This window comes from Bos grunniens, chromosome 12 (genome assembly GCF_055505025.1).
Source record: "Bos grunniens cultivar Pamir isolate PY7600 chromosome 12, Bosgru_T2T1.0, whole genome shotgun sequence".
Classification (NCBI taxonomy): Eukaryota; Metazoa; Chordata; class Mammalia; order Artiodactyla; family Bovidae; genus Bos; species Bos grunniens.
The window spans coordinates 11,771,895-11,882,208 of NC_141176.1; the positions used below are offsets into that span (position 1 = coordinate 11,771,895).

Here is a 110,314-nt window from a genome sequence, read left to right on the forward strand (position 1 = left end):
AGAGGCAACAAGAATTCAATATTACCGACTTCACAGGATATTTTCTTAGGTTATGAACATAAATATAAAAAGGGGAATTAGGCATAAACATAAATATCTAGCATTTATTGCTTATATCAAGGTACCCACTTCTACCAACTACATATTGGATACTATTCTAAATGGCTTAAGCCTTTTAATTAATTTAATCCTTACAACAACCCTAAAATAACCCATTTTGCAGAATAGAAAACTATGGCACAGAGAATTTTAGTAACTTGTCCAAGGAAAAGAACTAGTGAAAAAGCTTACCTATCTTAATAATCTATGGCTCTTAAGCTCTGATACTAGCTCCCTCCTCCAGAAAAAAAAGAAAGGAAAGCATTCAGTCATTCATTCAGTAAATACGGAGCGCTAGTTATGTGCTTCTCACTGTTCTAGACATGAGAATTTAGCAATGAATAGAAAAGACAAAAATCTTTGACCCCACAAATTCCAGAAACTGAAAGTCACTCAATCCTGTCTGACTCTTTGCGACCCCATGGACTTCTCCAGGCAAGAACACTGGAGTGGCTAGCTGTTTGCTTCTCCAGGGGATCTTCCCAACCCAGGGATCGAACTCAGGTCTCCTGCACTGCAAGCAAATTCTTTACCAGCTGAGCCACCAAGGAAGCCCCACAAATTCCAGAGAAACCACGTAAATCATTCTCCTAAATTATTCAACAAAAGCTTTTGACTTTTTATTTTGATATATTATTCAAATATATAACTTAAGTAGTATATATAAGGCTTTCTTCTTAAAAAATAAACCTTAGTACTATGGACTGAATTGTATCCCTTCCAAATTCAGCAGCTAACACTGCTGACAAAGGTCTGTATCGTCAAAGCTACGGTTTCTCCAGCAGTCATGTACAGATGTGAGAGTTGGATCATAAAGAAGGCTGAGCTTGAAAGAATTGATGCTTTTGAACTGCGGTGTTGGAGAAGATTCTTGAGAGTCCCTTGGACAGAAGGGAGACCAAATCAATCCTGAAGGAAATCAACCGTGAATATTCACTGGAAGGACTGATGCTAAAGCTGAAGCTCCAATATTTTGGCTACGTGATGCAGTGAGCTACCTCACTGGAAAAGGCCTTGCTGATGGGAAAGATTGAGGGCAGGAGCAGAAGGGGACAACAGAAGATGAGATGGTTGGATGGCATCACTGACTCAAAGGACATGAATTTGAGTGAACTCCAGGAGATGGTGAAGGACAGGGAAGACTGGTGTGCACATTTCATGGGGGTGCAAAGGGCTGGACATGACTTAGTGACTAAACAACAACAACAATGCAAATATATAACTTCAGTTCAGTTCAGTCGCTCAGTCGTGTCTGACTCTTTGCGACCCCATGAATTGCAGCACTCTAGGCCTCCCTGTCCATCACCAACTCCCGGAGTTTACTCAAACTCATGTCCATCGAGTTGGTGATGCCATCCAGCCATTTCATCCTCTGTCGTCCCCTTCTCCTGCCCCCAGTCCCTCCCAGCATCAGAGTCTTTTCGAATGAGTCAACTCTTTGCATGAGGCGGCCAAAGTACTGGAGTTTCAGCTTTAGCATCATTCCTTCCAAAGAACACCCAGGACTGATCTCCTGTAGAATGGACTGGTTGGATCTCCTTGCAGTCCAAGGGACTCTTGAGAGTCTTCTCCAACACCACAGTTCAAAAGCATCAATTCTTCAGCACTCAGCTTTCTTCACAGTCCAACTCTCACATCCACACATGACCACTGGAAAAACCATAGCCTTGACTAGACGAACCTTTGTTGGCAAAGTAATGTCTCTGCTTTTGAATATGCTATCTAGGTTGGTCATAACTTTCCTTCCAAGGAGTAAGCACCTTTTAATTTCATGGCTGCAATCACCATCTGCAATGATTTTGGAGCCCCCCAAAATAAAGTCAGCCACTGTTTCCCCATCTACTTGCCATGAAGTGATGGGACCAGATGCCATGATCTCAGTTTTCTGAATGTTGAGCTTTAAGCCCACTTTTTCACTCTCCTCTTTCACCTTCATCAAGAGGCTTTTTAGTTCCTCTTCACTTTCTGCCGTAAGGGTGGTGTCATCTGCATATCTGAGGTTATTGATATCTCTCCCGGCAATCTTGATTCCAGCTTGTGCTTCCTCCAGCCCAGCGTTTCTCATGATGTACTCTGCCTATAAGTTAAATAAGCAGGGTGACAATATACAGCCTTGACACACTCCTTTTTCTATTTGGAACCACTCTGTTGTTCCATGTCCAATTCTGTTGCTTCCTGACCTGCATATAGGTTTCTCAAGAGGCTGGTCAGGTGGTCTGGTATTCCCTTTCTTGAAGAATTTTCCACAGTTTATTGTGATCCACACAGTCAAAGGCTTTGGCATAGTCAATATAGCAGAAATAGATGTTTTTCTGGAACTCTCTTGCTTTTTCCATGATCCAGTGGATGTGGGCAATTTGATCTCTGGTTCCTCTGCCTTTTTTAAAACCAGCTTGAACATCTGGAAGTTCATGGTTCACGTATTGCTGAAGCCTGGCTTGGAGAATTTTGAGCATTACTTTACTGGCATGTGAGATGAGTGCAATTGTGCAGTAGTTTGAGCATTCTTTGGCATTGCTTTTCTTTGGGATTGGAATGAAAACTGACCTTTCCAGTTCTGTGGCCACTGCTGAGTTTTCCAAATTTGCTGGCATATTGAGTGCAGCACTTTCACAGCATCATCTTTCAGGATTTGAAAGAGCTCAACTGGAATTCCATCACCTCCACTAGCTCTGTTCGTAGTGATGCTTTCTAAGGCCCACTTGACTTCACATTCCAGGATGTCTGGCTCTAGGTCAGTGATTACACCCTCGTGATTTTCTTGGTCATGAAGATCGTTTTTGTACAGTTCTTCTGTGTATTCTTGCCACCTCTTCTTAATATCTTCTGCTTCTGTTAGGTCCATACCATTTCTGTCCTTTATTGAGCCCATCTTTGCATGAAATGTTCCCTTAGTATCTCTAATTTTCTTGAAGAGATCTCTATAAAGCTTTCTTTTTAAAAAATAAACTTTAGTGCTATGGACTGAATTGTATCCCTCCCAAATTCAATATATTGAAGCTAACTCCCCGTATGACTGTACTGGAGATAAAGCCTTTAAGGTGATTAAATGAAATGAGGTCATATAAGTGGAACCCTAATCTGATAGGATTAGTGTCCTTACAAGAAGACACCAGAGAGTCTGCATAGTCTCTCTTGGTTCCCTTCTCTTTCACAAGGAGTGCAAAGAGGTCACGTGAGCACACAGCAAGATAATAGCCACCTACAAGCCAGGAGAAGAGGCCTCAGAATGAAATCTACCTTGCCAGCACTCTGATCTTGGACTTGCCAGCCTCCAAAACTGTAAGACAATATGTAAAAATTTATTGTGATGTACATAAAACTTTATATACTTTATGAATGTTATTTATCTATTTAAAAAATCACTAAAGAATAAATATTGCTTCCTACTCCATGTTTTTTAAAGAAAGTAATGTTGCTATAATTGTATTTATTAGTATTCAAAGATGTCTACAATACATTTAGTAAAAGAGGATGTTTAAAAAACTTATCAAACTATTCTATTATATATATATATATATGATGTATATATATTTAAAAGTCTGGTGGAGGGAATTCCCTGGTGGTCCAGTGGTTAGGACTTACGCTTTCACTGCTGTTGCCCCAGGTTCAGCCCCGGTCAGGAAACTAAGATCCTGCAAGTCATGCAGAGAGGCAGGGAAAAAAAAAAAGGTCGGTGGAATTATAGGTAAACTCTACTTTCCTTTTTATAATATTACAAATTTACAGAAATTTTGTGATGGGTATTGTAAGTAAGAAAGCTGTTAAAAAAAAAAGACATTCTTTTATGTTTGATTGAAAAGCCTTATGGAAGTTATTGTTGAATCATTCTATGACGTTAAACAACTTCTGTTTCCAAATATTCTGATACATTACAGCAAAAAAGTTTCCAGAAATAGTAATAACAGAGGTTTTTTTCAGTGGGGGAAAAAAATAGCATTTTGATTAAATTAGGAAAGCATATATCTGAAAATCAAGTCAACTATGAACAGTTTTTTTTGTTGAATGAGTTTGTAATGGGCAATGCAATTTGGTATTTCTTTGTCATAAACAAAATGATCTGCTTCCCCCTACCCCCACCCCATCTTGGAGCATGCTAAGACACCAAAATTCGTGGGGCCATTTTTCAGCTCCATTTAGAGCAAAATCTGCCCCAAGCCCAAAGGAGTAGGGAATGGAGATTTTCACTTGGCTTTCTTTCAGAGACTTCTGGTTTGTTTTAAAGGTTCTGAGGATACTCCCGTGCCTAAAGTACTAACAGGAGGTTTTGGTTTGTTTAAGATTTGTTTACTTATTTAGTTTTGGCTGTGCTGGGTCTTCGTTGCTGCGTGTGGGCTTTCTCTAGTTGCAATGCATGGGTTTCTCATTGCGGCGCTTCTCTCGTTGCTGAGCACGACTCTAGGCACCTGGGCTTCTGTAGCTGTGGCACAGTGGCTTCGTTGCTCCGTGGCATGCGGAATTTTCCCAGACCAGGAACTGACCCCACGTCCCAGCGTCCCCTGCATTAGCATGCAGATTCTTAACCACCAGGGAAGCCAATAGGAGGTTGATTTGTGCTCTTCTGCAGAAACTTCACATCAATAAAGTGTCTGCTTAGGGCTTTCCAAGAGGCAGAGCAGCAGACTTTCCTTAGCCCTGGATGTTCCTTGGGGAGCTCGACAAGAGTAGGTATAGAGACTGTTCCAGGCTGAGCTGAAACCTTTGGTCCTATGTGGGAAATTTTCAAAAGCACTGGAAGCAACGTTAAATTCCAGCACACAAGCTATAATACATATTTTTCTGGTTCCCTGGAGTTTGGCCTCTTGACCACATATTCAGACATTTCACGATGGAAAGATCAGCAATGGCCTGGGATTTTAATCAGATATATTCTACTAGAGGAAAAGTGAAAGAAGTTATTTAGCAATTTAATACAAAACTCAATCTCTCAATAAGATGGTAAAGTAGAAAAACAAAGATTATTCTTCTTGTATTCTCATAAACAATCTTTCCTGAGAGAAGTGGTGATGAATAATGAAAAGCCAGCATTTCTTATTTTCATATATTCATTCAGGTTCTCAAATTTTTTGGAGCTTGAAAAAAAATAAACCTAACAAACACGCCACCTGCTGGTGTTAACTGAGACAGATCACAAATAATGATCACAGTCGAAAGCTAATTAAGAGGTCCTGAAATGTCAACTTATACTGTATTCCTTTTACTCTAGAAAAAAAGGGGGGGGGGAGGGGTAGATCCGGGAATTCATCTTTTATCCCATAAACTGGTATTATCCTAGGATGAGGTCAGCTTTGTTAACAGGCTCATTTAGTGTTGTCTCCTACAACTTCTTGACATTTCATCTCTTCTCTTTTCAACCTAAGTATCAGGCTAAGTATTTTTCTTAAATTTTTTACTTCAGGCTTGAATTCTACATTTCAAATTTTCATTTCAATGAATTGTCTTTATATCTTTTTCTACTAACAGTAGTCTTCAAATATCCTCTAGAAGCATTAAAGTACTTTCCAACTGATTTCCAAATCCTCCATTGAGGAACACTCTGTAATCTATACTCTGTGTGTAAATATGTATCTTTTTATTTTTTTCTTTTTATTATGAAAAACTTCAAACAAGCTCAAAAATAGAACAGTAAAACAACCCCCTGTGCATTCATCATGAATTCTCAATGTTAATCAACTCGATTTTACTTGCCCTCCTCCACCTTTTTATACTAACTGGATTAATTTAAACAAATAAAAAATGTCATAATTTTCACATGTAAACATTTTTGTATATAGCTGCAGAAGATAAAGATTTTTAAATCATATGATCACTCTTAATAATTAAAAATAACTTCCTAAATATCAAATATTTATAAATTTTTTTATTTTATAATTTTTTATATTTCTGTTTTATTTTTTATATTTATATTTTATAAAATTTTTATTTTATAATTTAAATAAAAATTATTTATTTATAAAATAAAAATAACTTCCTAAATATCAAATATCAAATATCTACTTGTGTGCTCAACTACTCAGTCATGTCCGACTCTTTGTGAATCCATGCACATAAGGTTCCTCTGCCATGGAATTTTCCAGGCAAGAATACTGGGTTACCATTTCCTACTCTGGGGGATCTTCCCAGCCCAGGATTGAACCAGCATCTCCTGGGTCTCTTGCATTGGCAGGCAGATACGTCACCACGGCACTACCTGGGAAACCCACAAAGAGCTAGTCAGTGTTAAATTTCTGTGATTGTGTCAGCTTTTTCTTTCTTTTTCTTATTCTTTTCTTCCTTTTTTTTTGGCAGTTTCTTTATTCATGTGAAAGTGGAAGTGTCGGTTGCTCAGTCGCCTCTGACTCTTTTCAACCCCCATAGACCTCTGTCCATGGAATTCTCCAGGCCAGAATACTGAGTAGGTAGCCATTCCCTTCTCAGGGGATCTTTCTGACCCAGGGATTGAATCCAGGTCTCTTGCATTGCAGGCAGATTCTTTACTGTCTGAGCCACCAGGGAATCCTGGTGCTTAAAGCACTGATGGAAGAATTAATTCTGCATAGGCTAGTTCAGTTCAGTCACTCAGTCATGTCTGACTATTAGTGACCCCATGGACTGCAGCATGCCAGGCTTCTCTGTCCATCACCAACTCCCAGAGATTGCTCAAACTCTTATCCATCGAGTCGGTGATGCCATCCAACCTCATGCTCTGTTGCTCTGTTGTCCCCTTCTCCTCCTGCCTTCAATCTTTCCCAGTGTCAGGGTCTTTTCCAAAGAGTCAGTTATTTGCATCAGGTGGCCAAAGTATTGGAATTTCAGCTTCAGCATCAGTCCTTCCAATGAAATATTCAGGACTGATTTCCCTTAGGATTGACTGGTTTGATCCCCTTACAGTTCAAGGGACTCTCAAGAGTCTAGAAGTTTAGAAGGTGCCATTTTTGCTGAAAGGGGAAGAAAGAAGTAAACCGATGGGTGCTGAACGGCTGAAAACAAATGTGGATTGAATGAGTGAATAGATAAGGAGAAAATGTTGTACATGGAAACTGGCAAGTTAGATGCAGTTGAAGAGGAGGTATGCTGAGAATAGAAGGGTGCATGAGCTGGTTTCATGCACCATTCAGTAGACCGTTCACTAGACCATTCAGGTATGACCTAAATCAAACCCTTTACGATTTATACAGTGGAGGTGATAAATAGATTCAATGGATTAGGTCTGATAGACAGAGTGCCCTAGAACTATGAACAGAGGTTTGTGACATTGTACAAGAGGCAGTGACCAGACCGTCCCCAAGAAAAAGAAATGCAAAAAGGCAAAATGGTTGTGCAAAGAGGCCTTACAAATAGCTGAGAAAAGAAAAGACGTGAAAGGCAAAGGAGAAAAGGAAAGACATATGCATTTGAATGCAGAATTCCAAGGAAGAGCAAGGAGAGATAAGAAAGCCTTCCTCAGTGATCAATGCCAAGAAATAGAGGAAAACAATAGAATGGGAAAGACTAGAGGTTCCTTCAAGAAAACTAGAGATACTAGGGAACATTTCATGCAAAGATGGGTACAATAAAGGACAGAAATGATATGGACCTGACAGAAGCAGAGGATATTAAGAAGAGGTGGCAAGAATACACAGAAGAACTATACAAAAAAGATCTCCACATCCCAGATAACCACAATGATGTGATCATTCACCTAGAGCCAGATATCCTGGAATGTGAAGTCAAGTGGGCCTTATGAAGCATCAGTACAAACAAAGTGGAGGTGATGGAATTCCAGTTGGGCTATTTCAAATCCTAAAGATGATGCTGTTCATAGTGCTGCAATATGCTGCACTATGTTCAAGTGCTGTTCAATGTGCCAGCAAATATGGAAACTTAGCAGTGGCCACAGGACTGGAAAAGGTCAGTTTTCATTCCAATCCCAAAGAAAGGAAATGCCAAAGAATGCTCAAACTACCGCACAATTGCACTCATCTCACACGCTAGTAAAGTAATGCTCAAAATTCTCCAAGCCAGGCTTCAACAGTATGTGAACCGTGAACTTCCAGATGGTCAAGCTGGAGTTAGAAAAGGCAAAGGAACCAGAGATCAAATGGCCAACATTCATTGGATCATTGAAAAAGCAAGAGAGTTCCGAAAAAAATATCTGCTTCTGTCTTATTGACTATGCCAAAGGCTTTGACTGTGTGGATCACAACAAACTGTGGAAAATTCTTAAAGAGATGGAATACCAGGGAATACCACCTGACATGCCTCCTAAGAAATCTGTGTGCAGGTCAAGAAGCAACAGTTAGAACTGGACAGGGAACAACAGGCTGGTTTCAAATCGGGAAAGGAGTATGTCAAGGCTATATATCGTCACCCTGCTTATTTAACTTATATGCAGAGTACATCATGAGAAATGCTGGGCTGGATGAAGCACAAGCTGGAATCAAGATTGCCAGGAGAAATATCAATAACCTCAGATATGCAGATGACACCACTCTTATGGCAGAAAGTGAAGAAGAACTAAAGAACCTCTTGATGAAAGTGAAAGAGGAGAGTGAAAAAGCTGGCTTAAAACTCAATATTCAGAAAACTAACATCATGGCATCCAGTCCCATCTCTTCATGGCAAGTATATGGGGAAACAATGGAAACAGTGACAGACTATTTTCAGTCAGTTCAGTTCAGTTCAGTCGCTCAGTCGTGTCCGGCTCTTTGCGACCCCATGGATTGCAGCACGCCAGGCCTCCCTGTCCATCACCAACTCCCAGAGTTCACTCAGACTCACGTCCATCGAGTCAGTGATGCCATCCAGCCATCTCATCCTCTGTCGTCCCCTTCACCTCCTGTCCCCAATCCCTCCCAGCATCAGAGTCTTTTCCAATGAGTCAATTCTTCGCATGAGGTGGCCAAAGTACTGGAGTTTCAGCTTTAGCATCATTCCTTCCAAAGAAATCCCAGGGCTGATCTCCTTCAGAATGGACTGGTTGGATCTCCTTGCAGTCTATTTTGGGGGGCTCTAAAATCACTGCAGATGGTGACTGCAGCCATGAAATTAAAAGACGCTTGCTTCTTGGAAGAAACGTTATGACCAACCTAGACAGCATATTGAAAAGCAGAGACATTACTTTGCCAACAAAGGTCTGTCTAGTCAAGGCTATGGTTTTTCCAGTAGTCACGTATGGGTGTGAGAGTTGGACTATAAAGAAAGCTGAGCACTAAAGAATTGATGCTTTTGAACTGTGGTGTTGGAGAACAGTCTTGAGAGTCCCTTGGACTGCAAGGAGATCCAACCAGTCCATCCTAAATGAGATCAGTCCTGAAAATTCATTGAAAGGACTGATATTGAAGCTGAAACTCCAATACTTTAGCCACCTGATGCGAAGAACTCACTCACTGGAAAAGACCCTGATGCTGGGAAAGATTGAAGGTGGGAGGAGAAGGGGATGACAGAGGATGAGATGGTTGGATGGCATCACTGAGTCAATGGATATGAGTGTGAGCAAACTTCAGGAGTTGGTGATGGACAGGGAGGCCTTGTGTGCTGCAGTCCATGGGGTTGCAAAGAGCTGGACATGACTGAGTGACTGAACTGAACTGAGCTTGCTTAGATCTCCTGCATCTTGAAAAGTGAATGACTCTTATTAAGGAATCAGCATAGGTTTGCAGAAGGAAAGATATGTAATTGTCATTAGAACGTGGATTGTCTCTCAAAGAATCTGACTGGAGTCACTAGCATCAGAAATCAGTGTTATACACAAAACAGCCCACTGAGTACAACAGCTCTTGACTTCATGCTGGCCGGATGCTGGAGCCTCAATGTAACGGCAGAAAGACATCTCTCAATGCCGCCCTGATAGGCTACTAATCCTGGAAGCTGGCATCTCGTCTTCAATAACAGGTAGTTGTGCCTGCTGTAACAAGTTTCCTTGGAGTTAAAAGGTTATTGGAAAATGTCTTCTCATTTAAAAATAATTTTAAAAATAAGGTAGTAGATTGCTAGAATTTATGATTTAGGAGGTGGGGCAGGTCTTGCTGATTCTAAATTTGGCCATGTGAGTGGGTAGCTAAAATGGGGTAGAAAGTGAAGTTCTTTGGATATGAAACCAAGGAACTGTAAGGCTAGGAATTAAAAAAAAAAAAAAAAGATTTTATTTTTTAGAGCAGTTTTAGGTTCACAAAAAAATTAAGCTGAAGATACATAGATTTCCCTTACAGAAATTCTTACATCTCCCAGGACAGCAAAACATGTGCTACAATTGACGAACCTACACTGACACGTCATTATCACCCAAAGTCCACAGTTTACATTAGGGTTCACTCTTGATGTTGTATGCCCTCTAGGTTTTCAGTGTAGCCAGCACTATAGTGCCATACAGAAGAGTTTCACTGCCCTAAAAACCCTCTTGGCTTCACCTATTCATCCGTCCTTCCCTCTAATCCTTGGCCTTTGACAATCACTGATCTTTTTATTGTCTCCATAAATGTCTTTTCTAGAATGTCATATAGTTGGAATCACATAGTATGTAGCCTTTTCAGATTGGCTTCTTTCACTTAGTAATATATTAATACATGTAATATTCTTCGGTATCTCTTCATGACTTGGTAGCTCATTTCTTTTTAGCATTGAATAATATTCCATTGTCTAGATGTACCACAGTTTATTTATCAAAGGCTAGGATTTTAAATCCATATAGTTACTGGAATTATAGTAGATGGATACTAGGAGTGAAGCTGAAATGGCAACTATTGTCACTTGGCAGATGAACAAATGAAGGATAGCAACCAACAGGAAAATGAGAAGAGAACAACAGATCTGGTGTAGACTCAAAAATAATGAAGGTGAAGTCTTATGATTGGGGGGGTGGGGGCGACGGGCAGTGGGATGGGAAAAAAATGTTGATTTCTTCCCTCAGCAGCTCCTACAGTATGTAAGCAGAGGAAGATGCAAAATGAGAGTATCCTTGGTGAAGGGCTGGGTATCAATGAAGGTAAGAAGGAAAAGAATGCTCAGTGAAGGGGTTGAGGATAAAGCAAAATGGAAAGGTGTGGCATAGAAAATAGCAATAGGAAGATGAGTTTGGAGAGAAAACAAAGAGCCAAACAAACAAGAACACAACAGAAGTGACAGGACTGGAGGGTGTGAATCTGTTGGTTGGTCTCTTTTTTTTTTTTTAAAAGAGTCTATCTCTCTTTTTTTTAAACATTAAAAAATACATTTATTTATTTTTTGGTTGTGCTGAGTGTGTGTTGCTCTGGGCTTTATCTAGATGTGGTGAGCAGGGGCTACTCTTCGTTGCAGTGTGCAGGCTTCTCACTAGTGGCTTCTCCAGTGGAGCATGGGCTCTAGAGGATGTTTTTGCGCTGACCCAGGGCCTTTGAATAGTACCAATTCTAGGCTGCATTCACTATCTGTGGTCCCATCGGCAATTTGTTATTTTTGATGAGGGTTCCGACTTGAATCTTGGTGGTGAAGGTTTTTTGTTTATGCATCTCATGGCATGTTTCAGCTCAGTTCAGTCACTCAGTCATGTTCGACTCTTTGCTACCCCATGGACTGCAGCACACCAGGCCTGCCTGTCCATCACCAACTCCTGGAGTTTACCCAAACTCATGTCCATTGAGTTGGTGATGCCATTCATCTCATCCTCTGTTGTCCCCTTCTTCTCCCGCCTTCAATTTGTTCCAGCATTACGGTCTTTTCCGGTGAGTCAGTTCTTCGCATCAGGTGGCCAAAGTATTGGAGTTTCAGCTTCAATATCAGTCCTTTCAATGAATATTCAGGACTGATCTCATTTAGGATGGACTGGTTGGATCTCCTTGCAGTCCAAGGGACTCTCAAGACTCTTCTCGAACACCACAGTTCAAAAGCATCAATTCTTCGGTGCTTAGCTTTCTTCACAGTCCAACTTTCACATCCATACATGACCACTGGAAAAACCATAGCCTTGACTAGACGGACCTTTGTTGGCAAAGTAATGTTTCTGCTTTTTAATATGTTGTCTGGGTTGGTCATAACTTTTCTTCCAAGGAGCAAGTGCCTTTTAATTTCATTGCTGCAGTCACCATCTGCAGTGATTTTGGAGCCCCCCAAAATTAAAGTTTGTCACTGTTTCCCCATTTCCCATGAAGTAATGGGACCTGATGCCATGATCTTTGTTTTCTGAATGTTGAGCTTTAAGCCAACTTTTTCACTCTCCTCTTTCATTTTCATCAAGAGGCTCTTTAGCTCTTCTTCACTCTCTACCATAAGGGTGGTGTCATCTGCGTATCTGAGGTTATTGATATTTCTCCCAGCAATCTTGATTACAGCTTGTGCTTCATCCAGCCCGGCATTTCGCATGATGTACTCTGCATATAAGTTAAATAAGCAGGGTGACAATATACAGCCTTGATGTACTCCTTTTCCTATTTGGAACCAGTCTGTTGTTCCATGTCCAGTTCTAACTGTTGCTTCCTGACCTGCATACAGATTTCTCAAGAGGCAGGACAGGTGTTCTGGTATTCCCATCTCTTGAAGAATTTTCCACAGTTTATTGTGATCCATACAATCAAAGGCTTTGGCATAGTCAATAAAGCAGAAATAGATGTTTTTCTGGAACTCTCTTGCTTTTTCGATGATCCAGCACAGGTTGGCAATTTGATCTCTGATTCCTCTGCCTTTTCTAAAATCAGCTTGAACATCTGAAGTTCACAGTTCACATACTGTTGAAGCCTGGCTTGGAGAATTTTGAGCATTACTTTACTAGCGTGTGAGATGAGTGCAATTGTGTGGTAGTTTGAGCATTCTTTGGCATTTCCTTTCTTTGGGATTGGAATGAAAATTGACCTTTTCCAGTCCTGTGGCCACTGCTGAATTTTCCATATTTGCTGGCACATTGAACAGCACTTGAACATAGTGCAGCATATTGCAGCACTTGAACAGCATCATCTTTAGGATTTGAAATAGCCCAACTGGAATTCCATCACCTCCACTAGCTTTGTTCATACTGATCCTTCATAAGGCCTACTTGACTTCACGTTCCAGGATGTCTGGCTCCAGGTGAGTGATCACACATCGTGATTATCTGGGTGGTGAAGATCTTTTTTGTACAGTTCTTCTGTGTATTCTTGCCACCTCTTAATATCTTCTGCTTCTGTTTGGTGCATACCATTTCTGTCCTTTATTGTGCCCATCTTTGCATGAAATGTTCCCTAGTATCTTTAGTTTTCTTGAAGAGATCTCTAGTCTTTCCCATTCTATTGTTTTCCTCTATTTCTTTGCATTGATCACTGAGGAAGGCTTTCTTATCTCTCCTTGCTCTTCCTTCAAACTCTGCATTCAAATGGGTATATCTGTCCTTTTCTCCTTCGCTTGGAGAAAACTTGACCTTTGAGTACAGAATGAAGCCCGGCAAAGGCTAATATAGTTTTGCCAAGAGAATGTACTGGTCATAGCAAACACCCTCTTCCAACAATAGGAGAAGCCTCTACACATGGACATAATCAGATGGTCAACACTGAAATCAGATTGATTATATTCTTTGCAGCCCAAGATAGAGAAGCTCTATACACTCAGCAAAAACAAGACTGCGAGCTGACTGTGGCTCAAATCATGAACTCCTTATTGCCAAATTCATACTTAAATTGAGGAAAGTAGGGAAAACCACTAGACCATTCAGGTATGACCCAAATCAAACCACTAACAATTATACAGTGGAACTGAGAAATAGACGTAAGGGACTAGATCTGATAAGACAGAGTGCCTGAAGAACCACGGATGGAGGTTCATGACATTGTACAGGAGATAGGGATCACGACCATCCCAAGAAAAAGAAACGCAAAAAAGCAAAATGGCTGTCTGAGCAGGCCTTATAAATAGCTGTGAAAAGAAGAGAAGTGAAAAGCAAAGGAGAAAAGGAAAGATATACTTCTGTCATTACAGTGCGTTTTATAAATGGCAGAAAAACACCCCAGAGTTGGAAGACCCTGAGTTTGAATCTTGTGTCTTCCATTATCATAGGCATTGTACAAGGAATGAGCTAAGGAGAAAGTCTAGGTAGACCTGGAGAATCAATGGCTTCCATGACACTACCATAATTCTCACTGACAGTGTTAGGTGTTCTATACTGTTGAGAATATTTTTCTTCGACATTTCAAACATGCTTTCACATCAGCCCATTTCAAGTCCTGTCCAATGACCTCATATACGTTGTGAATATTTGTTTGGTCTACACAGAAAAGGCTTGTCAAGTCAGTCGAGGGGGAAAAAGACGGAAAACAAGTTCGTCCTACACCAAAATACTTACTGAGTCGAGCGCTGTTTAAATTCCTCACTGGACAGGAAAACACACACACACACACACACACACACACACAAACACAAACGGACTCTGATACAAGGCCCAAAGCCTCACAGGCAGAGCACAACACAAGCCAGCGGCCTGTGAGCTGCGCCAGCACGGGACTCCTATAGCATGCCGCGAGGGCAGGTGCCTGAGGAGACCGCCTCACACAAGCCCCGCTGGTCCTTGCCGCGGGCGCATGCGCGCGCCGCCACGCTCGAGGGGGGCGGGCCTCGACTGCCATCTTGCAGTGCGCGGGAGTCGCGCCGCGGGTCCCGAGCTTGGGCTTGTGCCCGCGGCTTTCTGTCCAGACCGTCTTCCTCTTTCCTCTGTCAGCCCCGGCCAACAGCCCTGCCCGGCCCGCCCAGCCTCAGCTCTCGGCCAATGAGCTGATCCGGGGCTAGCCCGACTCTCAGCCGCGGCTTGCCCTGGTGCCTGTCCCGCAAGGCTGTGCGCGCGGGGCACCCAGCCTGCCCCGCCGGCCGCCATGCCCAACGTGCAGCTGCCACCCAAGGAGAACAACCTCTTCAAACGCATCTTGGTGAGTGGCCGCGTACCGCGCCGCTGGCAGCCCCGGGCTCGACGCGGCGGGGCCAGGCCGCCCCGCCCCCCTCGGGTTCTTTGTTTTTGTGGAATCCCGCACGCCCGCCTCGCCGGGCTGCCTCCCCGCTGTCGTCTCTCTCTCTCCGTGGACAGTCCTTCCCGGAACTTCCCGCTGCAGTCACTCTGGGCCTGAGCGCGGGGCGCGGCCCACGCGTGCTGCGGCGCCTGGCGGCCGGCCTCGCCGCCGCCTCGCCCCTAGTCTTCCGCGGTTACCTTTTGCCGTCACCCAGGTGTGCTGGTTCTCTGCTCGGTGTGGAATCTGTTGCACAGCGCGCGCTGACACCCGTGAAGGAGGGAGCGATTCTCTGGCGGGGTGGGATCTGGTTTATACCGGTTCCGGGGAGCTAAAACTTCGGACGGAGACCGACCCTCCCTTTGGTAGAGAGGTTTGTCTTCCTTTGGTGCTCAGTGTTTACCCTCTGGGAAGTCAGTGACTGGGGCTGCCATTTTTAAGTTATAAATTCGAGCATAACTGTTGATTGCTTTAAAAAAAAAAGTGTTATTTTTACTTTTAATTGTAGAATAATTGCTTTATAATGTTGTGTTGGTTTCTCTTATGTAGCAACGTAAATCAGTCATAAATATGCCCCCTCCTTCTTCAACCTCTGCCCGCCGCCCAGTCCCACCACTCTGGGTTGTCACAGGGAACTTGGATTGCGTTTAACTCGTACAGGCCCTGCGACGAGCTAAGTGATGAAAGCTTCTTGGGGTAGGTTGGCGTTGCTCTTAAGGGAGCATTCACTTTGTTTCCTAGCAGAAAGAAACCTGGGAAGCAACGTGGAAAATGCGGTGAAAATGTTAAATCTTAATTTTATATGGTGCTTAGTGTTGAGCTGAAACTCCAATACTTTGGCGACCTGATGCGAAGAGCTGACTCATTTGAAAAGACTCTGATGCTGGGAAAGATTGAAGGCAGGAGGAGAAGGGGATGACAGAGGATGAGATGGTTGGATGGCATCACCGACTCTATGGACATGAAGTGAAGTGAAGTCGCTCAGTCGTGTCTGACTCTTTGCGACCTCATGGACTGTAGCCTACCGGGCTCCTCCGTCCATGGGATTTTCCAGGCAAGAGTACTGGAGTGGGGTGCCATTTCCTTCTCCAGGGGAACTTCCCGACCCAGGGATCGAACCCGGGTCTCCCACATTGTAGGCAGACGCTTGAGTTTGAGTAAACTCAGGGAGTTGGTGAGGGACAGGGAGGCCTGGCTTGCTGCAGTCCATGGGGTCACAAAGAGTCAGACACGACTGAGCAGCTGAACTGAACTAGTAGTGTTGAGCAAACAATGAGAAATGAGTGTAAAAACCTAATTGTGGCAGAATGCTTCTTTCGACTTTGCCTTTATTTTATCTTTATTTTACTTTCGTTTTTCTTATATCTTTTTATTTTTCGCAATGTGGATTGGAGAAGGGAATTTTTTGCCCCTTTCGGGTGGGCTGGTTTGTTATTGTTATTTTTTTCGTTTAAGGAAGCTGAAACATGTCAATGAAAAATCATCTATATAAATTGCTAGTTGGGTTTCAGGATATTTGCATTGTACATGAAAGATGACAGAACGCTTTTTTTGTCTATGGATATTTTCAAATTCAAATCACGTTATCAGGAGCATAATGAAAAGCAGCTAATTTATTATATTCTAGTAAAAAAAAGTTAAAACCGTTGCAGAGTTCACTTTATCCCCGCCCCCCCCCCCCCCCCGCCCCCAAATTGGGAAATGCTGAGCATTTTTTCTGAGTATGTAGTTTTTTAATAAGCTTACATGACTTTAGGAAGATGCTGCAAAATGAATTATTTTGTCATCTCAAATTGCAGTAAGTGTGGGTAAAACTTGGCTGTGACAAATTCCATAGGTTTCAGAAGCCTATCATAGAATTATTTTTTTAGTTTGATTGTGGACCGGAGTGCTTTGCCACCAACAGTAACTTTTAAATGTTAATTTTCATTGTATTTAAACATCCATACAAGCTTACCAGGTTGCTTATCAACATAGTTTGCATGACTTGTTCCTGCCTATCTTATTTCCCCAAACTGGCTGTTAGCATTTTGTTGAATTTTGGAACTACTCCATGCCCTCTTTTACAGAGGAGACAATCAAATCCAGGAATAGTAAATGACAGTATAAGGTTCTCTGACTGGTTAGTAGCCAAGTTGAAACTACAATCTGTTTTTTCTACTAAGTATATATTCTTTATTGAACTTAGTAAGACTTTCCTATAACCTGAGTGCTTGGGTACTGTAGATGACTACCTGGGTTTGAATTGTGGCTCTGACACCAGCTATGTAGACTCAGTAACTATGCCTCAGTCTCCATCTAAATGGAGATTACATGTATCCCATAGTCTTTAAAGAGTAAATGAGAAAAGCACCTGTCACATAGTAAATGCTTCCAGGAAGTGTTAACTATTATTATTCCTGTTGTTGATAGTATGATATTATTACTTCCAGATCACTTGGTAAGGCAGAAAAAAACATTATATTTCTCTTTTTCCTCTTCCCCAGTGGTTCCTTCTGCTTGTTTTTTTCTTCTTGTCTTTGTCAGATGAACTCCTGTGACTAGATTCAGATTGTTATTTTTTTAAATTTTTATGTTAAAATATTTTTGGAATGGATAATATACTAGCATGATTCAAAATTCAAAGTTTTCCTGTCCTGTCTCCCCAACCACTAAGGTCTCTCCCCCAGAGGCCATCAATAAGCCTCAAAAACTTTTTTTCTATGAATACTTTTCTGTTTCCCCTCCAGATGCCACCCCTGTTGGCAAGAATTAATCTCTTTCTTCTCATTTGCTGGTCCTGCTTTGTTTTGAACTTAGAAGATTGTACACATTGACTGTGTTGAGCAGTGCTTATTTGTCTAGAATCTGAGGATGCAGCCATGTTTAAAACAGGCAGGATCCCTGTTCTCATGGAGCCTACAGTATGATGGGAAAGACAGACACTAAGTAAAAACAAATAATAATGTCAGGAAATGATAGCACTGTGTAGAAAATAGAACAGTACGGTAGAGTGTGTATGTGTGTGTGGAGGGGTACAGTAAGAGGCTGGCGGTGTTTGAGTGGTCGGGTAGATGATGTGGAAAACTCGATCATCAGCCATGGGAAAGTCTGGGGAAGAACAACATTTCAGAGGGTAGAAGGAGCACATGTGCAGAGGCCTTGAAGTGGGGATGAGCTTGGCATGCTGAGTACTAGGGAAAATAACCTATAACCACAAGTGAGAGGTTGAGTTAAAGATAAGGTGTTCTCATAGTTAATGACTGTGGAGGCCAGGCATGGTTACTTAGCCTGGCTGGTGACATTTAGGAATAAAGAGGTTGCTTACATTTGTGTTAGAGTAATTGATGGAAAGACCATGGTCTTTGAAGTCAACCCAGAGTTTGCAACTAGGCTGACCCACTTATAAACAAATTTAATGAACTTTTAAGTTTCTGCATCTGTGAAGTGGAGATGATGACACCTACCTTAAGGAGTTGTCATGAGTCATAACAAGTTTTGTACAGACACACATTAGTTGTTCAATAAATAGCAGGATTTTTTTGTGTATATGCTTTGGTTCCATTCTTGAAGTGGCAAAGGTTTTTAATGCTGTTTCTAGTATTTTTCTTTGTGATCACATTTTTTTGCTTTTGGATTTTGAATAAGAAAGCTATAGCAGTGTATTGATTGACAATAAGGGGTTTTTTAAAAAGTGTCTTTATTTTCAAATATGTTTTTATTTGGCTGCACCAGGTTTTAGTTGCAGCGTGCACACTCTCAGTTGCAGCCTGTGGGCTCAAGTTCCCTGACCAGGGGTTGAACCTGGGCTCCTGCTTTGGGAGTCTTAGCCTCTGGACCACCAGGGAAGTCCCAATTTTTTATTTTCTGTAAAAGTGAAAATACTCAGATACCAGTAAGTAACAGAGGTACACTTCATGTTATAAGTGATATAAGTTGGTATAAAACCTTTCCATCACATATGTTTTAAACCTAATTTTGAATCTTGAATTTAGAATTTATATAATGCAATGAAAAGTTATTTCCATGTGTATTCATTTTGTATAATAATTTTTCTTTTCTTTTTCAGAAATGTTATGAACAGAAGCAATACAAAAATGGCCTCAAATTTTGCAAGATGATTCTTTCAAATCCGAAATTTGCTGAACATGGAGGTATCACCTGTGAGAGTCCTTTGAGAAAATCTAATTCCACAATCAGATGGAAAGGATTTCTAACCGTGAAAGAAGAATACTTCCCACTTTGCATGACCTCTTAGAGTCCATATATGTTTAACTTTTTAAATTATGCCTCATATCATTATTATTCTAGATTATTTCCTTCAGTATTATGCTTAGATATATTTATAGACTTTACTTTTATTAATAGATGAGAAATCGTTGATCTGTTGGTAAATAAGAGACATATACCTCTACTTTTATAGACCTGATTTCATTTGTTGCTTTGAGTAGGACTTATCCTTTGATTTCTTATGTATAAAATTAGGACAATATTTGCAACACCAAAGTAGAATGAAGATACAATCAAATGCATTTTATTTTTTGGTAGATGTAGTGTTAATATATCTGCTGATCTTCATATGTAAATAGGATACTACTGATTTACATTTGGATTATCTTGGTTCTTTAGTACTGATATCAGTTAGGTCTGTATTTTCTTGTCTGATCCTTTTTCACTGGTGACCAGTGCTTGGTAAAAGGATGAATCAGGTTAGACATGTAAGTTATGGTCCTATAGCCAAGGAAAGCCCACTGGGTCTCTGAATATTAGACTTGAGTAATTCTCGAGACCATCTTAGCCTGGCCCTACTCAGTTTCTAATAATGCTTAAAGCATTCTTTGAAGAAAGTGGGAAGAAGTCTTTTGTTTCATAGCATTTTAGAAATTAAAGCTTATTTTCAAGCTATTTAGCAATAGAGTAGTGTTAGTCATTCAGTGGTGTCCGACTCTTTGTGAGCCTATGGCCTGGAGCCCGCCGGGCACCTCTGTCCATGGGATTCTCCAGGCCTTTATCCAAATGGGAGCTTCTGGGGAAGTTCATTATGTCAAAACAGATAAAATAAGATGTTTGATCATAGGAGCCTGAACTGCTGGATCACCGTATTCTGAAAACCAGAGTCCATAGAGATCATCTTGAAAACCATTTATCTTTTGTAATTCGGTCTTGTGGATTATTGAGAGAATTATTTCATTCTATATAATCTTCCATTAACTACCTTAAACATATTCTTGGGTTAGTTACCACTCACACAGTCCAGTGTTGTGCTTTTCAAGTGCAAACTGATGTTAACTAGCCTAAGTGAGTGGACTTTGTTGGAATAAACTTACAACCAAAAATGAAGTCTGGTCCAGTATTGAGTAGGTGACTTTTAAATTGTGTACATCACTTTAAGGTAGATTGAGTGATTTTGTGGAGTATAAATCAGATTGTTAGATTCTTAGTAGAATTGACTTCAGGTGAAAGGTGAGGTCGGCTGCAGTAGATTTAACTCAACAGGACTCAGGACCCTGCTGTGTTACCTTTTTTCAGCAGAATAATCTTAACTTCCTTTATAGAGTCTTCAGGAAGGCAGAAAGCTTTTTACCAACTCAGTTCCAGCCTAAGGAATTTCAGAAAAGGATAGGGCTAAACTTTAAGCAGATACATAAATATATTTTTACTTTTTATTTGGAGAGAAGTTCTTCTAACTATAGGTTTAAAGAATGGATATTGTACCTGTTGGTAGATCTCATATATTACAATATTGCTAAGAGAATAATTTGAATCTTTCATGGGTAAATACAGGTTGAAAATGTTTTTCAGAGACTTTGGCTATGAAAGGATTAACATTGAACTGTTTAGGAAAAAAAGAAGAAGCATATGAATTTGTTCGTAAAGGACTCCGTAACAATGTGAAGAGTCATGTCTGTATCCTTTTGTAGTAGTTGAGTAGTTTTAATTTTCATTTATTGTTTTCTGTTTACTAGTTTTTCTAACTCAAAAAACTTCTGTGGAAAAATTTTAAGCTGTAAGAAAGAGTGAGTTTAATGAAGTCTATGTACCTATTGTCCAGCTTCAGTATTATCAACGTTTTTAATATTAGTTTCATCTGTTCCCTACCCTTTGTTTTTTGTTTATTGGAAGATTTTAAGAGGAATCCCTATGCACTGTATATTTACTGCAGTTGTACTTAGTGTAAGAGAAAAGTAATTTTGATAATTGCATGTGTGTGTGTGTGTGTGTGTGTGCGTGCACGCGCGCACTCAGTCATGTGCGACTCTTTGTGACCCCATGAACTGTAGCCTGCCAGGCTCCTCTGTCCATGGGGATTTCCAGGCAAGGATACTGGAGTGGGTTGCCATTTTCTTCTCCAGGGGATATTCCTGAGCCAGGGATCGAACCCGCATCTCCTGTGTCTCCTAAATTGGCAGCCGGATTCTTTAATGCTGCGCCACTTGGGAAGCCAGCTTTGATAATTATATGTGACTTAAAACCCATTGTTTTTTTCATATACATCCATAAACAGAGTGATAGTTTCCCCATTCCGAATGACTTACCTATATAGTAAACTTTGTGTTCCTTAAAAGGTCCTTAAACTTTGCTTTAGAAATCTTAGATGAACATTCAGAAGGAACCTGTAAGATAGATTTTATTTAGTATAACTATCGTATTGATTCTTCAACTTGGTTTCTGCTGCACAAGGACTTGGCTGTTACTTCACTGGATACTTACCACTACCCCAGTGTGTAAGAAGACAAAAATATTCTTTAGGGATGCATCATTGAAACTGTTTTAATTTATGTTTTGCTTGTCTGTATACTTACTCAGAATTTGCGTATTGCCCTTTTATGTTAATGTTTTGCATTTAAATCATCTAGCTCTTGACCAGTATTGAACATCAGTAGTCTTAATGTTGTTTTCTACATATTTAGCTTAGGGTTCTCTCAGAATACTAAATACTTATTTCTTTATCCCAGTGCTTACCCCAGAGTGAAGAGAAAGGGTGTGTAAGTGTGATACTTTTTGTAGCTCCAAGATATACTAAGACTGTAATTTATATTAAATAAAAACTTACTTTTTTTTGTGGTCTTTAATCACTGTTGCTGCTGCTGCTGCTAAGTCACTTCAGTTGTGTCCGACTCTGCGACCCCATAGACAGCAGCCCACCAGACTCCCCTGTCCCTGGGATTCTCCAGGCAAGAACAGTGGAGTGGGTTGCCATTTCCTTCTCCAATGCATGAAAGTGAAAACTGAAAGGGAAGTCGCTCAGTCGTGTCTGACTCTTAGCGACCCCATGGACTACAGCCTACCAGGCTCCTCCATCTTTAATCACTAGTGAGTTAAAACATGTTTTGTAGTTGATTGAATGAATATATACTTGTTTTAAAAGATAATTGCAATTTTTGTGTATATTCTGTTTTAATACACAGTGTTTGATATTAAGAGCGTGTTGAGATGCTGGCATAGGAAAGTGAAGGACTTGGGGTAGGGAATGTGAAGAATTCCTACCAGTAATTTCTAAGGTTACTTAAAAAAATTCTATGAAAAATTTCAGACATGTCCAAAAATAGACTAGAATAATGAAACCCTATATGCCTATCACCTGGCTTCAGTAATTTAACAACTGTCAATCAGGGCTGATCTGGTTTCATATTTTATCACCTCACTATCATCCCCCTTTTGGGAGAGGGCAATGGCACCCCACTCCAGTACTCTTGCCTGGAAAATCCCATGGACAGAGGAGCCTGGTAGGCTGCAGTCCGTGGGGTCGCTAAGAGTCAGGCACGACTGAGCGACTTCACTTTCACTTTTCACTTTCATGCATTGGAGAAGGAAATGGCAGTCTACTCCAGTGTTCTTGCCTGGAGAATCCCAGGGACGGGAGAACCTGGTGGGCTGCCGTCTATGGGGTCGCACAGAGTCGGGCACGACTGAAGTGACTTAGCAGTAGCAGTATCATCCCCCTCTTACTCAGGTCATTCTAAGGTAAATCCCAAACAAAATACAGTTTTGTTAAGGTAAGCTTTCTGTTAAATATGTAGCATAGTATATTCTAGTATCTGTGAATGTCTGTTTCCTTAACTTACTAGGTTGGCATGTATATGGACTCTTGCAGCGTTCTGATAAGAGATATGATGAAGCTATTAAATGTTACAGAAATGCCCTCAAGTTAGATAAAGATAATCTGCAAATTTTGAGGGATCTCTCTCTGTTGCAGATCCAAATGAGAGACCTTGAAGGTTATCGAGTAAGTATTTTAGTCTTAAGTGTACATGTTTTTGCAATAGCTATAACTTAAAAGCATGTAATTCAGAATGAGGTAAACTTAACATCATGTAGACTTGATCGTTAATTGCATTCTATAGTAGAAGGCGGAAGTTACTTGGGATCTCCCCTCCAGTGATAGTTGCAGAATTGCATAAATTGATCAAAAAGAGTAACTGGTTTATTCATTTAATGCTTTTTATTATAAAAGCTAGAGTATCTCCTATGTCCTAATATTGTACCATATTCTTTGTGGGCTTGATATTTACAAATTTGGCAAACAGCTTTTATAATAGAAATCTAAATGTAGAGATTGACTAGCTTGCTTTATTATGGGTTAGAAAATACAAGATATTGTGAGAAGGATTGCCATACATGTAGTCCCAGACCATTATTGTCAACTCTACTGGGCATCTACAGGTGCTTACCCCACTTAGTATCCTGATTCAAAATGTTCAAAATGGAATTCTCCCCCCTTCTCATGGGAAGGAGGCTACCGAGACTTAATAGTTCTCTTTAGGTAAGTCTTCTTTCATTATCTTTTTTCCTTTTGCCCTTCTACTGCTCTGTAAGTCCTTCTACCCTATACTTAGACTTTTGCAGAAGTTTCAAGGGTTCTGCTGAACTTAATAATGGCACCAATTAATTCATCAAGGTTATGTGATTTTTTTTTTTTGGTTAGGACTTAGCAGCCTAAGTTTGGTGAGAGTTCAAATCATTTATCTTTAGGAATAAAGAACAGTATTTGCGGGAGACTGGTTGCTAGGAGGGGTTGTGAAATAAATAAAGATAAAAGAGCTGGTGGTTAGAAGTGAAGGACTCCAGGAACTAGAGGTACTGGTGGTATCTAGGAACAAGGGTGGGAAGGTCCCAAGTGAGAGTTTTGATAGCAAAGGAGCTGTAGCCAGAGTGAGATACCTGAATTTATGATTTCTGGGCGGCAGTAAGGTCTAGGGTGTAGTAGTGGGAGTAGGTCCCTGAAACAGGGTGGAGATCATTAAAGAGGAGGAAATCTTGGCTCCAAGAAGAAAAGTTATTGGATGGTTAGTGTTGCATTTGCCCAGGATAATGGCAGGATTTGACAGAGAGATGAAAACTGAGGCAGACTTTAATGAAGTAGGGGGATGACAGAGAAGTAACAATGGAAATAAGGGGTGAGATTGTTAAGAGCTTAATGCCGTATTCCTAGAAGGAACGACACTTAGATGTGAATATTGTCTCAATTGTTTTGTCAAAGATACCTCTTTTAAAGAAAGATCTAATCATGGTTCTCCTCATGGCCTATAGCGTAGATGGCCAGCACACATTCCAGTGGCAGTCATAGAAGCTAAACATTACATTTTTAAAACTCATTGCAGCTAGGGTTTTTCATGAGACCCTGTTCTTCTAGGCAGTTACACTTGCTTAAAACCTGGAGACGTATATGAACTACGAGGAAGCTGGAGCTGTGTAGGGAAGTTAGATTTTGTGCTGGTCTGAAGCTTTTGTGCTGGTCTTGATTCTTCCTGGCAACCAGGTGGAATTTCTGGCGTTTTCTTCCTAATGTCATAAATACTGAGCTGTCTTAAGAGTAGCAGCGGTGGTGTTTCTGCTAGAAAAGTCCAGTCGGGTGTTTGAGTGTTTTCTCTGGTTCTGTCCAGCCTGTCTGTGGGCCTGTTATAACAATGTAAGTAGGTCTTAATTTTATATCATAATTTAATATGCAGAAAACTGTTGTCATTAAAAGCGATCTTATTCTCTCTCTTAAGGTGTTCAGTTACCAGAAAACATTCTTGTTATATACAGTTAATTTTATAAGGCAGCCCAACAGCATTGACTCCAAGGACAGCTTTTCAGTGACAGTCTTTCAGTGAGCGTTATGGAGTATTCTAGAGTTTAAGTTTAGATGAGGAACATAGAAAGTATTGGGTGGGCCAAGAAGTTCAATCGAGGTTTTCTGTACCATCTTCCAGAAAATCCTGGATGAATTTTTTTTGTCCACCTCAGTATTTTTGTTTTATTCTGGAGTTCAGCGATACTTGTTCATTCAGTTCATTAGAAAGGAATTAAAGGTATGTTGTCTTAAAACTGATGGATTATATTTTAGTGAAACTTAAGACAGTGAAGAGAATTTAAAAGATTTTTTTTTTATTTTTAAGGAGACAAGATATCAGCTTCTTCAGTTGCGCCCGACACAACGTGCTTCCTGGATTGGCTATGCCGTTGCACACCATCTACTGAAAGACTATGAGATGGCACTGAAACTGCTCGAAGAATTTAGACAGACTCAGCAAGTAAGACGTTCGTTTCAACATGTCCTTCCTCTACAAGCTAAAATGGTTGACTGCTATATTGCCTCCACCCCTCAAGGATCTTTGGGAAAATTGAAAATTTTTTGAAATAATTGGAGAAAGTTATAATGTAGAATTCTTTTATTTTGGCCATGCCATGCATCATGTGGGGTCCTAGTTCCCTGACCAGGGATTGAACCTATATGCCTTCTGCAATGGAAGTGCAGAGTCCAAACCACTGGACTTCTAGGAATTCCCAATATAAAAATGTTTTTATGCTATAATTTCAATAATATTCAAATGAATAAAGAAAAGAATACATGAAACTGAAAATAGTTTTGTGACTGTGGGAATTTCTTTAATATATATTGCTTTATATTTTATATAAACATGATAATACATTTTACTGTGCATAGTAAAAAATAGAAAAATGAAAAAAATATAAAACAGTAAAATAGTAAAAAAAAATAGTAAAAATGCGAAAAATATAGTGTGTGTCCCAAGAGAAATTAAAAAGATGTTAGCATTTTGCAATAATTGCTCCAGATTTAATTATTTTTTAAAGAACTAAAATGTTCCAGAAAAGCCAGAATCCTCCCATGTCCCTCCCTAGAGGTAGCCACTATTGTGAATTTGGTATAGATCATTTCTAGTCATGTTTACCTTATGTATTAAGTCCATGAAAGTTGCAAACCGTTATTTTGTATATTTAAAATTTTACAGAAATGATACTCAGTTTTTAAAATCCAACATTCCTAGAGGTACATCTGTGTTGATACATGTAGGGCTAGTTTATCCATTTTAAACCACTGTTTGGTGTTCCATAGCTACACTGTTTCGTGTCTATTAAAACTTAGTGCTATGGTGAATATTCTTTTCTGCTGTTTCATTAGCCATATTTGTGAGTTCCTGTTCAATTTATACCTAAAACTGGAATTGCAGAGTTGCAGATCTGTGTCTTCAGTTTTCCCCATTTGAAGTACTTGTACTCATTTATATGCCCACTAGCAAGGTTTGATGGTTATTATTTGCCTGTGTCCTTCCTGGACGGACATACTTACTGTTAGCTTTTCTTAGTCTTCTTGACTAATAGTTTTTCCAGTCTTCTACATGTGAAGAAGTGTATCTCATTGTTCTTTTAATTTGTGTTTCTTTATTAGTGAGGGATACTGGGATAAGAGATATTAAGCCATACTCTTCTTTTGATGTCTGTGTCTGGCTTCAAGGCATGAGTTGGGAAGTATTTTTTGCAGGATGGTATTAGTTCTTAGGTGAACATCTGGTAATACTCACCTGTGATGGCATCTGGTCCTGGGCTTTCCTTTATGGAAAGATTATTGGTAATTATGATTTACTTTTTATTTGATATTGGTCTGTTCAGATTTTCTGTTTCTTCTTGAGTCAGTTTCAGCAGCTTGTGCTTTTTGAGAGTCAGTCCATTTCATCTAGGTGATCTAATTTGTTGGCATACCACTTTGCCTAACAGTCCCTTATAATCCTTTTTATTTTTGTAGAGTATGTGGTAATGGTCTTCCTTTTATTCTCAATTTTAGTAGCCTTCTTTCTTTCTCGGTCATTCCCACTGAAGACTTGTCGATTTGTTCATCTTGTAGTATTGTTAAATTTCTCTGTGTTGGTGTATGCCTTAGCATCAGCCAGGCAGTTTACCCATGACTTCATGGCAAATAGATGGGGAAACAGTGGAAGCAGTGACGGACTTTATTTTTTTGGGCTCTAAAATCACTGCAGATGTGACTGTAGCCATGAAATTAAGACACTTGCTCCTTGGAAGAAAAGTTATGAGCAACCTAGACAGCATATTAAAAAGCAGAGACATTACTTTGCCAACAAAAGTCCGTCTAGTCAAAGCTACGGTTTTCCCAGTAATGTGTGGATGTGACAGTTTAACTATAAAGAAAGCTGAACACCGAAGAATTGATGCTTTTGAGCTGTGGTGTTGGAGAAGACTCTTGAGAGTCCCTTGAACTGCAAGCAGATCCAACTAGTCCATCCTAAAGGAGATCAGTCCTGAATATTCCTTGGAAGGACTGATGCTAAAGCTGAAACTCCAATACTTTGGCCACCTGATGCGAAGAGCTGACTCATTTGAAAAGATCCTGATGCTGGGAAAGATTGAGGGCAGGAGGAGAAGGGGATGACAGAGGATGAGATATTGGATGGCATCACCAACTCAATGGACATGGGTTTGCGTGGACTCCGGGAGTTGGTGATGGGCAGGGAGGCCTGGCGTTCTGTGGTTCATGGGGTCACAAAGAGTTGGACATGACTGAGCAACTGAACTGAAGGCAGTTTACAACTCTGCCTTAACTTTGACCTCTTACTTGTGCAGTCTCAAGGTCAGCAGAACTTTCTCGGGTAATTCTTGAACCTGCGTATAGCTCTATATGTGTGTGACTTCAGTGCCCCCTATGGACGTCACATTGCCCAGCTATTCCTTTAAGGCTTTTGTGTAGTCTGTTGTCTGCCCTGACTGTTACCCATCTTTCAGGCACTGTAAAAGTAAAACACATGCCTCTAATCGCTTTTCTTTTTTCTTTCTTTTTGGCTGCACTGAGTCTTCATTGCTGTGCCCGGGCATTCTCTGGTTGTGGCGAACGCGGGCGACTCTAGTTGCGGTGCGTGGGATTCTCATTGCAGTGGCTTCTCTTGTGGAGCTTTAGGGTACGTGGGCTCAGGAGTCGTCGTTGATGGGCTTAGTTTGCTCTGCGGCTTGTGGAATCTCCTGGACCAAGGGTCAAACCTGTGTCCCCTGTATTGGCAGAAGGGTTCTTAACCACTGGACCACTAGGAAAGGCCCCTTGTGATCAGTTTTGTTGAGCACTTAGGCTCTCTCCCTTTCCCCCTGAGGCTTTTTTTGCTCTGGGCACACTCTGAGTTAGGCTTGTATTTGGAGGCTTGCAGTGAACCAGGAGATAGGTCAGTTAATTACAGTTCTTGGGAAGGAAGCTTTGAAAGAGCCCCAGCTTCATTCTTTTCTCACTGGTGACTGTCAAGCTGCTATGGGAATACAAGCTTATTTCTCAAGGCTGCTGTGTAGCTGGAGAGCTTTGGATAGGACTAGTGAAGTGAATGAAGTCACTCAGTCATGTCTGACGCTTTGCGACCCCATGGACTGTAGCCTACCGGGCTGCTCCGTCCTTGGGATTTTCTAGGCAAAAATACTGGAGTGGGTTGCCATTTCCTTCTCCAGGGGATCTCCCCGACCCAGGGATTGAACCCTGGTCTCCCGCATTGTAGTCAGACACCGTCTGAGCCACCAGGGATAGGACTAAGGCAAGTTATAATGACATAAAACTCACTGGTCTTCTTAAGATCTAGCTTTTTTTCTTCAGTAATTGCTCCCCAGATAGCTGTAAGTGATATTCATTCAGTTGTGTCCAACTTTGCAACACCATGGACTGTACCCCACAAAGCTTCTCTGTCCATGGAATTTTCTAGGCAGGAATACTGAAATGGGTTGCCATTTCCTTCTCCAGGGGATGTTTCTGACCCAGGGATTGACCTGGGTCTCCTGCGTTGCAAGTGGAGTCTTTGCCGTGTGAGCCATCAGGGAAGCGTTTGGTTAATTTTCAGAGTTCTGAATAGCGTGATTCTGACAGTTTTTACCTGTTCTTTCCTTTCTCATATGGAGAGGTGAATCTTTAGAGTTCTTTACCATTTCTCCTGACATCATCCTCTGTATTTTCTTAATGAAAACTTTCTCTTTTGACACATTACCCAAAACATGATGGGTTTAATAGCCAAAGTAATTTTACCTGCTAGAATGGTGGATGTTTTTTCTCTTCTCATTTATCCAGTAATTCTAATTACAGAGTTTTCATGGTAACTGTCCTCTATGCTAACCTTTCTGTCCCTGCCTTGTGGTCCAGAGCCTGGTCCAGAGAAGACATGGAAGAACAGAGCTCTCCATATGTTAACATTAGGGAATATACTTAGACCTCTTCTGGAAACTTCAAATAAAGACAATCATAATGTAGTGTTTCGTCATTAGAGTCTTTTATTTAGAATACTTTTGAGTTCACCGGTGTTAGAGCATGTAGTATTAGTGGTTAATTCCTTTTTAGTGCTATATACTATTTCATTTTGGAGATGCACCACACTTTGTTTATCCATTCAACAATTGATGGACATGTATGTAGTTTTTACTTTTTAGCTATGCATAGTGCTGCTGTGAACATTTGTGTATAAGTTTGTGTGTGGACATATATTTTTATTTCTTTTGGGTAGATACTTAGGAATGAAATTACTTGGTTCTGTGGTAAGTATATATTTATCTTTTCCATAAACTGTTCAGTTGTTTTTCTAAGTGACTGGACCATTTTACATTCCTACTAGCAATGTGTGAGAATTTCAATTTCTACCCATCCTTATACCTCTGTTACTGTTCAATTTTTTGATGATAGTCTCCTAGTGGGTATGTAGTAATAGTTATTTTGATTGTATCTGCATTTTTCCAGAAATTAATGATACTGAGTATTTTATCATGTTACTTACTAGTAACATGATAACTAGTAACTACTTACTAGTAACATATCTTACTAGTCACTTATATTTCTTCTTTGATAAGATGTCTGTTCAACTCTTTGCCCATTTTTTAGTTGGGTTATTTGTTAAGAATTTCTTTTATATTCTCAGTACAAGCTCCTTATCAGATATATCATTCGAAAATATTTTCTTCTAGTCTGTAATTTGTTTTTTCATGCTATTAATGATGTCTTTTGAAGAGGAAAAGTTTATAATTTTGAAATCCAGTTTACTAATTTTTTTCTTATACAAATAGTCATGAAGACTTTTTTCCTATTCTGAGATTTCTTGTATAGTTTTAGTGCTCACATTTAGGTCCGTGATCCATTTTGAGTTAATTTTTGTATATGGTATGAGATATGTGTCTAAGGTTACATTTTTGCATATGGATATTTTATTGTTCCACTATCACTGTTGAAAAGACTACCCTGTCTTATTGGCACATCTGTCGAAAATTGATTGACCAGGTTATAAAGGCTTATTTCTGAAGCTTGTATTCTGTTCCATTGATCTCTATGTCTGCCCTTATGCCATTACCAACCACATTGTCTCTATTGATGTAGCTTTATAATATGTTTGAAATTTGAAGTCTTCCTACTTTGTTTTTCTTTTTATGATTCTGCTGGTACATGCAGGGATCCTTTGGTTTCCATTTGAACCTTTGGGTCAGCTTGTCAGTTTCTGAAACCTTACTAAGAGTTTGATAGGGATTGCATTGCATTTTTAGATCAACGTGGGAGAAAAAATACTGAGTCAAAAAATATTAAGTATTCTGATCCATGTACATGGAATGAAATGTCTGTTGATGTATTTAGGTCTTTAATTTCTCTTTGAATGTTTTGTACTCTTTGGTATGAGTCTTGTTTCTTAAATATATTCCTGAATGTTCTTTATAGTGCTGTTGTGAGTGAAATTATTTTAATTTTTTGGGGGCTGGGATTATTTGTTGCTGGTATAGAGAGATATAGTTGATTCTCATACATTGGTCTTGTATTCTGTCACTTTGCTAAAGTGATTTTCTAGTAGGTTTCTTTTTTGGAAGATTCTTTAGGATTTTAATCCCGTTATTTTACTTTTCTTTGGTAATAGGATTTGCTGATCTCTTCCTTTTGCAGAAATCCCCATCCCTTCATTTGTTTTAAAGAATATATTAATCTTTGCTGTTGATCACTCTTCTATGTGTAATTGCTTGTAGGTTGCTTTTTAAAGTCTGTGTGAATGACATTCCTGAGAAGTCAGTTAAAGATCTGTAACTGCTTTATGTTATTATATAAATAAGATTATTTGTTTTGTTTTGTTTTTCCAGGTTCCTCCCAGCAAAATAGACTATGAATACAGTGAACTGATACTGTACCAGAATCAAGTGATGAGGGAGGCAGATCTGTTTCAGGAATCTTTGGAACATATAGAAACATATGAGAAACAAATATGTGATAAACTTTTGGTGGAAGAAATTAAAGGTTAGTTGAATTGCTTTTTCTTTTTTTAAAAAATGGTCTCAATTAAAGATGAGAATAGAAGCTGTATTTGGGCTTCCCTGGTGGTTCATACAGTAAAGAATCTGCCTGCAGAGGGTGTGATCCCTGGGTCAGGGAGCATCTCCTGAAGAAGGAGATAACAACCTACTCAAGTATTCTCACAAGTATCCTACAGCCTACTCAAGGATTCTGTGAAATTCCATGGACAGAGGAGCCTGGCAGTTGCAAAGATACAGGACTTACTAACACTTTCACTTTCATGTCCTAACACTTAAGTGAGACTATATATCAGGCAGTGTTCTAAACAGTTCTATTATTAAACCATTATTAATTAATGTAATCCTCATAACAACCTTATGATGTAGTTGTTATATCCATTTTAGAGATCAGGAACTGAGGAACAGAGAGGTTAAGTGACTTGCCCAGAGTCACACAGCCAATTAGGCTTAGTAGTGCAGGATTTGAATGCAGGGATTTTGACACCAGATTCCATTTTCTAAAGTAGTGTGTTATACTGCCTTCATATTCATCTCCTCTCCCAATTCTTACCTTCATATGTAGTAAAATGAGATTAGTAAATGGTGACACTGGGATCATCATGAAAGCAACATTCATTTATTTTTATTATGGGCTAATAAGACAGAATCCTGAGAAATAGTTTGTTAAAAGGGTTATTCAACAAAGTCAAACATTTTCTTTTTTATATTTAACTTTGCTGATCAGTTACCCATTTCCTGAGGAATATTGTATAGACTGTCCATTTAAATTAAAAATTAGTTTAAAACTAAAATCTCATATAGTTGCAGGACTTCTAAAGCTTAATAAAAATACTTGCCAAGATTTATTTAGTCTTTCACAGTAGTAATTGCTCAACTGGCTTAATTTCTTGGAATATTTTATCACTTCTAACACGGGTGTTATTTCCCCTTTTTATATTTGAAGAAGCTAGAAGAGGTTAGCCTTTTAGGAGTTAATTTCTAAACATACCTTTCTGATTTCAGAGCCTTTACTTTGTGTGTTTGTTTGCTTTGCTTTAAATAGACTTTATTGTTTAGAGCAGTTCTAGGTGCGTAGACACTGAGTGGAAGACACAAAGGTTTCCCATGCACCCTCTGTCCTCACACGCGCGCAGACTCCTCCCTGCTCCGGGCCTGTAGTCTGTATTTGAGTTCACTCTTGGTGTTGCACACCTTCTAGGGTTTAAAAAATGTGTAATGACATGTATCTACCATTGTAGTATCATACGGGATAGTTTCACTGCCGTAAAAATCCTGTGTTCTACCTGTTTGTTTCTCCTTGCCTCCAGCCCTTGGCAATCCAAAATCCTTTTCCTGTCTCCTTACTTGTACCTTTTACAGTATGTGTTAGAGATGGAATCATAGTACGTAGCTTTTTTATAATTGGAGAAGGAAATGGCAACCCACTCCAGTGTTCTTGCCTGGAGAATCCCAGGGACAGAGGAGCCTAGTGGGCTGCCATCTGTGGGGTCGCACAGAGTCAGACACGACTGAAGCGACATAGCAGCAGCAGCAGCCGCCTTTTTATATTGGCTTTTTTCACTTAGCAGTATCCTTTTAAGGTTCCTTCGTGCCATTTTTTGAGTCCTTTTAACTGCTCTCCTCTACTCCTGCGGAGGAATGGGGCACAGTCACAGGTTTTTTTTTGTTGTTGTTTTTGTTTTCCTTTTCCTTAAATTGAAGTATAGTTGACATACTATTTATAGTTTTAAGTAGAAGATGCTTATTTGTATTCACTTTGTATCAAGTACTGTGTTGACCATTTTAAGTGCATTATTTCAGTTGATGATCATAAAAATAGACTGATACAGTTGATATTTTGCAAGCAAGGAAATGGGAATTGAAAGTTTTATAAGTTACTCAGGGTTCCAAAGCTAGAAAGTGGTAAAATTCGTAATTATACCTGTTAATCTTTTTTTTTTTTTTTCAAGTTACTATTATCATTGTCTCTTTATTTATTTATTTATTTTTCTCTTTTTCTTTTATTTTTTAAAAAAAAATCACATGCTCCCCATCCTGAACCCTCCTCCCTCCCAACCTCCCCATACCATCCCCCTGGGCCTTCCCAGCGCACCAGCCCCAAGCATCCAGCATCGTGCACTGAACCTGGACTGGCATCTCGTTTCATACATGACATTTCACATGTTTCAATGACATTCTCCCAAATCTTCCCACCCTCTCCCACAGAGTCCATAAGACTGTTCTATACATCAGTGTCTCTTTTGCTGTCTCGTATACAGGGTTATGTTAATCTTTTTTTAAATTAGAGGATAGTTACTTCTGTTGTATGTAAGCATAAATTGGTGACTGGTGTACATACATCCCCTCCCCCCTTGAACCGCTCTCCCACTCCTGTTAGTCTTATTCTAGAGATTGAGTAATATATAATACATGTAAATAGCAAAATAATACGTATAATAACCACTGTAATATGATGATGATAAAAGCTGAAATAGTATGTATGACTGAAGACATTTCAAAGGGTTGTTTGAAACAGATTCTTCAGGAAGTGGGAAAGCTTAGTGTTAGAAAGTTGAGGTATATTCTTTTTCGAGATTCTCCCCATTGTCTTGATTAGATTTGCTTTTATCTGAGAAGTTGAGATGCCCTTTCCCATTCCCATTTGCAATTTATATGGCTTAGTTAAAGGAACGGAGTGTTAGAGATGACTCTCAGGTGAACTTGTTTTGTGTAGTTTCTTGCTCTGAAATAATATTTAGTGTTATTGTTTTGTGAGTTAAACTTCTCCGATTTTAGTGACCTGGAAAGGACACTAAGAGAATTAAATGGAGAATTGTTTAGCACAAAAATTGGTAAGGAAAAGTACATTGAAAATCTTGCAGTAGGAAGGTAGAGATATTTCATTGGAATTATTTACCAATCTGTAAATAGGGTGTCTTTAGTTATCTTAAAGGGTGTATAAAAATGTACAAAATAGCAAAAATTTTTACTAAGTAATATCATATTTGGGGTGTGGGAGGGAGCCAGAAATGAATGTTAATAGAATATGTAAATGAAGGTTCATTTCTGAAGGCAAACTCTGAATTAATCTTTAGTTATTTAAACTACAATGGCAACAAACCCTGAAGGGAAGCACACAAAATTCTGTCTTTCATAAATATCTACTATACTAATAATGGTTAGTGAAAACCTCTGGGCTCAGAAAGGTATTTAATGTTTAAGTAAAATGAATGTGACGTTTAAACTTAATTTTAGGGGAAATGCTGTTGAAAGTGGGGCGATTAAAAGAAGCGAGTGAAGTATTCAAAAACTTGATTGATCGGAATGCAGAAAATTGGTGTTATTATGAAGGCTTGGAAAAAGCTCTGCAACTTAGTATGTAATGATTTTTCTCCTACCTTCTCTTAACTAGTGTTTGAAGTATAGTAAAAAAAGTAGTAAAATATAAAGTTATAGTCATATTTGAGGATGTATATTTTTAACATTAGCATTTATTTTTCCATTTGGGAAAGCTGCAGGTTAAACATGGGAGTGAAAATGAATTCAGATATTTAAAATATTTCAGTGATAAACACTTACAGATAATTTTAGGTTTATTCATCCCAATTGTCAATTACCAATTTAGATGACTAGAATGGTGGGGAAGAAAATGGGCATTCCCTTTCTGGGAAATGCCATAATTATTAAATATTTTTAAACAATTAGAGGACTGTTACTCTCAATCTCTTAAGCATAAGAATTGGACCAAAGCAAGGTTGTTGAGAGTATGTTGTACACTGCATCAGCATAAAAACTATCGTTTTACTTTCAAACTAGGCTAATTTGTGCCGAATATGAATACATATTTTGAAATTTGATAACCTTGACTTCTTTCAGAATCTAGAATATTATTCTAAACTTTCCCTAGTATTTTCATAATTAAGTATTTTTAGGAGCAGTTAGTACTGCCAAAATTATATTTACTCACAGGTAAGTATTTGGCTGAAATAATTATGAAACTAGTATGAAATAATTATGAAACTCAAAGGTATTGAAATAGCAAAATTTTTAAATCCAAAAAATATGGTAAATAGGTACCTATCCATATTTACAGTAGGAAGAAATTTGAGAAAAAATTTATTTTTAGTTATCCTAATTACCTGTATGCTTAAATCCAAGTTTCGTGTTTGTATTTAAAATGTAATATCACAAATTACTAAAACATTTCCTTACGTAATTGTTTTTGAGAAAAAAATGAAAATTAAAATATTGGTTAGATTAGTAATCTCTTTTTAAAAAAAAGGGACAAAGTCGTGTCGGAAGGTTAGAAGTGTGAGATAACTGATTTTTCTTTAAACTACCAGGTACTGACATTCATTAATAACTGTTTTAGTAAAATGAATGTATTGTGTTCCATTTGCCAGGATCCATGCTCACTATAAAATACATTGATTATGAAACTAATTCCATTATTATTCCTTAGAACCTTTTCTCCCCCATGGTAAGTTCTGGAGCTCCAACATGTGACTTCACAAAGGACATTGAAGTGGGTTGGTCTTGATTTAACTACGTTTATAAGACTTGTTTTATCTGAGCTAGTGGGAAATTTGTTTTTGTACTCACAGCTTGTTTCATTTCCCAGGATTAGGCATAAATATGAGAACTGCATTTTAGAATTTTGCAATAACCTTCTTGTAAATATTAGTATAAGGATCCTTAATATTTCCTGAAGTTCCCAGATCATTAACAGAGTGTGAGAATAATTTTTCTCATATCCCACTTTCAAAAATTCAACCACTTTGGAGCTCCGAAACATACTATTGGAGGAAGGAAGGAGTCTAAATAAAACCAGACTTGACTTTTTAAAGTTCTGTGTTTATAATCTTGGTACTAAACACTACATTTACTGTGGAGATACCTTGACTGCTCGCACCAACGGTTATTCTTACAATAATTACGTATGTGTGGTCTGAATTAAAATCCACCTAGAACCTTATAGTTTAAAAACGAGGTTGTTTGCTTTTTCTTGATATTTGCTGTAAATATCTTATTGCTCATATTAAATAATCTTTCTGTAGATTATGCAGGATAGTATTTTAGAGTAATAAACTAGACCTAGAACCTATTCTTCAGATTGTTACTTTAGTTTACTTATAGATACTGTGTTTGGTACTATAAAATTAGGTTGGTCTTGAGAGGGAAGATACAACTTTCTGTTAGAAGTACATTTTATATCATAATACTTGGGTGAAGTAATTGCCACTTTCAAAAGTCTGTACTTTTTCTTGGGCACCTGGACAGGAACATGAACTGATGGAGTTCTTTATTATACAGTTTCATTGAAGATTTTAAGTGTCAAAGCGACCCTAGAAACTTAATTCTTATCTTTTAAGATATTGCAGTCATAACCCTAAAACTGTTGCTTCTTTAAGCTTATCTCTAGGTGCTATAGACTTCTGTTGGATTTATATGGGTTATATTAGGTTAGAGGATTTATGTAAGGTATGTTCTAAAGGAACATTTTTTTTTCTGTGGATTGTGCATGCAGGAATGTAAGAGGGGTATGTTGCTTCTGTGAGTGTTGTGTGTATATGATTTGAGTTGGATGTAGAATCTGTTGTGACAGGTTTTGGATTTCTCTGACTTTGAATTTAAAATGATCATTTACTGGTTATATTATTTCACTACCACCGAGTTTTTAATGTGATTCCTACAAAAAGAGAAGTTTTAATATTGATCATGAGATTTTTAATTTATAACATACTTTTTTTAAAGGTTATTAGTTTTTATCCTAGATAAAAGTTTAAAGTTTTAAAGTTTTTATCATAGATAATAGTTCTGATGCTTTGAATCTCACACATATTTACTGATAATAGGCACTTTAGAAGAGAGACTTCAAATTTATGAAGACATTAGTAAGCAGCACCCCAGAGCAATTTCACCTAGAAGATTACCTTTGAATCTTGCCCCAGGTAATATTAGGATATCTTTTGTAACACTAATCATTACTTGTTCAAATTACTCAACGCCAATCACATTTTAAAAACTTGTTTCTGGAAGAGAGCACACCAGTCTTAGGGGTGGGAGTCATCAGTTATTAATTTGTTATATATATGTTGTTAAGAGTATTTATGTTGGTTTAGCTTTATGTTGATTTTAAGTGTCAGAAGTTATCTATATAAAATGGTTTTTCTTATGTGACTTTAAAAACTAAAAACCATATTTAGAAGGTAAATTAAATTCCATAGAACTGATGAAAAATTATATGTGAGGTATTGTGATTTAAGTGGTAAAAGTTTTGAAGTTCTAGATTTTCTTTTTTAGGACATAAATTCAGAGAGTTGTGAATTCTTTGTTCCTGCCACAGTGTTTAAGAATGTCGTCAATCCTGTGCAGGGCCCTCTCCTCAGAGTTGACCACATTCCTGAATTTAGCTTTTTATCATTTTTGTAGAGCCATGTATTTTGTATCCCTAGAAATAAAAACAGAAAACCCCATTTTGTACTTTAGGTAATTTGGAGCACTGTGGTATATACTCTTATGATTTGTTTTTATTGAACAATAGTGTATTCATGACCTTGATCTAAATTGTAGTGTGTAGCTGAATTCATTTGCTATTGAGCTTATAAGAGGTAGAGTATATTAGCTCTTGAGATAGTTAATGACTTCATTGATGATTTTATGTGCCTTTTTCTTTTTTTGCTCCAGCTTCCTTTTAAAATTATTGCTAACACAGCATAAATCAAAATCACATTATTTACAGTTTAACACAATACAACATACAGATCTCATTGAACACATCTGTATTCCAGAAAAAAAATTTTTTTTGAAATATTTCCTTCTAGAAGTTGCTTTAGATTATTTCCATCATTTTTTTTTTTTGACGCTTTTTTTTCCAATTAATTTTTTTATTTTAATTGGAAGCTAATTTCAGTGTTGTGGTGGTTTTTGCCCTACATTGACATGAGTCAGCCATGGGTACACATGTGTCCCCCCATCTTGAACTTACCTCCCTTCCCAGCCCATCCCTCTGGGTTGTCCCAGAGCACCAGCTTTGAGTGTCCTGCTTTATGCATTGAACTTGCCCTAGTCGTCTGTTTGACATATGGTAGTATACATGTTTCAATGCTGTTCTCACAAACCATCCCGCCCTTGCCTTTTCCCACATAGTCCAAAAGTCTGTTCTTTACATCTGTGTCTCTTTTGCTGTCTTGCATATAGTTTTTTAAAAAACTTCTGCTGTCTTGCATATGTTTTTTAAAAAACCAAAACTAACCATCACAAATTTAACGTGTTCTTTGGTAATGCAGGCTGTATACATCTGATTTGTCTACACAGTTCTTTAAAGGTGCCAATAAAATAGAAATCCATCCAGTTCTCCTTGCCTGCTTTAAAAACACGTAAATCTAAGTTTTAAGTACGAGGAGAGGGTTCATTTCTTACCTCTGTATATAGAGCTGAGTACATATCATATAATAGATGCATGTATGACTGGTTGACTAATACTTGGTTACCAATTTTAATAGAAATACCAACACTGTGCAGGATTTGAGGACCTGAGAGTTTTAGAAGGTATCATGTGCCTTTTTCTGAAAGTCATCTTTTTTTTTTAGTTGCAAGTGCTTTAGATAATGAATTATTTATTAAGACTTCTGGCTTGTCTTTTGAAACAAGTCAGACCTTAGAAAGCTAATGTGACTTAAAAATCTCTATCCTAAGCATAGGTGAGGAGGGAAAGTGTTTTCTTTTTTGTGTGTGATTTTTTTTTTTTTAATTTATTTTTAACTTTTTTATATTAGGGAATGTATTTTCTTAGGCATTTTCTCATTTACAATGGAAATGTTTGTTTAAATAATTGCGTTGTTTTCCTTTTATCAAAAAGTTAATGGAAATTAAGAGCTTTTTAGTAGACTGACTTTAAAAATATATGCAATACCTCTTAGAAATGTATTGGATTAGACAGTAGATACAAGTTTATTTAAAAATAAATAGTGCCTCTCAGTTACATAAATGATGAATAGTATTTCTCTGATTCTCTGTTTTGTTTTGACTTTGTGAACTAGGCAAATTTGCTAATGTTTTCAAGGGAACATTAAGTCCAAGTGGATATTAATAGGCTTGGTGGGGAGAGTGCCAATGTACTGAGATATTTTTCAGTCAGGTGAATTTGGGAAACTTGGTTAAATGTAGCAGTCAGGTTTCTGCAGGATTTCCTGGAACTTCCAGTAGATACATTGTGAGTTTCCAAGGTGGAATGTACTGAGCTTGGAGGAGCATTTCCCTAGTAAAAAAGTGTTTTCTGGAAAATGCTTGGACTCACATTTCTGTATCTTCTTTAAAAAAAAAAAAACAACAACAAAAAACAGTAAAGCAACTTGTCGAAATGTAGCTCACATACCATAAAATTCACTTTTTAAAGTGTGCAGCTCAGTGTTTTAGTATCCCCAGGGAGTTGCACACCCATCATTACTCTCTGGTTTCAGGAAATGGTCATCACTCCAATAAGAAAACTCATACCCGTTAGCAGTCACTCCCAGCTCTCGCCCCTGCACCAGGCAGCCGCGGTCTAACTTTCCGTGCCTGTGGACTTGCCTGTTTTGGACATTTTGTGTAATTGGAGTCATACCGTGGGTGGCCTTTTGTGTATAAGGTAGGAAATAGATTTTTACTGAAAGATAGCCTGGAGCCAGCTTTGACTGTAAAATGTGATCTAGGTTAAAATGGAATGATTCTGGACCCTTTAGGATGTTCTGTGTTTGAAATGCTAAAGGGGTCTTTTTACAAGCACGGCCTTAGTTGAGGGCTCTTGAGGGCTTGGGCTTCAGGGTCAGCAACCATCATGTGAGGTTCTAACATAAACATGTGTTTACAAAGCTCTGGGGACCATATATAAAATTATGCAGCTACTTAATTGAACCTGTGCAACAGGTGACTACTTCATGAAGTTTTTTTGCCTGCTTAGAAATATTTTTATGTGTCATAAGAAAGGTATCTCAGCATCACCAAAGGCAGTAAGATGTTTTCCTAGAAATGTGATGGGACTTGAAGATACAAGTTTTGAAAAAGGCTTTCTGGTTTTTAAGTAAAAAGATTTATTACCAACAGATTAGTGAACACAGCCAAAGTCCTGAGGAGATTCTCCAACAGCCTGAAAAGTGCTATGAAAACAGAGCTTTTCAAAATACCTAGTTTAATTCATCGTGATGTATTAGTCTTCACTGGCCAAGGAGGGAGAAAGAGGGAAGGAGATGATCCAGAGTATTAAACAGAGAATGCTCATCACATTTTGCTCCTATTTTATTTTTGTTTCATTGGATTAGTTTTGTTTTTTACTGAGATATAATTGACATATCGTATGTTAAGGTGTATGAGGTATTGATATAATATACATTTATATATTCCAATATTACCACTGTAGTGTTAGCTGATACCTCCATTAGGTCACATGATTATCGTTTCTGTTTTGTAGTGAGAACATGCACCATTATTTAGAATAAATTTCCAGGTTATCAGATACTGTCTGATCTTGCTTTTGTTCACTATTTTAGTGGTGGTTTTGGGGAATATCAATTTTTATGTGAATCTGCTACATCTAATGAAGAATTAGCATAGCGTCTCTGAAGATAGAAAACTTGTTTTACAAGCTGCAGTTCTAAATAGGCACATAATAATTGATAGTTTTTTTTTTCCGCCTCTAAAGGAAAGCCTATGGGAGTCCTAGTAATTAGGAAGAAGGGAAGTTATTTTTGTGAATAAGTTTGTGAATAAGTTTTTCTTAATATAAAAAAATACATTTATGAGATGGGTAAATAGTAATTTGGGGATATAGTGTGTGACTGGGCAGTTGAGTAGCAGTATAGGCTTCTGGTTTAAACACTGTGTTCATATAGTTCCCAATAAAAGGGTCAAAACGGGCTTCAACTGAAAGGCCTTCTGCATGTCTCTGTCTTCTGGCCACCAGGGTTGCTTCCCCAGAGACAGCCATTATGACTAGTAGATGGTGTACTCGTCCAGAAATAAATTGTGCGTATGCAAGCAAAAGTATGTGTGTGAGGGCTTATGTGTAATTTTCCTTTTTCCTCTCCCTTTGTACAAAAGGAGCATAGGTTGCTCTGTACCTGGTTTTCCTTTTCACTGGACTCTGTCTGGAGTTCAGTCCTGTATCAGTACAGAAGACCTTTTGCACAGCTGGAATAACAATTTAATGGGAGAAGAGGTTTTAGTGGGTACTTGAGAAAGGAATGCCTTGTTTTTTAAATGAGATCTTGCTAGTATCCTCTGAATAGGTTGAGATGAAGAGTTTTTAGAGTAGCCTCTGACATGAAGATAAAATGCCTATTGTCTCAGTCGATAATAGTGCATGTGGAAACACTTCTGACTTTAGAAATTCAATAGCTGTTAAATGTCAATGCGTGTGATGGTAGACAGCATTTATTGAGTGGTTACTGTGTGCTTACACTCTATACTTTTCATCTCATGTGAGCCTTGAAAGAGTACTCTTGAGGCTGGTGGTGGTATCCTCATCTTTGAGTGGATAATGTCACACAGGAAGTAAGCAATAGGATCTCTGACTGCCTAGCACAATATTGTTAACCTTTGTTTTATATCAGAGCAAGTGCTGGAAAGATTTGATTTCTAAAACTAGTTTTTATTTTTGAGGAAATAATCATGTATATCCAACCCAAAGTGATATTTTCTGTAGTTTTGGCATACTTTGTATATAATCTTTTGAAAATCCCAGGTTATCAGTTCCGTTCAGTCGCTCAGTTGTGTCTGACTCTTTGCGACCCCATGGACTGTAGCACCCCAGGCTTCCCTGTCCATCACCAGCTCTCGGAGCTTGCTCAAACTCATGTCTATCGAGTCGGTGATTCCATCCAGCCATGTCATCCTCTGTCATCCCTTTCTCCTCCTGCCTTCAATCTTTCCCAGCATCAGGGTCTTTTCCAAGGAGTCGGTTCTTCGCATCAGGTGGCCAAAGTATTAGAGTTTCAGCTTCAGCATCAATCCTTCCAAGGAATATTCAGGACTGATCTCCTTTAGGATGAACGGGTTGGATCTCCTTGCAGTCCAAGGGATTCTGAAGAGTCTTCTCCAGCACCACAGTTCGAAAGCATCAATTCTTCAGCGCTCAGCTTTCTTTATAGTCCAGCTCTCACATCCGTACATGACTACTGGAAAAACCATAGTTTTGACTAGACGGACCTTTGTTGGCAAAGTAATGTCTCTGCTTTTTAATATGCTGTCTAGGTTGGTCATAGCTTTTCTCTGAGCAAGTGTCATGGCTGCAGTCACCATCTGCAGTGATTTTGGAGCCCAAAAAAAAAGGCTGTCACTGTTTCCATTGTTTGCCCATCTATTTGCCATGAAGTGATGGGACCAGATGCCATGATCTTCGTTTTCTGAATGTTGAGTTTTAAGCCAACTTTTTCACTCTCTTCTTTGACTTCCATCAAGAGCTCTTTAGTTCCTCTTCACTTTCTGCCATAAGGGTGGTGTCATCTGCATATCTGAGGTTATTGTTATTTCTCCCGGCAATCTTGATTCCAGCTTGTGCTTCATCCAGCCCAGCACTTCAAGGTTATCAAGACTGCACAGGGTTATGAAGATTGCACAAAATTTTACTCTGGGTTAAATATATATCATTACTTCCTTAAAATCAAAAATAGTTTCAGAGATAAATCTTTCCAGTACTTCCTCTGTTACAAAGATTAGAGATCATCTGACAACAGCCTTTATAAGTAACAAATCTTGAACCTGTTTTTATGTTAGATAAATTTGTAATCCAATAAAATTTGAATTTCTCTTAATTTTTATAACATCTGTAATATGTTGAGTATGCATGTTTTGTTCAACAGTGTTAGTCACAGCAGATAAAAACCACTTGGGTTGTTGAGTATTTTGGTAAAATGTCATGATTTCATAAAGAAGCATTAGGAAAATTCATTTCAGTAGTCTTACATTAGCTTAAACCATTCATGACCTATATATTTTTTTCTTTTGCATGGCCAGATCCATGCTCTTACAATTGTTAACCCTTACTGTCAAAAAGTTAGAGCCTTCATATTTAAAATTAATTTTGTTTTTCAGTTCTTTCTGCTTTTAAAAAGTGATACTGAAACTTTTTGGTAAGGGTTTAGCAATAATAGGAGATGTATTTACTTAATGTTACAAATGGGGTATTTATTTAATTCTAATGTTAGCATGCCCCAGGACACTGATGTCTTATGTTTGTTATTTTACTTAATTATCCATCTCGCCCACTAGAATGTTAATAAGTTCTATGAGGGCAGAATTAAAAAAATTTTTTTTGTTTTAATCACAGCTATATCTTGGATACTTGAAACAGTGCCTGGCACATAGTAGGTGCTTGATAGATGATTGTGGGACGAATGATGGAGTAAAGCATTAGTTGATCTGGAAGACATTTGTAAATATGTTAGTGTTTAAGAAGGTATTTTGACTACTACTTGCATACGGTGCTGGTCACAGTAGAACCCTTTTCTAAAGTTTGCAGAGTGCCTTCTGAGATGTCAGATAGTAGGGTTGAGCCTGTGCTGGTCAGTGAGATTAGGAAAGGTAGACTCCAGTACTCTTGCCTGGCAAATCCCATGGACGGAGGAGCCTGGTAGGCTACAGTCCATGGGGTCGATAGGAGTCAGACACGACTGAGCGACTTCACTTTCACTTTTCACTTTCATGCATTGGAGGAGGAAATGGCAACCCACTCCAGTGTTCTTGCCTGGAGAGTCATAGGGACGGGGAGCCTGGTGGGATGCTGTCTCTGGGGTCACACAGAGTCGGACACAACGGAAGGGAGTTAGCAGCAGCAGCAGACTGCATAGTAGGTTACTCTTCCTCAAAACTGCCTAGTTATTTTGCTTGCTGGTCTTTTGAGATGTTACTTGAAGATATTTTGAAGCTATATCTAGGGGAAATAAATGTGCCAACTGAGATATTTGGTGTTACACTCTTTGGCAGTAACAAACAAGCAATGCTAACTTTTTGGGTTTAAACGTTGGATAGGGGAATTGTTGTTGCTGAAGAAGTTTTATTTTTATTTATAAAATAACTTTGAGAGCTGTTTCCATCAATTGAAGTTTAACAAAGTACACTTTTATTCCTAGGTGAAAAATTTAGAGAACTAATGGATAAGTTCCTGAGGGTTAACTTCAGTAAAGGCTGCCCGCCCTTGTTTACTACTTTGAAATCTCTGTATTACGATACAGAAAAGGTAAAATTTGGTCTTTATTCAGTTTTGCTGTAGTCTTTTTACTCACTTTATTATAGAAAGAGATTTTCTCTATTCAAGTAATGGTGTGCACCTTAGCTTAATAATAGATGAACTGAAATTATATGCATGTACTATAAGTAGTGTCAAAGGAAATGTCAGTCTGAAATTTACTGAGTAAGGGGCTTATAAGAACACTAAAAGGTTATTGTTTTTAATGGGTATACTTTTCTAGTGGAATTTTATTAATAAATTTGACATATTGTCACCAAAGGTCTATATTTAACTGTTTCACGATTAGTTATCTATTACTTTATAGTGTGATTGTGGATTTTTAAATTTGTATGCTTGCTTTTAAAGTTAGAGCATGGGTAATTGTTAGTGGAACAATAAAATCTAGGCACTATTTTAACTAACAGGCTACATTTTAATAAAGATAGGTTTAGCTGGTTTTCCCATGAAGAGTCATCCTTCTGCTTTTTAAAATTAGGAAATAGATGTGGTTTTATATTAGAAAGATAATTAGAAAATTAGAAGTTAATAGAAAATAAGTTATACTTCTATTTCCAAGTGTTGCTTCTTATTAAGATCTAAAACTCTTGTGTAAACAGTTTTTGAAAGTTGAATGGATAAGGAAGAGACTTTATTAGAAGAGCTAAATATTTTTAGTTAAACCTCATCACTTTACTTAGTTGACCGGTAATTATTTGCAACTTAGCATAATTATGAATAATAAGTTATTCAGAAAGGTCAGTGGTAGGTATACCGATTGACCCTTTCTTCCTTCGGCAGCAGGTTCATAAACAAAAGGCACGACTCATAATATCTAGAGGGGAGTGGCTGAGGCTGGCTCGCAGAACTTCTGCACTCTCTTCTGCCGCTGTGCACCCAGTCTCCTTGTCAGCTGGTCACATCCCCACTTCTAGAAAGATACCTATAGTGCCTGATCAGTAAGAAAGTATCATTTGCATTAAAAAAAAAAAAAAACCAAAAGACCTTATAGTTCTTTTAATGTCTGTAGTATACTTTATTTGATCGTTATGGTATTGCTGTCAATTTTTCTCCTGTTGTCTTATTTTTTTTGAGTGATTGATTTGTATGAAAACATGGAGCAGTGCCTAACAGTGGTTTCTGTAGGTTATTTAAATTAGCATTTGCCAAAGTGCTTCTTTTACTCATTTTGGCAAGGTTGACGAAGAAGAAAGAAGAGATGAAATGTCGGCAGTGTTAGTAATAAAGCGCATGTGTGTAACTGTCTTACAGCGAGTATTGAATACAGCAGTCCTTTCAGAATCTGTTCCTCTTAAAGCTGTCAGTGAGCTTTCCCTGGCTTTCTCAGTTTTCATAAGAGGCATAGACTTAAAACAAAAATCCCTTCAGTACTGATCCCAAATTACCATCATAAAGGTATTAAGCATTTGTTGATACTTTATAAATCTTAGAAATTGCATTTTTAAAGAAGGCATTGAGGATGCGTTGACCTGTACAGGAACCCGTGACATATATCTTTAGTGTTAATTTTTAAGCACACAACAGGAATGTTTACCATATGTTTTTGATGTTTGAATTACAATGCAGAAATTTGAGTTTAAGTTGTCAGAACTTAGTATATTTTTTTTAAAAGTGTACAAGTATGGGAAATTCTTCTCAAATCATTTTGGCTGCATATATTTGTGATTACTCAAAGGGACATTTTAAAAATTTGCATATTTCTAATCAGCAGTGAGTCCTGATTTTTAGCAAGGGCTGCATTTTTTTTATTTAATAAACTTTTTTTAAAAAGTACTTATTTTTGACTGTGCTGAGTCTTCCTTGCTGCATGGGCTTTTCTCTCGCTGTAGGGGGTCGGGGGCTGCTCTCCCTTGCAGTGCTCAGACTCTTCGTTGTTGTGGCTTCTTTTGCTGCGGAACGCAGGCCCTGGGGTGCTCGGGCTTAATGGTTGTGGCTCCCAGGCACAGGCTCAGTAGTCGTGGCTCTGGGCTTAGTTGCTCCCAGGCATGTGGGATCTCCCAGATCAGGGATCAAATCTGTGTCCCCTGCATTGGCAGGTGGATTCTTTACCTCTGAGCCACCAGGGAAGCCCCTCCAGGGATGCAGGACTCTTTTTAACTCTTGAAGGATTTCAAAGAGGTTAAGGATGATGAACAATTACAATTGTTTTAATTTGTAAAATTCCAAGACTAAAAAAATAATCCACGACAGGTACCATGGAAATAAAAGATTAGCCTTTGAAGTTAGCTTAGGATATAATACAGTTGTAGAAAAGTGTTTTAAAAATGTCTCCAGCATTTTAAACTGTGAATGCACAATTTAAGAGCAATTTTCATGTAATTCCTTTCCAAATTTTTTTCCCTGTGAATTTATTTGTGATGTATATATGTAGCTATAGTAATTTTGACCATAAAAATTTTGTTTCTCCACCTAGCAATTTCACAGGGACTTCATGTTTTATTGTGTAGTCTTTGATTTCTTCTTTTTCATAACAGCATATGGTCTTTTATTAAAATCATACCTCTAGTTATTGAACTTTGCTGTTAAAAAAAAAAGTCTTTGTACGCATAGTTTTTACTTAGGATTTTTCCCCCCATAAATTCTCAGAATAAGTTAATGGGTAAAAGGTATGAACATTCTGTTATTCTTGGTAAACACTGATATACTGATTTCTATAAGGCTGTAAACATCAGTTTGTATTGCCAGTAGCAAAGGTGTGTGAAAGGTTCACTATTTCCTCACCAGCATTAGGCAGTGTTAAATATTTTCTTGTGTTTGCTTTTCTCAGAAGATTTTTTTCTTTTAAATATAGAGAAGCTAAAATTTAATGTAACCAGATTTGTTGATCTTTATTTCTATTGTAGAACTTCACCTGTTGTTTTAAAAAAAGTTTGGAAAGTCCCCTTCGTCTCGAGCACTGCTTCACAAGGTGGGACGGGAGGGAATTAGGCCACCAGGGGGCATTTTGCGGTGTCTGGAGACTTGATTGTCACTGTGGTGGCGGTGTGCTGCTTGATACTTCTGCAGTTCAGAGGACAGCCCCTATAAGAAAGAACTGCATTATCAGCAATTGGGCTAGATAACCCTTTGTTATTAGGGGCTGTCCAGTGTATGATAGGGTGTTTAACAGTGTCCTCGGAGAAGGCAATGGCATCCTACTCCCGTACTCTTGCCTGGAGAATCCCAGGGACGGGGGACCCTGGTAGGCTGCAGTCCATGGGGTCGCTAAGGGTTGGACACGACTGAGTGACTTCACTTTCACTTTTCACTTTCATGCATTGGGGAAGGAAATGGCAACCCACTCCAGTGTTCTTGCCTGGAGAATCCCAGGGACGGGGGAGCCTAGTGGGCTGCTGTCTATGGGGTCGCACAGAGTCGGACACGACTGCAGCAACTTAGCAGCAGCAGCAGTGTCCTTGGCCTCTGCTGCTCGGATGTCAGTAGCTTACCCCCATTAACAGCTTTATTGAGATACAGTTCTCATACCATAAAATTGACGTATTTGAAGCTTACAGATTCACTGATTTTTAGTATATTCAGAGTTTTCTAACCATCAACATGATTTTAGAAACCTCCCATTCATATTTGCCCACTCCCACTCTCCCAGTCAGGCAACCACTAGTTTACTTTCTGTTCATGGATTTGCCTATTCTGAATATTTCATACAAACAGAATCAAACTACAGGTGGTTTTTTCTCTCTCTAGTGTCTTATACTTAGCATTAAATATTTTCATCCCTGTGGTAACATGGGCACTTCTCCTCTTATGTCTAAATAATGTCCCATTGTATGGCTGTAGAGCATTTTATCTATCAGTTGATGGACATTTTGGTTGTTTGTATCTTTTGATTAGTACCCATATTGCTGTGAACATTTGTGTAAAGTTTTTTGCATGTACACGTTTTCATTTCTCTTGGGTGTATATACTCCAGGAGTGGAATTGCTAAGTCAAATGCTAACTGCATGTTTAAACTTTTTGGAAACTGTCAGGCTCTTTTCCAGTGTGCTGCTCCCATTTTACATCCCCACAAGTAGTCTATTAGGATTCTGATTTCTACACATCCTCACCAGCGATCCACCTGTTACTGTATGATGTTTGATTCTAACCTACATCCTAGTGGGTGTGAAGTGGTTTGCATTTCCCTGATAACTGATGATTTTAAGCATTTTTTCAAGTGCTTGTTGGCCATTTGTATATCTTCCTTGGAGAAATGTCAATTCCGGTTCTTTGCCCAGTTTTTAATTGGGTTATTTATTTTTTATTATTAATTTTAAGTTTTTAAATATATACTAGAAAGTTTCTTATCTGACATATGATATTTGAAATAATATAAATATTTGAAAATATTTTCTACTCTTCTGTGGATTGTCTTTTTCCTTTCTTGAAAGTGTCTTGATAAACCCCATTTTATCTTTTTTCCCTTGTGTTGCTTGTGCTTTTGTGTTGTATATTAAGAAACCGTGTCCAAATACGGGGTCGTGAAGATGTGTACATGTTTACTCCTGAGTTTGTACCTTTGGTTCTTATGTTAAAGTGTGATGCATTCTGTGTTCATTTTTGTGAGGTGGGAGTCCAGCCTCATTCCTTTGCATTGTCTGTCCACTTTCCTACCACCATTTACTTTTTTTTCCCTTGAAAGGCTACATAGCCGTGTTGAAAATGAGTAGACCGTGGATGTGAGGGTTCGTCTCTGGGCTCTCTGTGTGTCCACCTTAGGCTGTATCACACTGTCTTGCTTACTACAGCTCTCGGGTAGTTTTTTAAATTAGGAAGTGTGAATATTCCTTGTTCTTTTTTTTAAATCTTCCTTTGGCCATTAAGGGTTTATTTTCATTTGAATTTTAGGATCAGTTTTTCAGCTTCAACAGAGGCCAGCTGGGATTTTATAGGGATTGCTTTGAATCTGTAGATCACTTTGGGAATTTCCATTATGGGAACTCCCATTTTCATCTTAACACAAGTGTTTCCATCTGTGAACATTGGTAGTCTTTCCATTTATTTAGAGTGTCCTTAATTTCTTTGAACAGTGTTTTGTAGTTTTCAGTATACCTCTTATACATCTTTCGTTAATTCATTCCTAAGTATTTTACTTTTTTATGCTATGCTGGGTAGAATTATTTTCTCTTTATAAGTTTCAGGTGCACATGTTGAAACTTACAGAGCCAGTTATAATTTGATGTCCGTGTACATTGTAATCTGTTCACTACCGCAAACCTAGTTACCACCCGTCAGCATACAGCTGAGCCCCTTCACTCATTTCACACTCACCCCAACTCCCTTCCCTCACTAGTCTGTTACCTGTATCTATCAGTTTTTGTTTTATTTTGTTCTTTTTTAAAAGTCTGTGTGTGAGTGAAATCATGTGACATTCGTCTCTCTTTGACTTATTTCACTTAGCATAACACTGTCGAGGTCCATCCATGTTGTGGCAAATGGTAAGATGTCATTCTTTTTTATGGCTGAGGAGAGTAATAGTCCATGTATCACAGCACATCTTTATCCATTTATCCGTTGATGGACATCTAAGATGTTTCCATATTTTGGTTATTGTAAATAATCCTGCAGTGAACACAGAGGTGCATCTGTCTCTTTGGATTAGTGTTCTTGTATTCTTTGGGTTGAGATTATTTTCTTAATTTAATTTTTCAGGTTTTTTTTTTTCTTGCTAGTAAGTAGATTTTTTTTTTATATTGTTATATTCTGCAGCCTTGATAAATCTGTTTACTAGTTGTTACTGTTGGTATAATGAATTCCTGTCATGCACAAATAGAAAGTTTTATTTCTTCCTTTACAATTAGTATCCCTTTTATTTATTTTTTGGACTACTTGTTCTGTCTAGAACCCCCAATACATGTTGAATAGAAATGATAAGAATTGACGATTTTGTCTTGTTCTTGGTCTCAATGGGAATGTGTCTAGTCTTTCTCCATTAAATATTGTTTTAACTATGGATATGTTTGTATATGCCATTTATGATGTTGAGGAAGTTCCTTCCTACTTCGGGTTTGTTGAACATTTTTGTTTTGAAAGGGTGTTGAATTTTATCAGATTCTTTTTCTATGTTATTGAGATGATCATGTGTTATTTTTTATTCTGTTGATAATTATGTCATACAGTAATTGATTTTCAGATGTTAAACAGCTTTGCATTAGTGGGATAAAACCCACTTGGTCATGATGTGTAATTCTTTTTATGTGTTGCTAGGTTCAATTTGAAAGTGAAAGTTGCTCAGTCATGTCAGACTCTTTGTGACCCTATGGAATCCATGGAATTCTCCAGGCCGGAATACTGGAGTGGGTAGCCTTTCCCTTCTTCAGGAGATCTTCCCAACCCAGGTATCGAACCCTGGTCTCCCACATTGCAGGTGGATTCTTTACCAGCTGAGCCACAGAGGGAGCCCAGGAATAGTGGAGTGGGTAGCCTGTCCCTTCTCCAGAGGATCATCCAGACCCAGGAATCAAACCAGGGTCTCCTGCATTTGGGATTCCCTGGTGGCTCAGATGGTAAAGAGTCTGCCTGCAATGCAGGAGACCCAAGTTCGATCCCTGGGTCAGGAAGATCCCTGGAGAAGGAAATGGGAACCCACTCCAGTATTCTTGCCTGGAAGATCCCATGGACGGAGGAGTCTGGGGGGCTACAGTCCATGGGGTTGCAAAGAGTTGGAGACAACTGAGCGACTTGACTTCAGGTTCAATTTGCTAGAGTTTTATAGAGGATTTTTGTATCTGAATTTCTAACAAATACTGTGTAATGTCTTTGGCTTTGATATATCAGGGTAATAATGACTTTATAATGAGGTGGGAAATTTTCTCTCCTTTTTTCTTTTTTTTGAGAAGTTTGTGAAGATTGGTGTTGGTGTTAAATATTTGGTAAAATTTACCAGTGAAGCTGTCTGGGGCTGTACTTTTCTTTGTGGGTTGTTTTTGATTACTTGTTTCAACTGTTTATTTATTATTATTCATTTCTATTTCTTCTTATTTGGTTTCTGAGATTTGTTTTTCTAGAAGTTTGTCCATTTAAATGATCCAATATTGGCATATAATTGTTCATCGTATTTCTTTATAATCATTTTACTTCTATGAAGTCAGTAATAAGTAGTGCTTTTCTTTGATTTCCAGTTTTAATAACTTGAGTCTTTTTTTCTTGGTCAGTGTAACTAAAGGCAACCAGTTTTGTCAGTCTTTTCTGAAGGCTAGGTTTTCGATTTGTTGACCCCTCCCTCTGTTTCTATTTCACTAGTCTTCAAATCTGGTCTTTATTATATCCTTACTTCTGCTGGTTTTACATTTAATTTGCTCATCTTTTTGCAATTGCTTTTTAAAAAATTTATTTATTTTTAGTTGAAGGATAAATCAAGGTTACAGCATATACTTTAAAAATATTTTGGGGGGCTTTTAAAAGAAACCAAAGTGACCCTGGTAAGAGGTGGAAATTAATTCTGGACTTCCATTTTCACCTATAGGGGAAAGTACTTGGCAGTTTGCTTAGCTGTTCACTGTGTCAGACTCTTGAGTGAATGAATCATCACGGTTTGCATGGGTTGTTACAGGTACATTTGATTCCATAGCATCTGGACACCGATGCATAGGTGCGCTGAACACGGGTGAGAACATGGAATCTGAGTGCTTGGTGAGACAGACTGGTGAAGCGCAGCTGTCTCAACAGAAAATGTATGGCTGTCCATACACGGGAAGGGAAGGTAGGCTGCTTCCAAGACAGCCTTTCTTTCTTGTGTTAAATCTGCCCATAACTGTGAAAATATGTCAAGATCCTCATTCAGCTGAAGGACCTGTTGAGGTATTTGTGACCTTTAGAAACTGATGACAGTAGGCCGAAAGAGTTACAGAACACTTGGCCTGTTCACTGCAGAAAGAGAATCATCGTGAACATCGTTGAAATATGTCTGTGGAAAGTACTGAATTGTTTGGCTCTGGTTACTGGGAAACACCTATAGTTTGTTGCTGGAGGTGGAGGTAAATTAAGATGTTGATCCTGGAATATATTGTCTCTAAGGTATCTTTGTTTCTTTCTTTTGAATTAACTCAGGTGGGTATAAAATTGAGTTTTGTGTCTATTTACTAACTAACTTTAATTGTGAAGGTAAGTTAGGGGAGAAAATGAAGTTTCAGAGTTCTGTCATCATTATAAAAATGACATCACAGTTAATGGTCAAGCAGAATGATTCTAAGAATGCTTTATTTCCTATATACTTCTGGAAAACTAGGTGTTTCAGAAAACTATATATGGGAGTAATTACCAAGGAAAGCAAGAGTTTGATTTGTATTTAAGGGCAGTATAAGGGATTTTTTCTTAGATGCCCCAAATAATAGAAGAACTACATTAAGAATGTTTCTTAGATTCTGCAGACTGAGGAGGAAGAAGAGAAGAAAAACAGAAAGAGGGGAGTTGCTCTGGCATAGGGGGTGACTCTGTAAAGGCTCATGGCCAGGAGGAGGTCCCTGAGCTTGAGCCTGCTCTCAGCCTGAGAGCAGACAGCCACTATTCCTAGGGCTCTCCTGGAGAAGAGGCTGGTGTCAGAATAAAACACTGTCCTATCTGCCATCCTCTTATCCCGCCTCCCCACACCAGGCTCTTTCTAGCTCTGTCCACTCCTCTTATAAAAGCCCTTTTGTCTAACTCTGCAGATCTTATGGACACTGGTTCTTTCTGTGGCAACAGCCAGCTCACAGCACTAAATATAGCCCTTTCCCCCTTTTGCAATAATTATTGCAAATATAGTCTCTCTGAAAAAAGGAAAAAGAAAATTTCTTAGAATCCTGGATTTCTCACTAAAGGAAAAAAATTCTGTTGTTAAAAATTCCAAAAGGCATTATTTGCAGTGGTAACAGTGTCAGAGTTAGTATTTTTCAGATATGCTGATCAACCGTTAATTGTAATGACGTTCATGAATTCATTTCTTGTTTAAAAACAGTTAAATTTTGGGAGAGGGAAATAAAAGCAAGTACTTTTCCTACCTGGGAAGGTGTCTTAGTATAGTGTCATGTCAACTTATTCATTAATCCCTTTTACAATTTTTGCCGAATCTATGTAACAACTACAGTGTTATTTATTTAGTATTTTTCACCAAATTTGATAATTTTTTTTGTCTTTCATAAAAGCCAGATGTGTGTTAATACAGTTTCTATAGTCATAAAGTAAAAATCTAATATTAAAATATAACTTTAAAAGTTTCACTGAATTAGCTGCGTGGTCACCCTTTGGGAAATATTGGTATAGGGAAAAGAGAATTGCTGTGGAATCAAGCCTGGTCTGGAATCCTGACTCCATCACATATTTGCGTGAGCACTCACCTGATTCTGTTTCTGGATTATAAAACTGGAGCAATTAATACTGAAAGAGTTGATGTGTGCTTTAATTAAATGATTAAGTTTGTAAATTCCGCTCTCTCACCATCCGCACCCTGTCACAGGTCATCTCTGCAAGAAGTTACTTTCATTTTAGTGTCATAGTTCTTGGACAGTTCAGCTAGCTGCTTGGGGACCAAAATTGTCCCTTATGTTAATTGTATATTTATTAGAAATTAATCCAGTTTTGGTCCTTGTTGATAAACTATTGTGCTTGGTTTTCTCATTTGGATTAAAAAAATTTGAAAGACAGTTTCAGTGGCTTTCATGTTTTACAGTAACATTTTAAACTCGATCTCTCTTTATATTGTGAAAAATTGTGTGTCGTATATGTGCTGTAGGACTTTGCTTTAAGGTTAATAAAGAATTCTTTTAACTCATATATAAGAAAAGCTGGTTAAGGGCAATCAATAATTTAGGGGAATTATCTACAATAGTCACATTTGCCCATGTTAGATTTGGTTAGCAAAAGCAAAGCTTTTTCAATTCTGGTCAAATATAACTGTTAGAAGAACGTATTTAAATCAGGAGAAGGTGGTTGAACTTTGAAATATTTTCAGTTCATAGAAAATTTTGTATGATTTTAAACTATTTTAAGGCTTGAAGTTTTATTGTGATATTAGATACCTAATGTGAGTAGATTGGACTTCTTGATTTAAATGCCAGTGGAAATACTGTTTTCAAGACTAGCCATTACTTATTAAGTTGTAGAAGAAAGAAGTTGAATATACAGTTATATTGTACAATTGACTATAGTTATATGGTATACAATTATATAATTGAATATATAATTATACAGTATAATTGCAATGTAAATGGTAAGTAAACTTGAAGTAAAATGGATCCTTTATACCTCAGTAAAACTCCTTAGACTAACTTTCATAGATAAGTTTGGAAAATTGAATTTTTTAGTTAATTACTTAGTGAGTGACCATAATAACACATTTTTTAGATTCAATATATATGCCAGGTAAACCAGGAAGGACAGTGATCTTTGCAGTTTTTTATTTAGAACATTTCATGTGAACTTTCCATTACCTTGATTTATTCCCTCAATTAAATCTTGTTTTTGAGTTCTGAAGCTAGAGATTCTATTTTATTCAGTAGTATTTGCACTCTTTTATTAAGAGTGTAACATTATTATGTGTAACTTCAGTATTTTGTTGTACTTTTTAAAATTATTAAAACTAATTTTTAAAATGTATTCCACCCTAGAGATGCAAAAAGGTACACCCTTACTTAAAAGTCTACTCTAGCTGCAGTTTTAGTAACTGCCAGTAGATGGTAGTGGAAGTTCATGAAAAACTTTTTGCTTCTGTAAGTTGAGTGCTGAATTTCCGTAAGTTGAACCTGAAGGTTTTTTTAAAGTTACACATACTCTGAATGAAATTAGTCCTGGTGGCTTAAAAATGCCTAATACTTTTTATTTTGCTTAATAGTAATAGTCTTATTGCAGCATTTAAAAAAAATCAGTTCTCAAACCCTAGGGTATATTAGAATTATTTATAGAGGGTTTGCTGAAAATGTTGCTAGACTCAGTTTCTGATTCTCTAAATGTGGGGTTTGCTCAGAAATTTGCATGCCTACAGATTACCAGGTCATGCTAATGTTAACATTTATGATATTAATGGTCAGAGGATTGTGCTTTTAGAACCACTTTTGTTGTTGTTTTATGTGGCGAAATACACTTAACCTAAGGTTTACCATGTTGACCATTTTTAAGTGTATGATTTAACGGTATTAAATACATTCACCTTTTTTTGTAACCATGACCACCATCCATCCCCATAACTCTTTTTATCTTGTGGCACTATTAATAAAACTCTGTACCCATTAAATAGTAACTCTGTTTTTCCCTCCCTCTAGCCCCTAGCAACCACTATTAAACTTTACAGCTTTATGATTTTGACTACTCTAAGCAGCTCATAAAGTGGAATCATATGGTATTTGTCTTTTTGTGACTAGATTATTTCCTTTTGCATAATGTTCATCCGTGTTGTAACACATTGCAGAATTCTTTCCATGGCTGAATAATACCTGTCATATGTCTCTCCCACATTTGGGTTGCTTCCGCGTTTTGACAGTTAAGAGCAATGCTGTGTACATGGGTGTACAGATGTTTCTTGGAGACCTGCTTTCAGTTCGTTTGGATCTATAGCAGAAGTAGAATTGCTGGGTCGTTTGGTGGTCCTGTTTTTAATTTTTTGAGGCACTGCCGTACTGTTTCCACGGCAGCTGTACCATCTTCCACCACTAGTGCACAGTTTCCCTTTTTTTACATCCTTGTCTGCAGTTGTTGTTTTCTGTTTTTTGTTTGTTTTTAGATAGCCATCCTCCTGGGTGTGAGGTGGCATCTCATTGTAGTTTTGACTTGTATTTCCTTAATGACTGGTAATGTTGCAAATCTTTTCATGTGCTTACTGGCTGTTTGTATATCTTTGGACAAATGTTTGTTAAGTATTTTATCAAACATTGAATGGGGTTTTTGTTGTTGAATTTTAGTTCTCTTTGTATTTTGGATACTAAGCTCTTACTAGATACATGATTTGCAAATATTTTCTCCCGTTCTGGGGGTTGCCATTCTGTGGATGGCATCTGGTTGTACACATTTTTCACTTTTCATGAAGTCTAATTCGTCAATTTTTTCTTTTGTTCCCTGGGCCTTTGGTGTTAAATCCAAGAAATTGTCAAACCTGATACTGTGGAGCTTTTGTTCTGTGTTTTCTTCTAAGACTTTCATTATTTTAGGTCTTTGGTCCTTTGGGTTAATTTTTGTATATGGAATTAGGTTAAGTTCACCTTCATTCTTCTGCAAATGCACATCCAGTTCTCCCAGTCCATTTGTTGAAAAGACTTTTATTTCTACATTGATTGGTCTTGACACTCTTGTAAAAAATCACCAATGTGAGCGTTGTTTCTGGACTCTAGATTCTATTCCATTAGTCTCTATGTCCATCTTTATGCTAATACCACACTGTATTTTTTTTTTTAATTACTGTAACTTTGTAGTATGTTTTGAAATCAGAAGTGAGTCTTCTTGGTTTTCTTCTTTTTAAAGATTGTTTTGGCTATTTGGATTCTTTGAGAGTCCAAATGTTAATTTTAGAACGGGCTTGTCTATTTCTGGGAAAAAACATTGGGATTTTGATGAAGATAGCATTGAGTTTATAGGTCTGTTTGGGTAGTATTGATATTTTAATAATATTAAAATTTCTAGTTCATAAATATGGGATGTGTTTCCATTTATTTATGTCATCTTGAATTTTTTTCAGCAATGTTTTATAGTTTTCATTGTACAAGCCTTTCACTTCCTTGGTTAAGTTTATTTCTAAGCATTTTATTCTTTTTGATGCTATTGTGAAAGAAGTTGATTTAGTAATTTCCTTTTCAGATTTTTTATGTGTGAAAGTGCAGCTGATTTTTGTGTATTGACTTTCTGTGTCTTGCTGTTTTTTTGGGAAATATCTGCAGAGAAAGTTTTACTTCTTCTTTGTGTACAGTTTGGATGCCTTTTATTTCTTTTTCTTGCCTTCCAGCAGGAAGACTTGCAGAACCGTGTTGAGTAGATGTGATGAAAGCAGGCATCCTTGCCTGGTTGTGTATCTTAGTAGTAGAAATACTTTCAGTCTCTCCCCTTTGAGTCTGATTTTCGCTGTGGGTTTTTCATGTTTGTCATCAATTATATTGATATAATTTCCTTCTGTTCATGGTTCAATAAGTTTTTTATAATGAGAGTGGTGAAATTCATCACATACTTTCTGTGCAGCAATTAAGATAATTACGTGGGGTTTTGTCCTTCATTTTGTTGATATGGCATGTTGTACTAATCAGTTTTTAAGGTGAACTGTCCTTGCATTCCAGGAATAATTCCTCCTGGTCACGGTGTGTGATCCTTTAGCATGCTGCTGAGGCCTATATGCTAGTATTTTGTTGAGGATTTGCATCCGTATTCATCATGAGTGTTGGTCAGTAGTTTTCTTGTGGTGGATTTTGGTATGAGAGTAATGCTGGCATTGCGGAATGATTTTGGAAGTGTTCCCTTCACTTCAGTTTTTTGGGAAAGTTTGGTGTTAGTTTTTAAACTGTTCAGTAGATTTTACCATTGAAGCCATAGGGTCCGGGGCTCTTCTTTGTTGGTAGGTTTTGATTTCTTGTTCAATCTCCTTACTAGATACAGGTCTATTCAGATTTTAATAAACATTCTTTTAAAATGATCTTTGTTTAAATATCTTATTAAAATAATACAGCATTATTGTTACTTTTTTTTAAGACTGTATTCATATTCCACTACCCTAATCCATTTGGTCATATTTTCAGTAATGAGTGTAAATTCTTTCTTTTTTTGTTTATGTTACGTATTTCCCCCCACTGTTAATATATTGTCCCATGTATTCCTTATTGCCCTTCTATCTGAGAGAATTACACCATATAGTGCAGTATTCTTATCAGAAAGATATATAGGCCTGAGAAGTGTTTTAATTTGGTATTTTGTTTTTTGACTGCTTTCAGTGGGACGGTATTAAAATAATTCTATATTGATCACATACTGTTATAAATTTTAATTGTTTTTCTTCACTTTTGACCTTTGTTTTTCTGAAGTTCATAAATAAGATGGCTATATTTTCTGATGTATTCTGAACAGGTAACATCAACAGACATTTAAAACAAACTGTACACAGAAGCTGCTTTTTTCCTGCGACTTCTAACTCATGTCACTTTTGTACTTGCTGGGCATAGCATGTTTGCAGTGTAGCTTATGATCTTTTAGTCCTACCTAAGTATAGCATTGGAATGAAAATTTATTCAAATAATCACTGAAAACAGAGTTTAAACCTTTAATTACGAGTTTACTTAACTTTTTCCATCAACTCACTGTGTAGTTTAGATTATTTCACTTGACTTTTTTTTTGTATTGGCATTTTAGAAAATCTGAGAATATAATGGCTTACAACTTCACCCTGTGACAGTGGGAAGCAAAAAGCGATAAACTTAATAAATTATACAGATGTGTTAATTGGCCAAAAAGGAGTATGTGGTAACTAGTGATAATTTGTCCATTAGTTTCATAATTTGAAACTCGATGTTGAGATGAGAAATTAATGAGATTCTGTTTTACTATTAATAAAGAGAGCAGTACATTTTCTGTGTTTTTCTCATTTTCCTTCCAACATGGAGGGTGGGAGTGGGGAAAGCAAGCATCTCAATTTATAGTTAATTTATTGTTCTGAAATAAACTGTATATTGTTTCCAAATCTAATCCATAAAAAATAAAATACTATTAAAGATTTTTTAAAACTATGTTTCTTTAACAGATTTCCATAATCCAGGAGCTGGTTACTAATTATGAAACCTCTCTTAAAACGTGTGACTTTTTTAGCCCTTATGGTAAGTTTAAATTAGATTGAGTTGAAATTTGATTATTCATTTCAGTCCATTTTTAATCACTTACGGTAAAATTGTGTTCATTATGTGCTACATGATAGCTGTTCACTAGTTTTTTAATTAGTGAATGAAATGAGAAGAGCACTTGCAACCTAAAGTAATTAAAAATTTCCATAATCTTGTGATGTGGGAATTAACCTCATTTTAATATGAGTAAACAGAATCCCACGTGGTTGAGTAGCTTGACCAAGATCCAGTAGTTAATGTTAAGATGTGTTTTTCCTGACTTCCTAGTTTTTTGTTCTTTCTACTTTTATGTTTGTGTGCTCAGTCATGTCCGACTCTTTGCGACCCCGTGGACTGTAGCCCGCCAGGCTTCTCTGTCCATGGGATTCTCCAGGCAAAAATATTGGACTGGGTTGCCATGCCCTCCTCCAGGGGATCTTCTGACCCACGGATTGAACCCACGTCTCCTGCTTTGCAGGTGGATTCTTTACTGCTGAGCCATGGGGGAAGCCCTAAGTGTCTTCCACAAAATTAACTCTCATACCACATATCTTAACACCTAGTCCACATGCAAATTTTCCTCATTATTTAAAAAAATGTGTAATTGGTTTCTTTGAATCTGGATCCAGCTTAGGTCCACAGTTTACATTTGTTTGTTATGTTTCTGATATTCTTTTAATCTTGGGTGGTACTGTCCTGTCTTTCCTTTCTCCTCTTTTTTTAAAGGCTGTTTGTTGAAAGGTCATTTGTCTCGTGGAACGCACCATGCTTTGAATTTTGCCAATTGTTTTCTCATGGTAGCGTTTAATACATCTTGCTGTCTTCCATATTTCTTACAAACTTCAAGTTAGATTTATAGGCTCTTTTTTTTTTTCCTTTCTTGCATGTTGTGCTGTACAACATACAAGATCTTAGTTCCCCGACCAGGGACTGAACCCTTGCCCCTGCAGTGGAAGCACAGAATCCTGAGCACTGTTCCTCTGGGGAAGTCCCCTAGGTTTATAGGCTCCATTAGATTTGGGTTCCATGTGAATACTTCATAGGTGACACTTTGAACTTCCTGTTACAGCACATCTGAAGGCCGAAGGCATTCTCATTGTCTCTCTTTTTGTGAAACTAAGATTCATCAGAATTTAGATGTTTGTCAGCCTAATCTGGCCATGCAGTCAGTGTTTCTTAGTGGTCACTTACCTGATGATTTTTGCAGCCACTGCAAAAATTGCCTTGATCCCTTATTTCATTCTGATCATCATTCCTTCTGCATTTATTAATACTAGCTGGAGTTCTTGTAAAGAACTTTTCTTCCTCAGATATTTGACCCCCCCTGAAATACAGTGTATATGAGAGGAGCAAGATAAATGCTTGGCTCTTTGCTCATATTTATTATTTGTGTCTTAATTTATGTTAATTTGTGTGTTTGCATTGTCGTTTCATTCGGTCAGCTAGTCTAGGAGACCTTCTTGTCTTCTGAGGTAACATGAGTAAATTCTCCTTTCTGCTCTTCCTACCTCGTTTTATACCTGTGTGTCTTCCCTTCTGATACCCATTTTGAGAGCTAGGTGTTTCTATTTATTCTTCTGTAGTTTCAGGGCACAGAATGGGGAGCCAGATAGAGGTCAGATGGTTGGTTGTGACAATCTGGTCAAGAGTGTACCCTCCTGATACCCTTCAACTTTGGGTTTCCCTGGTCTGTGTTGAGGCCTGGACGGTCCACGTAAGCTCTGGCAGTTCTTGCCTCTGTGGAAGTTTTACCGTGGTGGTTAGGGACGTGTTTTCTCCAGGCTGTTTTCCTTGGTTTTTCCTGGACCTGCTGCCTTAATGCTGTCTGCCTGAGAATCCGTAGAGTTAGGTTGATCTGCCTCTTCTCCCAGACTGTTTCCTTGGCATGAGGTGTGGGTAGAAGCTTGGGAAAGCAGCGTCTTTGCTCTGCTCGGCTACTGCTTCCTGAACTTTGTGACTTGAGGTTGTATCTCTTTCTGTTGAAATTGGTCATTTTTACTAGATTTTTATTCTAATAGTAATTGATTTCATTATGCATTGGGAGAAAGAAAGCAAGTGAGTTGCTTCACTTTGCCTCATTCCTTATAATAATTTTGTGTTTGATTGCAGAGAATGGGGAGAAGGAACCCCCAACGACACTACTCTGGGTTCAGTACTTCCTGGCACAGCACTTTGATAAGCTTGGGCAGTATTCTTTGGCTTTGGATTATATTAATGCTGCAATTGCTAGCACTCCAACTCTAATAGAATTATTCTATATGAAAGCAAAAATTTACAAGGTAAAATCTTGGTCATGTTTTTTGAATAGTTAAAGAATTTGGCCATTTTAAGGACCCATGGAGTTCTTTCTGTGTGGAGATAACTTTTAGGGCACCCTGATTATTTATTCTCAATACGCTAATAATCCGAAGGAGTTTTATGTTGCATAGTTATATAGTCAGTGTTAATCATTTCATTCAGCTCTTAGTAAATATGAATTTTAATGTATATAAAAATTTCTAGATAGATTTGACAGAAATGTAACATTTCTAATTTGTCTTTAAGAACGTTTTCTGTTGTAGCGTACCCATATTCTCTTAATCATAACAGTGATGTCTTTAATACTTTCATCTCTTAAAGCATATGGGTAATCTCAGAGAAGCTGTCAAGTGGATGGATGAAGCTCAGTCTTTGGATACGGCTGATAGATTCATCAATTCCAAATGCGCAAAGTATATGCTTCGGGCAAATATGATAAAGGAAGCAGAGGAAATGTGCTCCAAGTTCACAAGAGTAAGAAATAGCATGTCATTGTCTGAGTTAGTAAAATTAAACTTAAATTCCCTGATGATGTGTGAAGTGTGCTGCTATAGTTCCTCGGAATTCACTTTTGTTGTCATTTTTTAAATCTTGTTTAGCGCATATCCTAAGTGTGATTTCTTACTGTGGTTGATGAGTGTGCATGTGCTTCTGGTGTGTGTGTGCTAAGTCGCTTCAGTCTTGTCTGACTCTGTGCAGTCCTATGCACTGTAGCCTGCTGGGCTCCTCTGTCCATGGGATTTTCCAGGCAAGAATGCTGGAGTGGGTTGTCATTTCCTTCTCCAGGGGATCTTCCTGACCCAGGGATCGAAATCCGTCTCCTGTGTCTCCTGCATTTTCAGGCAGATTCTTTACCACTGAGTCATCTGGGAAGCCCTGTAGAGATGAGAAGTAAAGTACAATTAGAAATGAGGATATTTAAGTTAAATAAGTTCAGTGGTTTAAAAAACAACAACAAAACACCCACGCAGCAAACCACAGCCAACTAGGACATGTCTGAAAAGACCCAGGAGAATGGGAAAGAAGGGGAAAGTTCAGCTGTTTGAGGAAAGTAGTTCCCAAAGTCTGGGGCTCAGCTTGCTTGTCATAATCGCCTCCAGCTGTCCACTGTTTAACAGGCCGCTGTGCTGTGTACAGAGCTGGTTAGCTTATCCACACTGCTTCACTGGCCAGGCGTGTCCCTGACGGTGGTGGGCAGCAGTGAGCTGGGGGAGGAGGGCTGCTCGTGACTTCCCTATCAGTTTATATCTGCTTTGTAATACGTAAGTGAAGTGCTCCTATTTCCTTCTTGCAAATTTTTCAGTTTATAATATTTGTAGAGTTGCTGAGGCAGGTTGAATAGTTCTAGTTGGTAAAGTTTTGAAATGAAAAATATGGTAGATTTCTTATAAACATAGGTAGTTATCAAACGATGGAATATCTGTAGCCATGAAGAAGACATAAAATACCACCATAATTTTATTTACCCAGAGATAATTGATTTTTATACTTTCAATGAGAATTCTGAAAATTAAACTGATAACAACAGTGGGTATGAAAAAGAAATGAAGACTGAACTTACGTAAATATACCCGTATCTTTGCTGTCATTCTTGGGGTCCTGTAACATGCATTTTAAATAACTGTTCTCCATTGTGACAGAGCTCCACGTCCCTGCACTGAGACCAGGCACTCTGTGCTTTGCATTCTCCTGGGATACACACTTAGCCCGAATTAGCGAATATTCTTTTTATTTAAAAATTTTAATGTATTATTGTATAATTCACTACTGCTCATTGTCATAATAATCCTCATAGACATCGTTGTGAAAGGAAGTGACAACTGATGCCTTGATGTGGAGGAAGGAGACTTGCAAAACTGAAAAGCGGGCTTGAAACTACTATGAAGAGATTTGAAAACAATGTTGTAAATAGCAGTGATCCTAAGTCAGCAAGGAAAAGGTTAAATGGCTTTTGCTTAATAGACAAAGATAGGCAGTGCTTCATAGGATCCCTGTCTTAAATAGGTTAAATAAAAGCTCTGGTGTTTAAAACTTAGCTTCAGTAACCTGTAGTCTTTTCTGTGTAGGTTGTTGACGGTCTCAAGAGAGCTGGGTAAATAAGACACACAGTTTTAAGTTGGTAGGAGCCTTTTGGAAGCACATCGACGTGTTTATTATATAATATGTCACTGCTACTTATTGTCACCGTAATCCTCATAGACATTGTTGTGAAAGAGAAAACGGGGTTTTTAGGCTCTCTTGTGTCGTGTGCTTCCTTTATTTGCGGTTGCTTCCGTTTCAGGAAGGGACGTCTGCCATGGAGAACCTAAATGAGATGCAGTGCATGTGGTTTCAGACAGAGTGCATCTCCGCGTACCAGCGCCTGGGGAGGTACGGGGACGCTTTGCAAAAGTGCCATGAAGTAGAAAGGGTAAGTTAACAAGAGTTTGGGCTTCGTGTTTCTCCTCTAAGGTGACCAGAAAAGCAGGTAGATTTCTACAGAGTCTCATCTACGTCTTCTCACGACTCTGGAAAACTTCACTGTGAAAAAATTCTCAGTCTTTAGCCTTTCAGACATTCAGAAATTGTGAATAAATGATTCCTTTCTTTGGATCCTCAGGTGGTAATGAGGTAGACATGTCTGCATATTTTTGTCTGAAGCAAGAAGAGGAGGATTAGTTAAGTTACTGTTGCTATTACTAACATGTACTCAAAATTTCTCTTTCCTAATTGGGCCATTACTTGATTTCATCCCCAGCCTGGAAAGATGCACAGGCCGAGGGCCACCTCTTTCTGCTCTGTGTCAGGATCTGCTCTGTCGTCAGCCTCTCTCCAGTTTGTCTTGCCAGGGTGTGTGTTCTCACCTTCAGCACGTTCCGTACCCAACATGTGGCTGGCTTGCAGGCTTATGTTACGACTTGCTAGGATCATGTGTGCGATGTGCCGTAGTAAGGGGGACTTTTCTTTTCCTTGTGTGTGAATTTTTGTTTTCCTGTTCTTTGTCATCTCTGAAGCACTCTCCTTCCAAGTGGACCACAGGAGGAAAAGAGCCACAATGCACCCCCGAGGCAGGCCTCAGCAGCCTTCAGCCAGGGGTCACTCGGCAGCCCCGTCCTGAGCTGGCGCAGTCAGGTGAGCCTGCGGTCTGCACCCTGGCAGCCACTTTGGCCTTCTTCCCCATGTGAAAGTTGTGAAGTTGCTCAAAGGAAGGCTGGACCTCTTAGGGGGTGGCTTTGGTCGGGAACTAAGATTCCATTAGAGCCCTTTCAGAAGTAGTGTAGCTTTTGCTTTGTTCTTTGCTTTTTAAGCCTAAACTTGATGGCTCTTTGCCAGGGGAAACCCTTCTCATCTTCTCGGAAACTGTAAAGCCTTTGGATGATATGTGAAATATTCAGGCAATATCCAGTCATCCTGAGTTTAAGTCAGGCTCTGATTTCTGTGACCAAACCATAGATCACTAGCTTGTTTGACATCCTAGACAATCATCACTTTAAAAGCATTCTGCTCATTACTGAGGAAAGATGCATTTCTGTTACCCAGAACATTCTCAAGGAGCCGTAGCTTGGCACTTATGTATCAGTTGTTCCAGCACGACTGTAATTAGAAGTTAATCAGACTTTCTGTGGAAATCAAATTTCAACACCTTGGGATCATTGGAAATTCTCCATCTCTAGTCCCATTCCTCCTAACATTAGTGACTTTTTAATGTTTTTTATTAAAAAATTGTTAGACTATGATCACTAGCTGTTCCATTACTAAGTTTCATTTAGATTATGCTTTCTCCTGAGTTTTTAGTGGTTTTGAATAACTACAGTTGACCCTGGAACAAAGTGGGTGTTGGGGTGCCAGCCCTCTGGGAAGTTGAAAGTCTCCCTGTGACTTACAGTTGGTCCTTTGTATACGTGGTTCCTATGTATCCCTGTTTCCGTATCCATGGATGCAACCAACCATGATCACGTGGTCCAGTAGAATTTACTGTTGGAAAAAACTCACATATCAGTGGGCCCACATGGTTATTGTTCAAGGGTCACCTGTATTTCCAGTTTAAGAAATGTGTTTTGACTGGTAGAAAGCATTTTTGAAGGAAAAAAAATTATAGACGATCACTGGTTATCAGAGATGGTAGAAATCATCACCCTCTGGTTATGTTATGTAATTATCATCATTGGAAACTTTACTAAGTATCTTTAGGGTTTGCTATTGGTACTTAAAAATATAACCAGAGGCAGATACACAAGAAAAGATCCTATTCATATTATGCTTATAAGCTAGTCTTTATAGTGAGTAATTCATGCTAAAAGGAAAAACATTAGTGTAGAGTACAAATAGGGTGATTGAATGTTTGCTGATGAACGCTTCTGAAATAATTAATTTTTCTCTCTTATTTGGCTGCACTGGGTCTGTGTCGTGGCACGAAGGAGCTTCTCTAGTTGTAGTGCGAGGGCTTCTCTTGGGAAGCGTGGCTTCAGTGGTTGTGACGCGCGGGCTGTGGTGCACAGGCTTAGTCGTTGCAGCGCGCTGGCTTCTCTCCTTGTCTTGAGCAGGCGTGGTTGCCCTCAGGCCTGTGGGGGTCTTAGTGCCTTTACCAGGGATGGAACCCAGGTCCCCTGCATTGGAAGGCTGATTCTTAATCTCCAGACCCCAGGGAGCTCTCTGAAATTAGTTTCTAATAACATTAATGTCATCTAAAAGAAAATTCTTAATGATAACAATTAAAGGATTTAGGAGTAATTACAGAATTAAAAGATACAACAGATACCTATTTGGGTTACCTTTGTGCCTGGGTTTTAAATAGTTTAGTAAAGACACAGCACCTTATTCAAAAATAAAACTTTGGGGACTTCCCTGGCAGTCCAGTGGTCAAGACTCTGCTTTGCCAGTGCAGTGAGGGCACAGTTTGAATCCCTGTTCAGGGAACTAAGATCCTGCATGCTGTGTGGCAAAAAAAAATAACATATATATATATATATATAAAATTTTGCAGTTGACCTTCTAAATAGAAGGTTATTGAATAGAGAACTAAGTTCTAAGAAGGACTGAGTCCTTCTGCCTTCAAGAATTCTTTCACTGAAGGCAGTTTCAGCCTAGGACATACTGCTTTGCACTCTTACTAATTGGATTTGAAATGTTAGAATTCTAGAATGGTCCATTGTAGTCCTTTTTCTGCCTTCTTCTTGCCTTCCTTACAGGGTTTAAGATTACATGTAGTGATTATGTAGTCCAACACAATCCGATGTTTAGAACTTAAGTTTTATTAAAAATAAGACAGAATGACCACCTTCAGACTATTGGCTATAAACTTGTGTTCAGAATAATATTTTTAACTATTTTTTCTTTCAAGAATTGAGCCTTTTCCCCCCTTTTTTTCAGGTGATTAGTTTCTCATTATTTTAGCGTGTTGATTTATATCTGAGAGAAGCAGTACATATTTCTAAAACTTGGTGATAAGATCTAAGGTTTCCAGTAGATCAAAACCACAGGACATTCGTAACTTTATCTTTTTTTAATAATTGTATTTATTTATGGCTGTGCCGGGTCTTCAGTGCAGTGTGGGCTTCTTCTCTAGGTGCAGCGCGTGGCTGCTCGTTGTGGTGGCCTCTCTCGTTGCAGAGCAGAGGCTCCAGGGTGCACACGCTTCAGTAGGTGCGGTTCCAGGGCCCTCGAGGACAAGTGCAGTAGTTGGGGCACGCAGGCTTAGTTGCTCCACAGCATGTGGGATCTTGGATCAGGGATCGAACCCATGTCTCCTGCATTGGCAAGAGGACTTTTCCACTGAGCCACAAGGAAGCCCGTAACTTTATCTTCCATTGTGTCTTAATCTTTATCAAGTTGACACTCACTTTATAACGACCGATTTTCTGTAAAGGAATTAAGATCATTGCCCTGGTTGGTCTAGCTCTTACTTCTTTTACTTGTTTGTTTGTTCATGGCTATGTCAGGCCCCAGTTGTGGCACAGGAGAGCTTTGTTGCGGCATGCACGCTTCTCAAAGTTGTGGCACATGGACCCAGTAGTTCGGGCTCACAGGCTTAGTTGCCCCTCGGCATGTGGGACTCAGGAATTGAGCCTGTGTCCCCTGCATTGCAGCTGTAGAGACCTACGTATGGTGACGTCACATGGAACTGCTCACGCACATCAAGCCCATCTCAGCTCCTCGGGTTGGCAGTCATCTGCAGGGTGTAGCCTGGTGGGGGTGTTGGCAGTCATCTGCAGGGTGTAGCCTGGTGGGGGTGTTGGCAGTCATCTGCAGGGTGTAGCCTGGTGGGGGTGTTGGCAGTCATCTGCAGGGTGTAGCCTGGTGGGGGTGTTGGCAGTCATCTGCAGGGTGTAGCCTGGTGGGGGTGTTGGCAGTCATCTGCAGGGTGTAGCCTGGTGGGGGTGTTGGCAGTCATCTGCAGGGTGTAACCTGGTGGGGACACTGAGCAAAGAGGACATAGGACATCCCTGTACCGCCTTTGTAACTCCTTTGTCCATGCTCATCTCAAAACGAAAAGTTAAGAAAGTCAGCCTAAGATGACATAGTTGCTCTTAAGTAGGAATATGCCATCCTCAGCAGGTTCCTGAGACACAGAGGTTTGAGCGCAAGAACTGAGAAAGCCTCAGACACACTAGGATAAGTGGGTTGCTTTGTTTCTGGAAGACGGTGACTGGAGAGAGGCAGGCTATGGGCGGCTACTGATACAGAGGCGGATCACACGCTTGTGGTTCCGTGTGGCTCCCTCGAGACCTCACTCAAACCTCATGCTCTAGGAATGTCTCTTGAAACTTGCGTCTGCCTTTTTTTACACATAAAGGTTTCTCACCCTAAGAAAACTGCAACCTCTTTAAGACGTTTTCATCTCGTTATGTGCTCCATGATTTGGGGCACTGCCGTTTTTCCTCAGTTGTATTGAATTTTGAGATATTATAGTGCTAGGTATAACGGTATTTATATTAACCATGAACAATTATGTAATTCCTTCATAAGTTACTTGATTTGTGTTATTGATGGGAGGAATGAAACTTTAAAATATACCATTAAAGCATGGTTCGTGAAGTAGTAAATATAAACTAATGTAGAATAGTCATTTTTTTCACCATTTCTTTCCCTCACACTGTGTGCGTTTTTTTTATCTTAATATTTTAGAATATAAGGCTCTTAATGTAATTCTGTGTATGATGTATTTCTAATTACCAAGACAACTAAAATTATCGAATGATACGGATAGTTACTAATGTGTTTTCTGCACAGTGAGTTACTAGGCCCCCAGGACAGAGGGAGGTGAAATAGTAGAAGAGTTTGATCTGTGTGTGATGAATCATTCATTTTTCTGTATATTTTTGGAGAAGCTAAAGTAGGAGAAAAGAAAGAAGATGGAGGTGGAGATGCACATAGGGAAGAAAATAGAAGTATAAATTGTTTTGTTGGGGAGTTAGTCATCTTTTCTTTCATGTAAGGGATTAGTTCTTAATCCTTTGGGGGCCATGGACACTTTTAGAATCGGTTGAAAGCTTCAAGCTCTCTCCTTAGGAAAACATTACTATGCTTGTTTATACACAGACTCCAGATTAAAAACTTTTGCTAAAATGGGATATAGTTAGATAAACAGGAGTTTAATGAGTGAGAGAAAGCCACAACACTCTGTGCTTCTAAAGCAGTTTACTGTTTAGAATGAACTTTAAAATAATTACTTGATCCCCTAACAACCTATGAGATTGGCTGTATATATATTTTTTATTCCTAACTTAGGTTAAATAACTGAGGCTGTAGGAAATTACGAAGTCACATGCCTGAAAAGCAGCTTCTCTCTTGAGTTGGCACATACTGTGCTTACTGAATGTCTTCTGTGCTAGGCCCTGTGCCAGGGAGTGGGGATGGATATGACAGGCTCGTCCTTGAAGAGTTCATGGTTGAGTAGAGCCATCTGATGTATAGACATTCACTGTAAACCTGTATACGTTTAGTCTCCATTCAGAGCTCTGTTTAACTCTACCTTGCTGATTTTGAGGGAATACTGAGAAGTATTTATTGAAACAAAAGTATTGGTATATTCTAATTTCCAGGTTTAAAAAATAACCTGGGCATCTGCCTTTCTTTTATTAGGCTGTGCCACATGGCTTGCGGGATCTTAGTTCCCCAGCCAGGGTTGAAAGCACCACGTCCTCACTGCTGGTGCTCAGTTGTGTCCAGCTCTTTGTGACTCCATGGACTCTAGCCCGCCAGGCTCCTCTGTCTGGAGTGGGTTGCCATTTCTTCCTCCAGGCTTAACCACTGGACTAGCAGGAAGTTCCCCTCATCTGACTTATTACATATAAATTGGGTATCATCCTGAAACATGATTTCTAGGGAATGGGGATGGAATGTAAGGAAGAGAAGCTTAAGTTGAATGCAAAGAACAACTTGAGGTCCTTTGTATGTTAAACCCTGGAGAGGGCAACTAAGTGAAATTGTGACTGCTTACATTATCTTACAGGCTTTTTATAATTTTCTTTTAAAAAAGTAGGCGTTATTGACATAAATGTAAGGAATAACTTTGTGGTTTTGTTTTTAAGCACTTTTCTGAGATAACTGACGATCAGTTTGACTTCCATACTTACTGCATGAGAAAGATGACCCTTCGGGCCTACGTTGACCTTTTGAGATTAGAAGATATACTCAGGAGACATGGATTTTATTTCAAGGCTGCTAGATCAGCTATTGAAATATACTTGAAACTGTATGATAATCCCTTGACCAGTGAAAGCAAACAACAAGAGAGAAATTCAGGTAACTAAAGAGACTTGCTTAAAGAGACTTGAAGAGAACACAGAATTTCAGAATGTCATTAACTTCATGATGGAATAGTATATTATCAAATGAGTGTGAAGGCAACATTAGATAATGGATATACCCCCCAAAAAGTAGGGGGAATACTTAGAAAAAGTTGATAGGGTGTTGTCCTGTAACTGATAATGTTTATGGGATGTTTTGTTTTGTTTTTTAAAGTGGTAATTGAAAATAACTGAGCTTTTTAGAGAAAAAAATATATTTGTACAGCTTCTAATACCTACTTGACTGAAAATAGTAGTGCCAATGAGAATATCTGAATACGTTTTACTCACTAACATGTCAGTACCCAAGAATATTTGAGAAATAGTGGCATGAAAGCAGATTTCTGATCAGATCACTTGTGCCTGTGTGCTTTGTCTCACTTCTTGAATTTTTCCAAAAGGATAATCTTCAACTCCACTTTATACAGTTTGGGACTTGAGACTGAGAGAGAGGATTTGCCTAAGCCCATGTATTGTGTGGGAGGAGGAGCTAGGCTAGAGTCGGTTAGTTTTAGTTGACGCAGCATTTGCTGTTGCCCTTGGTGTGCCGGTGTAAGTTGATCATTAGGAATACACTCTCTAAAAACTTTGATACAGGTCCTCCCCTCCCCCCACACATACTAGTGACAGTCGCTCAGCAGTGTCTGACTCTCTGCGACCCCATGGACTGTAGTCCATGGGATTCTCCAGGCCAGAATACTGGAGTGGGTAGCCTTTGCCTTCTCCAGGGGATCTTCCCAACCCAGGGATTGAACCCGGGTCTCCTGCACTGCAGGCGGATTCTTTACCTTCTGAGTCACCGGGGAAGGCCAGATAGACTAATAATATGCATTGAGTAAGAATATGAGGAAATTGAGAGCACTGACTCAGAGTTTTCATTCATTTGAATATTTACAGAAAACCTGTCAGCCAAAGAATTGAAGAAAATGCTTAGCAAGCAGAGAAGAGCTCAGAAAAAGGCTAAAGTAGAAGAAGTGAGAAAGCATGTGGAAAGGGAACATCAACCAAAAAATCAAAAGAAAAAACAGGATGAAGAAGAAGAAACCAGTGGTTTCAAAGAAGAACTTCTACCTGAAAAATTAGAAAGGGTGAGATGAATACACTGTGTTTATTTGATAAAATTTGTATTATTTAGTTCTGTGCTGATTATAAATGTGATTTATTTAAATCTGTAAATCAGAAGCCAAATTTGTAGTATTAGCTAAGATCATTATGCTGGTCGTCAGTTACTTTTAAGTGATAATATGTAAGTTTGGGCTAATGCAGATTATAGGTAGAATTGTACTTGTGGTAGGCAGAATAATAGCCCTCCAAATGCATGCATGTTCTAATCCCTGAAAACTGTGAATATGTTACATTACACAGCAGAGAGAATTAAGGTGGCAAATGAAATTTAAGGTTATATTTAAATAAGACAAACTAAGATCCCACATGCCTTAAGTATGGTGAAGCCAAAAAAAAAATCTGAAAAATAAAAAACTGGACAGAAAGAGGATTCCTGAACTACCCAGTGAGCCCAGTGTGGTTAATCACAGGGGCCTTAAGGGGAGGAGGGCAGCAGGCGGGGAGCGCTGAGTGATGGGAAAGGACTCTGTCCTCTGTGGCTGCCTGTGAAGGAGAGGGGGGCCCCGAGCCAGGAGAGGTGGGCATCCTGAAGAGGCCGAGAAAAGGCGTGGAAACACTCTCCCTTAAAACCTCCAAGAGGAAATGCAGCCCTCTTGGAGTGCAGTGAGACCCACGTTGGACTTTTAACCTACAGAACCGTGTCAGATAAATTTGTGGGGTTTTGTTTTGGCTGCAGTATGCAGCATGAGGGAACTTAGTGGCCCAACTGACACTGTTTGGTGTCATTTGAGGGTCTCCAAAGAACTCTAGTACCACAGTCCTATATGCCTCGGTGCAGAGAGACTTCAGCAAGAGCAAAGTGATCTGTTAGACTGGACTCTTCGGGAGGCTTACAGGTGTGCAGGCGGGGAGTGCCACATCCGAGAACGTAGTCGGCTGCAGTTCTGTAATCAAAGCACAAGTGAGGAGGAGGGAGAGGACCTGTGTGACTTCCCGAGCGGACGCTGTGCTTCCATCACTTGCTTCTCCTCCAGGTTGGGTGGGGACTTTTTTCTTGTCCCTACACGGTCAGGCTCGGTTCACACATTACTCTTTCTTGTGTGCGTATGTCCTCGGGATCATTAGTGCACTGAGCTCACTGGGCAGGATGTGGGTCTCGTGCCACCGTTTTTTTTTTTATTGTTTTGGGGCACGTCCTGTGCTTCTGTTGCGTGGCTTTGCTGCCAAGCAAGGCTGCTTGGTTTTGTGGTTAAGTAAACCTTTCTTTGAGTAATCATTAACTTAAAGAGGTCGTCATATTTTTTCTACTTAAATTCCCTCGTGGGATTAACTTTAATCACCTACTTTGTCCCTTTACGCTGTCTTTATCATAACCAGAGATTGAACGCGTGCCCCGTGCATTGGGAGCACAGAGTCTTAACCATGGTACCGCCAGAGAAATACCTAAATTTGTGTTAATACAGTAAATTTTTGGTAATTTGTTAGAGCAGCAATACAGTGAAATATGGCAGCATTTTATATACTTGGCTAGATAATGTTTTAGCTACAAAGAGAATAGTAGCTTATCTCCACAATTTTTTCAAAATATTAATAGTTATTTAGGAACCAGATTTAGGGAAATATTTAGCTTTCTGGTTTATTCACTGTGAATCTAGTATTTTAAACTTGACTTTTTTTCAAGTTTGTCTCCTTACTTTAGAATGTCAAGGGGCTTGGTATTACATTGGTATTTGTAGTACCACTTCATTAAGTCTACAGAATAATTTTCTGTATTTTTTATTTTTATAAAATTATTTTGAATTTTCTAATCATGAAAACAATAGAGCTATTTCCATTTTGAATAGTATTGACTATACTTTGTTTATAGTTGATAGTTTAAAAATTTTTTTCTTGCTTCTTAGATATATAAAAAGAACTATCTAGAGTACTTCAGCTATGCATTAGTATAAGATTTGGGGGGAAATTTGACTTGTGTGCCTGCTTTTTAAATACAATAATTTTTCTTTCTGTTTCAAAATAGATAGAAAATCCATTAGAAGAAGCTATCAAGTTTCTTATACCTCTTAAGAACCTTGTTGCTGATAACATTGACACTCATCTGTTAGCATTTGAAATATATTTTAGAAAAGGTAATAGTTTGGATTCAGATTTTAATTTTTTATTTTATTGGTGACCATATTCAGTATAATGTTCGTGAGTTAGATCCGTTTTTGTTTCTTAGACCTGCATTTCAACCTCCCACAAAGGCTCTTAATCCCTTTTTCCTTTGCTACTCAAAACTTTACTGAGTAATAGATTAGAATATTTTGATCAAATGAATTATTTGAATAGGCATACAGATTGTTTACCTGAAGTAATTCTTGATGATTTTTCAAGCATTTCTTTAGAAAATAAAAGTCTCTGATAACCAAAATCAACTTTGAATTTTGCTTTTGAAGATTATAGGAAAGATAATACTTTGTGTCTGGATTTTAAGTGAGGCTAAAATAAAGAGAATAAAGTAACATACTTAAATATTGATTCTGTTACTTGTCTAATTTTTTCTGACACAGGAAAGTTTCTGTTAATGCTGCAGTCTGTTAAACGAGCTTTTGCTATCAACAGGAATAACCCATGGCTACATGAATGTTTAATTAAATTTTCTAAATCTGGTAAGTATAAAAAAGGTAATATTTATGTAAAAGTAATTATGACAGTTTGCCTGTCTTCTATTAAGCTGGACATGAAAGAGATTAGTACAAAGAAAAAAGTTTGCAAAGTACTTAAATGAAGATACTAGCAAAGATATGTTAGAAATTAGTGCATTTTAAGCTGGAATGTATTTGTATTCCAAAGGAGCGCTCCTATTTTTATTATGTAAAATGTATCAGGCTTAATAGTAAATATGAATGTATTTCAATTGATTTTGTTTCAAAGGACAGGCCAAACATACTGTAGACTGTAAATGTTCTGTTTTTACAGTGTCTAATCACAGTAATCTTCCAGACATCGTGAGCAAAGTTCTATCTCAGGAAATGCAGAAAATATTTGTTAACAAGGATTTGGAAAGTTTTAATGAGGATTTTCTCACACATAATGCTACTTCTCTTCAGCATCTACTTTCAGGTTGGTATTTAGCTCCCAGGGTTAAAATGTTTATGGCAAAAAGTTAGAATATGATGGGAAAAAAAAGTTTGGCAAGATGATCAAACTATCAGAGAAAAAGAACATAGTACCATTGTGATCTTTCAAATTAGGAAAGATTATTTTTAAACATAACCGTACAGAATCTATGGGATGCCGCCAAAGCAACTCTTGAGAGAAGTTCATAGCAGTACAAGCCTTCCCCTGAAAATAAGAAAAATCTCTAACCTAACCTACCACCTAAAAGGAAAGGTTATTCATGTTTGAAAAAAGGCTAAAGTATGGGAAAGCTGTAGTGTGTAAGTAGTCTTGTATTTTACTGCTGCAGGTGTGAATTGGCCTGACCAAGTAGAAAGACAACTTGTCGTTCTTATCAAGAACTTTGTCTTTTGCTATAGCTGTACATACTTGTGTAAATAATTTTAAAGAATCCAAAGCAAAGAGTTTTAAGGTCAAAGGTATTAACTGGAATTCTGTGTGTAAGGATAGGGAAAGGATGGAAGCAAATCTAATGAATGTCCAGTTACAGGGGAAGCAGTGGTCCTGTAGGCTGGACCACCAGGTGGTGATAGAAAGTGATGTCTATACAAAAGATTTACAACAGGAGCAAGCAGTGTAGAGAGAGAATTGACGTATAATACAGTCTCAGCTGTGTAAAAATATCCATAGCATAAAAGCTGAGGAGAAGCGTGTATTAAAGTGGTTGACTTTGAATGTTGAGGTTATGTGAGACTTATTTTTTTCTTGTATTTTGATTACTTTCTATATTTTGTGTTTTGAGGACTTACTATATCCTGCCCTGTTACAGGAAGGATTTTAGGCAGTCTATACAAATTCATAAAATGACAAGGTGGCATGACATGCAGACTAGAGGAAGACTGGAAGTGGAACTGGGGACAAAATTAATGAAGTACACAATGTAATTAACTGTGCTCCTACTTCAAGCCACATATTTAAATATTTTAACCTAAGCTTTCTTGTTGTAAAGGTAAACTGCTTGGTTCTGTTATCTATGAAAAAAGTTAATTCCTATGAAAAATTACAGCACTTCTTGGTAGTAAGGGCAGGTAAGAATTTCTCATCAAAAACACAGGATAATGGAAGGAGATATTTATTTATTATAATAATGGGAAATGTCTTTCTAAACATTATGTTCTCAGAAAAAGATAATTTTTACTTCAATTAAAAAAAAGCCATAAAGAAAGTCAAAAGGCCAAGAAGGGAAAATATTTACAGATATGTAATTGAGTAAAGCTAATAATATGTATACTAATCGTATAGATTAATAATAAAAATATAAATTAATAAAAGACCAATAAAAAATGAACATGGACCATGAATTTATAGGGGGAACATAAATTGGGTTTTACTTTAAAATAGGTTTAAAAATTACTTTCTTCATAAATATGCAAAGATTTTCCTGTTGTCCATCTATCACACTACTCTGATAATAGTTTGTTCCTTAGGTGTTTTATTTTAGAGTATCATGTTTCAAAAATGATTTTAGTTAAAATATTGACTGATGCCACAGGGGTAGCCCATATTTACATTTCTGAGGGGTGGGGTTGTTAACCCTGGTCTCAAATGTTGCACAGCCATCTCTTTGTCACAGAAAAAGCCCCAATTTGTGGGGGCCTTTTTGTGTGTGTGTCTAAACGTAATACAAATACTTTTCTTGTGGCCCCAAGCTGTCAGTGGGATATCATGGAATAAGGAGTTAGGGGAAAAGGCCACAGTCGTGTGCAGCCCACTGCTGACTGGATACCTGGAGCCGTATTTTAAGTCACTGGTCAGTTCAGATCAAATCTAAGATGTCCACATTTACTGGTTTTGAAATGTCTTGGTATTTCAGGTGCTAAAATGATGTATTTTCTGGACAAGTCAAGGCAAGAGAAAGCAATTGCTATTGCCACTAGACTGGATGAAGCTATAAAAGATAAAAATGTAAAGGTAAGATTTTTCACCAACCGATAGCCACAGATTGTGGATACCGAGTGAGCTAACAAAACATCTCTTTGCAACGTAATTCCTGAGTGGGCCTTCAGAGTTACGTCTGGATTTGAATCTCAGCTCTGCTCACTGTGAGCTGATCATGTTAGGCAGTTTACCTCTTTAGCGTCCTTTTCCTCATTTATAAGTTGAGGATGAAAAGGCGGTCCATCTCAGAGTTAGCATGACAGTTAACTGAAATAGTAAACTGTGAGGTACTTGACATGTAGTAAGCACTCAGTAAATGGGAACTATTACTGTTAATAAAGGACACATCAATAATTATGGGCTTCCCTGGTGGCTCAGAGGGTAAAGCGTCTGCCTGCAATGTGGGAGACCCAGTTTCAATCCCCGGGTCAGGAAGATCCCTTGGAGAAAGAAATGGCAACCCGCTCCAGTACTCTTGCATGGAAAATCCCATGGACGGAGGAGCCTGGTGGGCTACAGTCCGTGGGGTCTCAGGAAGTCACACACGACTGATTATAGTTTCAGAGATTCACCTTTTTAAAGTATTAGAATTCTGTTGCTTTTTCAAGGCCTCATAGAATTGATTTTTTTAAATGTTCCTTTTTGTGGTGATTACTTGTTATGGATAGCAAGAAGGTATCTTAGAGTGAGGCCTTGTTGATTTTCTGTTGCTTAATTAACAAACTGCATCTTTTGATTAAGGTGATTATTAACCAGACTATTTTTTGAATAGTTTTCTTTTTTTCCTTGTTTAATAGACTTTAATAAAGGTTTCTGAGGCTCTGCTCGATGGCAGCTTTGGGAGCTGCAACTCCCAGTATGAGGAGTACAGGATGGCGTGTCACAGGCTGCTTCCCTTCACTTCTGCTTTCCTGCCCGCTCTCAGCGAAGTCGGCAGTCACGGCGCGGCTCGGAACCACACAGCCAACTGTGATGTCTTGGCAAATGAAACTTGAAATCCTCTAGAAAGTTGACTTCTCTTAGACTCAAAGCTGAATTCAGGTTAAGGTTTCTCTTCCATTTTGTACTTTAATATAGATAAGAAATGAAATACCGTTGACCTTTGAACAACATGGGTTTGAATTGCAAGGATCCACTTAATATGTTGATTCTTTCTATAGTAAATACTACCTTACTCTGTCGTCTGCGGTTGGTTGAATCTGATGCAGAACCCACGTAGGGAGGAACTGTGTGTGCACAGGCGGCAGACTATTAGTGTATGTGTATTTTTGACTACACGGAGGGTCAGAGCACCTAACTGTTGCTTTGTGCAAAGGTCAGCTGTAATGGGTATCATCTGACTTTGCCACTTTACATAAAAATCTGTTAAAATTACCTGTTTGTTCTTGTACAGTTGTCTTAAATTTTTCACTTATCAACATTGTGATGGTTGCTGTCACTTCATATTGTAACGATGATAATTTCCTAATTAACCTAAGTTGAATCCAGCTCCACTGTATTATTTTCTTTAGATTCAGGTTTCATTTCAGAATTTTATGTTTTGATCCCTTCTTGGTTTGTTTTGTTATTGTCTGTTTGCTTTTTAAAGCACATCAATATTCAAGTATTAACTGTATGTCAGAAATGGTATGGAACTCCTTTTGGCAAATACTTACTTAAAGCTTAACTTTAGTGTGATACTTTGTCCACCTTGTACCATTTTCTTCTTAGTGTCCATGAAAACGCTATTGTGTGTTGAATAAGGGTACTGCAGCTGTATGTTGATGCTTCAGGGTGTGGGGATCCGTTTGCCTCTTACCCATGGAAGTTCAGTAGTGACTTTGTTGCATATCTAGGTCAGTCTTAACCCACAGGCCAGAGCTATGCTTTTTTGACTAAATCGGTTTGTGTGTCCCCAGGGAGTTTAAGTAGTCTATATATGAGTGGTGTGCTTCAGGAGGGCGTGACGGGGCAGAAGACAGATTTCAGTGAGATAGTCTTACTCTTATAGCTATACATTGACTATTAAATACATTTTAATATCAGCACAGTGAGAATCTAGACATCAACTAGTTTTGGTACCGAGTCCAAGCTCACTCTGCTTGCCACACGACAGGGCAGTGAATCCCAGAGACGAGCTGTTGAGACAAGGAAGAGACTATCTGGAAAGCAGCTGACCGAGAAGACGGCAGGCCAGTGCCTCCAAATAACCATCTGACAGGGTCTGGATGCCAGGTTCTTTTATAGATCAGAGATGGGAGGAGGTGAGGAAGCAAAGTAAAAAGACTGTTAGTCTTGCAAACATCTTTCATAATGGCAAGCTTCAGTCAGGGGATGTGTTAATTTCTCCCTTCTGCCCTCTGCAGGTGACAGGGTTCTGAAGAAAGGCACTTTAGTTTATAGGCAAGCACAAGGCCAGGGTCCTCCAGCCAAGCCATTAAGTGTGATCATAATAACAGAAGCAAGTCAAAGAAACCATTTCCAACATGGAGTCAGGATTGGCTTCCTCCCTGCAACAGTGTAACTATTAAAACATAGTGTTGTTGAGCAATATTTAGCAGGTGAGGAAATGGCAACCCACTCCAGTGTTCTTGCCTGGAGAATCCCAGTGACGGGGAAGCCTGTTGGGCTGCCGTCTATGGGGTCGCAGAGTCGGACACGACTGAAGCAACTTAGCAGTAGCAGCAGCAGCTTTTGTTCTATCTTGTACAGAAAACAGTAATAGTATCATTGAATGTGTTCTTTTCAGAACCATATAAATATGTCTGTAACATTAATACTTCCTTTTAAGACAAATATAAATTCAAAAGATTTAGAGAAACTGTTCTAATTAAAATTGTTTTCCTTCATGCTAAGTATATATTTAGATTCATAATTGTTGAGAGAAAAGAATTCACTGTAAAATAATGCCAACCTGTATAATGCTGTAATAAATTATTTTGTACTTGTGTTTGTGTTATTGCTTCACACCACCAAAATTGCTTATTTGTGTTTTTTTTATTGCTTTACACTATCAAAATATTTTTGCAAAATGTTTTTCTTTGACAGAATACAAAATTATCATAGTTTTACAAGTTTATTTAAAAAAAAAATAACCACCTACCAATATTAGTGCCACAACAGTTTGGCTTCTTTTTAGTGTTTTAATAATATTAGAAGTAGGCTATCTTTGTCACTAAATAGCCTGGGAAACATGTAGTTTTTCATGTTACTGTCAGTAAGATGCCATTTCTTTAAAAGATGCCAGTTAATCATAATTTATGTGGAAATTGCGCTTTCAACAGCAGTCTTTAAAAAGGATCCCATTGAGATCGTTGGAGCTTCTGAGTTATGTAGGGTGGGTAGTGGAGACGTGGGAAGTTAGGTTTACAGTGTGGAAGGCAGGAAGAGAGTGACGCTGGGATTAGTGAGACCCAGTGGTGTGTTCCTCTGTGTATAGAGATTGTATCTATTTACTTCCACCCCATTTTGAGTGTAAGCATTGTGAACCTGGAATGTGGGTAGGGATCCTTTTTAGTAAGGGTTTTGTATCGTGTCTCTCAGTCGCGTCCCTCCACCCTATCCCAAGTTTGGCAGAGGATCTTTTAGTTTTGGAAAGCTAAAGGAGAATAATGATAAACCTAAAGGAGATGCATCTGAGAGCCAAGTACTTAGTGAGATCTCTAGTCTCAGCGTGAAAAGTCCTTTGAACTTGCCAGGTTTATCAGAACAGATAGGAAAAGGCAAAGATTCGCGTGATTGTGTCATGACTTCAGAATTTGACTTTAGGTTTCTTCCTTTTTTGGCCCTGTCACATGGCTTGTGGGTTTTATTCCCTGACCGGGGGTGGAACCTTTGCCCCTGCAGTGGAAGCACAGAGTATCCTCAACACTGGACTGCTAGGAAATTTCCTGGTTTCTTTCTTGAGGAATGGATTTAGCAGGCAGAGCCTACAGGGTAAAAAGCTATATATAATCCAGTCTGTGTTTTATTGAGCATCTTTTGTGTGTCAGACATCGTTCCAGGTATGACAGACACAGTAGTGAACAAAAGTGTCCTTATTTTCATGGAGTTTGTGTTTTAGTAGGGGGAGAGCAAACAAATTATTATATAGTGTCAGGTAGTGATAATTACTGTGAATAAAAATCAGGTTTCTGAAAAGCATTATTGAATGTAAGAAGATGAAAGGCTTTTTAAGGATTGAAGAAAAGTTACTTTGAGCTTAAAATTGTATATCCAAGCAAATTAGCATTAGAATACGACAGCATTTAAAAATATCCTTAGTCATTTAAACCTCAGATTTGCCTTAGAAAGGTCCTAGTAGAAAATACTTTTGGAACAATATTAAGAGGTAACAAAATCAGGAAGATGCTTCTAGAGATACAGTGAGAAGAGTGATCAAGTAACTTTGCAGAGTTGACTGTTACCAACCTGTTTTTAATGTAACAAAATTCTAGGCATTACCATTAGGGCTAGAGGTATCAGATCAGATCAATCGCTCAGTCGTGTCTGACTCTTTGCGACCCCATGAATCGCAGCACGCCAGGCCTCCCCGTCCATCACCAACTCCCAGAGTTCACTGAGACTCACGTCCATCGAGTCAGTGATGCCATCCAGCCATCTCATCCTCTGTCGTCCTCTTCTTCTCCTGCCCCCAATCCCTCCCAGCATCAGAGTCTTTTCCAATGAGTCAACTCTTCTCATGAGGTGGCCAAAGTATTGGAGTTTCAGCTTTAGCATCAGTCCTTCCAAAGAACACCCAGGACTGATCCCCTTTGGGATGGACTGGTTGGATCTCCTTGCAGTCCAAGGGACTCTCAAGGGTCTTCTCCAACACCACAGTTCAAAAGCATCAATTCTTCGGCGCTCAGCCTTCTTCAAAGTAAGAGCTGAAGTGCTTTAAGAGGACGTTACAGACATTGAAAAGATTAAGAAATTGATGAATTTTTCACTATACACAAACATGAATATGATTATTAAAAACTAAAAATATAAAAAAATTTAGTGGGAAGCAGAAAAAGAGGAACAGATTACAGTGAATGAAAAATTCTGATGGACCACTGATGACAATAAATGGGTTAAACTCAGATTCTTAGATTGTATTAAAATTGTTTATACACTTGAAATAAAAGCATGGAGATAGAAGCTAATATAATATGAACCAGTATAAAGATGGAGTAATAGTTTGAATAGAATTTAATGCAGAATACAGCAACAAAGAGGAATTATATATACATTGATAAAAATACAAATTTAACACTATAAATGGTAAAAAATAGAAAAATTTTTAACTGTAGTGATACGTGTTAACTGGACTTGCTATGATGATCATATAGCAGTGTGTACATACAGTGAATTGTGTTGTACACCTGAAATTGTTACCTTAGTCATCTCAATAAAAATGAGAAGGTATGTCTACTGTTGACTTACATGCACTTACTTATACCTTAGTTTATATCAAGCAAGAATAGAGTGCTGAAGAGAGAAATAGAAATACCAAATTACAATTGCAGATTTTAATACATATTTTTCCCCTCTCAAAAATTGAAAGGTAATCAGATAAACAGCAGTTAACTGAAGACAGACCATGTAATTAGTTTGAGATAGTGTGTATATATTATTCTTCACTAAGTATGTGATGAACGGTTTACTGTTTTTAAGTACGGTAGGCCAAGAAAGCATTTCTAGTGGGATGACATTTGGACAGCTTTGCTGATCAGATATTAGTGGGAAGAACTTTTCCAGGAGGACTTAACAGGCTCAAGGCCTTGAGGTAAGAATTGTTAGTAGATGACTGAGTGGCTCCAGTTTTTCAATATGTTGTGGAATAAAAATGTTTGGACATTGTAGATTTAAGTAGCTACAAAACTTAACAATTACAATGGATTTCAGTGCCTGGTGACTCCTCTGAGAAGTTAATTGAAGGAGGAAACAGAACAGGCTCCATCTTGAAAGCAGGACTCCATCATGGGCTGGACTATGAACTTTGAGCTATACGCCCAGTATCTGTGGAAAAGACATACCAACTGGAAAACCAGGCTCCCCGGATGGAAGAACCCCAGGGCTCATACCTAGACTCTCCATTGCCTAAAAGAACACCCTAATTATCTGTATAGAATCATAAGTTCTATTATGCTTATTGAGGTATGACCACAGGCCTATTGATAATTGTCCACTGTTAACTACCTAGGCTTAAGGCATATGAATCACAGGTTAACTTTGATTGTATCTTTCTCTTCCTTTGTTCAGACTGGTTTCAGGGAATTTTGGGGAGGTGGGTTTGGGCACATACACTTAGGGTATATAAGGTTTTCACAAAAACTGGTCAGGGTCCTTGGCTAAGAGGAGACTCTGCCTTGAACTGCACTTCATCATCTGCATTGTCCTTCTGAGTGAGTTTGTTTCCCGGAACGCGTGGCTACAACATAATGAGGTCTGGTAAGTTTTTAGCTATGAAATAGATTGTATGATCTCATTAATAGCTTTCGTTCTTAACAGTTTGTGAAAATGATTTTAATTACTAATAGCGTACCTACTAGCTCTATCCCCTTCCTTCTGAACGTGTGGGTGCTAGTTCTAAAATTCCCAGGTGGCTCAGTAGTAAAGAATCTGCCTGCCAATGCAGGAGACAGTTTCAATCCCTGGGTCAGGAAGGTCTCTGGAGGAGGAAATGGCAACACACTCCAGTGTTCTTGCCTGAAAAACCCCATGGACAGAGGAGCCCGGCGGGCTACAGTCCATGGGGTCACAAAGAGTTGAACATGGCTGAGCACACACACCATACAAATTGTGATTAAGTGAACTTTATCTTCAAGTTGCTAAAGTCTTTGTATCACCTGAGTTGGATTATGTGTTAGCCTTGGCTCAGGAGCCTCTGAATCTGCAGCCATATCATCAGTTCCCACAGCTGACTTCGGACTGGTTGGAGATTTTCTAATTATCAGAAGCTAAGACTGCCTTTAAAAGGACTCCTGTCTGGACCATTGCTGAATTCTGAAAGCCAGCTCACCCATCCTCACCCTATCCTAATCCACCAAGGATCTGTCGGGACTAATCCTCTTGACCGAGCTGTGGCCCATTTCATAGTGACCACTTAAGGCATAACCCCTCTGGCTTGTTCTGAACCAGACTCTCATCCTCATTGTGTTCTCCTTGGGCTTCCCTCTGTGCCTCTTCCTTTTATTCTATACAACTTTCCCTCTGGGAATATTCCACACCTCGGTTAACCTTTGTTGTTCAGTCGCTAAGTGGGGTCTGACTTTTTGCCATCCCAGGGACTGCAGCACAGCAGGCTTCCCTGTCCTGCACTATCTCCCAGAGTTTGCTCAAACCCGTGTCCATTGAGTCGGTGATGCCATCCAACCATCTCATCCTCTGTCACCCCCTTCTCCTGCCTCAGACTTTCCCAGCATCAGAATCTTTTCCAGTGAGTCAGCTCTTGAGGTGGCCAAATGTTTTGGAGCTTCAGCTTCTGCATCAGTCCTTCCAGTGAATATTCGGGGTTGATTTCTTTTAGGACTGACTTGTTCGATCTCTTGTAGAATCCAAGGGACGCACAAGATTTATCATAGTTACGGTTATCATAGTTATGATAGGTATGTCAAGAGATATGGTTATCATAGTTCAACACATCTTCCGTCTCTGCCCTCAGCATTTCCTTTTCTCTTGACCTTAACTGAGATCTCCACCCATTATGCGGGTCTTTCAAGTGGAGGCTGTTTATTTTCTCATAGAAAATAGGTATCCATACTCCCAGTCACTGCTTTCAGCCCACTATTCCACTATGGTATAAAAACCCATGTTGCTTTGAGATGAAGGTCTGTGGGCTGTAGTACCCTAGATCCCTCTTTGTTGCTGTCACTTACATACCCTTCTGACTCACAGACTTAGCTGCAGTGGGACTTAATGAGTTATGTGCAAAGCACTCGCAACGGCCCCCACACAGTACCCTTTGAGTGTCCTCAGGCATTGTTACTATCTTTGTCTCTCATACTGCCTTGCTGGGGACGCCTACGAGGATGTGGGCTTCCGATGGATTCTCCAGTGTAGGAGGCTTTCCGCTGGGCCTCGAGGAATTTCCTTTTAAACAATAGGAGCTCTGGCCAGCGCTTCTCCTGAGACCTCTGAGGCCTGTGTGCTCCATCAGCCCGCAGGAAACAGCGCTGTGTTCAGTGACTCCCCACCAGGTGCCTGTGGCCATCAGGTGGGGAGGCTAAGAAACCAACGCTAGGCCCCTCGCAGAGATTTTTTTTTTTCCTGTTTAATTATCAGTGAAAGAGGAGAGTGAAAAAGCTGGCTTAAAACTCAACAGTCAGAAAACTAAGATCATGGCATCCAGCCCCATCACTTCATGGCAAATAGAAGGGGAAAATGTGGAAACAGTGGCAGATTTTCTTTTCCTGGGCTTGAAAATCACTGCAGATGGTATCTGCAGCCATGAAATTAAAAGATGCTCCTTGGAAGAAATGTGATGAGAAACCTAGACAGCATATTAAAAAGCAGAGACATCACTTTTGCTGACAAAGGCCTGTATAGTCAAAGCAATTTTTTTTTCCAGTAGTCATGTACAGATGTGAGAGTTGGACCATAATGAAGGCTGAGCACTGAAGAATTTATATTTTTGAACTGTGGTCCTGGGAAAGATTCTTAAGAGTCCCATGGACAACAAGATCAAATCAGTCAATCTTAAATCAACCCTGAATTATTCATTGGAAGCCCTGATGCTGAAGCTGAAGTTCCAATACTTTGGCCCCCTGCTGCAAAGAGCCGATTCATCAGGAAAGACCCTGATGCTGGGGAAGATTGAGGGCAGGAGAAGAAGGGGGCAACAGAGGATGAGATGGTTAGCATCATTGACTCAACAGACATGAATTTGCACAAACTCCAGGAGATGGTGAACAACTGGGAAGCCTGGCATGCTGCAGTCCATGGGGTCACAAAGAGCTGGACATGGCTTAGCAACTCAACAACACAACAACAAATAATAATGATCAAACTATATCCCATAAATTAACTAATGAAAACATAGTAACAAAGTGAAAATACCCCACAGTAAACTGTAGAGTAATATGGTTTAAAAGACAACACTCGGTGATTCAGATCTGATTGCCTGGGACAGAGCTGGGAAATGTAAGAACCTGTGTGGCCCAGGAAGAGGCTATGGTGTGTGAATTGGAGACCATGGTTCCCCTTCCTGCTGCTGCTGCTGCTAAGTCGCTTCAGTCATGTCCGACTCTGTGCGACCCCATAGACGGCAGCCCACCAGGCTCCCCCATCCCTGGGATTCTCCATCCTGGCTGCATGTTAAAATTACTTAAGGAAAGTTTAAAAAATACTGCATTTAGGGCACTCCCTCCACATATTCTGATGCAGTTGATCTGAGTGAGGGCCTGGCCCTAGACATTTTACGTAAGCTCCCTTTTCGGATCTGATTCTGATGTTGACATGCTCTGTCCTGGGAGCTGGTAAGACAGAAACTGGAGAGCTTGCAGAGCATGGGGTGGCTGTGCTGGAGGGAGGGTCACGGGAGACCACCCATTGCTTTCTTTGGGAGCATCTTCCTGGTTCTTCACGAGTCTATTCCCAGTGACCTGAGACCAGGGCATTGAGGAAAGGACACAGGTTTTGGAGGAAGATGGGCATCGCCTTTCAAGCTGGCTGGAGATGCCCCATCTAGTCAAGCTGGGTGACTTGGGGCAAGTCACTCCCCTACTTGCCTCACGGGTGACGCAGTGCAAATGTCGCCTCATTGTAGCCTTGCAGCCACCTGTAAACGGAAGCTGTCCTCTTTAGTAAGTGCTTGAATCTCTTTTTTGTTTCTCTGCAAGGTAGTTGGTTGGAGCCTTCTGAGCCCAAAGAGGCAGTTGCTCCTTCTAAGATCACCCAGCTTGAGTCACAAGCTACAGCCAGTTCCTCCAGCCGTCCACAAGTGCCCTGGGTCAGGACCGTCCCCATACAGAGGCTGTGTTTCCTGACCCAAAGAGCCAGGCTAAACCTACCTCATAAATCATATTAAAAACTGTGAATCGTTATATGAAAAGTTATGAAAAGATGGACATTCAGTGACTTTAGGTAACATTTCATAAGGAAGGACAAATTTAAGGTTTTGATACAATATGTAATAATATAAAATGGGAGCCAGCCTGGAGAATCCAAGTTGGGGGTTCTAATAGGTCATCTTCCTATTTTTCACGGCACCTGGATGTTCAGATAATGAAACAAGAAAGAAAATTCAGAGATCTATGGAGAGAGATGAAGAAGGAAATGGCAACCCACTCCAGTGTTCTTTCCTGGAGAATCCCAGGAACAGAGGAGCCTGGTGAGCTGCCATCTATGGGGTCGCACAGAGTCGGACATGACTTAGCATGCATACATGCATGCTAAGAGAGAGATTATAAATCCCAAGGCTCTGGGTTTCTGGTCTCTTATCTACAGTCTCTATCTAGAATGTAAATAATCTATTGCTAAATAATTCTTTTTTACATTTCTAATATCCTGCTGGTCTTTAGAATAATTATTCAGTTCAGTTCAGTTGCTCAGTCGTCTTTGACTCTTTGGAACATCCCTGGACTGCAGCACACCAGGCTTCCTTGTCCATCACCAACTCCTGGAGTTCACTCAAACTCATGTACATCAAGTAGGTGATGCCATCCAACCATCTCATCCTCTGTTGTCCCCTTCTCCTCCCGCCTTCAATCTTTCCCAGCATCAGGGTCTTTTCCAATGAGTCAGCTCTTCGCATCAGGTGGCCAAAGTATTGGAGTTTCAGCTTCAACATCAGTCCCTCCAATGAATATTCAGGACTGATCTCTTTTAGGATGGACTGGTTGGATCTCCTTGCAGTCCAGGGGACTCTCAAGAGTCTTCTCCAACACCACAGTTCAAAAGCATCAATTCTTTGGTGCTCAGTTTTCTTTATAGTTCAACTCTCACATCCATACATGACTACTGGAAAAACCATAGCCTTGACTAGACGGGCTTTTGTCAGCAAAGTAATGTCTCTGCTTTTTAATTGTTACCACTGCCCAAAATCACCCTTTTCAATGCATATTGTGAAACTCCCCAGGCTAGCTTGTGAGGGTCTTAATCAGTAATAGACCCCATGACAAGTGCTGCTGTCTAGGTTATATGCCACCTTTGTCATCTACTTTAAAAAAAGCCATAGCCTGCCCCGTTTCCACTTTATCTTCTATCTTGTTATTTCTTATTCTTAATATCTGGTTGGAAAAAGTGAAGGGGAAAGATGGGAAGTAAAGAAGGAGAGGTACTTCCCTGGCAGTCCAGTGTTTAAGACTCTGCACTTCCAAAACAGGGATCGTGGATTCGATCCCTGGTCGGAGAACTAAGATCCCACATGCCACGGGGCAGCTAAGCACCCCCTGCAGCTAGAGAAGCCCACATGCTCTAGATCCCACGCCTTGCAACTAGAGAAAAGCCCTCATGCCACAATGAAGACCCAGTGCAGCCAAAAATAAAGAGAGCCAACTACAGTTAGGAGGGTGGGGAGGAGGTGGCTGGGGGGCTGTGGGTGTGCCAGGGGAGCAGGACCTGGTTTGGAACCATGGGCACTGGCACTGGGCTGCATGTTTTACTGTCTGGTCCTGTCACTTGCTGGTTTTGCTTGGCTTTTCTCATGAGCAAATCGTTTACATTAAGAGGTAGTGTAGAGAGAAAATGGGGTAATACATGCAAAAAGCCTGTTTTATCCTGGGAAATGTTTTACAACTGGCTCTGTGGGGTGAGAGGGCAGAAATCTTGATTTGGAGAATGTGCTGGCTTTGTGGTGTACGTACTCCAGCTGGTTTCAAGCTGCCAGTTTAGTGTCACGGAACATGGAGTTGGGGAGGGAAGCCACAGCCAGGTCTGAATGAGCCCGTTCCAGCGCCCCACTGGAACGCGTACCCCAAAGAGTTTGAAAACCCACTCTCCTCACATAAGCATATAACAGCAGATCCTCTGAGAACCACAAAAAAGGCACGGCAGGTTCCGTTGTTGCTGAATTTTAGTAGCACACAATAAGAGTTGAACAAGTGGGGGTTCACCGTGGATAGAGTGAATGTGAGACCTCCATTAATTTCCTAAAGGAAAAGGGGTCAGGATGGACAACAGCAGGAAATGCTAATAGAGGCAAACACCCACATTTACAATGTAACTAGAGCCTGTTATTTAGAAATAGGTCATTGGGGGGTTTGGTGACAGGCTATGGAGCCATTCATCTTGAGGTCAGGGCTTCGCATCTTTCAGGGATGTCAGTAATCCGAAAGGAGGTGGAAAGAAAAGCATCTTGTCTGACTTGACACGGGGATCTGACTTTAGAAGGAAAATCAGAGATGGAATCAGCAAGGGTTGGTACTTTCGAACTGGGCAGGTAAGTGCTCTCTGGAGTTGAGTGACCAGGGCCCCAAAACCAGCCTTTGTTTTAGCAGCAATCTGACCATCCATCCTTCCAGCTGTCTATTCATGTATCTATTCATGTGTCCATCCCATCAGGGTCTTCAGTTGAACAAAATAACTTAAACTTGAGATACTTTAGGAGCAACAAATACCTTTTAAGTACATCTTAAATACAATTTGGTACATCTGGTTCCATGATAATCAGACAATTTAAAAATGATTTATTATGGAAATTTTCAAATATACAAAAAAGTAGAGAGAAGAGGATAACAAATGCCCAGGTTCAGTCGAGTGGAATCAGTGGAGGAGGGGTCGGGAGGTGGGGTCCATGTCCACCAGGGTTGGCCCCACTGGCCGCCTGTCTGATTCCATCTATCCCTCTATCTCCCCCCACCACTTGCTGGGACAGTGTGATTCTAGCCTTCCCGTCTTTGTGCTGGCTTTTCTCCCCTTTGTAACCACCATACCATTAAGTGAAGTAGGTCAGACCAGTATCATATGATATGACTTACTTATGGAATCTAAACAAGGGATATGAATGAACTCATTTACAAAACAGACACATGGACATAGTAAGCAATCTTATGGTTATCAAAGGGAAAAGGGCAGAGGGATAAATCAGGAGTTTGGAATTAAGAGATACACCCTACTATATATACACACACACACATATATATAATGCACATATATATATGGGCTTCCCAGGTGGCACTACTGGTAAAGAACCCTCCTGCCAATGTAGGAGACATGGAGATACAGGTTCGATCCCCGGGTCGGGACGATCTCCTGGAGAAGGGAATGGCAACCCACTCCAGTATTCTTGCCTGGAGAATCCCCATGGACAGAGAAGCCTGGGGGGCTACAGTCTGTGGAGTCACAAAGAGTCGGACACGACTGAAGCAACTGAGCATGCACGCATGACTAAATCACTTGGCTATATACCTGAAACTAACACAGCATTGTAAATCAACTGTAATTAAAAAAGAAAAAAGCTTATACACCACAGGGGAGAGAACATTAAACTTTAAAAGACCACCTCCTTCCAAGGGTATTTGACAGAGGCAGTCATGTAAGGGTGACTTCGTGGATGTAAACGGCACAGTGGGATGGTTACCAGTGTCCACTTTCTAGGCAAGGCTACAGACAGGGCAGCAGGGAGGAGTTTCTTCTGAGTGTTTTCAAGACCCACATTTATCTGACCAGTTTTAAATCGCTCTGGTGAGCATTTCATCTACTTCTTGCACCTCCACCAACAGCTTCTGTGGTCTGTCGATAGCTTTCTTTAAAAAAAAAAAAAAAGTTTATTTTTAATTGGAGGATAATTGCTTTACAGTATTGTGTTGGCTTCTGCCACACATCGACAGGAATCAGCCACAGGCATTCATGTGTCCCTCCCTCCTGAGCCTCCCCCACCCCCCACGCTGTCACAGAGTTCCGATCTGAGGTCCCCGCGTCACACGGCAGATTCCCCCTGGCGGTCTATTTCGCACGCGGCAGTGCACATGCTTCAGCGCTACTGTCCCAATTCATCCCATCCTCTTCCTGACCCACTGTGTCCACGAGCCCGCTCACCACGCCTGCGTCTCCACGGCTGCACCGCATCTAGGTTCGCCAGTGCCATCTCTCTAAGTCCCATACCTGTGCATTAGGTAGCTTTCTTAAAGAACAACCCCACCTAGGAGAGCATGTAGGCTCAAGTCCGCTGTCAGGATTCCCATGCTAACCGGAACCGGAAACCCAGGGCCTAACGCAGGGCGGAAGGAGCTGACTGCCTTGAAGAAAGATCGCCAGGTTTCTAACATCCGGCTTCCATTCTGCTTTTCTCCCTCACGGCCGCCTCCGACCCCACCGTGCACCTTAGCTCTCCAGCCTCTCCACCCACTCTTCTGGACCATGTGTTTTTCTCTCTTTCCCCAGCAAGGCTCCATCCTCCCCTGAACAGAGCTAAGATGTCACAGCTTGGGACCCCTCCTGTGTGGTTCATCTCCCCATCAGGGCAGAGGGCTCCTAGGTAGGGGTTCCTGTATCCTGTCTCACATCGGTACCCCACGGTCCCGGTACTGCACAGTCCCGGGGGAAGGGCTCAGTAACTCCTCCCGGCACGAATGAGCCTGTGGTTTTTCAGAAACTGATTATTCTCAGCTGGGATTTTCAATCCCTCCTTTCTGCAGCCCAGGGGGAGCCTGGGTACCTTGTTTCTGCTTCTTAAGATTCGTCACCGAAGGTTGGGAAGAGGAAGTGAGTGGGACAGACCATGGATGCTGCTACTGCCATTAGGAAGGTTGAACTTTCGGCAGTGTGTTTGGATTCTCCATGTTTTTAGCCGTTTTCTCCTTAGAGTCATGACATCGAATTCCCCGAGCCTTGAGAGGACCTTAGGAATGGTTGTCAGAGGCTGTGTCTTCAGAAATGGAAAATTCACCAAGGCCAGTCTGTCAAAACAGAAGTGATAGAAGCCATAGAGCCCCACAGCATGCAGTGGAGCCACTGAGCTGCAGGCTCCTCTGCGGGGAGATTCTTAGGGCGCTAGCATCCCACATTTTGGAAAACCCTACCTGGGTACTGGATTGTTTTTCTTGAAGTGGTGAGAGGGCACTCACCTTTCTTTATGCTGACCCTTTGTCCGACTGCCTTCCACATAACCCAGTAGTAAATCCTCAGACCACCCTTTAGAAAGAAATTAGCCGCAGCTGAGCAAACAAGGTTCAGCAAGGCTAACTTGCCCAGACTCAGGCGGTAAGTGATGCACCTGGGCTCAAACTCCTGGTGGTGGATGCCCCTCAGCCCAGGTTCTTCCGTTGCTCTTGAGGCTGGGGATACGAAGTGTTCCCTGCAGGGCCAACCCTCACTTAAAGTAATTAGCCTCCAATTAAAATAAGTAAATTTATATTTTTAAAAAAGGTGCTTAGAGAATTCCCTGTTCATCTATTCATACTCTCAGGGAGGCCCTAATGCACCTCAAGTCACTCAGTGAGACAAATGTTTCTTTTTTATTCTTCCAACTTGAAACATCTCCATTTGGTGCTGGTATATCCTTAATAATGCCCTAATACTCACAGCTTTTGAACTGTGGTGTTGGAGAAGACTCTTGAGAGTCCCTTGGACTGCAAGGAGATCCAACCAGTCCATTCTGAAGGAGATCAGCCCTGGGTGTTCTTTGGAAGGAACATGCGAAAGCTGAAACTCCAGTACTTTGGCCACCTCATGCGAAGAGTTGGACTCATTGGAAAAGACTCCGATGCTGGGAGGGATTGGGGGCAGGAGGAGAAGGGGACAACAGAGGATGAGATGGCTGGATGGCATCACTGACTCGATGGACGTGAGTCTGAGTGAACTCCGGGAGTTGGTGATGGACAGGGAGGCTTGGCATGCTGCGATTCATGAGGTCGCAAAGAGTTGGACACGACTGAGTGGCTGAACTGAACTGAACTGAATACTCACAGATTTCCCCTTTTTAACAAAGAAAGGAAGCCTTCAGCAGTCATCTGTATCTCTAGCATTTTATAGCATTGTTTTGTTTTCTTGGTATTTACATGTTCCCCTCTTTTCATGGCAAATCATAGTTGCTGTACAGTCACAGTATGCCATGATGTTTTCTTTAAAATAATTTGTTTGCATGAAAAAATGATTTCAGAAATTATTAGGTAATAAAAGCAAAAGTTCAAGTGCTGGCTCAACTAGGAAGACGCATGCAAAAGAATGAAGTTGTATCCCTTCCTCAGAGCACACATAAAAATTAATTCAAAATTACACACATTTATATGAGCTAAAATTATGAAACTCAGAAGAAAATGCAGAAGTAAATTTTGAGACCTTAGATTAGGTAATATTTGTTTAACTTTTGAAGCCAAAAGCATAAGCAACAAAAGGAAAAAAAAAAACAAATGGTACTTCATCTAAAGTAAAAAGTTTTGTGCTACAAAATGATGTCAAAAAAATGAAAAGAAAACCCACAGAATAGGAGAAAATATTTGCAAATTATATTTCAAATATAGGACTTGTATTTCAAATATGTAGATAACTCATAAGTTAATAATAAGAAAAAATAACACAATTAACAAATGGGCAAACAATCTGAATAAATATTTCTCCAAGGAATATACAAAAGGCCAATCAACAAGCATATAAGAAAAGTTTGATATTATCAGTCATCAGGAAAATGGAAATGAGATACTATGTCACACCTATGGGGAGGGCTATAATGAAAAAGATGATAGGTATTAGCAAAGATGTGGAGAAATTGGAACCCTCATACATTGCTGGTGAGACTGTAAAATGGTGCAGCTGCTTAGGAAAACATTTTGACAGTTCCTCAAAATTTCAGACATAGAATTGCCATTTAGTTCAGTAGTTTCAATCCTAGATAAATGAAACCATGTGTCCACACAAAAATTTGTACATGAATCTTTATAGCAACATTGTAATAACTAAAAAATGAAATCACAAATTTTTATCACCTGTTGCATGCATAAATACAATATAGTTGATTTGGTACAGTTACATGGCTGAGCCAGGCATCCAGATATTTGATCAGAGATTACTCTGGATGTTTCTGTGTAGGTATCTTTTGGATGAGATTAACACTAAATTTATAGACTCTGAGTAAAGCAAATGATGCTCCGTAATGAAGGCGGCCCTCCCTCAGTCAGCTGAATGTCCAAAGAGGATAAAAAATTGAGCAAGAAGGAATTCTGCCAGTAGACTGCCTTTGGACTTGGATGGCAGTTCTTCCAGAGGTCTCCAGCCTGTGGCCTACTCCATGAGATTTTTGACTTGTCAAGCTTCCATAATCATATGAGCCAGCTACTTAAAAATAAATATGTCTCAAGGTGTAGAGAAAGGGGAACCCTCCTGCACTGTTGGTGGGAATGTAAACTGGTACAGCCATTGTGGAGAACAGTATGAAGGTTCCTTAGAAAACTAAAATAGAGCTACGATAGGATCCAGCAATCCCACTTCTGGGCTTGTATCTGGAGAAAACCATGGTTCAAAAGGAAGCATGCCCCACAATGATCATTGCAATGCTGTTTACAGTAACCAAGACATGGATCCAACTGAAATGTCCATTGGCAGATGAATGGATAAAGAAGTTGTGGTACATATATACAATGGAATATTACTCAGCCTGAAAAAGGGATACATTTGAGTCAGTTGAACTGAGGTAGATGAGCCTGTTATACAGAATGAAGTAAGTCAGAAAGAGCAAAGCAAATACGATATATTAATACATATATATGTGGAATCTAGAAAAATGATTGATGAACCTATCACAGGGCAGGATTAGAGATGGAGCCATAGATAATAGACTTGTGACACAGTGTGGGTAGGAGAGAGTGGGACGAATTGAGAGGGTAACACTGAAACATATACATTACCATATGCAAAGTAGGTACCTAGTGGGAAGCTGTTGTGTAACACAGGGAGCTCAAGCTAGTGCTCTGTGATAATCTAGAGGCGTGTGTTGGGAGGGCTGGGAGGGAAGTTCAAGAAGGAGGAGATATGTGTATACTTATGACTGATTCACATTGTTGTATGGCAGAAACCAACACAGCATTGTAATGAAATTATCCCCCAATTAAAAATAAATTAAAAAAAGAAGATATGGTACATATATACAATGGAATATTACTCAGCCATGAAAAAGTGTGAAATAATGCCATTTGCAGCAACATGGATGGACGTGGAGATTATCACAGTAAGTGAAGTAAGAAGAGTAGAGTGGAGAAGAGTATGGAGGTTCCTTAGGAAACTAAAAATAGAGCTACCATATGGTCCAGCAATCCCACTTCTGGGCTTATATCTGGAGAAAACCATGGTTCAAAAGGATTCACGCCCCACAAAGATCATTGCAGTGCTGAAAGACGTATTATATGATACTGCTTAAATTGCTTCAGTTGTGTCCCACTTTTTGAGACCCCATGGACTGTAGCCTGCCAGGCTCCACTGTCCATGGAATTCTCCAAGCAAGAATATTGGGGTGGGTTGCCATGCCCTCCTCCAGGGGATCTTCCTGACCCAGGGATTGAATCTGCGTCTCCTTCAGCTCCTGCATTGCTGATAGATTCTTTACTGCTGAACCCTGGGGGATGCCCAGTATTGCTTAAATGTGGGGTATAAAAGAATGATACAAATGAATTTATTTACAAAACAGAAACACACTCACATACTTAGAAAACAAGTTATGGTTACTGAGGGGAAACGTGGAAGGGGAGGGATAAATTGGGGGTTTGGGACTGACATATACACAGTACTATATTTAAAATAGATAACCAACAAAGACCTACTCTGTAGCACAGGGAACTCTGCTCGATATTCTGTAATAACCTAAATGGGAAAAGAATTTGAAAAAGAGCAGGTATATGTATACGTGAATCGCTTTGCTGTACACCTGAAACTAACACATTATTGTAAGTTAATTATAGTCCAATATAAAATAAAAATTTAAAAAACAAATCTCTGTATACATGCATACTCATCCTGTTGATTCTTTTTTCTCTGGAGAACACTGACTAATACAGAGGTATATCTAGGTACGCTGCTGCTGCTGCTGCTGCTGCTAAGTCGCTTCAGTCGTGTCCGACTCTGTGTGACCCCATAGACGGCAGCCCACAAGGCTGCCCCATCCCTGAGATTCTCCAGGCAAGAACACTGGAGTGGGTTGCCATTTCCGGAATACTATTTGACAAGGAAAAGGATTGAAAATGTTGTATGAGTGGAAAAAGTCAGCTACAAATTGTATGATTTCATATATGTGAAATGTCCAGGCTAGGCAAGTCCATAGAGACCTATAGTAGGCTAATTGTTCCTTAGCACTGGGGAGTGTGTGTGCTGGGGGTGGGGGCTGGGATGTGGAGGGACAGCTAGTGGGTCTGGACTTTGTCCTGTGGGCGATGAAAATGTTCTAAAATTAGATGATGGTGAGTATTGTGGGCTGCCCAGGTGGCGCTAGTGGTAAAGAATCCGCCTGCCAGTGTAGGAGATGCTGGTTTGATCCTTGGGTCCAGAAGATCCCCTGGAGGAGGGCATGGCAACCCACTGGAGTATTCTTGCCTGGAGAATCCCATGGACAGAGGAGCCTGGTGGGCTATGGTGCCTGGGGTTGCAAAGAATCAGACATGACTGAGCAACTAAGCACTCAATGCATGATTGTACAGCTCTGTGAGTATACTAAAAAAACTCTGAATTGTACACTAAATGATGAGTTATATCCCAATACAGCTTTTTTTTTTTTAAGTGCAAGTAGGAGCAAGTGACGCAGCTAAGTTCATGAAGAGAGTACAGAAGTGTCCAAAGCATGGGGAGACACTGAATTGAAGCCTGCTGTTCCTCAGACGATCTCCTGTGCCTCTCTGGAGACACGCTGTCTGTTCATGTTTCCTTTTTATTCCCCGTGGTGTTATTCATAGTCACAAGCAAGTCAATTCAATCTGGTCTAAACCAGTAGCTGTATTACTCAGCCCAATTAAAAATATAAGAGCAAAATATAGGTTGGCTTCTGAAAGAAGAGGTAGAGACAGTGACGGATGCTAAAGAAGGAAACTAAAATAGACGTTGGACCACTGCCTGGAAGGAGGAAGGAAACTTACGTCAGGAGGGAGGTTTGTGTGATATTTCATGTGCTGAGCGTTTCCATCCGTGAACAGAGAGCCTGCTTGCTTCTCATCCCTCGTTGGAGACACACGGAGCTGGTGGCGCCTGGCTGTGTGGTCAGTGTCCTCAATGGTCTCTGAAAATCAGCGCCTACAGATTTTCCAGAGAGTTGGTGCCAACGTGTTTCTGAGTGACCATTGCCTATTCCTGCAGTATATGTATATTTTAAAAATGGATTCAGCATAGAAATCCATTGACTGAGGTTACTCGCATATTAAGTAAAAACCTTTATTAAGTAGTTAAGCTTTCTTGGGCACATTCTCTTCTCTGAGGACCATCATGCAAATGCTGCCCAATCCCTCACGGCCCCTACTGAGTGGACAGCAGGTCTTGTGACCTCACCTCCCAGACCACAACTGATTCTACTAGGGGGTAAGCTATCTGATCGACATTGGACCAATCAGGTCCTCTTTTCTGGGAATCTGCAATTCAGATTTAGAGGCAACCCCCTCCAGTATTCTTTAGCGAAGGGGCTTCCTGGGTAGCTCAAATGGTAAAGAATCTGCCTGCAATGCAGGAGACCTGGGTTTGATCTCCCTGAAGGAGAACATGGCAACCCAGTCCAGTATTCCTGTCTGGAGAATTCCATGGGCAGAGGAGCCTGGAGGGCTGCAGTCCATGGGGTCACAAAGAGTCGGACACGACTGAGTGACTACTACTTTCACTGCCACTTTAATATATTTTCTGAGAGAAGTTTAGAGTGACTTCTAGAAGTTTTTCATTGTAAGCACGTGGAACTGAAAGGATGTTATTTCCTGGGTTCCATAAATACATTTTAAAATAAAATAATTGTATCACTCTTTTATTCATATCCAGTGGTATCCAAATTCGTCCCTTAAATTTATCCATCCATCATCCATTAAAAAAAAAGAATAAGCCCTATATTAACAGCAAGACATTTCCCATCACTCTCTTCTCTTTAAACCTATGTTTCCATTCCAAATTGCCCATTCGGGGAGGGAGGAGGGAGGAGGGTTCAGGATGGGGAACACGTGTATACCTGTGGTGGATTCATGTTGATATATGGCAAAACCAATACAATATTGTAAAGTTAAAAAATAAATAAATAAAATAAAATTTTTTAAAAAAGGAAAAAAGTAAAAATAAAAAAATTGATCACAGCATCTTCCTTCCCCAGAACAGAATTCTTGTTGTGGTGAGTGGGCTTAGCTGCCCTGTGGCATGTGGAATCTTAGTTCCCAGACCAGGGATGGAACCCACGTCCCCTGTGTTGGATGGAGGATTCTTAACCACTGGGCACCAGGGAAGTCCCAACACCACTATCTCATACTGCCCTTTGTTGGCTGTCTGGAGATTTTTACACAGAATGGTAAACCGTCATTGGGAGATTGAGATGAGCGAGAGTTTGATTCTTTTAAGTGGCACCAGCACTACGGGAACACGGAGGAGGAAATAGAACACCGGAATCGATCCCCTGGAGGAGGGCACGGCAGCCCACTCCAGCATTCTTGCCTGGAGAATCCCATGGACAGAGGAGCCCGGCAGGCTGCAGTCCACGGAGTCGCGAGAGTCAGACACGACTTAGCGACGTGATACCTTGGCCACATTGCTTCTCTGGCCGAACAGTTTTAAGAAAGAAGACAAACTGAAGTTGAGGATCTTCTAATGAATTTCCTAGAACTTGCCAAGAGCTCACAAACCAGCCAGTCTTTGCTATCTCCAGTTTGAAGGCTGTTGCTGTCAGGCACTGTGAGGCTGACTTTTCTGGAATTTGCAAGGTGGATTTATCTTTCCCTTCGCTCTTCATCCCTGCCTCAGCCCGGAGAAAAATGACCAGTCCCAATACTTTCACTTCCTGCCTCTCCCTTCATCCCTTTTCTGGCTGCTTCTGAATGGAAGAGTGACTCACTGATGGCCAAGTTCGAGCAGGATTCTTGACAGGGTGGCTGACCAGTCAAGGTCACAGGTACCCCCGTGTGGCAAGAGCAGTTGACGGTCCCCTCCTGGACCTGCCTTTGTTCAGGTGTGTGTGTTGGGAGGGGTGGGTTTTGTGCTACCAGCCTTGCTGTCATCGGTGCCCTGGAGCAGGGCCACCCAGAGGAGAGGCGTATCCTTGCCACCTTTTCAGCCACAGACCTTGTTGGGATGAGCCCAACAACAAACCAACCTGAGGGAGCAGTGCCACAGAAGAATAAAGAAAAAGAAGACTCAGAAATAAAGTGGGGATCAGGGGGCTGATGCCATTTGCCAGCAGAAGCCCAGATCCTAATCCTTGCCTGCTTTTTATTGCTAACATCTACTTCCTCATATGTGCTCTAGAGATATCTGTTCTTTACAATCTCAGATCGGGGATAAAGATATATAACGGCACAATCCTCAATGTCAAACCTTCAGGCCTTTCATGACTATTTAGCCCTTCAGCTAGTGATGACCTTCTACAGCAACTCCCTCAAGGCTCTGATTAGGGGACCGGTCACTAATGGTTTTCCATTAGTCACATCAGTACTTGGACATCTTGTTTTCAAGATGTTTTTCCATGATGTACTTTTTACTGCTCCCAGCCGTTCGCCTGGGGGTGATGAAAAAGTCATTCTTATTTTTCAAAGAAGCCCTGCTGATGATAGTTCAGGCTTGTGCACAGCATATTCCCTACAAAACCCGACTGCTCTCGATCAAGTGGGATTGGAGCAGGAGGTCCCACTGTGTCCTCCAGCCCAGCTGTCCTAAGAAGAAAGCTTATGTTTCGGGAGTAGCTGCCAGTCCTGGTTGATTCTTCACTAGCATTTCCTCTCTTCCTCACTATCGCTGCTCTGGAGCTTACTCCGACCTCACCTAGTGAAAGATCTGATACCTTTTATTTGCAGGCATGCTCAGTCGCTCAGTTGTGTCCAACTCTTTGCAACCCTATGAACTGTAGCCCGCCAGGCTCCTCTTTCCATGGGATTTTTCAGGCAAGAATACTGGAGTGGGTTGCCGTTTCCTCCTCCAGGGGATCTTCCTGACCCAGGGATCGAACCCACGTCTCCTGCATTGGCAGGCGGATTCTCTACCACTGTACCACCTGGGAATGAAAGATCTGATACCCTCTTTTATCCACATGTGTATTGGTGCACAAAGATTATCTTTTATCTTTGAAAACCATTAATGGAAGTTGCTAAGAGAGACTTCCCTGGCTATCCAGTGGTTAAGACTCTGCACTTCCACGAAAGGGGCTGGGGTTCAATCCCTGGCTGGGGAACTAAGATCCCACATGCTGTGTGGTGTGGTCAAAAATAATAATAAGTAAAAATTTAAAAATAATAAAAAAGAAAGTTGCTAAGAGAGTAGATCTTAAAAGTTGTCATCACAAGAAAAAAAGATTCGTACACTGTATAGTGATGGAATTTAAACAGATTTATTGTGGTAATCATTTTGCAATGTATACAAACGTTGAATCATTATGTTGTACCAGTTATAATGGTATAGACCAATTATACCTCAAGAAAAAATAAAGAAAATCCATATGAATGAATATGGAGAATTATCCATGTCTATATCCAGTCCACATGTTGTGATATAGTCCATCATTTAAAAAAATACTAAAATGGAACCAAAACTTACTATAGGAAAGTCAGCCTCCTTAAATGGCTTAAAGCAATGCTTTTCCAACTTCACTGTGCACACAAATCTCCTAGGGAAATTGCAATATCTGATTCAGTCGATCTGGTGTGGGGCCTGAGAGTCTGCGTTTCTAACAATCTTAGAGATGATGCTGATTCTGCTGGTCCAAGGACAGTAAATATGTTGAGACGACTCGTTGGAAAAGACCTGATGCCGGGAAAGATTTCAGGCAGGAGGAGAAGAGGGCAGCAGAGGATGAGATGGTTAGAGAGCATCACCGACTCAAAGGACATGAATTTGAACAAACTCCGGGAGATGGTGAAGAATAGGGAAGCCTGACATGCTGCAGTCCACGGGGTCGCAAAGAGTCGAACACCACTGAGCGACTGAACGACAACAGCAAGGGGTAGAGAACCTTAATAATTGGAGCTTAGTTCCAGCTGCATATAGCAGAAAACCCAAAATACCAATTATCTTTTAAAAGAGAAGATTCTTTCCTTCTCATTTCTCATGGTCGCTAGGCCTGGGCTGACCTGGTGGCTTCACAGGACAACAAGGTAACAGGTGCCTCTTTTTCCGCTCCATCAGCCTCAGAACCTGGCTTCCATCTTCAAGATCACCAGCTGGGGTCCTAGCTCTCATGTCATATCTTGGGTCAGCAGCAGTTATATCTCAAGCACCTAGGATAAGCCTATTACATGGCAGATAGCCAATAAATATTTGATGACCATGCATGGGAGAGAGAGATCAGCAAATACATATGAAGAACTTCCAAAAATTATTTGATGCAATCTCCCAACAAGTCATACCTGTGGGAGAAGTAGATGTCATGACAAAGGCAATACTCAGAGACCTCATGAGCCTGGGATAATAAACTCTCCCATTGGCTTGCCTGGGAAGTCCCTGAGAGAGGCTCATTTGTTCCAGGGAGGTGAAGGTTCACAGCATCGGGCTCAGCATATGGTGTAGCTCTCTGAGAGCCAGCCCACGTGGCATCCTCAAAGGGGCAGGCTTGGGAAGCTAATTCACTGTGGTCCAGAGGTCACTTGGAATGGAAATGAGATGCTACAACATGGATGAAACTTGAGGACATTCTGCTAAGTGAAAAAAATATATATATATGTATAAGAAGAAATACTGTATGATTTTACTTATATGAGGCACTTAAATTAGACATTTTCAGAAAACAGAAAAGTGAAATAGAGCTTCCTGGGGCTGCGGGAGAGGTGAACGGGGAATTAGTGTTCAATGGGCACAGAGTTTCAGTTCGGGATGATGAAAAGTTCTGTGGATGGATGATGGGGATGTTTGCACAACAATATGGAGGTACTTAACACCCCTGAATGGTACACTTAATAGTGGTTGGGACTTCCCTGGCAGTCCAGTGACTAAACCTCTGTGCTTCCAGTCCAGAGGACACAGGTTCAACCCCTGCTTGGGGAACTGAGATCCCACATGCTGTGCGGCACGGCATGGTGTGGCCAAAATACATAAATAATAAATAAATTGTGAGGCTTTCCATTAAAAGAAAGGTTAAGAAGGTAAATTCGATGGTATGTGTGTTTTACCACAATAAACAAAAGCAAAGAGCGGTCTAGAGGTTGATAGCAGAACTCCGCGTGGTCAGCACTCCAGGGAGCCCATGGGTTGGGAGGGGTGCAGGAGGGGTTCTGTCAGTTACGTGAGATGAGTGGGGGGTGCGGGAGTGGGTGGTCGTGGGGGGCCTGTGGTCAAAGGGGCCTGGATTTCTCCTCTTACCTACATTTCTCCTCTTACCTACATTTCCCAGCTCTATCCCTCAGTGGAGTTAGAAAAACAGACCGGAAATTATCCACACACTAAAAGTATCAAGCCAAACAAACCTGGCAAGATGGTACTTGGAATATAGCAAGCTTGCGTGTTGCCTAGACTTGAAGGAAAGTTCTAGCAGAGCTCTTTCTCCCCCGGCTCCACATCTGCAGATGTGATGACCGCTCTTGGTGTTGATCGCCGTACGCTGGACCTGATACTGTGAACCTTCACCACGACCCTGAAACCAAGTTGAGTTTGCCAGGCACAGCCTTTAAACCAGTGGGAGTTCCTGAACTCGCTTCGTCTGGGATTCTTTTGCACATCTGATGACTAGTATTTCCAAAATAAGTTTTGCTTTTCTTTTTAAAATTCATTTATTTATTTTTAGCTACTCCGGGTCTCGGCTGATGCTTGCAGGCTACTCTCTGGTTGCAGTGTGAGAGCTTCTCACTGAAGTGGCTTCTCTCATTGCAGAGCGCTGGCCTCGAGGTCACATGGGCTTCAGTAATTGCGGTGCGCAGGCATAGCTGCCCCGAGGCAAGTGGAATTTTCCCTGATCAGGGATCCAACCCAAGTCCCCCCACGCTGGCAGGTGGATTCTTAACCACTGGACCAGCAGGTAAGTCCTGATAACAAGTTTTAACTTTCTTACCTGAAAAATCCACATATACACATCCACTCATGGATCCAACTAGAAGTTTGCACACCTAGGGTTACACATGCCTGTTCTAGATGCGGAACAATTTTATCCAGATATTTACCTGCTGTGTCAGCAGTTGTCACCAGGTCAATGTTGGTGCCAATTGGACCCTTGCTCATAGGTGCTCCTAGAAGCTCACGGTCTGGTTAAGGGACATGCACAACACTGGTTGGGATTGCCTAGTTTTAAGCGACAAAAAACTAACCGAACAAGCTTAAGCTAGAAGTCAATATATCGGTTCTTTTAACCGAGATAATGGGTTTCAGGCACTGCTGGATCAGGCTTAAAGTGAATCATCAGGATTCGGTGTCTCCATCTCACAATTCTGCTCTCCTCTGGCTTCTTAGATTTTCTTATGAAGGCAAAGCGTCATCCGTGATATTAGTACTAGCGATTTTAGGAGAAGAGACACATTCTTCTTCTCAGGATCCAAACCAAGCCTCCAAAAAACTTCTGCTTGCATCACAGACTTACCTCCTCTTCATGCCGGCCTGTGTCCTGTGCTTCTCCATGGGTGGGGGAGGCGGGGCCATGTGTCTGACAGCCTTAGAAGGTGGAGAAAGGAGTTTCTGAGAGGAAAAGAGCCTGGACAGAAGAAAAATGACAGACATCTACCGCACAGGTAGCTCAACTAGTAAAGAATGCACCTGCAATGCAGGAGATCCCAGTTAGATTCCTGAGTTGGGAAGATCCCCGAGAGAAAGGATAGGCTACCCATTCCGGTGTTCTTGGGCTTCCCTGGTGGCTCAGACAGTAAAGAATCGGCCTGCAGTGCAGGAGACCTAGGTTTGATCCCTGGGCTGGGAAGATCCCCTGGAGGAGGGCATGGCAACCCACTCCAGTATTCTTGCCTAGAGAACTCCATGGACAGAGGAGCCTGGCAGGCTGCAGTCCACAGGATCACAAAGAGTTGGACACGACTGAGCGACTAAGCACAGCACTGCAGATGTCTGTACAAATGATTGCAAGTCAGCACGACGAATACTATTGAATATAAGGAAGCACAGTGAGGTCTAATGGAGATAGATACGGAGCCAACAATTTTACTGGATATGGGGACTTCTCTGGTGGTCCGGTGTTTAAGAATCTGCCTGCCAATGCAGGGAGCACGGGTTCCACCCCTGGTCTGGGAAGACCCCACGTTCTGCAGAGCAGCCCAGCCCGTGCACCACAACTCCTGAGCTCAAGCTCTAGAGCTTGTGTTCTGCAACGAGAGAAGCCAATGCAACGAGAAGCTTGCACACCAAAACTAGAGAAAGCCTGTGCACAGCAAGGAAAACCCAGTGCAGCTGACCACACAATAAGTTAATTAACTAATTTAAAAATATGTGTATAAAAATGAAGACCCAGCACAGCCAAAAAAAAAAAGAAAATTAAATTTTTTAAAAAAATATAAATTTATTTATTTTAATTGGAGGCTAATTACTTTACATTATTGTGGTGGTTTTGCCATACATTGACATGGATCCGCCACGGGTGTACATGTGTTCATCCTGAACCCCCTCCCACCTCCCTCCCCATCCCATCCCTCTGGGTCATCCCAGTGCACCAGCCCTGAAGGCCCTGTATCATGCATCGAACCTGGACTGGCGATCTGTTTCACATATGGTAATATACATGTTTCAATGCTGTTCTCTCAAATCATCCCACCCTCGCCTTCTCCCACAGAGTCCAAAATACTGTTCTTTACATCTGTGTCTCTTTTGCTGTCTCGCATACAGGTTTATCTACTGGATATGTTTCAGGGAAAGACAGCTAAAGTTTCATCAAAGATATCATGCATGATGCAGTTTTTAAAATAAAAACAGAAATCTATTTATTTTGCTAAATAGCATCTATTGATAGCTCCATGTCTATTGTCTTTCTTGTTCATTGTTTTGTTCTTCCACCAAGCACAATGCTTACATATTTTAGGAATTCAATGAATATTTGTTGAGTTGTCCTTTTACAACAACAATAAGGTAACTTCGGGGCTTCCCAGGTGGCACTAGTGGTAAAGAGCCTGCCTGCCAATGCAGGAGACATAAGAGACTCAGGTTCAGTCCGTGGGTCCGGAAGATCCCCTGGAGGAGGGCATGACAACCCACTCCAGTATTCTTGCCTGGAGAATCCCATGGACAGAGGAGCCTGGTGGGCTACAGTCCATGGGGTCACAAAGAGTCGGACACGACTGAGCGACTGATCTGACCTGATCTGAAGGGACTTAGCATGCTTGCACAGGGTAACCTCAGTCTTCCCTGGGGGCTCAGCAGTAAAGAATCTGCCTGCCCATGCAGGAGACACAAGTTAAATCCTGGGTCAGGAAGGAAGATCCGCAGAAGAAGGGAATGGTTACCCATCCCAGTATCCTTGCCTGGGAAATCCATGGACACAGGGGTCCTGGGGGACTACAGTCCATGGGGTTGAGAATAGTTAGGCACGCCTTAGTGACCGAAACAACAATAAGGGCAACCTCCTATTTAGACAAAGATTTAAAGAATTAAAGCACAAAAAGATCACGCTGATAAATTTACCTCTCATTTTCTGTTTTGTCTTTAGTTGGCTCTTATCTACAGAGACAACTTTCAGATAACACCAGCACTGTTTCATTTGTATTGTTATTTTTCATTACGAACATCTGATAGCCTCGATATTTCTTTTTTAAGTTGACAGGCTCTTTGTCCCATCAAATAAAGCATGTACACGAGAACACTAAGCAAATATAAAATCCTAGGAAAATGCAAGCTGCTTTTAAGGTTGGAAATACTGTAGTCTTTAACTTATTCTCATGACATAATGAGAGTCCTCAGAAGAACTGAAGGTTTTCTTAGTCAGCTTGCTTCTCTTTCCACCCAGTCCCTCCCTAGAGAACTTATTTATTTTTTCGCTGTGGTCCAGGCAGAGCTGAAAGGACATGGACTTTAAATTTCAATATGCAGGCTGCGTGTGTACTTGTTTAGTTGCTAAGTTGTGTCCGACTCTTTTGGGACCACATGGGCTGTACCCCACCAGGCTCCTCTGTCCATGGGATTTCCCAGGTGAGAATACTGGTGTGGGCTGCCAGTCTCCTTCTCTAGCGGATCTTCCCGACCCAGAGATCAAACCATGTCTCCTGCATTGGCTGGTGGATTCTTTATGCTGAGCCACAAGGGAATCCCTAATACCTAAGCAGGATCTGGTGAAAAAATTAGTACAGTGAGGAGTTTTGATTTAGTATGGCAACCCACTCCAGTGTTCTTGCCTGGAGAATCCCAGGGATGGGGAAGCCTGGTGGGCTGCCGTCTACAGCATCGCACAGAGTCGGACACAACTGAAGTGACTTAGCAGCAGCAACTGTTACAAAAAATAGCTTTTTTTGGACCATGCCATTATATCATGTGGGTTCTTAGTTCCCTGACCAGGGATTGAACCTGGGCGCTCAGCAGTGAAAGGCAGAGTCCTAACTACAGGACAGCCAAGGAATTCCTTCAAATAGCGTTTTGATCTTGGTTTTTGAATATCATCGCTTCACACTTTAGGGCGATTCAGCTCTGTGCTGATTTGCCCCTCCCACTCTCATCATTGGTCCAAATTAGGCCCTCTTTTATTTTATCTACCTGTGTGTTTATTTGTTAATAATGTAATGAATACCCCTGAACTCACTATCCAGTTAGAGAACTAACACATTGAGAGAAACTTCCACCTTTTGCCTTCCCCTCCCCACCCTGCCCCCTACTGCCTGCCCTCTGCCCACTGTGTGGGCACAATTCTGAATCTTGTATTTTTATTCACTCTTGATTTCAAATATTTTTATCACATGTATATGCATGCAAACAAATTGATGAGTTTTCACTGCTTTTGACTTTTATAAAAAGCATATTATTCTGTATATAGTCTTCTGGGACACTTTCCATTTAGTTTTCGATTGCTTGTATTACTAAGAGTTGTGGGCTACTATGATTCATTCATCTTCACTGCTGTATAGCGTTGCATTGTGTGAAATACAATGTTTATTTATCTGGCCTCCTGGGTCCTGGAGTTCCGGTTTTCACATTTCTTGCTGCAATGAACATTCTCATAAGTGGTTTACTCTCCCAGTGCATACCTGCTAGAGTTGCCCTCGGTTTATATCTATGAATGGAATGTGGGTCAATTGTAGGTACTGTGAATATTTACCTTTGCAGTATAAACCAGTTTTCTAAGCAGCTGTAACAATTTATATTCTCACCATGCTAATGATCTATCTGCTTCAGCTCTTGGTATTATTAGACCTCAATTTTTTGCCAGCTATATGGATGTAAATTGGTATCTATGGTCTTGATTTGCATTTCCTGGATTATTTATGAGAAATTCAATAAATGAAATAGGAAGAGAATGATTATCCATATGAAAAATAAATCAGATTCCTATCTCACATCAGACATGCAAATCAACTCCAGATGGATTAAGGATTCAAATATCAAAAGCAAAACTTTAAAATTCTCAGAAAAAAAAATATGAGTGTATATCTTCAGATCTGGGGCTAGGGAAGGATTTCTTAAACATTGGACCCAAAAAAGCCCATTATCAATTAAATGTGATGGATTTGACTATACTGAAGTTAAAAATTTGTATTAATCAAAAGACATGTTAAAGAAGGTAAAAAGATAAACTACAAACAGAGAAAATGTGTCATATATCACAAAGAATCTACCAGGAATATTTAAAAACTTATACAAGTCAATAAACAAAGGACAATAACCCAATAGAAAGATAGGGAAAGACATAAATTGACACTTCAGAGAAGAGGAGACACATAAAGCCAACATTCATATGGCAAGACACTCAATCTCCTCAGTTTAAAAAGCATCCTTTGAGGAAAATCAGGATACTCTCAAACCTTAGCCACTTCAATCTTCCTCTAGGCTAAGAAAAGAAGAGTCTAGAAAAACAAAATACAAACATACATTCATCCAGTATTTCGGAAAAAGCAACCAAAATGAAAGGAAAGTACAGTATTTTGTGTATTCTCCGATTTTGAGGATTTCTGCTGCCTTACATATTGTTGGCACTCAGCAGTGGTTAACTGATTGATTCACTGTGCCTGATTTTCTGTAAGCCCAACTTTGATTTCTTTCAGACTCAGAACAGACGGGCACATAGTTTTAAGACATTAATAAACATTATAGAACATGATCTTCTTTCTCTGAACCCTGTGCCCTGTTGGCTATGAGAATAAAGCATCCACTTGAAGGAAGAAATCAGATTTAATCTAAAAGGCATGGTATGGCTAAGGAGCAGCAGACCCTGTGGTTGAAAACAAAGTGCTGAGTCGGCATTGCTAGGGTAAATCAGAGCACCAAAGAGGGTGGGAATACCCCCAGGCCCCCTCACAAAGTGATCTTGAAATGAAATGAATGTGTTTTTATAAAACAGGCACTGCACTGTAAGGTGCTCTCAGAGAACTCTGGTTTAATAAAGGTGACATTCCAGAGGATAGTTACTTCTTTTATATCAGATTATAAAAATGTGAGCTTGTATTATTTGATTTTTTATTCAGGAAAACAGCTCTAAATATTAATATTTCTAAAGATTGATCTGTAGGGGAGTATCCTAAAGGAAACTGATGTGATAACACTGTCTTGGATATTCTGCAGTAAGCTATAACCTTATTGTGTATGGTCTTTATCCAGATAATGTGAAAATACATACTAAAAGACCTAGAATTTTATGTTTCCTTTGACCCAGCAATTTAACATCTATAGCTCAGATGGTAAAGAATCTTCCTGCAAGGTGGAGACGAGGGTTCAATCCCTGGGTTGGGAAGATCCCCTGGAGAAGGAAATGGCAACCCACTCCAGTATTCCTGTCTGGAGAATCCCATGAACAGAGGAGCCTGACGGGCTGCAGCCCATGGGGTCTCAAAGAGTCGGACACTGAATGACTAACGCACTAATTAGTTGATTCCAAGGAAGCAATCGTGGATGAGCCTAAAGATACAGCTACTAGAATTTTCTTCAAAGAATCATCTATAAAAGTGAAAAAGTAAAAGCAAGCTAAATGTTAAAAATGAGGAAATAACTAAATTGCAGTTTACCAACACATCTATTAAAACAATGAGAAAACATATCTGACGTGGAAACTGATCACACAGTTACAGGTTATGAACAGAATATAAGGTATGATCTTATATGAAGTATATACACCAGAATTTCCATGTAGCTCAATCGGTAAAGAAATTGCCTGTGAGGCAGGAGACCAGGGTTCAATCCCTGGATTGGGAAGTTCCCCTGGAGAAGGGAATGGCAACCCACTCCAGTATTCTTGCCTGGAGAATTCCATGGACAGAGAAGCCTGGTGGGTTACAGTCCATGGGGTCGCAAAGAGTCGGACATGACTGAGCGAGTAACACACACGGTACACCAGTGTACACCTAAAGGAAATGGGCTGGAAAGACAGACACCACGCAGGAGAGGAGACAGTGCAGTGTAAATGATCAGAAGGCCGTGGGCTACAGCTAGAGCAGCAGGTGGAAAGGACTCGAGTGAAAACGAGCACAACCGACAAAGACTCAGGGAAATAATGGATTGAAGGATGAAACATGCAAGCTTGAATCAACTCTCAAAAACTGAAAGTGGGGAAGACTCTGTCTAGAATGAGAAGAATATCAGGTCCAAAGCGGTACAACTGATAACCAAAAGTGAAAGACGTCGCTGTTCTGAAGAGGACGTTCGGTGAGAGTAAGGAACATCAGGAAGGTGAGTGTTAGATCCAGCACTCGAGGTTTCTGAGAGCCTACTACGTGCCAGGAGCTGTCACTTGCCTTGTTTACTTGTTCAGCGTTTTGGCTGTGGTGGGTCTTCATTGCTGTACTCGGGTTTCCCTAGTTGTGGCGAACAGGGGTTACTCTTGGAGCTAGACGGGCTTTCACTGCGGTGGCTTCCCTTCTTGCTGGGCACAAGCTCTAGAGCTTGGGTGTCAGTAGCTGTGGATTATGGGCCTGGTTGCTCCAAGCTACGTGGGATCTTCCTGGACCAGGGATCAAACCAGTGTCCTCTGCGTTGTCAGGCAAATTCTTAACCACTGGACCACAGAGAAGCCCAGAAGTGCCTTATTTAATCCTTTCCAGAAACCCTAGGACAGGTAAGAATCAGAAAGATCAGGAGATCTGCTCAAGGTCGCAGGAGTATGACGGGGTGGAGCCAGGATCCTGAGCCAGTATTGCTAGAGCCCTGTGGCAAGAAAGAAATGATTGGTGACCATAACTTTTTATTGGTAACTATAATTTTTTTTTTCTGACCATGCCATGTGGCTTGTGGGATCTTAGTTCCCCTACCAGGGATCAAACTCATGTCCCCTGCAATGGAAGGTAGGAGTCCAAATCACTGGACTGCCAGGGATTATAATTCCCAGTAATTATAATTTTTAATGATTTTGAACTTAAGCCCCAACAGTGGAGGAAAAGTCCAGCAACTATGGTATATTATAGATGCCTTATCAGAGTCTCAAAAACAACAATATTGTGGGCTACTTCTATAGCTAAAACTGTACATGTGAAATGTCATTAAGTGGAAAAAACAGAACCCAAGATCACCTCCACACAGTGATGAGAGCTCTGCCAAACACATGTGTTCCTATTGACCAAGCCTGGGGGTGAGTTCGTATGATATATGTTGATGCATTATTGAATGCGTAACAGGTTTTTCTGCTGTTTT

The 110,314-nt window shown here is 39.9% G+C and overlaps 1 protein-coding gene and 1 long non-coding RNA gene across 37 annotated transcripts; one reads left to right on the forward strand and one right to left on the reverse strand.

Annotated features, from left to right (window-relative positions):
• Window positions 1-14,621: 14,621 nt before the first annotated feature.
• Window positions 14,622-79,537, forward strand: NAA16 (N-alpha-acetyltransferase 16, NatA auxiliary subunit). 35 transcript variants are annotated; one of them, XR_015137807.1, is made up of 21 exons: window positions 14,622-14,915; window positions 19,039-19,123; window positions 20,754-20,876; window positions 23,039-23,196; window positions 25,352-25,486; window positions 31,335-31,488; window positions 34,740-34,859; window positions 37,340-37,435; window positions 44,591-44,697; window positions 59,363-59,435; window positions 61,548-61,717; window positions 62,058-62,210; window positions 64,018-64,146; window positions 64,730-64,847; window positions 70,247-70,460; window positions 71,402-71,592; window positions 73,590-73,698; window positions 74,122-74,220; window positions 74,531-74,674; window positions 76,545-76,642; window positions 77,407-79,537. XR_015137807.1 is itself a non-coding variant. In XM_086328787.1 (20 exons), the coding sequence occupies exons 3-20, from the start codon at window positions 20,783-20,785 to the stop codon at window positions 77,602-77,604; spliced, it is 2,442 nt and encodes an 813-aa protein (XP_086184913.1). In that variant the 5' UTR covers window positions 14,622-14,915; window positions 19,039-19,123; window positions 20,754-20,782; the 3' UTR covers window positions 77,605-79,537. The 35 variants fall into 35 exon arrangements, 19 of the variants coding, with proteins under 19 accessions (XP_086184913.1, XP_086184910.1, XP_086184915.1 ...); XR_015137800.1 differs by having other exon boundaries at window positions 20,772-20,876; XR_015137801.1 differs by lacking the exon at window positions 73,590-73,698 and having other exon boundaries at window positions 20,772-20,876.
• A 10,369-nt stretch (window positions 79,538-89,906) lies between these two features.
• LOC147361372 (uncharacterized) lies at window positions 89,907-91,733 on the reverse strand. 2 transcript variants are annotated; one of them, XR_015137581.1, is made up of 3 exons: window positions 91,561-91,733; window positions 91,152-91,392; window positions 89,907-90,240 (listed from the first exon to the last, which is right to left on the reverse strand). It is a non-coding gene; the product is annotated as an uncharacterized LOC147361372 (long non-coding RNA). The 2 variants fall into 2 exon arrangements; XR_015137580.1 differs by having other exon boundaries at window positions 91,516-91,733.
• Between the last annotated feature and the right edge of the window lie 18,581 nt (window positions 91,734-110,314).

What these genes read in the sequence shown, in the direction of transcription:
- NAA16 (XM_086328784.1), top strand. Translation starts at nt 14,862, where the DNA reads ATGCCCAACGTGCAGCTGCCACCCAAGGAGAACAACCTCTTCAAACGC. An exon ending in CAATGTGAAGAGTCATGTCT is followed by an intron (nt 20,877 to 23,038) that starts GTATCCTTTTGT and finishes TTAACTTACTAG; the next exon opens with GTTGGCATGTATATGGACTC. An exon ending in AATTAAATTTTCTAAATCTG is followed by an intron (nt 74,221 to 74,530) that starts GTAAGTATAAAA and finishes CTGTTTTTACAG; the next exon opens with TGTCTAATCACAGTAATCTT.